General features: G+C 34.9%; 5 protein-coding genes, 3 long non-coding RNA genes and 1 pseudogene across 8 annotated transcripts; 4 read left to right on the forward strand and 5 right to left on the reverse strand.

The window, feature by feature from the left end:
* The first annotated feature begins 12,094 nt into the window (after positions 1-12,094).
* LOC146747236 (uncharacterized) lies at positions 12,095-13,954 on the forward strand. Its single transcript, XM_085498359.1, has 2 exons — positions 12,095-12,928; positions 13,628-13,954. The coding sequence occupies exons 1-2, from the start codon at positions 12,095-12,097 to the stop codon at positions 13,952-13,954; spliced, it is 1,161 nt and encodes a 386-aa protein (XP_085354485.1).
* A 3,547-nt stretch (positions 13,955-17,501) lies between these two features.
* On the reverse strand, positions 17,502-22,195 carry LOC146747237 (uncharacterized; annotated as a pseudogene).
* Positions 22,196-24,871: 2,676 nt separating this feature from the next.
* Positions 24,872-26,305, forward strand: LOC144355084 (uncharacterized). Its single transcript, XR_013421122.1, has 2 exons — positions 24,872-24,959; positions 26,135-26,305. It is a non-coding gene; the product is annotated as an uncharacterized LOC144355084 (long non-coding RNA).
* An 8,879-nt stretch (positions 26,306-35,184) lies between these two features.
* Positions 35,185-36,156, reverse strand: LOC146747238 (galactosylceramide sulfotransferase-like). The gene has a single exon (XM_085498360.1). It carries the CDS (start codon positions 36,154-36,156, stop codon positions 35,185-35,187), a length of 972 nt encoding a protein of 323 aa, XP_085354486.1.
* Positions 36,157-36,183: 27 nt separating this feature from the next.
* LOC144355087 (uncharacterized) lies at positions 36,184-36,855 on the reverse strand. The gene is made up of 2 exons (XR_014929192.1): positions 36,721-36,855; positions 36,184-36,268 (listed from the first exon to the last, which is right to left on the reverse strand). It is a non-coding gene; the product is annotated as an uncharacterized LOC144355087 (long non-coding RNA).
* A 2,663-nt stretch (positions 36,856-39,518) lies between these two features.
* Positions 39,519-41,372, forward strand: LOC144355089 (uncharacterized). Its single transcript, XR_013421127.1, has 2 exons — positions 39,519-39,599; positions 41,288-41,372. It is a non-coding gene; the product is annotated as an uncharacterized LOC144355089 (long non-coding RNA).
* A 15,025-nt stretch (positions 41,373-56,397) lies between these two features.
* Positions 56,398-58,086, reverse strand: LOC102809048 (galactosylceramide sulfotransferase-like). Its single transcript, XM_006818259.2, has 2 exons — positions 57,965-58,086; positions 56,398-57,460 (listed from the first exon to the last, which is right to left on the reverse strand). The coding sequence occupies exons 1-2, from the start codon at positions 58,084-58,086 to the stop codon at positions 56,398-56,400; spliced, it is 1,185 nt and encodes a 394-aa protein (XP_006818322.2).
* A 16,165-nt stretch (positions 58,087-74,251) lies between these two features.
* LOC100369133 (uncharacterized) lies at positions 74,252-102,215 on the reverse strand. Its single transcript, XM_085498032.1, has 18 exons — positions 102,031-102,215; positions 100,288-101,115; positions 99,703-99,835; positions 99,163-99,275; positions 97,639-97,843; positions 92,667-92,803; positions 90,248-90,419; positions 88,340-88,510; positions 87,832-87,960; positions 87,646-87,710; positions 87,308-87,501; positions 86,319-86,432; positions 85,575-85,748; positions 83,642-83,799; positions 79,238-79,390; positions 75,830-76,186; positions 75,508-75,593; positions 74,252-74,724 (listed from the first exon to the last, which is right to left on the reverse strand). Exons 2-18 carry the CDS (start codon positions 101,102-101,104, stop codon positions 74,489-74,491), a joined length of 3,414 nt encoding a protein of 1,137 aa, XP_085354158.1. The 5' UTR covers positions 101,105-101,115; positions 102,031-102,215; the 3' UTR covers positions 74,252-74,488.
* Positions 102,216-103,555: 1,340 nt separating this feature from the next.
* On the forward strand, positions 103,556-105,572 carry LOC102807182 (jmjC domain-containing protein E-like). The gene has a single exon (XM_006818249.3). It carries the CDS (start codon positions 103,570-103,572, stop codon positions 105,187-105,189), a length of 1,620 nt encoding a protein of 539 aa, XP_006818312.3. The 5' UTR covers positions 103,556-103,569; the 3' UTR covers positions 105,190-105,572.
* Positions 105,573-144,140: the final 38,568 nt, after the last annotated feature.

Raw genomic sequence — 144,140 nt, forward strand, 5'->3', positions numbered from 1 at the left:
TAATGTCGAAGCTGCTATATTACGGAAGCATACAAAGATGTGGAGATGTTCAAGACGCAAATTTTAACTTATTGTTTCTGGTAAATAGTTCGTGAGTGGATACGATGTCGAAAAGGCTAGGCTGATGTGTATTATTTTTTTTTCATTCTGTAATCACACATTCTCATAGCAAGAATATTTAGATAAACTTGCAAATAATAAAATACACATTACCTCTGTAGCGATAGATATCACGTAGCAAAGAGCAAAGCATATGAAAATACCAGTTCGTGAAATCATGATGTTCATGTGATGAGAAATTACAACATATGACTATTCCTTCAATGGAAACTAATACATATATACTTTGAATATGTGACAAGTAAAGTTGAATTCTGCCCGCATGAATATAGATGCGGAATTAAGGTTTAATCTTTCAGTGTTTAATGTGTACCCAATGCTGATACTGTAATCTGTACATTAAATTAAATAAAGCAAAGAACATTAATGTTGTAGGAATTGCTGTCTACCAGCTGCGAATATTACCTAATCTAATCTAATGTTAGATTTACAAACGATAATTTAACGTACATTTCATCTGTAAGCCAAGAACAAAACAGTACAAATTCATGAAGACAGGATGTATAAGTAGATGAATTTCATCACATTATATTGATTAGCATTCGCTGCAGCTGATAGAAATATTATTTATATACTAGTTAAGCATGTCTGAATACGGATATAGAACTAAAGATTAGTGTTTACTGCCTACCAGCTGCTGATAGGCACATATCAGCTAAACTACATATTCAATTTTGATTCAATTTTGATTCAATTTCAATTCTACATACAAAAATTACAACATGGAATATAGTGAACATCTTCCCACAACCATTTTTAAAGAGTAGAAATATATACAATTAAAAAAAAGATGCTTGTGTTTTTCGAGCAATATCTGGTTGCAACCTTCAGGCCTGTGTTGGCAATGGGTTTAGTCAGCACTAAATTTGTATAATTCGGGGTAAAAACAATACTCGTGCACCCACGGGCGATCATCATTCTTAAATAAATGTTATGCAGTTATCTGTACACTACACACGTGCACTATAAATCGGCGAGGGTACAATCACACTGAACCGCACGTAAAATTAGTTGCACGACTGTCACGTCAAACATGCGTGGTGTGATAAATACAATCCTACTTATTATAAACAAATATGACTAAAGTGTATATGACTAGTTACATGGTTTGTGCATCAAGCTCAGAAAATATTTGAAGATATCAGCTTAATATATAAGAGGGCTACACTTGTACATAGTTTTCTGCTTTCCAGGTCTAGTCTGTAACATATTACTGTTCTTGGTATCATTTAACAGACATTGAAAATTCTTAAATAAATAAATTTAGGCATAATTTATATTTGTTCATCAACAATTCTAACTTATATAGTACAATAACTGAAACGGCAGGTATAACTTTTCCAGTTTAACTTCAATGTTAAACGACTATGGTTGTACATGGATTTCAGAGTCACCCAAAGCATGGACCGTCTTCGTTGGGTAACATCCTGAGCAGCACTGGTGCGGAGACACACTGTACCGCCCTAAATACTGGATGTGACATTCAGATATTTGTCTTGTGTTAAATGTGCCTAACTCTAGGCTGTAACATGGGTTGTTATCAGTTTATACTATGAGGATAATAACTAAATACATCTGTTGCGTGCAATTGTAATTCGTTCCTTATAAAACAATCCAGATACCTCAACAGTCAGTGTTGTCGCGATTCAGGAAAACTGCAACACTTCATATCAAGGGGTACACAGAAATTCTGCAACTGTCAATTACTATATTATGCTATTTCTTTTATAACTATATTTTGTTAGCTGGGCTGTTTATATTTCCAAAACTAATACAATGCATAGCTTTTCAATTATCGCATAATATAACTCTACGTGGCTCATTTTTCAGTTAGCATATTCTACTGGAAACACATCGTCATGATATTATAACAAAACCGTCTAAGATAAGCTTCAGAGGCAACTGCTAAATCGGGAAATGCGCGCGTCAATTCGCTTTATATGGGCTTGCCAAGTCTTACTATAAATCAAGATCTCGTACACTGACCATCCCTCTTTTCTAAATCAATCAGAACTGTTCGCGTTGTGCAGTTAAACGTACTTGTACTATCTAAGTCGAAATGAGAGGTAACAATACAATATGTTTTTATAATAACATATCGTGTACACGAGAATGATTCATGGGTGTTCGAAGTGGTAATGAATTTATCCGATTTTTTATCATTTTTCTATTATTACCATTATAAATTTCGTGTTCAAGAACACCACTGTTAAAAATGGTGACTAATTATAACTTAATAGAGTGCATCAATAACATTTTTCAAATGGTTCATTTAACGTGTATAACCGAGAATGTTTTGACGTATATATCCAGGAACGTTTTTAACTTCTCTGAAAAACTGGAGACTATGTGCCGCTTTTTATCTCGTGAAAGCAATGAATGAAAAATTCAAAATATTTATACGCAACATACATCAGATCATTGGAATCCAGTTTGTAAACACATTCAACCTCATTGGCATCCGGTGAATATATTTATGTTGTCAAAGAATTCTGCTAGCATTTGACCCGTATGATTGTGACGAATTGGAGTTTTTCCACAATTACTATATCATTCGAGGATACTGACGGGATGCTGCTTCCAACTGCTTCATTGTAAAAACTATAAATATGTGTCTGCCGTAGGGAGTTCAGATTTTCCTCCGTTCGTATTTCAACAGTTTCCGTTAGTGGGAATCGTCATTAAAAACCCACAAACATTGATCATTAACATTAATACATTTGTTCATAAAATGTGTTGTCTTAAATTGATCATGTTGACTTACTACAAAGAAGTTAAAATATATAACTTCAGTGAATGGCTGATGGCTGTTTTTATTTTCTGCTGTATAATTTATTATTATTCTTAAATTTGTGATGCTGGATGATGACAAGTTTCTTGGCATATAGTTGCCATGTATATCACGTTTGACTGTTAAACAAGCATGTTGCCGCGCCTGTCACAATACTGAGAGCAATAATTTAGCCGATAACAACAATTGTTGAAAGCACTCGGACACTTAATTATTATCATACTGAAACAAGCTTTGGACAAATCAGAAGTTTACACATGGCAATATGAACAAGAAGCTATGATCATTGTTACATCAGTGTAAACATAAGCCTTTTATAGACTAGTACAAATATGTTTTTTTTTACTATGATCAGCCCATATGGTGATTACAGTATATAGTTGCCTTGTGAAATAGTACTGCACTTCGAAATCTATGAACGAAAGTAATGCGACTGCGTTTCTAAATAAATTTGAGGACTAGTGTATTTTGTCGACATACTCGAGCACAGCGTTCCGGGATGGCAATTGCGATGATTTCGAAATCTGCTTATCAAACATAAAAGCAATTGAAGCCAAATAAAATTGCCTGTGGTGCACACAAGCCCTAATATGTTGTCAATGTCGATGCTGCTATATTACAGAAGCATTGTTCCTCATTAAATGAAAGATAAGTCTTGACAGGCTAATGTTGACTACATGGACTACATTCAAGCAAACTGTGGTCACGGAACATAATCTGGGCAGTATGTGCAAGAGTAGACAATTTCAAAATTCTAACAATATATAATGCATTGTTATTTTCATTTTGCAACAGAATAATTAGTCGAGGTGCAGTGACGTGTACTTTTTCATAAAGTTTGTAATGCGCTAATCAGCAAAAAATACAAATTAACAACGTTGAATCTGCAGATACAAAAAAGTGTTTTAGTCAATAAAAAACATTTCAGTCTATGTCTCTTGTCAAATTTGAAAGTCCTAGGGATGTACATCATTCTGGAACATGTAATGCTAACAGCAGCACTTAATGACATTTAAATTAATATTGTAAGTAACACAAATATTGATGTGGGGGTATTAAACAGGGTATCGGTTTTGAGTAGAAAGTTGTGGAGATGTTCAAGGCGCAAATTTTAACTTATTGTTGATGGTAAATAGTTCAGCAACACTCAGGTTGGATTCGTGGATACGATGTCGAAAAGGCTAGGCAGATGTGTATTATTTTTTTGACTCCCATGTGCGAAGCACAAAATGGGAGTCTTTGCAGTTAGTGTGTCTGTATGTGTGTATGTGTGTGTGTATGTGTGTATGTGTGTATGTGTGTCCGACTGTTCCACTGCTATCTCAAGAACCATACATCGGTTTTTGATGAAACTTGGTGCATAGATGCTCTGGGCCAATGCGCAGATTTGATTAGGTTTTGGTAAAAATCCATGCTCGTTAATTACCTAATTTGCATGATAATTAGCTAATTTTTAGCTGTTCTATGACTGTTCCACTGATATCTAAAGAACCACTCATTGGATTTTGATGAAACTTAGTACATAGATGCTCTGAACATATGCGCAGATTTGATTAATTTTTGGTAAAAATCCGTGCATATTAATTACCTAATTTGCATGATAATTAGCTATTTTTAGTGGTTCCATGACTGTTCCACTGATATCTAAACAACCACTCATTGGATTTTGATGAAACTTGGTACATAGATGCTCTGAACTAATGCTAGGTTTTGATTAGTTTTTGGTAATAATCCGTGGATACTAATTACCTAATTTGCATAATGATTAGTCAATTTTCGGTTTTTCCACTGATATCTCAAGTACTAATCATCACATTTCAATGAAACTTGGTACATAGATGTCATACGACACTGCACAGACTTGATAGTTTTTATGGTAATATCAGTACATATTAATTACCTAATTTGCATAATTAATTAATTTTCAGCATTTGATATAAGTAGTTAGCATTACATTTCAATGAAACTTGGTACTTACATACTCAAGGACTATGCAGAGATTGATTGTTTTCGATAAATATTTGTGCATATTAATCACCTAATTTGCATAATTAGTTAATTTTCAGCTTTCCCACGGGTATCTCAAGTACTAATCATCGCATTTCAATGAAACTTGGTACATAGATCCTTTATGACTATGCAGAGACCTGATTAGTTTTAGGGTAAATAATTGTGCATATTAATTACCTAATTTGCATAATTAATTTTCAGCTTTTCTACTGATATCTAAAGTACTAGTCATCACATTTCAATGAATCTAGAATTATGCAGACCCAATTAGTTTCCGGTAAATATTTGTGCATATTAATCACCTAATTTGCATAATTAACCAACTTTCACACTGATATCTCAGGTACTATACATCACATATCAATGAATGTACATGGATGCTGTAGGACAATAGACAGACCTGAATAATTGTGGGTTACAATCTGTACATATCAATTACCTAATTTGCATAATTAACCAATTTTAAGCTTTCACACTGATATCTAAAGTACCGTAAAAACCGGTTTTAATGTGACGTGTTTTTAGAGTCAAAATTAAGGTGCATTTTCGGACGGTCGAATTTTTCAGAATAGAAATCAGCAAAAAAAAATGGGGATGATAGACAGTGTGCTTCATTAGTTTTTAAAAAATGCAATGTCGGTCAATTGACGTAAACTTCCTCATGTTTCACGGTAAAAGCAAAGGTCGTGGCCGAGTTGTAACTCAAAATCTAAACAAAGTCATCAATCAGTGAGTATTATGACAAGCAAAACAAAACATCAAGACGCGGAGAAGAGGTCAGCACAAAACTAATAGGTCAAAAGACAAAGCTGTCTCGTACTACCTAGGAAAACTTGCGAATGTTCGAAGTACAGGTACCCATTGGACAAAAGATACATGGAAGTTTAGCAAACGATCTCCCCGACCCAGTGCAATGTATCCGGTTAGAATCAAAGCTCACGTGTCCCTTATTTGAGGGACCAAATTCTGCCGTAAATTCGCCCTTGGATTAAAAAATAAAATGGGATTTAAGAAAATAAAATGGGACTTTTAAGGTGTATTTTGGCGTCATTTTTCGGACATTTCAATCAATCCAGCCGGCTAAAATAGAGTCTAAGTTTTACCGTAGTCATTGACGTCTGTCTATTCAAGAGTACACGTGTATGATTTTTATCGTGACTAGCGTGAGCGGGTAAGCTTCTTTTCGAGAATGAGCTGTTATCACTGTGAACAATGTTAAATTATTCTTCAGATGACCAGTTTATTTTTTAAAAACAACTAATTTTTTTATTTAAAAAAAAATCATGCCGTTTTCGCATCAAAATCCAAGCCAAAATATCGTACTACAACATCAATCTCTTCCGCATTGCGTTCAATAACATTAACATATTTAAATAAGCTATGGTAATTTGAACACGTTGGCATCATCCAGCTTTTTGATTGGTTAATTAGCGATTTAACCTATTTGACCTAAGAGAACATGGCGGATATCCTACAGCATCAAACGTTTATACGAGACCGGAATCATTCGCTTACGATGAAACTAAGTTGACTTTTATTTGTATTTCATAACCATTCAACAAATTTATTTTGTGTACATTATTATAATCACTACTGAGTACAGTAATAATCAACAATTCAGAAACGCAGCATGCCGAGATTTTTGTGTTCGTTTTTATTTGAAACTTCGTTTATTTAGAATATATTTTCGTTACCAATAAAATAAAAATCTCTCAGTCTATCAGAAACCCGGATTCATGCCTTTGAGGAAGGTACCGTTTGAACGCTCACATCGTTTTTTTTTTCGTTTGGGGGAAAACTAAAACTGGTCGCAATTTTCGAATAAGAATGAGTCGGCAATTTTTAGTGGAGTCGAAAATTTGGAGGTAAATAAAACACCGAAACCCGGCAAATAAATAGGTAGTCGAATTTTTAGAGGGGTCGAAATTTTGGAGTTTTCGCGGTGCTAATTATTCCATTTCAATGAAACTTAGTACAAAGATGCTCTAGGACAATGTACAAACCTAATTAGTTTGGGGTAAAAATCTGTTCATATTAATTCCCTAATAAGCATAATAATTCATAATTTTTTGGTTCTAATCACATTTCAATTAAACTTGGAGACATAGATTTTCTGTTACATTGCGCAGGCCTCATTAGTTTTACACTCAAATCTGGTCATATTAATTTTCTGATTTGCATAATTAGTTTTCAGCTAAGTAATTTCGAATTATATTTAATGTGTCTCCAATACTCTCAGCACATGGGAGTTCTTTCTAAGCTTTCTTTGATTTCATTCTGTAATCACACATTAGTAAATGCATCATTTAAAATTTTGAGTTTACTCGGCTCTGTTTGATATATATTATTGCAATCAAATCGTTATGGGAACACTGCCTAACTCGGTACCAGCACTTGCGCTTATAATTTACAGTAGAGGTGTATGACGATTGTTCTGTGAATAATAATAATAATAATAATAATAATAATAATAATAATAATAATAATAATAATAATAATAGAATTTCACATTCTTATAGCAAGAATACGCAGCTAGACTTACAAATAATAAAATACACATTACCTCTGTAGCGAGAGATATCACGTAGCAAAGAGCAAAGCATATGAAAATACCAGTTCGTGAAATCATGATGTTCATGTGATGAGAAATTACAACATATGACTATACCCAGAGTGGAAACTAATACTTATATACTTTTTATATGTGACAAATAAAGTGTAAATAATAAATAAAGTGCCTGCATGAATATAGATGTGAAATTAAGGTTTAATCTTCCAGGGTTTAATGTCTAGCCAATGCTGATAATATGATCTGTTTATTAAATTGAATAAGGCAAAGAAAATTAATTTTGTGGGAATTGCTGTACACCAGCTGCAAATATTACCTAATCTGAATATTATGCTAGATTTACAAACGATAATCTAACGTACATTTCATCTGTAAGCCAAGAACAAAACAGTACAAATTCATGAAGACAGCATGTATAAGTAGATGAATTTCATCACATTATATTGATTAGCATTCACTGCCGCTGATACAAATATTATTTATATGGCATGGATATACTAGTCAAGCATGTATGAATACGGATATAGAACTAAAGATTAGTGTTTACTGCCTACCAGCTGCTGATAGGAACATATCAGCTAAACTACATATTCAATTTTGATGAACAAACAAAAACGTAAATTCTACATACAAAAATTACAACATGGAATATAGTGAACATCTCCCCACAACCATTTTTAAAGAGTAGAAATATATACGATTTAAAAAAAGATGCGCTTGTGTTTTCGAGCAATATCTGGTTGCAACCTCCAGGCCTGTGTTGGCAATGGGTTTAGTCAGCACTAAATTTGTATAATTCGGGGTAAAAACAATACTCGTGCACCCACGGGCGATCATCGTTCTTAAATAAATGTTATGCAGTTATCTGTACACTACACACGTGCACTATAAATCGGCGAGGGTACAATCACGTTGAACCGCACGTAAAATTAGTTGCAGGACAGTTACTACAAACATGCGTGGTGTGACAAATACAATCTGACTCATTATAAACAAATATGACTAAAATGCATATGACGAGTTATATGATTTGTGCATCAAGCTCAGAAAGTATTTGAAGATATCAGCTTAATATATAAGAGGGCTACACTTGTACATAGTTTTCTGCTTTCCAGGTCTAGTCTGTAACATATTACTGTTCTTGGTATCATTTAACAGACATTAAAAAATCCTAGATAAATAAATTCAGGCATAATTTCTATTTGTTCATCAACAATTCTATAGATTAACATGTATAGTACAATGACTGAAACGGTAGGTATAACTTTTCCAGTTCAACTTCAATGTTAAATGACTATGGTTGTACATGGATTTCAGAGTCACCCAAAGCATGGACCGTCTTCGTTGGGTAACATCCTGAGCAGCACTGGTGCGGAGACACACTGTATCGCCCTAAATACTGGATGTGACATTCAGATATTTGTGCTGTGTTAAATGCGCCTAACTCTAGGCTGTGAAATGGGTTGTTATCAGTTTATACTATGATGATAATAATAATTAAATACATCTTTTGCGTACAATTGTAATTCGTTTCTTATATAACAACCCATATACCTCAATAATACAATCAGTGTTGTCACGGGTAAAAAAAAACGCAGCACTTCATATCAAATGGTACACAGACATTTCTTTTAAGACTATATTTTGTTAGCTGGATTTTTTTTATTCCCCAAACTAATACAATACATTCCTTTTGTCAGTTACCGCATAATATGACTATACGTTGCTCACGTTTCAGCTAGCATATTCTACTGGGAACACAACATCGTCATAACGTTATGACAAAACCGACAAGCTTCAGACGCAACTACGAAATCGTGAAATGCGCGCGTCGATTCGCTTCATATGGGCTTGCCAAGTCTTATTGTATATTAAGATCGCGTCCTTGAGTATTGAATGATGGTTGCGGAATGTCTTTGTACCCTTTGATATGAAGTGCTGCAGTTTTCCTGAGGGGATGGGCAACAACCACGAGGGTGCACTGCAACGCATTGCCGATTTGGAAAGCACAGTTGGTTGCCTGGAATCTCGACTGAATGAAGTTTGCGAGGAAAATCTACGCCTTCAGAGGTAAAAGGAGAGAAATATGAAGACTGCGTCCAAATAGTCGCAGATTTTCTGGAAAAGAAAATGGGTTTCAGCGACGCAGTAAACATGGTAGAAAACGCCCACCGCGTGCCCCCTCGATCAAACGCAGACAAGTTGGTCCACCAAGTCACATGATAGTGAAATTTATGAGACGACCAGAGAGATTGAGAATACTAAGGAAGGCGAAAAGGGCATTGGGAAAGTCCGAAGTATTCATCACTGAAGATTACTGTCCATCTGACTACAGAAAATTACATGGAGTGATGCAGGAGGCGTACGACAACGGGAAAAGACCAAGATTTACCAACGGAATACTATATATCGATGGCATCTTGTACAATGGATAAACAAAATATAGAACTTAGCCCGATGAACTGAACCGACGGACCGAGTACTAGTTGTAAACAAAATTTACGTTGTGACTTTTATTTAATAATCTCAGTAAAAAGTGCAGCTAAAAGGTAATCAATCAATTGTCTAAGTTGAAAACTGAAATATTTGATCACATCATGATCACTAATATTATAGCACTTGTTACATAGTATTGTTTGTCCTAGTAGATTATGACTGTGTTGAAACGGGTCAGAGCTGTTTTTCCCACCGACCGAGTATACGTTCGATACTTATGCGTGTGGGAGTTGGGACGGGTCTGTTGATGTATTGGGGAGAGTGTCTTGTTGTTCTTAGGTTGGGTGTGGTGGGAGTTTTGTTTTTTGGGCTCCCCTTGCGGGGCGTTCATGGTTGCTTTTTTTGTCCCGTCGTTGTTGAGATAGTTGTGTTTTTACTTATGTTGAAAAAAGGTGTTTACCAACATTTAATCTGGATGATAACAGAAATAAATAAACAGGTAAAATGTCAGAAATTAAAGTATTATCATTAAATGTAAGAGGCCTTGGTGGGTACAAAAAAAGAAAAAAATATATTTAAATGGATAAGTGAAACAAAAGCAAACATAATTATTCTACAGGAAACCCATAGCTCCAAAGATAAAATTAAGTACTGGTCTAATCAAATGAGAGGGAAAATGAGACAAATCTAAATGGGACAAATCTAAGTAAAGGAGTAGTCACACTATTTAGAAATGTTGAGGTAGGTATTTAAACAAGTGTTGCAGACCCACAAAGTAGATATCTTGTAATTGAAACATGTATTGGGGGAAATCATTCATATTTGTTAATAGATATGCACCAAATGATCACCTTTTATAAAAGAACGTACAACAGAAGCAGATTCTAACATAGTTTGGGGGGTCATAACGTGGCCTTAAATGCACAGATTGACAGAAAGGGGTAACCCAAATCCATGGAAATAGTCAGTTAAACTAATAAAAGAGATTATGAAATCATTTGAACTGATAGGTGTATGGAGGTTGCTAAACCCCGACAAAAAAGCATATACATGGAAACGGTTCCACCCAGAAATAATACAGATCGGAAATTACAGGGTCAACAATTGAACCATGTGTCTGCTCTGATCACTCTGTCGTGATATTAAAAATGAGCTGGTAAAATATTAAAAACGGGCCGTCATACTGGAAGTTTAACAACAGCCTACTAAGGGATCCAAAATATGTGAATCAGATGGAAGAAAAACGAATCCAATGGTTAGAAAACCCTGAAATTGAAGATGTCTGTATAGAATGGGATTGGGTCAAATACAAAATTAAAAAAATTACAATGGAATTTATTAAACAAAAGGCTAAACAAATGAGAGAGAAAATCACACAGCCAGAAAAAAGTTTATGAATTAGAAGAAAAACTGACTAACCAACCTGAAAAAGATATAGCGGATCAATGTCAAACTGCTAAGGATGATCTGGAAGCCGAGCTCAATGATATAACCAAGGGAAATATTGTAAGATCAAGGTGTAATTTACGGAAGCGTATTAGTGCCATACTCTTAACAAAATAATAAAAAAATCTCGTTATAACGAGTTTATTTTTCTCGTTATAACGAGTTTTTTCTCGTTATAACGAGTTCATTTCTCGTTATAATGAGATTTTTCTCGTTGTAACGAGTTTATTTTTCTCGTTATAACGAGTTTTTTCTCGTTATAATGAGATTTTTCTCGTTATATCGAGTTTATTTTTCTCGTTATAACGAGTTTATTTTTCTCGTTATAACGAGTTTTTTCTCGTTATAACGAGTTTATTTCTCGTTATAATGAGATTTTTCTCGTTATAACGAGTTTATTTTTCTCGTTATAACGAGAAAAAACTCGTTATAACGAGAAAAATAAACTCGTTATAACGAGAAAAATAAACTCGATATAACGAGAAAAATCTCATTATAACGAGAAAAAACCCGTTATAACGAGAAAAATAAACTCGTTACAACGAGAAAAATAAACTCGTTATAACGAGATTGTTTTATTATTTTGTTAAGAGTTTTTTTCGTTATAACGAGTTTATTTTTCTCGTTATAACGAGTTTATTTTTCTCGTTATAACGAGTTTATTTTTCTCGTTATAACGAGTTTATTTTATAGTTGTCCCAGCTGGTGTCATATGCTGTGCAATGGCGGATAGAGATGAACTCATTACATTTTACTTCCGCCTTGGTCTCAACTACAACGAAATATTGGTCAACCTAGCTCACAGGCACAATGTAATTTTAAGTATCCGGTCTCTCAAAAGATGGTTGCGGAAGCTAGGACTCTTCAGGAGAAAAAAATTCACCAATATCGACGACGTGGTCAGTTTTATTCAGAGACAAATTCAGGGATCTAATCAATTGCCAGGCTACCGATGGATACATTTAAAGTGTATACAAAGTGGACTTGTTGTGACCCAGGAAACAGTGAGACTCCTGCTGAAGTTGTTGGATCCTGTCGGTGTTCTTCTTAGAAGCCGTCGTAGGCTGCGACGAAGACGATATTATAGTAAAGGTCCGGATTTTTTGTGGCATCTAGATGGGTATGATAAACTCAAGCCATATGGAATATGTATCAGTGGGTGCATTGATGGATTTTCCAGATCAATCATATGGCTTGAAGCATATAAAACGAACAATGACCCTAAAGTCATTGCAAGCTACTATGTAGAAGCTGTAAAGGCTAGACAAGGGTGCCCACGAATAATACGCGCAGACAGGGGCACTGAAAATGGCTATATTGAACAAATGCAAATATTTCTGCGGAGAAACCACACTGATTCATTCGCTGGATCTAAAAGCTTCTTATATGGACGGAGTACTTCAAATCAAAGAATAGAGTGTTGGTGGAGTACGATGAGGAAGCAGAATTCCCAGTTTTGGATAAATCTGTTTGCAAATATTAGAGATGATGGTTTGTTTTCTGGAAGTTTTCTTGATGTAAATATCATCCAGTTCTGCTTTATGAATTTGATACAGGTAATGCTCATTGAAACGTTTCCCATGCACACTGTCGTATCGTCACCCATGTGGTCCTGATATGTATGTAATGTCTCGTGATTTATCACTACCATTGTTGTGTGAAATGGTATTTCATTGATTCTTTCGCAACGCTTCGTCTATCCCTGGCAGCTTTTCAGGTTTCGAGGATATGACATTTCAATCGTTCTGGAATTACTAAATCTTACAGATGTATTAGACTCGTTTGCACTAAATTGCATGACAAACCTATAGACACTGATTTGTAATTCAGGTATATTATCTATTACATTTAACGTAACCCGTATTGTATTTTAATCATGATCCATTCCGTAAAACTACACGAATTACCTCACCACAGAGCAATCCATTACTAATCCCACCTCGTCACATCTCGTTCTGATGGGTGTGTGAAATTTATACACTCCCTCAATCGCTAATAGGTATCCGCCTAGTTTAGATTCTAAATTAAATTTGGATGTGGACATTACATGCCATGAAGAAGTACTTATATGCGTTTATTTTCGTTTATTCAGTTATCACATAATAGTGTGTGGTACGTCTTTGTAAATTCCAGTCGCATCGAATCGTGACAAAATGTGCCGAAGTGGCCATTGCCTGTCGATCATTTATCTGACGTCCAATAAAATAAAATAGTTTTATACTTTCACATTGACACTTCTTTTCATTTCTTTTAAGGCGGAATTGGACGAAGTTGCCAGAATTTGGAACAGCCACAGGATTCGATCTTCTAGAAATCAAACAGCACCAAGCGGCCGCCCATTAATGATGTATTCAGTTCCAGAGTTGTATGAAACTAGTCATCAGATACGTGATGTCGATGTAGAGGAAATTTGCGTATGTGAAGGGGCATGCACTCCCAAATCGGAATATCCATGTGACGAGACTATATTTGAGCTTAGCTGCATAATTATGGAAGAAAACGGTTGGTTTAAACCCTCAGATCCGTTTGCCGCAGCACAACTTTACACATCGCTGAGAAGTGCATTCAATGCCGTTTTGTGAAACTTTGATACAGTAGCGCAGACTACTAAGATCATAGGCTCCTGTGTACGAAGTAAACATTGGGACCCTGAAATATATGCGACTGCTATGATTTGAATAAAATATGAATGGATGCTTTGAGGCTAATTATCATTTGGTGCAAAGGCAATGTGACCAGGGTTAATGATCTGAATCCTGTACCACAAAGTGGACTTCAGCACATATCTATGCTAATTAAAAATTTGCATACCAATTAGCAGTTTTCCAGAATGTGCTGTATCGACGAATATCTTTATTGTATTTTGATGAATTTCACATTTCTGTAACCTACAAACACTTTAACTGTATTACTTAACTACTTGTATGAACTCCTTTTGTCATCACAAAGCACATTTTAAGCACATTTCATATAGATGCATGTAATACCAAGATTGAAGATTTGAGCATCATTTTCAAAAATCTGTTTTTTTCCGCAAGATAAAGCTTTTGGCGTGTGTTTCTATATCAGGTTTCCTTGAGCACTGCAAAGTATTTCCTAATAGTTCCCCTACATATCGGAGCACTTCAATTTGTAAGCTTTATTTGCCTTTTTCTTTGTATCAAATACAATCAGACCAGAGACAAAGTTATTTGTGTCTTTACTGGCCAATATACATTTGTACTAGTGAAAACAGTGCAACCAGTTTTTTAAAATTCGTTTAAATGTATTTGAATGCATTTCAGTTCGTAGATATTAATACAATAAAGATAAAACCATACTTTAAGGACTGCCATGTAATTTCTGACCATTGGTGAATATGCTAGATAACGAAGTACTCAATTGAGATTCAATGTTGGATTTCTGTAGTGAAGGGATCATCATGGGCAATAAACAACTCTCAATTAACGTAGTGCCATTCACAAATATTACTTATTAATTCATGGTATAATCTTCAACAACACAAGTAATTATCTCACACTGACTTTTGCTTGCGTTATTCAGTGCACGAATCTATGTCGTTTTCATTCATTGGTTTCACTAAATATACATGACACGAACAGAGGTGAACTAAAAACAAGATTCCAAACTTTGATTTAATGATAACACTCATAATAACAACATGAACAGAAGAATGTTTATAAAACGTGATATAAAGATATATTTGTCTATACTACACAGGTATATAACTTACTTTGAAAAACCCTAACAATGGTATAATATAATATCAACAATGTCGAATAAGAAAGCGATCAGAAATCCACCGGCTTTTTTGTAGGGAGGATTGTTGCTATTAATATGTGCATAGACGTATATTAGCATACATTTTCTACGTCATCGCCATGGTAGTCACAATTACACCAAGCACAACAGGTTTCATCGGTGCATAAACCAGGAAGTTATATGATAAAAACTTGGTAAAGACGCTAATTATGGAATAATATATGCAAATATGCAAATAAGCACCAACAATATATGTTGTCGCCACCGCACCCATGATAGCACCAAGTGAAGATCGACAGAGAAATGAAAGATATGACTTAGTCAACAAGCATTAAAATATGAAAACATATGCAAATATGCAAAATATCACACACACTACATGCTGACAGCACTGGACCCATAAGTTCAATAACTACACTAAGTTTGAAGTCACAAATATTACTCTATATGGACTTGGATCCATAATATCCCCTGCAGCACCTACATGTTGTGGGATAATAATGTAACTAATTTTTTCCTTGAAAACACATGATAGTATAGTAGGTTGGCTAACTCGCTCTGAAGTTGAATCAAGGCTTGCTTTTATGCATAGCCAATTGCAGTTACACTACAACTGTATAGACCAAAACAATATACTGTCATCTATATCAATATATCATCAAAGAAAACTTTGAATGTGTAGTAGCAAAGTGGTCAAAGGTCACCTAATGTCAATTTGTGGAAAAAATGTTATGCCAAATAGTCCCCAATCCTCCAAACTCTTTACTATGCACGCAAATGTTGCAGATGCGTAGATATGTAAAAGGTCAAAAGTCATCAAATTACCATCACAACATTTTTGAGAAATGTTTTGCCAAATAGTTGTCCCCAAACCTGCAAGTAATTGTTTGAAGATTAGATTTGAAGATATGTAAAAACAGGTCAAAGGTCATCCAAGGTCACCCCAAATTTAGGAAAAAAACATCTGGTCCTACTATAGCCGCCCACCATGTAAACATAATGTTTGTTAGTGTTGTGGATGCCAAGATATATAAAAGTAGGCCAAATTGTGGAGGTTTCTTCAAAAGAGGCAGCCACAAAATTTACCCGAACAAGCCATACAGTTATAATAAATAACTTCAAAAAAATACCTAATTAGTACTGAATTGCACAAAACTTTTTTCAACTCTTTAAATGAATGTATAGCTTATTCAGGCTAAGTTGGTAAACATTGACCAAAGCATTTTAAAGATAGCATTAGACAAAGGCAAGTGTGACGCACAGATAGGGTAACTGCAAAACTCTCGTGTTTTGTGCTTCGCACACACATGAGCCAAATACCTACTAGTATACATTGATTATGTTCCTTAAAAGCGCATTATTTTGCTAAAATAACTCAGAACATTAGAAAATATGTTTTTTTTAAACATAACCAAATGTGGCAGACGTTACGCAAATTAAGCAGATGCACTTTTGATCTGAATTTGAGACAAAATAATTTGTTGACAAATTCAGATTCAATTCATGCCAACTGACATACACATAATCTATGTATTCTATCACTAGTATTATCTTACAATACTACATAAACACTGTCAACAGTACACATCCAATAATAAAAGAAAGGTAAATGTGGTTATTTACTAACTGCATGTAATAAATGATGAACTAAGGACACAAAGACTGTTTACAGATCTTTGATATCATTCCTGGTTCTCAAGATATCATATATTTAGTAGGCTTAATTTAGAGTATGCTATAAAGAGGTCGGACATCATCTCATATAATGCCAAAATTGAAATAAATGTTAATAACCATAGCTAATAATAAATCAAATTGATGGAAATTGTGTGTTGAGTAATAACTACAGTATTTCTGCCTATACAATTGTTGCAATGCCAACATTAATCACACAGAGACCCAATAAGCAACATTTTATTTCTGTGATTATGGTCATTATGACACATACTTTTTGGCATATAAATGATAAAGATAAAACAACTGACCTTTACATGTGAAAACCTACTTAACATAATGACCACTATTTTGACCCATAATTCTTAGTGTTGCCATGGCAACAATACTATAAGCAGAAATACATTTGGAATTGCTCATACGATATCACACATACAATTTCAGACAATTTCATATATTATTTCTTAAGATCGGAATGACGTCTTTAGGCATCACATATGTCAGGCCCCCTGTCTTAGAGAGTATTTCTCTTCGAACTAAAAATGGCCAATCACCATACTCTAAATTAAGACTACTAAAATACGCAATATCTTGAGAACCAAGGGCAAAGATCCATAAATGGTTTTAATTTCCGTATTTTATACTGTATTAATGCATCCTGAGAACACTATGTTATATAAGATGGACAACAATCTAAACAAAGTCCATCACCCAAACATTTGCATCCAACTGATTTAAATTCCGATCTGAACTGCAAAAAGTTGTCATATACTCTTGGTAGTTCAAGAACACATCCACACATGTGTCCAACTGGTCTGCGTGCAAGCCCTGTTAAACTAGTAAATTGCACAGATATTTCATCCTTAATTAGTAAATCTGCACCTGTACAAAATCGCAGGAACTTCTTCAGCATGGATTCATCAAGTCCACGTAGAAATCTTTGCAGATGGTTGGCAACTTCATTTTCTGTACAGGATAAGTTGTCTGGAAATTTCAAAATCTTCAAAACCTTTCGTGCTGTAGGTTTCACTTTACCATATATTTCTGACAACTCAGCATATGATAATGGCATACATTTGAACATTTGTTGCCATCAATCAATAACCTACATAGGTTCCTGTATCATTTCTTTGTGTGCTATCTCATCTACAATAGTAGCTATATTATGGCATGTAGGTAATGATTTGCACTGATGGCTATCAAGTATATCAGTCAATTCATCTTCATCTACACTGGTGAAATCATTAACCGCTTGCTGAATCACTTGGGCCTCTGACTCTGGTAAGAATAAAGCGTATGCTTCAGCTATGCTGCTATGAACACAACCATAAAAGCAATGCTCAAGAAATGGTGGAGCCAGATTAACTGGGAAATATCCCTATTGTTTCCATCCAAATTCTATTATTCTAGCAACTGACATCCACTGTTCCTTGCCATAGTCATTTCTAATGCATGGAACCTTATATGTAGAACCCATAGTGCATTGTTCGTAAAAAGAATCCCAGAATTCAGACAGACAGTCTCTTGTAACACCACCCGTGTCCTCGCCAGCTTCAGTAACACCATTTGGTAACACCATTTCAATAGTAATTATGTCAGTTCCAACTCGCAGTGAATCATCATTAAATGCATTTATCATTTCCTTCAAAACATTTCCACGGTGCACACGAATAGTTCTTATAGTTACTGCTGGGATAGTGGCATTATGGTCAGTGGTTGAAGGACTCAAATGGCCAAATTCAATTTCACTATCATCTTCATCAGGAATTCTATCATATACATGTAAATCTAATCCTGTTGCATTAATACCATCACTGGTTGACCGCTCTTGCTCATCATTCATCACATGACCACTGGTTGACGGGCCAAGATCACCGACAATCATATCACCACTGGGTGACGACACTGGATCACCTCTCACCACATCATCACCACTTGGTTGTACTGTATCTGCCATACCATTTACATCATCACTTACGAGTACACTGACATCATGCGAACAGCTATACTATTGGATTGCATACAAGAGATGCACTGCTTCACTTCAACTGCATTGACGTCATTTGAACCAAGAGATTCCCCAACGTTGCAAACTTGTGCTTTATTTTGTGTACGTGGTTTACGGGTACTGGCTAAATAAAAACGCAGTGAAGTCAGTTTTGTCTCAATGAACATCTGTCCTACAGTGATGTTCTCATCCACAATATTTTCCGTGAAACCACAGATGTCAAACACAAAATCACTTTCTGGTCCCTTCGTTGATTGTCCATGTGGGAAAAACAGACTTAGTCCTTCTTTGAGCAAGTCAGTTTTGTTGGCTTTTTTATGAACTTTTAGTTTCCTTGTACCACCACCCTGCTTGGTCCGTACATGCTTACTGTAGCTCACATCTTTCATAATCCAACCAATTTCAACTTGCCTGTAATTTTTCTTGGCATTTAGGTTGCCAACCAATTTACTAGCGGTTGTTTGACGGGTTGGACAAAATAAACTTTTGTTATCATCAGAAGAATCACTTTTTTCAGATGATGTAGCTGATTTCAGTTTCATTTTTTTTCTCAGCTTCTGAAAGAGAAGTTGTTTGCGTTTGGCTTCAGGAGCGCTTCGTCTGCAAAACTGGAATATAGCCAGTCTATCACCATACTGTTTAATATACATGGCTAGTTGTTCATCATCCATGAATCTGATAACACTACTATCAATCTGAAATAAAATAAATATGATACAAAAATCAAGTCAACTGAGCCATACAGAAAAACAAGTGATTCTCTCACTTGAATAATAATTATTTATTTAGTGCAATAAACAAATGAACAATCAAAGAAAGCTTAGAAAGAACTCTCATGTACTGAGAGTATTGGAGACAAGAGACAATGTAACAGACCATCTATGTACCAAGTTTCATTGAAATGTGATTAGAATAAAAAAATTATAAATTGTTATGCTAATTATGGAAATAGTAGATTTTAACCCCAAACTAATCAGGCTTGCACATTGACCTAGAGCATTTATGTACCAATTGAATAATTAGTACTGTGAAAGCTTAAAATTGATTTAATTATGCAAATTAGCTAATTTATATGCACAGATTTTCACCTAAAACTAATCAAGTCTGCGCATTAGTTCAGAGCATCTATGTACTAAGTTTCATTAAAATCCAACGACTGGTTCTTTAGATATCAGTGAAACAGTCATGAAACAGTTAAAAATTTGCTAATTATAATGCAAATTAGGTAATTAATATGCATAGATTATTACCAAAACCTAATCGAATCTGCGCATTGCAAAGACTCCTTTTTGTGCTTCGCACACGGGAGTCAAAAATATGATAAAACAAGTCTTACTAAATTACATAATCCCTATCCCTCTCATGACAATTTCTGTGCAATACCTACAACACAACCAGTATAGTACTTCTGTGCAATGTTTCAACTGAATCCACCAAAAAAATACTGGTAGCGAGGAATCAGCACGCACATGGAAAAATGTAAAATCTCAAAATGTAACATAATAAACATGATCATTATCCAATGTTTGAATCACCCAGTTCATCTTCGAGAAACAGTTCCGGACATGTTTAACCATAATAAATAAGCAAATTTGATGACTAAAACTTTGAGCAAATGACAACGAAAATCTTTCTGCATCTGTACATCATCATACACTATATTTAGGTAAAGTTTGAATGAGATCGGTCAAAGCATGTTCAAGAAATGGCTCCGAGTGCACAGACGAACACAAAGATGGAACTCGTCTATCCGAAATTCATTTCAATTGTGTAAGAAACTTTGTGTGTAACTTACTAATAACACTAAATCTCCCAGATTGTGCACCAATTTTGAGTGTAATTAGTGTATTAAAAACAGTGTCTGCTAGGGTACATTTTTTAGGACCATAGCATAATTTTGAAATTAATATCTGAAAACATGCTAATTATTACTGTTGCCCGAGAGGCAGTGCAAGTAGGGCATTCAGTGCCGTCTGTGTGTATCTATGTATGTGTGCATGTATGTATGGGTGTATGTACGTATGTGTGTTTGTTCACACCAAAAACAAGACCACCTATGGTGCTTACACTTGGCATGTACATTCACCCAGCCGAAAATAGAACGTGATATATTTTGGGGGTCAACAGGTCAAAGGTCAAGGTCACAAGAACCATTAAAAAAACCAGTTCGTGCTATAACATCTCAGCCTCAGGTGCTTAACTTGGCATGTACATTTACCCTGAAGGAAACGGGACATGTTATATTGGGAGGGGGGGGGGTAAAAGGTCAAAGTTCATGGTTATAAAGCCCCAAAATACAGTTTAGGCTATAATGCCACATGTCACAGGATAAAGAAAAACACAATATTTTGGGATGTTACTTTACAGCCACAAGGGCTACGGTGTTTATACAATTGCTTGTCAACCTGATGAAAACTGGTCGTGGCATAATATGGGGTTCAGGCTATATCGTCACAGAACCTAAACACAAAAGGTCAAGGTCAATCATATTTCTCTGAACTTGCAGTATTAAAGTCTGGTGGTCGTTACGCTGTGTCATGTTTGATATGGGTATCATAGCGACATATACAACACATGTAAAATATATTATTTGTTTACTCGAAATTGGATAACGCACGATAACCTCCGGCCTTTAAATCAGTTCATTCAGATGTGTATTCATCATATTTATACGTTCTGTAATGAAATATATATCTGTCCTCAATTATGTATATCCACCCTGAAATAAGCTAGACCTGACATGTAGGGGTCAACGGGTCAAAGTCATGTTGTTCAGTACAGATAGTTGGTAATAAATTTGCTTCTGTATAATTATTACACTCTATTGGGCATTCCTCTGTGTTGAATTTTTGGTGTTTAAGTTGCTTGATCATAAGTTGTAGTCACTATGTGTTTTTATTATAATATTATACATTATGCTGATCGTGAAAAATGATTATTTGATGGGAATATGTATTTGTAACTATCTGGCCATTTGAACATTGTCTAATGTCTGCTAATTTCCACTGTCTACTACTGTCTACTGGGAGTGTCTGCTAGCTTCAGCTCATCCACGACACAAGCTAAACACTGGTCCTACCATCTGGGTTAAAAGACCCTAACCCCGCGAATGACACGATTTCTCTCGTATTTCTCTCGTCTACTATTTAAGTTCCGTCTGATTCCCGCCAAGTGTCGCGTGCTGTCCGGCCCCCATACAGCAAAACTGCCTCGGGGTCAAATTTGCTTGCTAATTAACGGAGCATAAACATAACACACATCTGTTAAATATTCAATTCACTTTCCCCAGACTTACCTTTTCTCTGGCTAGCGCTGTTATTATTGTTTCATCTATTCCGCGTTCTCGTAAAAACTGGTTGAACTTATCATCATCTGCCATTGTAGACCAGAAAACTTACATAAAACATAAAAGCATGCCAATGAACCAGAAATACATTCATATTTAAAATAAACGCTGAGGGCGCAATAAACACGTTATAACGAGAAAAAAACTTGTTATAATGAGAAAAAACTCGTTATAACGAGAAAAATAAACTCGTTATAACGAGAAAAGACTCGTTATAACGAGAAATAAACTCGTTATAACGAGAAAAAACTCGTTATAACGAGAAAAATAAACTCGTTATAACGAGAAAAAACTCGTTATAACGAGAAAAAACTCGTTATAACGAGAAAAATAAACTCGTTATAACGAGATTTTTTTTATTATTTTGCTAAGAGTATGGCACTAATACGCTTCCGTAGTAATTGGTATAAGTACGGTGAGAAAAATAACAAATATTTCTTACAAGTAGAAAAGTTTAACCGAAAAAATCACAAATCAATCAACTAATATCAACAATAAATAATGTAATAATAAAAAAATAAAAATAAGAGTTTATCACAAGTAACATATCTTTTTAATAGAACTACTCTTTCAAATTATTCGTAAATTTGTGATGCTGGATGATGAAAAGTTTCTTGGCATATAGTTGTCATTCATATCACGTTTGACTGTTAAACAAGCATGTTGCCACGCCTGTCACAATACTGAGAGCAATAATTTAGTCGATAACAACAATTGTCGAAAGCAATCAGTTGGCAAAACAATATCAGATCCATACCGTGTATATCGACGTCCAATGAAAACAGCTTTGGACAAGTCAGAAGTTTACACATGGCAATATGCATAAGAAGCTATGGTCATTGTTACATCAGTTTATAGGTTAGTACAAACATGTTTTTTTTACAATGATCAGCCCATAGGGTGATTACAGTATATAGTTGTCTTGTGAAATAGTTCTGCACTTCGCAATTGAAGCCCGGAAGTGATGCGACTGCGTATCTCTAAATAAATTTGAGGACTAGTGTATTTTGTCGACATACTAGACATACATCAAGCTCAGAAAGTATTTGAAGATATCAGCTTAATATATGAGAGGGTTACACTTGTACCTAGTTTTCTGCTTTCCAGGTCTAGTCTGTAACATATTACTATTCTTGGTATCATTTAACAGACATTGAAAATTCCTAAATAAATCATTTCCACTTTTTTCAATTAAACAATTAATTAATTAATCAATTATGAATTATTATCATTAATTAATCAATTATGAACCAATATTAACTTTGAAAAAAATGTATCCTATTTGGTGTTTTCATGGCTGTTTAAATAAATGTTGTTGAACAGTTTGAATATTGTTCTCTGCTGGGAGTTAACTAAATAACTTCTGAAAATAAAATTTGTTCGACATACTTGTGTCACAGAGTCAACTCAAAACCCGAACCACCCCACAAACTTCACTAATTGTATCACCTCGTATGGGGTTCTTAACCAATTCAAAAATACACAATTCGTGCAGCACCAGAGATATGAACTCACACATGAACTACGTAAAACCACAGTTTATTAAGTACAACAATTTATGCTTGGTAGGATTCTCGTATCTGGCAGTATAACTTGCCTCTGCATTATTTCCATGGTAAACGCAGCCTTCACATTTCACTAACGCGGATACTGGTTAGTAAGAGGCACTACATATACCACATGAATGTCCGTAACGGTCGTGAGACAAGATGGGAAACCATTAAATATTCATATATATTTGTAAAGTATCATATAAATAAACTGGCCAGGAAAATGCTAATTTCTTTAGATTAACTAGCATAGTACAATAACTGAAACGGTTGGTTTAACTTCAATGTTAAATGACTATGGTTGTACATGAATTTCAGAGTCACCCAAAGCATCGACCATCTTCGTTGGGTAAAACCCTGAGCAGCACGGGTGCGAAAACACACTGTACTGCCTTAAATACTGGATGTGACATGTAGCACAGTCCACATTCAGATATTTGTGTTGTGTTAAATGCGCCTAACTCTAGGTTGTAACATGGGTTTATACTACACAGACATTCTGCAACCATCAATTACTATATTATAATTTTTTAGCTCGGTTGTTTTTATTCCCCAAACTAATACAATGCATTTCTTTTCAATTACTGCATAATATGACTCTGCGTGGCTCACTTTTCAGCTAGCATGTTCTACTAAGAACACAACAACATCATCATAATATTATAACAAAACCTTAAGAGGCAACTGTGAAATCGGGGAATGTGTGCGTTGATTCGCTTCATATGGGCTTGCCAAGTCTTACTGAACATCAAGATCTTCTCCACTGACCAACCTTCTTTTCAAAACCCATCAGAACTGTTCGCGTTGTGCAGTTAGACGTACTTGGACCATCTCAGTCCAAATGAGGATAACAATATTGGAAAAGTCCCAGAGTGGTAATGGTCACATGTATTTTCCAGAACCCTGTGAGGTCGAGTATAGTTACCATATTACACAACAGAACCGTAATCTCATCATACCACAACTTCTAGCTATTTTTTTGGATCTTGTTTCCCTGTACCAACAGCTAGTACACAAGTATGACATATACTGGTGAAGTTTCCAATCCTTTTGAATAGAAACATCGAAAAACGTCGTGTCAACACTTTCTGTTCCTTGATCAAGCCCTCAGCAATGGACATATCTAGTTCTGCCACCTTTTCCTACAAATTCCCATCAGGTTGAGACAGTGGATGTGTTTTATGGTAGTTGCGGGTGGTATGACAATGCACGATGATATGGAGCAGTCAGGGAATCAAATGAGGGAGGTAAGTCCGCCAACTTAATCCCGCTAGTGGCTGTTAATAATTGCATGAAAGTCGTTCTATTCATGCCCAACATGTGAACAACTGTGGCATCAAACTGAGAGGTACCCTTTGTCTGTTTTACTCATTACAGGCGGTATTTTGGATGTTTGGTTTGTGTTAACTTGTGCATATTTACCACTTGTATTCTCTTAACTTCACCAAAATGTATACACTTTGCTTACTCAAGTTAAGCGGCTTGTACAATCCCTTTTTTCTCACTTTATATTTTCTTGCTCAATTTGAACAGCTTGCTTGTTTTATTCCTTCTCTCACAGCTTTGGCCTTTCCTTGCTCAAATTTAATTGCTTGTGCGTCATTAAAATCTGATGTAGTGTACGGGCTTTAATTATTTTGGCTATAAACTCATTTTAATTTAATTTGTTTAATATATTTGTTATTAATGCCCTTTTATTTTATTATGTTACTTTGATTTTGATTTTGTGATTTTTTTTAATTCCGCCCTACCTACATCTGACCCGATGCCTATGTAACGAGATTTCAACGAGACCCACTATCGACGATTTTAGTCAACGAATCACAGACCTCCTTCTATAGCGCACATGATGACGTCACCCGGCAGAGTCAGGTACCAAACAGACTCAAATAAAATGGCGGATTATACCGACCGAGAATGACACGGCTTTTCGGCGAGTTTATCATTGTCAAATGCAACGAAAGTCACTATTATGTTAATATTGTGGCTCGAATGGTTCAACTTTAGATCGTTATTTTGCATAGCTTTCTGGGAGTGACGATTTTGTTTCCACCGGTTCGACCAAACACTTGTGTCTTAGTTGCCTGCCCTGGATACGGGTGATGTTTTGTTGAAGATCGGGCCAAAATCGTCCACGGTACTGAAGCCGTAGCTGTAAATATTCATCAAATTGTATCAACATTTTGTACATTATACAATAACTCTTTATTAAAGTAATTGAGCTGATTTGGACTGGAATAAAACATTTTTTTATTTGGAACACATTGCAATTGATCAGGAAATATTTTTTTGCTCCAATTGTCTGCGTTGATGCCGTGGGCCGGTGACCATTATACAATTTATAATCAGTTTGCATTGTTTTCTATAGCTGTTTACAGTGTTCTAATCATTACGATTTACTTATTTTTTGCTTCCATTCTAGATAATTATGATGTAAAATTGAAGCGATGACTGAATGAACGAACCTTGGCAGCGAAGATGTATCAGGAAGTGTACACATTTGTTGGAAGTGAAAAAAATATTCAATATAATGACAAAAATTGTAAAATGCTGTGGAATTTCTTTTGCAAATAAAAATATACTAGCAATTGTCTATTATTGGTTTATTCAAGTGGGCAAAATATAATGTACAGAAAGATTGCCCGTATACACTGAAAAGTAGGCAACCGACAGCCTGTATAAACAGGGGGCTAACATAGGCGTCGGATCAGGTAGGGCGGAATTTAAAAAAAAATCACAAAACCAAAATGAAAGTAAAATAATAAAAGGGCATTAATAGCAAAAGTAATAAAAAATAAAATAAAAATAAGTTTATAGCTAAAATAATTAAAGCCCGTACACTACATCAGATTTTAATCAGATTGGTGCGGCATATGTCCTCTAAATGGTAACTGCTTGTAAAATCCTTTCTTTTTTAAATTTTGCTGCCTTTCGGCCATTCCTTGTTCAATTTTAACAGTTTTTTTCTGTCTTTCCTCTTTCAGCTTTGGCATTTTCTTTCTCACTTGTAGAGTTTTGTTCATTTATTTCTTTTTAAAGTTCAGTTCTTTCCTATTCTCTTCTCGTTGCCAGTTCGGTTCTTATTCTAGTACTAACATGTATTGAAGCGCCACCCACCCACTCATCCAACTGTCATGTTTGCCAACCTGTATTTACTACAAGGATAATTATGACATGGGAAATCCGAACCCCACTACCTGATACTACATTATTGTGAGATACGTGCAAATGTATCCGTTTCAAAATGCATATAATTATATTTTTATCTAAAAATAGTTCACAATATAAAACGTACAATCTGTTCAATCATATCCTTTCCCACTTTCTGGGTCAGATAAAATTTCAACCAGAATACCCAATAATATTCAATGTTTGTATCACCTCGTGTGCGGAGTCTTAACCAATTTTAAATCGCACAGATCATGTAACACATGGATGGGGATTGCATGCATTGATCAAATGGTGTATTTTTCCCAAATTTAAATTGGCAATCCACAATCTGTATATGTTTAATAAATCGCTCCAATCTCCTAACGTGACTCTTTATTTTGAGGCAAACCTCAAGACATGAGGCTTTCTTCCAACATCTGAGCTTTGAAATTATCAGCGACACATATCACAGCAATATAAATGTTTAAATTCACCTGTCCACAGTAATAACTTGTCATTCACACCCAACTCTTTCACTCTTTTCGACTTTGCGTGTTTTATAGATACCAACGCGACGCACTGTAATATCATCATGACCATTGTTCAGAATCTAATATCTGATAGTTCTTGAAACCACCAGCTTTTGTGATACCTCTTCGTTGATGCTTGTTGGAACCCATAAGTGATAAAATAGTGCTTATTTTCAAATTACTAGATTGTGTGACTCAAATTGGAATCACGATGTTGTTATTGTGTGCAGTTTGCAGGAGTATTCATTGCTAGTATAGAAACATTGCATAGACTAAACTGTGTCATTATGCAAGCAAAAATGATAGAATCATATTATTGTAATATTTAAGCCCATCGATAAGTAACCCTGTAGAATATTTCAGACCATCCTAAATATATTAGTGATGAGTGTGTACTGTAAATGGCTTTACATAAAGTTTTTACATTAACCACAACATCAGGGCTTCGCGTTCAGTTTTCAGTATGAACTTTTTAAACAATTCATAATTATAATCATCTATATGATTTGAGATGAAATTATAAGCCATAAACCTGTGCATGGATTAAATATCCATGCACAAACAAGTACTTCCGAACCATTAACAGAATGTAACTATGATGAATTGATTTTTGCAGGAAGTGCAGTTGTTAAAGTATGCTTCAACCCGTTTCTATATAGCACAGCCCCAACGGTACTTCCTCCTGTTTTGTAAGGTTTATTAAATATAAAGTTAGCTTCCGGTTTGCAATTACAGTGTTGTTTTGCGTATTCCATCTTGAGATATTCCACCAGGGCCCTGTCTGTCTGTTTCTTTATTTCGCCTTTGCTTTTCTTTTCTGACGACGTGTGGCTACTATTACCAAGAGCAACTTGGTCCTTGTATATCAATCTAATTATAATTGGGAATATATTAAATAAAAAGAAGTGAGATGTGTAAAAGAGAATATAAAAAAAATTAAGTTTAAATCCACTTTTTGTAACATGTGTTTGTCTGTGAAAGATTAGCTATAAAATATCGTAGTTAAAAATTCACTTCTTTTTGGTAGCACAGTATCAACTAAGAAAGTGCTAAATTGGGAATCACGACAGCTTACAGTGGAGAAGCATGTTTATACTTTCGGATGTTTAGCTGTATATTGTGTATGTTGGTTAGGTAGATTCGACTATATTGTCTTGCATTCAACACTCACCTTTCGTGTTTATTATTGGATGACATCACCAATGACATTATCTTCAAGTTGATAAATATTCCTCTTTCCAAATACACATACATGTACAAAGCAAATATAATGCAAATAAAAGTCAAAATGCCTTCGCCATCACTGGATATACAAATAACAAAGAAATAAGATATGTTGATATTGTATAGTGTGAATTATTTCGTGAAATTATCTACTCAAAGCATAAAGACCTTGCAAGAATAACAATATACACGGGACAAAAGACATTTAGACAAAATACAGAAAATGTGTACAGTAGTATACATAATTAAAGTGCAATAAAATAGAAAATGATCAGTCTCGGAGCATTCACAACAATTAATCTGCAAACGAACGATATATGGTACTATGATACCATAACTTTAACACTTCAAATTGCATTTGTTGGTGAAATATGCCAGACACTTCATGAGTAAATATTTGTATATGGTAGAACATGAACAGAAACTTGTCTATAATTTGTGTTACCATTGTATATTCACACAAAGCTTGAACACAGTTTCATGACAAAGCATTTTCTATCGAGCAATTAAAAAACAAACATTGACATCGTGCTGAAATCATAAGGCATTTATAGTAATCCTGTCCGATTTGCCAGCTGTAATGGTTTATAAAGAAAACTACATATATGAAATTCCAAGCACACAAAAGTTGAACATAGAAGTAAAAAAAAAATAATTGTTTCAAATCACGAATGTCAAACGTACATGCGTTCTAATGCATGTAAAGTAAAAAAAAAAACTTTTTTAGTTCAGACTTGTATGCTTGACATTTTGACAACCCAGATTGTTATGCATGCACACTTTTGCGGTGTTTGTTTTCGCTCAATGCTTTGCACAAAGTAATGTGTTCAAAGGAGTACATCTGTAAAACAAATATCCACACACTTCTTCAGTAAATGTTTCTCCTAGCTTAGATAATGTAAATAATCTGCTCATATCTATCTGTGAATGATTTGCCCTATGGGGATGTCTATGGACGAATAATCGTGTCAAATGTATTAGTAGTCAGAATAAATCAATAATATTAATATCTGTCACCTTAATGCATTAAGTTACAACGTGCCTTAATTTTGCGTACGTGGTATTTTCATCGTACCATATTAGGAAATGCGAATCCAACCATGGAATGATTACGCGCGTTAGCGTCCTATAATAATAAAAACAAACATGGCTCGCAACCTGGGTTTGACCGGTCTCCACACAAAGAAGTTCGCTGATTCTGTTCTAAACATTTTGGATTTCGGCATTCCTATGATGTATCCTAGAAAGGAAAAGATGCCTAATAATAAGGTTACTACGAGGATACCTCAAATTATGAACTCAGACAGTACACTACGCGTCGGTCGGCACTGCTGTACTGTCTTCGTCATATTATCCATATCACACAATACACCCTGTTGAGACCTTGCATGACATATATGGTAATTGCAACTAGTGGATTTCGCAGGGGGAGGTACATTTTGTAATTGTTTTTTTTTCAGTTTAATGTTACATTTTTTGAATAAGAGAGCGATACATTGTACAAGTGGCTATGGTGTGACGTGGAAATCCGTGGTGACTGTTTTTTTCTCGAAGTAAACAATTGTTACTTTTTGAACCCGAGTTGGAATTTCAGATTTTGAAGAGACAACGCGTTCTTTAAATACTCTCACATTGAGAAAACAGACACAGCAAATAATAATACGCGGCAGTGAAACGAATGGTTGATATGAATCCGTGGGAAAATAAGAATGAATCTTTGTTAAAATGGTTGCAATGAAAAACAAAATAATACCTATACACGGATATTGGATATAAATCGTCAGGACATGTCCATTTCACTGTCCGAGTCACAATGAAAGATGTGTATCTAATGCTATTTACTTGTAAACAGAGAACCATTACAACTGTACATGTCATGGATGATGAAGTCATAATCGAAGCATGATCTCCTCAAACACGTGACAATTACATGTTTTACAGTGCACATTCAAAAAAGAGGGCAGCTGTATCTATCTAGCAGACTGTGTTGTCAAACCTGGTATTTAGTGCTTATTTTCTAGTCAACTTCAACTCGTTGACTAAAAAATTGTCTTAAATAATTAAAAGTCAAAATTAAATAGCTAACTTGCCGGTGCGTCTTGATCTTTATAGTGCTCCTAATTGAATTTGTCTGCTATACTGCCAAATGGCGACTAGTTTGCGTTGGCCAACAAATCCCTAGATTTGTACAAGCGGAAAATATCGGTATGCAAGATTATGCCCTGATGTGTTAAATTTACATAACACGAAACACATGATTCGAACTGATACACATGGCGTAGTGCCTCGCTACTAACAACTGAACATTACTAACTGATTACAAAAATGCACAACAATAGAAACAATATATTGTAGCGTAAAATGTCATATGTTGTGTAGAATACTATAAAAACATGACCCTACTGTGGTCAATTCCATATCACGTGCTTATTAGATAGATATACTGTGTCAGCATGTTTGGAGAACTACATATCCTTCCCCCTGTAGCATATTGATACACCCCAATTCAGCTCCATGGTGATATTTTAGAATGCCCTGGTCAGTGCTTTGTATACATGAAAATAGATATGACATCACTGCTCTCATGTAAAATTGAATGATTTATTTCACTACCAAAATTGGTATCCCAGATCCCAAACTATTTTGACTTGTGAGAGGGCTTCTCTACGGTCAGTCGGACATTATTGGTGATCATACTTGAAAATATAAAAACACACCAGAGGTTGCAATTGTGGATTGATGAACCGATTCTACGTTGATGAGGCTTTATTGCTCCTTCGAACCCCTAGAAACACACAAAAGAAGGGTTTTTTAAAATACATATCATTCATATTGAAACAAGAAAATATATTTTGCAACACGGCAGCCTGTACGTAATAATAGGACGATCATCAACAATTGTTATCAATCTCAAAAGGTGCAAAAATTACATGTTTACAAAGAGAAACCAATTATCAACTCATGCAAGTAGTTCAACAAGTAGGATGTAAAGGATTACTATTTTGGTAAAAAAGGATGACAGAAATCACTCACCTAAAAACACACAAAAGATAGCAGGTGGGGTTAAAGATCATTATAGAGGAACCCACATGTGCGCCATCACAGGTAATTTCGGTAAAACGTTTGTTTTTGTTAAGTACAATAATTTAAACTAGATAACAAGAGGTAAGAGAAACATTAAAATAATAAAACTAATGTGTTCCATGAACACTGGTCACAAAATAACCAATCATTTAGTTAGAAACCTCTTTTAATTCACATAACAATAATCCAGTTGTCATGTGTGTACATTTCGGCGAGGTCTAAGTCAGGAAATCAACCTGACTGAGCTGTTGCATTTATGCAGACCTGCAGTGTTCAAAAGACACTCTTTGGACTAACACTTATTTTTTACTTATAACTTAGAAGATATATATATATATATATATATATCGCATGTTAATAATAACAACTCCTTTTTTCTTAATCTCGTCTCTGAATTTGAAATAGATCCAAAAATCCTATGCTCATGACTTTGTACATTCCCGTTTACTTAAGTGATGCAGCACCAAGTATTTCTCAACCGCTGATTCATATTATTATCCTGACCAATTAAAAAATTGTCAAAGTGTCACCTATTTATTAAAAAAAAAGGTTCCCCCCATCAGCCAAGCAACTACCGATCTATTTCTGTTCTGCCTATCCTGAGTAATATGTTAGAAAAAAACAAACGTCTTATCATTTTCCTGATAAATTTAACAAATATATTCCCATATCCAAATTATATCACTATGGCGTTCGTGTTATTCCTTTGCATTGGTTTAAAAGCTATTTAGAGAATCGTAAACAGTACGTACATGCCTATAGTCGTAACTCGTCTACTCTTCCAGTCAGGTTTGGGGTACCACACAGATCTTTTCATTGAACCACTTCTCTTTCTTCTATACATCAATGATCTACCTTCCTCGTCACTCTTTTTTTGGCTTTAGACTATTTGAAGATGACAGCAATTTATTCCATTCGTTTTCTAATAATACTTACCTAATGAAACTAATCTAAATCGTGTAGTAAACTGGTGTACTGCAAATTAATTAACAATAAATAACGTATTGCGGAAGCAATAGGCTTTGTGTCTGGAACGCAAGCGATAGTGCGCCATCAACGGAGCTGATGTGCGTAATGTGATGTCACTTCTTGTTGCGCGAGGTGTGACGTCACTCCATCTTCAAGGCGTCACAACAGAAATGTAAGTGGTCTTTCTTAGTGTAAAACAAACTCTATGATCCCCTCTCTTCCCAAAAAAATTCCCCCTTCAAACAACAACCTGAATCTCAATAATAATGTGTTATCTAATGTTAATATAGCTACTTACATTGGATTGACTATAGATAAACACTACACTTGGAAACCTCACATAAAACATGTGTTAGCAAAAATAACACAACTGTAAGGCCTAATTTCAAAATTGCGCTACTTCTTTCCTAAGATCGTTCTCATTCTACTCCTTAAATCTTCCACATTTATCATATGGTTTAGAAGTCTGGTGTAGTACTTATCGCTCCTCCCTTGATCCAATATATAAACATGTTGTCAACTCACATAGTTAATTTTCTATTTACATACCTGTGGCGAAAAACAACTACCGTGTGAAACTTTATTGTCGAGCAATATAATATATCTATTAGTAATCTATCTATTATTTCTATGTATCAGTGTAATTATATTCATTAACAAAACGGGAGCAGACTAGACTAGCTTCGCCTAAGCTATTTCCTACTGCCCAACCATTACTGCTCATCTTATATAGTAATATACTTTAATTTTTATGTGGATTTCCTCATGATTTAATGTGAATTTCGTCTTGATTGTTATAAATTATTATTATTTAGTAGCAGAATAGCAGTGGGGTGCTGATACTCCCTGCATACAAGCACGAGGTTAATTCTATAGTGCAGTTATTTCAGCAGTGTAGCTACTTAGCTGCTCGATTATATTGATTACAATTACTTACTGTATATACCTAAATCCCATTTAATCTAACTTACTAGTGTGCATTTATTGAATAATATACATTTAACATATTGTGTTGTTTTGATTTTTTGCATTTATTACTAGATATATTTCCATCAACACACCAAGAATAAACTTTCACTAAACGATTCCCACCCCATGAGAACAGCATAGCTGATGACTTATAAGATAAGACGCTATTAGAGCTTTTGATTCGTTAAACCTGTACTGAGGATAAGCTCTCATCTCACAAATACGAATTATAACGACACAAGGCAGGTTTAGTATTTATGTCATATTATGGTGTTAGAACTATACCATGTGGTGAATAATTCTCTGAAATTTATAAATATAACATCCAGGATGATCGCTCCATGTTACCAATGCCTGTTTGCAATATACAAAATACCACTACACCAATAGTTTTTCATAGAGAGATAGAAAACTGCATTAAAAAATTGGCTGTTGTCACCAGTGTATGTGTTGTGCTGTGGCAACAATTGGAACAATATAGTTTACATCATTCTGTTACATTTGAAGGAGTCATAATATTACTACTAGTGCAGTTAAAACAGATAATATATAATAACACATTTCTCTAGGTATGTGTTTTCCCCCAGTTATCAGTAATCAACGATTGTTATTACGAAATATGGCATTTGTTTGATTTGGAAAAACAGAGTTGTTGTATGTTTTAGTGCATTGCCTATAGTAGCATAAATAAACGTTGTTGATTAAATATGTTTCAATATTTGCGTCACTACTTTTCATTAGACAAGCTGTTTCCTTCACTAATATAACAATTTATCGTTTTTCCAGTTGTACCGCGATAAACTAAGAATGAATGTAAAATTTCAAACTCACATTAACAAAAGCAAAGATTTTTTAAAACGTATGTATGAAATGTTTTATCATCAATTATAGTTATGTTTATCACGTTTTTATTCAGTGGCTTGTTGTATTTAAACAATTGTGTTACATGCAACATACTTAACATTCGATATATTTATAATATGTGCCCTACATGAGTTTCAACATTACTATATTTATTACTATACAATGGGGTGACAATGATATTAACAGTTATAATCACAACAATTCGAATAACAGTAAAACAATTACAATAGTAAAGTTTACAATAGTAAAGTTTGAAATACTAATAAAAGCATGTAATACTTAAACAGACAGCTAAACTCAGTGTCCTATTATGGAGCAGCTTGTGTGATAACCAAACGTTAATAATATTTTGATTTTTAAACACATTTTCGTTGTAGTTTCTCTAGTTCTAGATTGAAGCGGCATATTGCAATTCCAGCTTAGTGATCAAGGGCATATTATGTTGTATAAATTGAATTTCGACATTGCAGCACCATATTTTAAAAACAATATAGCAAAATTGTTTCGTTTCCAATTATTTGCTTTAAAAACAATTATAACAGTATTAACATCGAAATAATTACAACAGGTAAAAAAAATCTGTGATTTTAATAAATCCAGCTATAATTAAACAGAAGATTGACCTCTATTATGTCTCATGGATCAGCTTACATGCTCGTCAAGTTTCAATAACATATTATATTTAAAACTCAGTTGTCTTGTTTCCACAGAATGTATTGAATTGAACCTCGCGGATAAGTCGCCTATACATGGGAACATCCATTCTGAGAAGGTCACAGGTTTCATCATTATATTTTTTTACAGAACAACTGCCTGTGATCCGTGTTTGTTTAGAACGAAAAATCTTTAAATCATTTTTGAAATCGCCGTTGTAGTTGTGAATTTTATGCCAGAGTGTCTTATTAAAATATTCATAAAATCTAATATCATTACCCAATTTATTTATGAGTACTTCCTCCATTTTGCTGGTGATGTGCTGAGGTTTCCTTCCGGATAGCTTTTGTGAATAATATACAATATCATCGAATGTCCAGCACATCAACTGTTTCAAAAGAAGAAGAGACTCTTCCATGTATTCTGTAATCATGACTAAATCGTATTCTTTATCGTATGCCAACAACCTTTTTTCCAGATCCTTTATCTCATTATGTCCTAATTGATTCAGAAAAGATTTTACAAAACGATCAACATTTTTGCGATAATTTATGTTTGTCAGGAATGTCTCAAATGGATTGCTGAAATTCTGCAAACCGAGACTAATGTGAAGATACTTCCAATAAAACAATGACTCCATTTGGCGGAATGGTAATCGAGCCATAGTTATAAATTTTGCTTTTGGAATGAACTGTTTAAACAATGTATAGTTATAATCACGTATATGGTTTGATATGTAATTATAAACCGGAAACTTGTTTATGCACGGATATTTCAGTGTAAGTACTTCCGAGCCATTAATAGGTTGTATTACTGATGAGGTGGGTTCTGCAGGAAGTGCAGCTATTAAATTATGCTTCAACCCGTATCTATATAGTAAAGCTCCAACGGTACTTCCTCCTGTTTTGTAAGGTTTATTAAATATAAAGTTAGTTTCCGGTTTACAATTACGAGGTTGTTTTGCGTTTTGCGTTTTTAATTTACTCGTTCTTTCTTCCATCTTGAGATATTCCATCAGGGCACTGTCTTTCTGTTTCTTCGTGTTATCTTTCTTCTGTGAAGGTGTGTGGCAACTCTTATTACCAAGAGCAACTTGATCCGTGTTTCTCCATCTAATTATATAAAACAAAATAAATAAAAAAAGTGAGATGTGCAAAGGAGAATATGAAAAATGCAAAGATTAACGTTGTGTTAGTGGGTTTGAGTCTACTTTTTGTAGCATGTATTTGTCTGTTAATAATGAACTGTATAATATGGCGGTTAACAATTCACTTCTTTTTGGTAGCACAGTATCAACTAAGAAATTATACCATATGACCATGTTCCGTTCCAATTAAGTCACTGTGAATGCTTATTCACCACACCTGTTTAAGTCTAACTGTTGGAACAGTGCGCTGTAGATTATCAGGATCACGACAGCTTACAGTGGAGAAGCGCGTTTATACTTTCGTATGTTTAGCTGTATTTTCGACCCCGCGCCTCAAGTAATAATTGCTTCATTCATCAGCAATTGTGTATGATGGTTAGGTAGATTTAACTGTATTGTCCCACATGCGACACTCACCGTTCGTGTATATTATTGGATGACATCAGCAAGTTGATAAATATTCCTATTTCCAAATACACATACACGTACAAAGCAAATATAATGCAAATACATAAGACAAACCAAGATGTCTTCGCCATCACTGGTCATACAAATAACTACAAAGCAATAATACAATACAAATATATATGTTTAATGACCTTGATATTTAAGAGAGAAAATGATGATCAGTCTCGGAGCATTCATCTGAAAACGAAAGATATATGGTACTATATGGTATCATAACTTAAAACTGCATTTTTCATTTTTTTGGTGAAATATAGCAGAACTATTCTTGTGTAAACATTTGTTTAAACCTTCCATAAGCTTGGCATACATAACAGCAACAAGTGGATTTTGCAGGGGAGTTTTAATTTGGACTTGTATCAGTTTAATGTTACATTGTTTTGAAAAATGTAAACGAATAAAGTGGCAATATCGCACACGTGACTATGGCGGTTAGTTTGATAGGACGTGGAAATTAGTGACATTTTTTTCAAAGTAAACAATGGTTACATTGTAAACCCGCATTGGATTTCAGAATTTGATGAGACATCGTGATTCCTTAAATACCCCCACATTGAGAATACAGACACAGCAACAACAAAAAATACAGGCGATGTGCAATATGCATAGTATTCAATATGCGCCAGAATGGACACTGAGCACTCATTTGTACTCCTGCGCACAATACCATCTTTCAGATCATTACGAAAGTTTGTGTAGAGTTATAAATTGTGCAAAAATACACACAAAATAATTGTTTCTACATACATAAATAAAGAGACTTTTTATTATTTAATGCGAATTTATAGCTGTTAAATACGAGTACACTCAGATTGAAATCAGTAACTAGATGTTTATTTATTGGGAGCCATAACTGTATGTCCCATTGCATCATGGTTGATGTGACCAAAATTACATATATTAACAGTGCACATAATTCAGAAAACACAAAAATTCAAAACATTATACCTCTTCTATACTGGAAATTGACGATTAGTTTGCGTCGTGACCGACAAATCCCTAGATTAGTACAGTGTGTACCAGCAGATAATGTGGGTATTCGAAATTGTGAACCACAGAGAATTGTGTTATGAACATTCACATGGCGTCGTACCTCGCCGTTAACAACTGAACATTACTAACTGATCAAACAGACACACAAGCTCAATCACGGGCAATAGAAACAACATATTGAAGCATAAAATTGTATGTGATGTGTGAATGTTTATAAGAACAGGGCCCTGGTGTGTTGTGAAAATGCACACGTTCAATACTGTGGTCAAGTATATATCACGTGCTTATTAGATAGTAGCGTCCAGCCACTGTGGCTTCGTCAGCATGTATAGAGAACTACATATCCTTTCCCCTGTAGCATAATGGTATGCCCTAATTCAGCTGCATGGTGATATAAGTGAATGCTATGATCTGCGTTTTGTATACATGAAAATAGATATGACATCATTGACATGCTGCCTGTGTTAAATTGTTATAGTTTAGATAAAAAGTGATTTATTTCACTACCAACATTAGTATCCCAGATCCTAGATTTGTTTGCTATTTTGAATAACCAATCATTTAGTTAGAAACCTCATTTAAATCACATAGGCGAAGTCTAAGTCAGGAAATCAACCTGACCGAGCTGTTTCATGTATGCATACGTGATCGAAACACAACGTTGGACTGACACTTATTTATCTCTTATATATATTTTTAGTAGCAGAATAGCGGTGGAGTACTGATACTCCCTGCATACAAGTATCAAGTGAAATCTGTTGTGCAGTTGATTAAGCAGTGTAGGAGGAAGGTAGGACGCCGCCAATCTACGTAGCTGTTCCCCAGAGATTGTCTTCACCATTGATCAATTATTTGGAATACATTTATTTACTGTATATACCCAAATCCAAACTAATCTAATTTACTGTTTTGAATATCTAAAAGACAAAATAAAATAGCTAACTTGCCGGTGAGTCTTGACAAAGATAGTGCTTCTAATTCACTGGTCTTGTATACTGGGAAATGGCGACTAGTTTGTATCTGGACAAACAAATCTCTATATTGGTATAGTATGTACCAGCACAAAATTTGGGTATTCGAAATTGTGAAAATACCCGGATGTGTTACAAACAGTAACATGGTGTAGTGCCTCGCCACTAACAACTGAATATTAACAACTGAACATTACTAATAATTGATCATATAAACACACAAGCTTAATCAAGGACAATAGAAACAACATATTTTAGCATAAAATTGTATGTGTTGTGTTAATGCTTATAAAAACAGGGGCCCTTGTGTGTTGATGAAAATGCACACGTTCCATACTGTGGTCAATTCTATATCACGTGCTTATTAAATAGTAGCATCTAGGCACTGTGGCTGTGTCAGAATGTTTGGAGAACTACATATCCTTTCCCCTGTAACATAATGGTATGCCCCATTTCAGCTGCATGTTGATATATTGGAATGCTATGATCTGCGTTTTGTATACATGAAAATAGATTTGACATCATTGACCTGCTTCATCGTGTTAAATTGTTAATGTTTGGATAAAAAGTGCTTTATTTCACCACTAACATTGGTATCCCGGATCCAAGATTTGTTTGCTATTTTGAATAACCAGTCATTCAGTTAGAAACTTCATTTAATTGACATAGGCGAAGTCTAAGTCAGTAAATCAACTTGGCTGAGCTGTTTCATGTATGCATACGTGATCTAAAGACAAAGTTGGGCTGACACTTATTTATCTCTTATATTTCTTTTTGTATCAGAATAACGGTGGAGTGCTGATACTCCCTGCATGCAAGCACGAGGTGAAATCTGTTGTGCAGTTGATTAAGCAGTGTATGAGGAAGGTAGGACGCCGCCAATCTACGTAGCTGTTCCCCAGAGATTGTCTTCACCATTGATCAATTATTTGCGTGTTTACTATTCTGAGCTGCAGGCCCGGCTCGCCAAAAAGTGCATTGATGGTCGTCGCCCTCACAGGCGCTCAGGAGATTTCTGTGATACTGATACTCACTCAAAAAATAAACTTAGAACATATAGAATATTTAAAACAATTAGAAATTAGAAGCTATCTAACTGAACTCCAACATATTGAACTGACAAAATTCAGAATGGAAAAAACCATTGCCTCAAAATAGAAATAGGCAGACATACTCACACTGCAGTGGAATTTGTAATTTCTGTACCAATAACCAGATTGAAAATGAATATCATTTCATAATGACAGACACAAAGGAATAGCTTATTTGAAAGAGCAGAGAAAAAAGTGCCACACTTGAATTGAAAATGAAAACAAATTCATGATGTTATTAAACAACATCAAAATGTCTATCACTTTGGCACAATATATTAAATTATGTATGGAAAAAAGGCAGCAACACCTCCTCTAAATCTAATGTGAGAAATGTAACCTTTTTCATCTTTTCGGAAAGATGTTGTGTGTTCTCAATAAATAAATGAATAGTACAAATAAGAACGAAAATAAACTTACTTTCAGGACTGAATGTAGAAATGGGTCACCTTTCTACATTCAGTCCTAAGACAAATCGCTGAGTAAGATTAACATACCCACCATTCACACAATTTGAATTTTCAGTATAAACTTTTAAAACATGTTTTATAATCAACCTGTATTAATTGCATGTCCATTTTACTGGAAAGGATGCTGTACTCTTCAGAGGGTTTTAAAGTTTGCTAAAAATTATTCATATCGTATTTTTTTAAATGACATTATAAATCTGATTTTCATAAAAAAATCAATTGTTATGTAAATTAGAACAATTACAGTGAACAACAGTAATTTCAGCCTACTCGATCATATATAATAACCTGTAACAGCAGCTCAAAACTACAGAGCTGATAAACTGAATCAACCGTAGTGTATATATATATAAAAATATGTTCTGTATTTCAGTCTTAGACGATGTATATGCATGGTATGCAATCATTCCCACCTGGGTCGATCACAGTGGGAGAGAGCTGCTGCATGTTACAGAGAAATAGAATAAAGTTGAAATGTCATCATATGTGGCCACACTCTATTTCGCTAGGAGAGTTGAAACATTTCAGTAATGTACTCTTGGTGTATAAGATCAGTTTTTTTGGTGCAAGTCACCTTAAAAGAAATCTTTTTTTTTAGAAATCGGACATCAGACTGAGAATGTGCACACTGCACATTCTACAAACTTACACTCAGGACTGAATGTAGAAATGAGTCACCTTTCTACATTCAGTCCTGAGACAAATCGCTGAGTAAGATTAACATACCCACCATTCACACAATTTGAATTTTCAGTATAAACTTTTAAAACATGTTTTATAATCAACCTGTATTAATTGCATGTCTATTTTACTGGAAAGGATTGTGTACTCTTCAGAGGGTTTTAAAGTTTGCTAAAAATTATTTATATCGTATTTTTTAAATGATACACTCTATTTCGCTAGGAGAGTTGAGACATTTCAGTAATTTACTCTTGGTCTATAAGATCAGTTGTTTGTGATGCAACTCACCTTAAAAGAATTTTTTGTTTTTTAGAAATCGACATCAGACTGAAAATGTGCACGCTGCACATTCTACAATGATGGCAAGAGACAATCGTGTCTTGCGTGTGAAGTGCCAAGGTAACTAAATTTCATAGTACAAAATGCATGACTGTGTCACGAAATAATGTGTACTACAAAGGTTTTAATTAATAGCAGCTGTTGCCCAAATTATATGATCACTCTTCTGAAACTGCCTGGCTACTTTTATCAATCCTACGTACACAATGAAAACAATGGATGTTATACTGTAACAGTCTTCTCACCAGGGTGAGATATTTTTGAGACAATTGCTCATATATGTCATTAATTTAATGAGATCATCATGTCGTTTCACCACAAAAGTAAAATTATAACTACACGTATTCTGCAAGAAAGACTGAAAACTATTTGTACCAAAAACAAGATGGCGGACATAGTTGCTATGGTGAAGTGAGTTTGAAATGAAAAATCTTGTATGTAACTTAATCAACGTTTTGTCCCCCGAAACTAAACACCAAAGATTATTCAATTCTGTCTTCCTGAATATGCCAATTAAAATGTAGGCTAAACAAAAACAATTGTATGTTCACCCAATATGAGTTTTACTCTTAGTGAAAACCAATGATTAGTGGTTTTGTGGTCGATTTATATATAGTGGCATTAAACCATTATTGTGTTATCAAAATTCTTTTCAGAAATGAAAAAATATGACTGGGAATGCAAATTCTACAATGATAGTATGGGGCAGTCATTCTTGTGTGTGAAATGCCAAGGTAAGTGTTGCCATCTCTTGTGAATATGATGTTATTTCAAATCAAAGATAACCCAGACATTTCAGAATAACTATGACTTAGGATTATTTTTATTTCAACCCAGATCCTGGAGGGACATGGGTGTGTTAGTGTGTTTTGCCCCTATTTCTTGCGAGGGGAATTCATGGAATTTGTGTGACTTGTATGTATTAAAAAATAAATCTTCAAAAAGTGTGATGAAAACAACAAGGAAATGAGTAATTTTTTTCAAGTAGGGAATTAAGATTTTGTTCAATTTCAAAATTGACATTCTGTTGTGCAATCCCATGGTAAAAATGTCCCCCTTAATATTACTTCAAGACTTGCTACCAATTTTTGACAGTGTTGTATAAAATTTGGTTATTATATGTACCTCATTCTTTTTAGGATCAGTGCTGAGTACAAGCAGGTAAGAAATGTATGATTACTTCAAAAGTTTGTCTTGGTGTATCATTAAATAGCTTTACACTTGGTAAATTATGTGAAACCCTACTAAAAAATTAGATCCAATGTCTAGGTTAGTGACTGGGGTTAGCAACTACCCTTAACTATGTTGAGATGAATATATGCAAGTTCCACATGTGCTGCACTAACAATTGTTCAAACGAGGGTCACATCATTTTGTAAAAGTGTACTTCTACTTTTTATGACTATTATTATTAGTCCCGAAAACGGGGACTTACAATTTGACCTATGTGCGTCTGTGTGTGCGTCTGGACCTGTATTTCAGACATGCCTGGACCGATCTTGTTCAAACTTCATACACACATTTTACAACTTGGTCTACATATGCTTGTTAATTTGTTTTACAATCCGATTCCGACTGGTTGCCATTTTAGTGCTAAAAATGTGTCAAAATCCACTATTTTGGCAATTCCGGAACCGGTCTTGGTCGTGCATGTACAGATTTTGTTTAAACTTGGTACATACAATAACCAGAATGGAACCTTGGTGCACGTTGTATTTTTTTACAGATCGGATTCAAAATGGCCGCTGTTTTTTACTAATACTGTTACAGATCTATATATCTGGCATGATTTGCAATTGACTAATCCTGTTCGAACTTCATACACACATCATACAACTTGGGATACATATGCATTTATTTTATGATTGGATTCAAGATGACCAAATGTCGACTTTTTAATGCTAGGAATAAATCAAAATCCCATATTTTGGTACATAATCTGACATGGTATCTGCATATGAAAAAAAATGTGGCATGTTTCAATCTGCATAAAGATAAAGAGACAGGTGTGGGCTTACAGAAATCAGATTAGAGAGGATGAACAATCCGTCAGGTGACCAGGCATGGAATAAAACCTAATAACCCACAGGGACTATGTAATGCAGTTACTTGTTCTTGTATAAATCTGTTAGTGTGAATGACTAAAAAAATAACTTCCAGCAAAGTGGTCAGATTCAACAGTTGGTACGATGTTACAAAAGATAGTATGCATAAATGTATCGGCAATTTGTTGAACTAAAAATGCTTCAAGTATATTCTATTTATCAATATCACATGGTGATGCTATGATGTCATTTCTGGACTGTCATTCTGAACTCCCGGCCAGTCGGTTTTGACACGAAATCTTGTGCTGTTCATTTGTTCCATTGATCACTTTGGCAAGTTATTCATTGGTGTCTACAGATTTGCAAGTGAATAATAACCTGGATGCGAGACTCGTGTATAAGGGCCATTCACGTTACACATTCTTCCCCAAGTTCATAAAATAATACTATTTTTTGCATAATTCAAAATTTTCAGTCTCTTTACTCGGATGTTTTGCGGAAGAATCTGTAATCTACATGTAGATCACCTGTTTCTGCAAGTCCTTTAACTACTCCACCTTCTTCGCCTATCTGTGTTGCTTCAACATCCAAACAAGATATTGATAGACCATCTTTTCGAAGCACTCTGCCTATTCAGCACGCAACAGCTAAGACGTCATATCCAAGTACTCAAGTCATTCAGCATACATCAAAAATGTCATCCATTTTATCACACAAAAATATGTGTCTGTGAGTATATTTGTGTAATATATTAATAACCATATAGAATATTGTGCCGACAACATTTTGACTTTTTAGGTTCAATGTCAATGAAAATGACAGTATGGAGCTAATAGTTACGCATCAGTGTCCATCTGTATGTTTGTCTGTCAGTCTGTCAAATTTTCACATTATCTCCTCAACTCAGAATCCCTGAGCAGTTTTACTTCATATTTTTAGTCCCCGTTCGAACGAAGTCCGAAATCAGGGACTATTATTTTGGGTTTGTTTCGTCTGTCTGTGCGTTTGTTCGTTCTGAGCCATATCTCTGATATGCATTGACAGATTTTCTCGGAACTTTACACACAAACAACACGTAATGGTATAGTTATGCACGGTGGGTTTCTAAATGACCCGATTAAAAATGGCTGAATGACGCCCATTTTGGATGCAAACTTTGCTATTTTTTCGATGTCAAACATGTTCGGACCAGTTTCTCAAAAACTACTGAAGCAATTTTGATCACACTTGATATGGTGATCATACTTATTAGGTTACAGGTTTGCGTACATTATTTTCGAGATTTGAACAAATATGGCCGATTGGCGGCTATTTTGATTTTTAAGGTGTCCAAGCCAGTTTCACTGGAAAACATTGTGTTTATTCTTAGTACATATATAGTGCACCAACCTACATTTATTTGATGACCCGATTCAATATGGCCGCCAATCGGTCGATTTTTGTATGTAAAATTGTTTAATCATCATTTTTATGTGTCCGGACCTGCTTCTCGGAGACTACTGAAACATTTTCAATCAAACTTGATATGGTGATCATACTTATTGGATTACATTGGTGATTGATTCAATATGACGGTCAATCAATCGATTATGACATAAAATCATTAATTTCTAAACCTGTTAATAGTGATTAAACAAAAAATGCTTGACCCATAACAACAAATTACCAGCAAAGATTTATCCCTTTACTATCAATATAGAACTTGTTCACAGCTCGCCTAAACAATCAGAACGGGGACTGTGCATTCTCAATGCTTGTTGTGTTTTGTTGATGTTCTTTGAAATGCCAGATTTACATTTATTCACATTTCAGAGCTGTTTATCGTTGTGCCTATTTTTGATGAATGTTGGGGAGGGGGCTTATATGATAAAGAATGAAGTAAGAAACCTGTAAAATAATTTTGATATATTAGATAATTTATTGACCTGCCCGAGGATGAATTATTTTACAATATATTGCTTCTTCTCTGCCACTTGTTGTCTATGGGGGATGTAGTGGGAACGAGTATCGATACGTTTAACAATTTTCTAATTCTAGTTGATAGCTCCAAGAAATTCAACTAATACATCCTGAAGTGATTATCTTGGGGCAGTATGCCTCAACTTTATACAAGCGAATTTAGTGACTTATAGCATATATGCATATCAATTGCACTTAGTTCTTTAGACTGCTAATCTGGCCATTAGGGTGCGTTTACCAAAATGCTAGCGTGGCGCTAACGAAAAGTCAACAAACTTTTAACAAGTGACCTGCCTGCATAGAATGTGGTCATGCAACTCTGAAATCAAATGTGAGATTTATTGAAAGATCCTTGCAGTAGATACTGTAAACAGAGCTAAATGAACAAGGTACATATACATAGAAAGTATCAACTGTCAGAAACCTAGGGAGCATGCGGTGTCTGGCGTCCGTCTGTCCGGCGTCAGTGGACGACTTTTTCTCTAAAATTGCTGAACCGTTTGCCTTGATTTTTGGTGCGAAGGTGCATTAGGGGTAGGAAATGGGGATTTGTTCATGGGAATGTGGTTCGCCAATAATTCTGCAAATTGGGTCAAAAATGGTTACAAACATTCATTTTGACAGTTTCTATCATATTCACTATATAGTTACTTTATTTATTTATTTATTTGGTATTCAGACAGCACACCTGAGCAGCACCTTTGCTTATGAACTGTCCAATGAAGTTGACTAATGTTCTTTCTCACAATTCAACAATATTTACCCAGTACAGCATGTTTTATATGCCTTAATCCCAACTATTCCAGGCTAACTATTGACTTGAACATTTTCATCTGTGACAAAATGTAATTTTTCACAACTGTAGCTAATAACACTTTATATATCGTATACATTTTCAATTGGTTTTCATAATTCAGTAAAAATGCTATCGACAAATATCTACTATAGTCAAATGACCAATTTGCCGGTGAACGTCAGGCATTGACCTATTTTTGATTAAGTACTACTGAAACTCTACAGTCTGCTCATCATGTCAGCAGAATCCGTAAGCGCTGGTGTATAGTTCAGCATCCAATCCCATAAAACTTTATTTCTTCTATTATTGTAATAATACGAGCCTAATATGCAATTTAACATGTTTTATAGACAAACAAAGTAAACTTGTTAATTAGTATTTTGGCTTGCACCTCTGTCAGAGGTGTAGAAATTAATCTGTACTATTTAAATTATTGCTCAATGGGAATCTGAGGGGAAACTGAAAGATCAAAGCTTGAAAAGAAAGTAAGTTTGATTTATGCCAATGTAACTTGTAATGGTTTGTGTTCATATAATTGTATCACCTGCGTCATTATTTAACCTAATTATATTATTCATTACATATGCACATTTGTAATTGTGCCCAATTGGAAAATTGTTGCATTTACAAATAATATATCAAATTACAAATTATATGACAGATCTAAGAAGAAGAGCCAGAAGTCAAGTACTAGTATGTCAGCTCAAGTAACTAATGATGAGGTAGAATGAATGTCATATTTTTAGTTAGCTAAATTAAGGAAGAATGTTACCATTCAAAACCTAAACATGGGGTGATAAGTAAATGTCAATATTTTATTCCAAATTTTGTACAAAATTAATCAATATGCATCTACCCATAATTCATCAGGTATTGTGTGCTCAATATAATTACATATTTTGAATAAATATAATAACACGAAAATTAAAATTCTACCATAAACATCTTCAATACTATATATAATGTTGTCAGCCATGCAAAACATTGGATACAGAAATATATTTTTCTCCATAGACAAAATCAATGGACAATTTTTAGGACATATTTTGATACTGCTAAATTTGAATGGGAACAGTCAACTTTTATTTTATTTGACATAAATTGAAACATTATTTCTGAAAGTATTTTGTAAGTATGAGAAAAATACGAATGGTAGCACATTACCTGAAATAAGAGTTCAGTTAGGCAAAGTAAGAAGACTGACTAAATACTATGATAGTTTCCCAATGAATACACTGATATCAGTGACATATGTAAGATTTAGTTACATGTATTATTTAGTCTTTTGTGCAAGAGGTTCAGAGGATAATGCATTATCTTAACACATCCGCGACTGAGTATGCCGGTGAGATAACAAATTTCTCGGATGTCGATGAGTTAAAACAGCTTCAATTCATTTACAATAAAATGATTCATTGCAGATTGATAAACTCATATATGAGATATCAAGCCTTGAGAATACACCTCCAGTAAAATCCTGCTAAGAAAGTAATAGGGACTGCTGTAAAGAAAGAGATAATGTAAGTTAAAATTTGAAATGTATTTATATGTAAATATGCCCCCCTGCTTGACATTTTTTATTTTTGTATGGCGTCATAATAATCTATTTAGAAAACAACATTTTCTAGACTAAATGGGAGCTACATTGTAATATCTTTGTGATTTCCTGCCATCAGTGTAATATCTGGTATCATTGTAATATCTGGTATCATTGTAATATCTGAAACTACTGGACAAATTGAGCTGATACTTTGTACACAGGCACTACAAGAGCTGATTATTTTTTTAGTTGTTATTTGTTAGTTGTGTAAATTTATTAAAATTTAAAACAAACATATACATGTGGTAATGAACAAATCTACACCTCTAATAATTAATGTGAAATTCATACATATAAATATTCTCGTTCACAGATTTCCCAGAGACCAAGACCAGAAGTTGATAGTACCATAGATCTGACTTTAGACAGTGATGAGGAAAGGTGTGTGCAGCCATTGTATATTTACTCATTAGTCCAAAGTGAGTGAGTGTGTATGCATGTATGTATGTATCGGTTCGTCTGGGGGTCATATCTTGGAGATGGCTGGGCCAATTACCCTCAAACTTTGTGTATACCTAGGTAACGATGGAAGATATGTGAACCTGCTTTCGATTTGTGATTGGATCAAAGATGGTCGACGGTTTGTCATTCTGTTTCTCATTATCTGTTGCCTCGTCCTGGGTATGTAGGCCATTTTCGTCCCCGTTCAGGCGTAGCCTGAAAAGGGGACTTTATAATTCAGGTTTTGTCAAATGTTCATTTTCCATTATCTATATACCATTTTCCGACTCAGTCTCCAACATTTTCTCAGAAATTCTACAGCAGATATCAGTGAAACTTGGCAGCTTGATGAACAAGTCTCTGACGAGTATGCAGATTTGAAAATCCCAAGTGGGTCTTTTTCACGATTTTCATCAAAAATTACCTATCCTGGCAACATTGAAAGAACGTCTGCGCATGCTCAGAATAAATAAATTACTGTAAAATACTTTATTTTCACTTGCACATTTTTTTGCTATTTTTGCTGAAGAATGTTTCAGTTAAAATAAAATTCAGCGAATATACCCTTTTTCCTATATTTTACAGTCAACTTGTTAAAAATCAATGAAAATAAATTCAATACAAAACACCCAGAAAAAGTCTTTTCAGCGAATGATAATTCCAGGTGAAATAAAATATTTTACAGTAGATTAGATATGTGAGTAACGCTGCTGTTATTACAGCACGTGATTTCTCCATTGCCTGCAATTTATTATAATACATGTCTTCTGTTCGGCTCAGTGGTTTCATTCACTAGTTACTAGAAGAACTAGTCACCTTATTTGATTTCAGGAACTTCAAGAAGTCGGTATAAGAGACGTGTTTGCAAAGGTAAGTTCTCCAGTTTCAGTAAAATTGAATGTATATTGGGGTACGATTGGTGTACATTCCATAACTACGGAAGTGAATATTATGATGATTGCCAGCTTTATATTCTTATGAAAAGCCAATAAAGCAAACAATTGTATCCAATCTACGAACTAGTTTGTAAATTGTATACCCTGTCAAATTATTGTACACGAACGATTAATTCACAAGGACATAGTTTTCAAGTAAATCGTTTTCTGGTCTTGTCTTGCTTGTGTCGCGATTTCCGAAATATCCACAACTCAGGGGACAAGAATGTTCCTGTGTCGATCAATTTATCCATTATATAATAGCAGGTTGCCTATGATTATATTCGTATTTTTTATACTGTGAGCATTAAACTGTTAGTTGTAATGAAGATTTTGCCGATCTTGTGCGATTTAACATGGCGGATGTACAGTGACAACACGTGTATGGACCGTCGGTCGGGTACAGTCTGCAACGGACCATGAAATCGCCGGGCGTTTTTCAGCAGTTTTTTTTTTCAGTTTTTTTTTCAATATTTGTATATTTCATTCACTCCTGGCGCCTAAAAGAGTCTAATTTATATTTTACCGTAGTCATTGAGACATTGACACATATTCAAGAGTATGATGTTTATTGTGCATAGCGTGAATGGGTAAGCTTCGTTTCACAATGAGCTGTTATTTCTGTGAACAATGTTAAATTATTCTTTGAATGTTCAGTTTATTTTTTTGAAAACAAGAAATTTTTTGCTTTAAAAACAATCATGCCGTTTTCTCCGTCAAAATCAAAGCATAAAGATTTTGCTACAACATCGGTGAATCTCCACTATCGTGTTGCGTTATCCACGAGATTACTGAACCGTCATTAACATATTTAAATGAGCCACGTGTAATGAAAAAACATGGCGGATATCGTATCGTATCGAGCATTTACATTCGAAATCATTCGTTTACGATGAAACTAAGTTGAACATTACTTCCAATTCACAAAAATTCAATGAATTATTTTTTTGTGCGTTATTATAATCATTACTGAATAATAATCAACAATTGCAGTACTTCGAAAATACCGTGATCATTTGCTACCGGTACTAACCACTAAGCAATGTATTCGTGTTTTTATTTATTCGAAACTTCTTTCAGAAAATACTTTACTTTTCGTTATCAACAAAATTATATCAAAAAATAATGCATATTACATTATGTGATTTTTTGGGGGGATTCAATTCCAACATTTCGCGATGCCTATTTTAACCAAGGCCTTTCACACTTGAGTGTGACACCTAAACCAGAGGTTTTATGGTGTATTAACTGACACTAAATGAAAAGGCCGTTGAATCTTATTCAAATTTATAAGTACATGTTATTATGTATTTCATTATGAAAGCTGACTAAATTAAATGTGATCTTATTTGTAATTGAACAGAATTATGATTTATATCGGTAATGACGTTTTCATCCAATATTAATTGTGCAATTGTTAAAATGCCTACGTACACATTTATTGTTTTTGTTTCTGTTGCCTTGGAATAGACATTTGTAAAAACAATTAAAAAAATCATGCTTGATTAAAATTCAAAAAAAAAATGTTGCCATGTGCCCCTGTTATCTGTTTCCAACTTCTTCCAGATGTTGTTCTATGTACAATGGATACATTTTAAATAATAAACCTTACTGTGTTAATAACAAATTATATTTGACAACATGAGAATGATTCTGATGTCCAGCAGTGATGTTGAAACAAACCCAGGTCCTGGTAATATACTGAGACCTGATTAACAAAAAAGTCATGTACATCCAGGTTCCCTCAGATTTATTAATGCAGTTTCTTGAGCAAGTATACATGTATGTCAAATAGTTTTGTTGCACTTGTGTACTCTGGGTTTCTGAACATGGGTCAGTGGACGTTTTTAGTTGTCAGTACAAAACTGGATTATGGGAAATCACTTTATGATGAGTTGTACCCACAAAGAGTACATATTTATCACCTGTTTGCGGATGTTCTTTGTACTACTTTATAATCAGATAACGGGGACTGTGACATTTCATGTCTTGTCTTTTGAATTTTGCATATACCTTGGACATAAACATTCAAATCAAATGGGAACTGACGCTGGAAGTGTATTGATCTGTAATAGCTCAAACAACAACGGTTAATTCATGCCCTCCAAAAAATAAATATCATTGAGACAGAATTAAAAAAGGGGCTGTAGCACAAGAGAATGTGATCTTCAGTGATGTCTAAAATAGTTCAGACATATCTTGAATCAGATTAAGCATTGTAAGAATTGAATTTTAATGTAATTTAGTCTTTAAAGGAGTATGACAATGATTGTAACTGTGTGTTTTGTCTCCACCAGGGAAACGTATAATGGTCAGTCAATACTGATGTCAGGAAGAAGAAAAAAAGATACACACCAAAAAAAAGTTGCAGACATCCTTCTAACTCAAGCCATAGAGGAACCAAACATAATATGTGACAACACACCAACAAGGGTTGATAGAAATGCTAGTTTCGTTCTTAATTTAGCTGTAGTTGGAGAAGACATACTGGCTGATGACAATGGCAGTTACAGGTCAAGTGGAACTCGTCCTAGATATGTATATCTCAGAGACCATATTCCTGTCCATGAAACACTAACAATGCTATCCACTGTGAAGAAAGAAGATTATGATTTTCTGGACTGTAATATATTTGTTTTATTTACCCTAAGTTCCTTTTTAAAATCATCTTCAGATTTTCACAGGGTAGTTCATTGTTTCAAATCTTTCACCGGCCAGGGAGGGCTGTCCTCATACTATTATGAGTATTGCCACTTGCACTATTATTTTGACAAGAATGAACATGAGTTACCAGTTGCAGAATATGCAAAAACAATTTCAACCTTATAGAAAAACTGCGCCAAGTGTTCGTAGTCAGCTTAAAAAGAAGTGTGAGACAGAGACACCAAGAGAAGCGATGTCAACATTTTCTAATGAAAAGAGAGGTTTTCTTGCAGCAAAATCATCTGGAACATTGCCAAGGAATTATAAACAAGTGGATAATTTTAGGTACAGAAGTGAACAGGGTAGTGAACAAAAGAATGAGAAGGATATATTAGCAAATGTAATGGAAACTCGCAAACTCTTTATGAACAAACCGTACTAGAGGCTACATCAAGACCAATGTGTTTGTTTGGAAATGCAACATCATTTATTTATATGGAAAGGTTTGGTTGTGCTCCAAGACCAGACAATGCAGTTCTAACTATAGACCCAACTTTTAATCTTGGAACGTTTTATTTGATAGCGACATGTTATACAAACCCGGGTATCAGAACAAACACTCATCAATTTTTATTGGTCCACCTTTTATGCACTATTAGAAGGATTTCGCAGCATATCATTATTTAATATGTGGCATATTTTCGCAAAATAAAGACATGGCTGCCCTGACATATTTTGAAACGGATGATGAAGAGGCATTATCTAGTGCATTTAGTGCAGTATTTTCATATAGTGATCATCTCAGATGCTTTCTGCATAGTAGAAAAACATAGAAAGTAAACTGCTGAAGTTAAATATTCCTAGAAGGGAAAAATCTATAATTTTTTCAGATATATTTGGAGTTCAGACGGGAGAACATTACCAGGAAGGCTTAGTTTATGCCAAAGATGCAGATCAACTTCATGCTCTCACAGACAGTTTACAAGTGAAGTGGAATGAACTTGAGTCTCCGTATATGCAACATAGTGTGTTAGTATCACAATTTCATACATGGTTCGAAGGGAACATGATAAAAGATGTTAGGAATCGCAATGGTTGAAAGAAGTCCTTTACAACTAGCCAGTCAGAGAGTTTAAATGCCATGATCAAACGCAAGGTGAAGTATGAGGCTAATCAGGTACCAGAATTCATAACATTACTGCAATCCATTTATGATGAACAAGAAGAATTGGTGATAGCAGCATTTGTTGGTGAAGGAGACTTTAAATGTCTTGGATGTTTGTCAGAATTTACTGTTGGTGAACAATATTTTCAGTGGTCTCTTTATCATAAACAATGTCATGAGAACAAATCTATGGTCAAGCATGGGTCAGTGAGACTCTAGAAGATAGAGACTTGCCAAATAAAGATGAAGAGTATAATATGAGGTCTGAACTTAGTAGCCGAGAGCCATTGTCAAGTTTAGAAATAAATGGCATTAGTAAAGAGAAAGTTTCTTCCATGTTAGCAAAAGCTGAACGCCTGATTAAAAGTAACCGTGTGAAACCAGCATTTCAGGATGAAGATTTTTTCGTTGCTGACATTGGAAACGAAAGTAATCCCCATTCGGTACAAAGTAAAGATGTGGGAAAGTATACTTGTGATTCTGGAAATAAAGTGAACAAATGTCAAATCTCTCTCACATTCAATTTATTGAAGGCTTTACAGCCTGGGTCCATGAACCAGAGTTATTACACTTTTTCGAATGTGTTCCTACACAGTACTGTAATATATTTGCACTGCTGTACAAAAAAGACCGGCACGTTAATGGTTGCTTCTATGAGACACATTTGTATTGCTGTAATCACGTGACATTATTTCAGTACATGTTCGGAATTTCAGTCAATGGAACATTATCGAGTGTAAGAGGGTATACAAATATCGAATCCATCAGCAATGTTTTATTTTCTGTTTTTAAGCCACCATTTGTTAAGGCCAGTAAAATGCATCATGAGTTCATAGTTTAAGAAATCCTTAAGACTCTTATGTGTATCGCTTTCTTTTCGTTCTTATTTTTTTCTGTACAAAATAATGTAGGAAATCAAAGATAGCTTAGATAAATCCTCCCTTGTGCTTGAGGTACTGAAGGCATGAAGTACAAATACTGTATTTACTATATTAGAAGTACATCATAAGGTAAAATTGTATTTATTGCATGCAAAATCATTAAAGTATGTATTATTTTGACAACATACATGCCATGATTGTTGCAATCTTTATCTGCAACGATACTTACAACAATATTACAAGTATATATATATTATTTAATGAGGTTGCATGACTACATATAGCCATGTTGTATGTTTTGTCAAACGCACCCATATAATAGCACTAGTTGCACGTCCAGTGCTGGATATTATAAGTATGCATATTATTGAGGTCAAATAAAACCATTTACATAAGGTAGGTAAATAATACTAGTATACATAGAGTTCAAGCAAAAACAAATGAGGTTTGCAAATTATCCCACAGCATCTGAGTTTGTTGAACTTTGCATGAGAAGCAAGTGAAAATGCATTAAACTGGCTATATAATATGCACGGATTTCAACCCAAAATTAATCAGGTCTGTCAAAAAGTGGAACACAGTGAAAAGGTGAGCTAGTTTAACCTATGTAACAGTTTTCGTTAGTGAGAGTAATTTGACGAAATTGTCAGTGTCGTTTAGCACAAAATAATTTGCATTGAGAAGAGAAGATCAAAACATTAGTAGCTAAATCTTTGGTGACAATAAATAGCAATACACTGGATGTTTGTTGAAAACAATGTGTTGGCATATTACTCTAATGAGTTTAGACATGGTCTCTTCTGGCATTGATCTGAACTACTACAGCCTTGCACGACAACAGGGAGCTTGCTAAACATGTTCTATGCTCTGTTTCTGTTTGCTGTTGTCTAATTTTTGGAAGCTCCCCTTGGTTGATAAGCCCGATTAGTCGGGAAGGCAGCCTTAGGAATGTATGTAGCATAAGTCTGGCTTTTTAAAGTTACATTTAAATTTAAATCTGAGGGGGAACTTAATTATTTACTCATATTTTCTTTTTATATATAGGAATAAATGCTGCAAGATGGAAAGTCTGTTTTGTGGGATTGTGATGCAAATCATGTACATTTATATCATGTAATCCAGATGTCAAGCATCATTAACGAATTCCTCAAAATTGAGACTTACATGAGACCACCACCCACTCCCAAATTTCCTAAATTTTGTATGAACAAGACACAAACAAGTGCTCCTCGGCCGATCAATACGCATTATTGGAGGACATTACACACACTAAATGCCCTGTTTCCAAATCTGTCTCTTTTTCTCAAGTCTAATCTCTTTGTTCTCAAAAATTGTCATACGACCTAATACCTTAAATGTTCTAAAACTTTATTAGGGTCACATGCCATCAAAAATGAAACAGTGACCAGGTTCTAATCTGCTAAGAAGAAAACACAATGTTTTGGTTGGAACTAGATACGCTTGTTCATTGAAATATTTGCAAACCTGTTTGTTACCTTGTTCACTGATGTAACATGCTTCAACTGCTCTTCCTAGTATTTCCACTTAAGCTGTTACATTTAAAGGAGCCATAATAGTACTACTAGTGCAGTTAAAATAGAGTAAACATAATAACAAATTTCTCTATTTCTGTGTTTTTTTTCCAGTTATCAGAGATCACCGTGTTATGGCCAAAATATAGACTTATTCATTGTTATTCGTGTTTGTTATTGAGACTATGTTTAGTCGCCACAAAAATAGTTAGTGTACTTTATTATACAACATGTATATGCATGTAATTGTTAATTTAAGCAAATAGCGCCTCTAGTGGCAGGTTTGGGTAAGCGAAGGTCAGAGGTCTGTGACTCAAGAATGATGGCTGACAGAGAAAGTTGTGGGTAATGCTCTGTGAAAGTCGTCTGCTTTACTGCCATCGAGCACTCCTAATCCAAAAACGTGTGTATGAATTGTTTGGTCATCTATTATGGTTATGTTTATGACGTTTTATTCAGTGGCTTGTTGTATTTTATATTTGTGTTACATGCAACATACTTAACATTCGATATATTTATAATATGTGCCCTGCATGAGTTTCAACATTACTATATTTATTACTATACAATAGGGTGACAATGATATTAACAGTTATAATCACAATTATAAACAATTCGAATAGCAGTAAAACAATTACAATGGTAAAGTTTGAAATACTAATAAAAGCATGTAATACTTAAACAGACGGATAACCTCAGTGTCCTATTATGGAGCATCTTATGTTATAATCAAACTTCAATGACATTTTGATTTTTTAAACACCTTTTTGTGGTTACCCTATTTCCAGATTGAAACGACATATTACAATTCCAGCTTATTAATCAAGGTCATATTATATTGTATAAATTGAATTTCGACATTGAAGCATCATATTGTCCAAGCAATATAGCGAAATTGTTTCGCTTCCCGTTCTTTGATTTAAAAAATGATAACCGCATTAACAACGAAATATTTACAATAGGTAAAGTAAAATCTGCGATTTTAATAAAGCAACCTATGCATAAACAGTAGGGTGTCCTGTATTATGTTTCGTCAAGAATCAATATCAATCACATAATCAATTTTTTAAAATTCATTTGCATTGTTTCAACAGAATGTATTGAATTGAGCCTCGCGGATAAGTCGCCCATAATTGGTGACATCCATTCTGAGAAGGTCACATGGTTCATCATTATATTGTTTTACAGAACATCTGTCTGTGATCCGCATTTGTTTAGAACGAAAAATGTTTAAATCATTTTCGAAATTGCCGTTGTAGTTGTGAATTTTATGCCAGAGTGTCTTATTAAAATAATCATAAAATCTAATATCATTACTCAATTTATATGCGAGTACTTCCTCCATTTTGCTGGTGATGTGCTGAGGTTTCCTTCCGGATATCTTTTGTGAATAATATACAATATCATCGAATGTCCAGCACATCATCTGTTTCAAAAGAAGAAGAGACTCTTCCATGTATTCTGTAATCATGACTAAATCGTATTCTTTATCGTATGCCAACAACCTTTTTTCCAGATCTTTTATCTCATTATGTCCTAATTGATTCAGAAAAGATTTTACAAAACGATCAACATTTTTGCGATAATTTATGTTTGTCAAGAATGTCTCAAATGGATTGCTGAAATTCTGCAAACCGAGACTAATGTGAAGATACTTCCAATAAAACAATGACTCCATTTGGCGAAATGGTAATCGGGCCATAGTTATAAATTTTGCTTTTGGTATGAACTGTTTAAACAATGTATAGTTATAATCACGTATATGGTTTGATATGTAATTATAAACCGGAAACTTGTTTACGCACGGATATTTAAATACAAGTACTTCCGAGCCATTAATAGATTCTATCACTGATGAGGTGGGATCTGCAGGAAATGCAGCTATTAAATTATGCTTCAACCCGTATCTATATAGTATAGCTCCAACGGCACCTCCTCCTGTTTTGTAAGGTTTATTAAATATAAAGTTAGTTTCCGGTTTGCAATTACGAGGTTGTTTTGCGTTTTTCGTTTTTAATTTATTTGTTCTTTCTTCCATCTTGAGATATTCCATCAGGGCACTGTCTTTCTGTTTCTTCGTGTTATCTTTCTTTTGTGAAGGCGTGTGGCTACTCTTATTACCAAGAGCAACTTGGTCCGTGTTTCTCCATCTAATTATATAAAACAATATTAAATTAAAAAAAGTGAGATATGCAAAAGAAAATATGTAAAAATGAAAAGATTAACGTTGTGTTAGTGGGTTTGAATCCACTTTTTGTAACATGTGTTTGTCTGTAAATACTGAGCTGTATAATTTTGTGGTCAACAATTCACTTCTTTTTGGTAACACAGTATCAACTATGAAAGTGTTAAACTATACCCCTAGAATCATACCATATAATAATGTTGTGAAATGAGAGATATTAATTTAATCTAAATTAAGTCACTGTGAATGCTTATTTACCACTCACTGTTTTATTTTATCTTTTAGAACAGTGCGCTCTAGATTATCAGAACCACGACAGCTTACAGTGGCGAAGCATTTTAATACTTTCATGTGTTTAGCTTTCGTATAGTTTCGGCCCCGCACCTCGAGTAATAATTGCTTCATTCACCAGTAATTGTGTATGATGGTTAGGTAGATTTCACTATATTGTCCCACATTCGACACTAACCTTTCGTGTATATTACTGGATGACATCACCAAGTTGATAAACATTCCTCTTTTCAAATACACATACACGTACAATACAAATATAATGCAAATAAAAGGGACAAACCAAAATGCCTTCGCCATCACTGGACATACAACTAACAAAAGAATAAGACTTATATATGTAGAACGACGTTGATATGTGAGGGAGAAAATTATGAGTCTCGGAGCATTCACAACAATTATTCTGCAAACAAACGATATATGGTACTATGATATCATAACTTTAAAACTGCAATTCACATTTGTGTTGGTGAAATATGGCAGAACTATTCTTGTGTAAATATGTGTTTAAACCTTCCATAAGCATGACATTGGCAACAAGTGTATTTTACAGGGGAGATTTGTTTTGTAATTGTTTTTTTCAGTTTAATGTTACATTGTTTTGAAAAATGTAAACGATTAAGGTAGATATGGTACACGTGACCATGGCGGTTAGTTAGATAGGACGTGGAAATTAATGACTTTTTTCTCGAAGTAAAGAATAGTTACATTGTGAACCCGAATTGGAATTTCAGAGTTTGATGAGACAACTCTTTGATTACTCTAACATTGAGAAAACAGAAAAAGCAAAAAAAAATAATAATATGGGGCAGTGAAACAAATGGTTCATGTGATTCCGCGCGAAAATAAAAATCATTGTTAAAATAGTTGCAATGAAAAAAAATACTATGTATTCATGAGTATTGGATATACATAGTCAGGACACGTTCATTTGACTGCCCGAGTCACAAATGGTCAATATTTTTTTAAATTTTTAACTCAAATGGGTAAAAGCTGTGTTATTGGATGTGATTGATTATTTTCTATCCTTATGTGATAGCCAAGAATTGTAGTTCATTTATGTGTTTTACATTAAACACGTTACAGTGAGTAGTCAGTGGGGAAGCAGTTATTGTATGGGATGTACTTATGCAAGTGTTTCTGAATTGTTTCACTAGTCGAGTCGTAGCAAAAATATGGATTTTCTCCAAAAGATGGTCGTCGAAAAGTCTATGCATATTTTTTATGTATATTTATGTTTATCATAATCATTGAACTCAGTAACGTGACGTTTATTTATTTGATGACATTATAACTGCATGTCCCATTGTATCATAAGTGATGTGGTCAAAATCGATTAAGAAGCATACCATTTTTAAATTCAACATACACAAATTACATATATTAACAGTTCACGTGATTCAGAAAACACAAAAATTCTAAACATTAAAAATCTAGTATACTGGGAAAAATAGTTTGCGTCGTGACCAACGAAGCCCTAGATTGGTATAGTATGTACTAGCAGAAAATGTGGGTATTCGAAATTGTGAACCACAAAAAATACCCGGATGTGTTACGAACATTCACATGGCATAGTGCCTAGTTTTCATCTGTGTTCATTACAGCGAAGTCTAAGTCGGGAACTCAACCGAACTGAGCTGTTCCGTGTAAGCATACGTGATCAAAACACAACGTTGGGTTGACACTTATTTATCACTGATAAATTATTTAGTAGCAGAATAGTGGTGGAGTGCTGATACTCCCTGCATACAAGCACGAGGTCAAATCTGTAGCGCAGTTGATTAAGCAGTGTATGAGGAAGGTAGGACGCCGCCAATCTACGTAGCTGTTCCCCAGAGATTGTCTTCACCATTGATCAATTATTTTGAATACATTTATTTACTGTATATACCCAAATCCAAACTAATCTAACTTACTGTATAAACAAAAAATAGCTAATTACCGGTAAGTCTTCTAATTCACTGGCCTTGTATACTGGAAAATGGCGACTAGTTTGCATCTGTGCCAACAATTCCTAGATTAGTGTGTACCAGCAGCAAATGTGGGTACTCAAAATTGTGAACATCAGAAAATACCCGGATGTGTTACGAACATTAACATAGTGTAGAGCCTCGCCACTAACAACTGAACATTACTAACTGATATGTGGTCAATTATATATCACGTGCTTATTAGGTAGTAGAGTTTAACCATTGTACATATTCTACACATTCGTTCCCCTGTAGCATAATGGTATGCCACAATTCAGCTCCATGGTGATATTTTAGAATGCGTAGGTCAGCATTTTGTATAAATGAAAATAGATATGACATCACTGACCTGCTGCCTCATGTTAGATTGTCATAGTTTGGATAAAAAGTGATTTATTTCACTACTAACATTGGTATCCCAGATTTGTTTGCTATTTTGAATAACCAATCATTTAGTTAGAAGCCTCTTTTAATTCACATAGCAATAATCCAGTTGTCATATGTGTTTATTACGGCGAAGTCTAAATCAGGAACTCAACCTGACTGAGCTGTTTCATGTATGCATACGTGATCGAAATACAACATTGGACTGACACATATTTATCACTGATATATTTTTTATTAGCAGAATAGCGGTGGAGTGCTGATACTCCCTGCATACAAGCACAATGTTAAATCTGTAGTGCAGTTTTGTAAGCAGTGTAGCAGAAAGGTAGAAAGCTAAATCCAGACTAATCTAACGCACTAGCGACCTTTGGGGTTCAATTATCAAATAATAGAAATATTACATATTGTGGTGAATTATTGAATTTATTACTAAGTACATTCAATTCAACACAACATAAGTAAACTTTCACTAATGGATCCCCACTGCGTGACAGCATTGCTGAAGACGTATAAGATAAGAGGCTATCATAGAAGTTGATTTGTTAGACCTGTACTGCAGATAAGCTCGACAACACAAGGCACGTCCCGTATATATGTCATATTATGGTGTGTGAACTATATTATGAAATGAATAATTCTCTGAAATTTATGAATATAACATCCAGTATAATCACTTCATGTTGTCAATGCGTGTTTCCGTTGTAGGTTTAATAACGTCTCACCGATAGTTCCACACTGAGTTCACCTTCCCACGGAGAAAAACAATACTTCTGCATTAGAAATTGGCTACTGTCATTCTATATGGCTGAAATGACCACGACACAGATATTAGCATTGCGACGTATAAATATTGATAACTCTCATCCTAGTGATACACCTCGTGACTGCTTGTCTACTTCATTTAACTATGTCCCCATTGGGTGATCGCAATAATGTGCCACACATTGGCCTTGTGAAATCAGTTGACGGTATAATTTTAAAATCATCATGGACTCAAAGGGCTAATGGGAGTTGGTTGAACTGTAACACTTTTAGAATGAACCAAAGCCGTTTGAGGTGTCATATGCTGCCGTATCAGAAAACATCGATCGTGCTTCCAAAGCAGACCCAAATTTGTATTCAGTTATCTGGAAACACGCAAGTGTTTTGCTTCTCTCCTTGACAGATATGTTTCGATCCTTGTTGAAGCTGCCAATAATATTGTTGGTGGAAGATATTATTATGAATGTTTAATCAAAGAATGTATAGTAATTCAATCAAGAACGTTACAACATCTGAACTTTTGTTTTTGTAATCATCAAACATGTATCTAAAAGCCTCTGGTGTTATATTTCTTGGAGTATTAATCAAATATGAAATAAACATACAATCCCCCGCACACACAATAATCAAACTCACGACCCAGCACCTTACCTCTTTATGTAGACGCGCACACCAGAACGTCACATTCACGTATCAAAACAAGAGTCGGCTACAAACATCTTTATGAACGCGCCCTCACAGCTACTAAATGAACACTCATGAGCAGAATCGGTTACGTCATTGACAACGACATACATCAAAGAAACAACATAATCAGGTTTTATATGTGACTCATAGCCTGTATCTGGATGTCGTCTTTTATTTCAACTAGACTGTATGACAAAAGAGGGGACTTTGAGTTTACCATTATCAATCTCTCCTATTCTTGTAGTAATATTTCTGTTTCTCTCTTATATGGTGTATAAGTTTCCTAGCTTGCTCGATATGCTAGACCTTGCACAAGATATAATTTAAAAATTCATAGACTTCGTTCGAAGCTGCTAAATCAAGATTTTTTAGGAGAACGTCTTATATCAAAATACAAGTTCTATTGCAGATATCATGAACTGGCGACAAAGTGTGAATAGAGATGTTTAAAACACGAACTATGATTTTTTTATTGAGTTGCCTTATTTGTTAGTACAGTTATTGCTGAAATCATAAAAAATATATTTAGAAAACTGTTTGACATGAGTTTAAGGAGATACCCTTCCCATAATTATGACATAAATGACTACATGACTACACATCATACCATATTTGGAAATTGTAGTTTGTCAATATTACATTACATAACATCATTTTCTATATTATTATAAGTTGTTAGTTAATTGGATAGTTACTAGAAAAGAAATATATAATAAAACAAGAAAACATGGTATTTGAAACATTCATTGACAACTAAAGACAATCGACAAAATATTTGTCCACTGATCTTTCTTTTTTAATTTTTTATACTTTACCAAATGATTTCTATGCCATAATTGTCATTAATAATACGCACATACATCTAGTATTTCAACGTTATTTTGTGATCACATTCATCCTAAATGGAGGTATATGAACAAATGTCAAATCGTTTTCACATTCAATTCATAGAAGGCTTATCAGCGTAGGTCCGTGGACCAGAGTTATTACACTTTTTCGAATGTGTTCCTGCTCACTACTGTAATATATTTGCACTGCTGTACAAATATGACCGGCAAGGTAATAGTTGCTTCTGTGTGACACATTTTTATTGCTGCAATCACGTGACATTATTTTGATACATGTTATTCTGAATGTCCGTCAATGGGACAGTATCGAATGTAAGAGGGGATACAAATATCGAATCCATCAGCAATGTTTAATTTTCTGTGTTTAGGCCACCATTTGTTAAGGCCAGTAAAATGCGTCATGAGTTCATAGTTTATGAAATCCTTCAAATTCTTATGTTTTCCAGCATTATGCATTTTGACAAGTCTCTATGGAATACTACTACGTGGATCGCTTTGTTGTTGTCTTTTACTTCTTTCTGTACAAAATAATATAGAAAATCAAAGATAGCTTAGATAAATCATTAAAGTATGTATTATTTTGACCAGATACATGCCATGCTTGTTGCATTCTTTATCTGCAACAATACTTACAACAATATTACAATTATGTATATTATTTAATGAGGTTGCATGACTATATATGGCCATGTGGTATGTTTTGTCAAATGCGCCCATTTAATAGCACTAGTTGCACTCCAGTGCTGGATATTATAAGTATGCATATTAATGAGGTCAAATAAATCCATTTACATAAGATAGGTAAATAATATATGGTAGTAGTACATGGTAGTATACATGGATTTCAACCAAAAAATAATGAGGTTTGCACACTATTCCATAGCACCTAATCCGTTGAACGGTACATGAGAATGAAGTGAAAATGCATTGGCAATTGGCTATTTAATAGACACAAATTTCAAACCAAAATTAATTAATTAGTTTGACGAAATTGTCAGTGTCGATTAGCACAAAATAATTTGCATTGAGAGAAGATCAAAACATTAGTCGCTAAATCTTTGGTGACAATAAATAGCAATACACTGGATGTTTGTTGGAGACAATGTGTTGGCATATTACTCTAATGAGTGTGTACTGAAAGTGTTTAGACATGGTCTCTTCTGACATTGATCTGAACTACTAAAACAGCGAGCTTGCCAGATGGAACAGGTTCTATGCTCTGGTTCGTTTTGTTGTTATCTAATTTTGGGAAGCTCCCCTTGGTTGATAAGCCCGATTAGGAATGTATGTAGCATAAGTCTGGTTTTTTAAAGCAGTCTTGAATTGTCATTCAATTTTACGGCCACCACAAATTCATCTACACTTATTAATAGTGTTACAGTTTCACATTTTTAAAATACCAACATTTCAAACTACTATTCAATTTAAAATATTTATGTATGATTTGAGTTCTAAAATATAAATCGGTACATTTAAATTTAAATCTGAAGAGAAACCTAATTATTTATTTATATTTTCTTTTTATTAATAGAAAAAATGCTGCAAGATGGAAAGTCTGTTTTGTGGAATTGTGTACATTTATTATTTGTAAATTGTGTACATTTATATCATGTAATCCAGATGTCAAGCATCATTAACAAATTCCCAAAATTGAGACTTACATGAGACCACCACCCACCCTCAAATGTCCTAGATTTTGTATGATGAACATGACACAAACAAGACACCATGTGCTCCTCGGCCGATCATTACTCATTATTGGGGGACTGTATACACACTAAATGCCCTGTTTCGAAATCTGACTCTTTTTCTCAAGTCTAATCTCTGTTCTCAAAAATTGTCATACGACCTATTACCTTAGATGTTCTAAAACTTTATTAGGGTCACATACCATCAAAGACGAAACAGTGACTAGGTTCTAATCTGCTAAGAAGAAAATGCAATGGCTTGGTTGGAACTAGATACGCTGCTCATTGAGCTATTTGCAAATCCTTTTGTTGTCTTTGTAGCAATGTACCCAGAATTTTCCACAATGCATACTTACCTTGTTTACTGATGTAACATGCTTCAACCGCTCTTCCTGGTATTTCCACTTAAAGGGTAGTCGTCGCGCTGCGCATGTGCGAAATTTGTGTCGATAAACATTGATTTTCCCACAATCCAATGCGCTCTTCTAATTGAAATCACAAGTATGAAATTTGACCCGGGCGCGACTTGCACGAATCACCGCCGGTGACTCCTTTGATACCTTCCAATCACCTGAAAATACCTAATTAAAACTTGGTAACGTCCCAGTTTGTACTCAGTCAAAGTCGCCATGCATGCGTGGCTCGACGACTACCGCCCTTTAAGCTGTAACATTTAAAGGAGCCATAATAGTACTACTAGTGCAGTTAAAATAATAGAATATACATAATAACAAATTTCCCTATGTCTGTGTTTTTTTCCCAGTTATCAGTGATCACTGTGTTGTGGCCAAAATATAGATGTATTCATTGTTATTTATGTTTGTTATTGAGACATGTTTAGTCCCTACTAAATTTAGTTATCATACAACATGCATATGTATGTAATTGTTAGTTTAAGTAAACAGCTCATCTAGCGGCAGGTTTGGATAAGCCAAGGTCAGTGACTCAAGAATGATGGCTGGCAGAGAAAGTTGTGTGCAATGTTTTGTGAAAGTCGTCTGCTTTACTGCCATCGAGCACTCCTAATCCTGACTGATTGATAGCCTCAGAATTGTGTTGGTTGCTGGGACAATATATAAATACGGTGAGAATACTATTTCTTGCAATTTGCTGTGTTTTCTATGTGCTGAAACTTTCCATGCTGTTCGATGCAAGTGCCTATAGATTATCTCGCAATAACTTGTGCAGTGAACATTACATCATATAATTGTTTATGATCGATTAAACTATCGGCTATTTACAGCACATTTATTGATTCTCGTTGATGTTGTACTTGAATGCTATATTAATTCAGTGTTTTCTGTGTTTATGTCAGATTTGCTCTGCATGAATATTTACTGTAAGAATTTAGTGAATGTGAATTTACCCGCTTGAGGGCGCTGTTTCCTAAGTCATGTAGTTTATTGTATGCTGTATTTTACTGTATGAATTGTTATGTACAGCAATTTGCTTATTGACTGTTTTTGTTTGTTTGCAGTCAATCGTTACTTGTCATGCGATCTCGGGACTGGAATAAATTTGTTGAAAATCACATTTCTGTAAATTAGTTTCATCCATTGATAGGGAACGCATTGGCGAGACACTCAGCTGACCTTCTAGTAGCAGTGAACATTTTCACGGTCACAGTACACATATTAGACGCCGGTAATCTTGGAGTTTGTTCAAAATTGCTACACACCGATGGTATTTCTTTGATTTGGAGAAACAGAAAGGGATTGTAGGTTTTAGTGCATTACCTACAGTAGCATTAATGGATGTGGAGTTGTTGATTAAATACTTTTCACTATTTTTAATATAATATATTTGTCATTAGCCAAGCTGTTTCCTTCACTAATATAAAAATTTATCATTTTATACCGGGATAAACTAAGTACTCACTTTAGCAAAAGCAAACATTTTTGAAAACGTGTGTATGAAATGTTTGATCATCTATTATCGCGCTTTTATTCAGTGGCTTTAAAATTTGTGTTACATGGAGCTTACTTAACATTCGATATATTTATAATACATGAGTTTCAACATGACTATATTTATTACTATACGATATGATGACAATGACATTGACAATTATAATGACAACAATTCAAACAGTGAAACAATTACAATAGTAAAGTTTGAAATACTAATAAAAGCATGTAATACTTAAACAGACGGCTAAACTCAGTGTCCTATTATGGAGCAGCCTATGTGATAATCAAACGTCAATAACATTTTAATTTTTTAAACAAATTTTTGTGGTTTCTTTATTGCCAGATTGAAACTGTTATTGCAATTCCGGCTTAGTAATCAAGGTTGTAGCAGATCATATGTTGTATCAATTGAATTTCGACATTGAAGCATCATACTTTCCAATCAATATAGCAAAATTGTTTCGTTTCACTTTCTTTGATTTACAAAAATGATAACAGCATAAACAACGAAATATTAACAATGGGTAAAGTAAAATCTGTGATTTTATTAAAGCAAGCTATACTTAAACTGAACCTGTATTATAGACCTGTATTATGTTTCGTCAAGATTCAATATTAAACATATCTCAAAATTCATTAGTCCTGTTTCAACAGAATGTATTAAATTGAACAATTATAATAACAACAATTCGAATAACTGTGAAACCGTTGCAATAGTAACGTTTGAAATACTAATAAAAACATGTAATACTTAAACAGACAGATAAACTCAGTGTCCCATTGTGGAGCAGCTTATGTGATAATCAAACGTCAATAATATTTTAATTTTTTAAACAAAGTTTTATGATTTCTCTATTTCCAGATTGAAACTGGTTATTGCAATTCCGGCTTAGTGATCAAGGTCATAATATTGTTGTATCAATTGAATTTCGACATTGAACATCATATTTTCCAAGCAATATAGCAAAATTGTTTCGTTTCCCGTTCGTTGATTTAAAAAAATTATAAAGTACAGTAAAATCTGTGATTCAAGATTCAATGTTAATCATATTATCTTTAAAATTCATTTGCATGGTTTTAACAGAATGTATTGAGTTGAGCCTCGCGGATAAGTCGCCCATAACTGGCATTCTGAGAAGGTCACATATTTCATCATTATATTTTTTTACAGAACATCTGCTTGTGATCCACGTTTGTGTATAACGAAAAATGTTTGAATCATTTCCGAAATTGCCGTTGTAGTTGTAAATTTTATGCCAGAGTGTCTTATTAAAATATTCATAAAATCTAATATCATTACCCAATTTATATGCGAGTACTTCCTCCATGTTGCTGGTGATGTGCTGAGGTTTCCTTCCGTATACCTTTTATGAATAATATACAATATCATCGAACGTCCAGCACATCATCTGTTTCAAAAGCAGAAGAGACTCTTCCATGTATTCCGTAATCATGACTAAATTGTACTCTTCGTCATATGCCAACAACCTTTTTTCCAGATCCTTTATCTCATTATGTCCTAATTGATTCAGAAAAGATTTTACAAAACGATCAACATTTTTGCGATAATTTATGTTTGTCAGGAATTTTTAATTTATTCGTTCTTTCCTCCATCTTGAGATATTCCATCAGGGCACTGTCTTTCTGTTTCCTTCGTGTTGTCTTTGCGTTTCTTCTGTGAAGGTGTGTGGCTACTCTTATTACAAAGAACAACTTGGTCCGTGTTTCTCCATCTGATTATATAAGACAATATTAAATAAAAAAGTGGGATGTCTGTAAATACTGAGGTGTATAATATTGTGGTCAACAATTCACTTCTTTTTGGTAGCACAGTATCAACTAAGAAAGTGTTAAACTAAAACCCTGGAAATATACAATATAATCATGTTCTTAAATGAGAGATTCTAATTGTCACTATGAATGCTTATTCAACACACCTGTTTTATTCGAACTTTTGGAACAGTGCGCTGTAGATTATCAGGATCACGACAGCTTACAGCGGTGAAGCATGTTTATACTTTCGTAGGTTTAGCTGTATTTTCGACCCCGCGCCTCAAGTAATAATTGCTTCATTCACCAGTAATTGTGTATAATGGTTAGGTAGATTTCACTATATTGTCCCACATGCGACACTCACCTTTCGTGTATATTATCACCAAGTTGATAAATATTCCTTTTTTTTAATACACATACACGTACAAAGCAAATATAATGCAAATAATTAGGACAAACCTAGATGCCTTCGCCATCACTGGACATACAAATAACAAAGGAATAAGACTTTATCAACTATTATAAATTGTATTATTGATATATCATCATATATGCAGAAAATTAACTAGTATAGTCAATGCGTTAGCTCATAATAAACTATAGAAAATATATATGTCGAACGACGTTGATATGTACGAGAGAAAATGATGATCAGTCTCGGAGCATTCACAACAATTAATCAGTAAACAAACGATATATGGTACTATGATATCATAACTTTAAAACTGCAATTTATATTTTTGTTGGTGAAATATGGCAGAACTATTCTTGCGTAAATATGTGATTAAATCTTCCATAAGCATGACAAAGGTAATAGCAACAAGTGGATTTTGCTGGGGAATTTCATTTTGTAATGTTTTTTTCAGTTAAATTTTTGTGAAAAATGTAAACAAATAAAGTGGCGATTTGGTACACGTGACTATAATGGCGGTTAGTTTGATAGGACGTGGAAATTAGTGACATTTTACTCGAAGTAAACAATGGTTACATTGTGAACCTGAATTGGAATTTCAGAATTTAATAAAACAAGGTGATTCCTTCAATATCCCAACATTGAGAAAACAAACACAGCATAACAAATAATACGGGAAGTGAAACGAATGGTTCGGCAGAAAAAAAGAATCATTGTTAAAATAGTTGCAATGAATATTGCATATAAATAGTCAGGACACGTCCATTTGACTGTTCGAGTCGCAATGAAATATGTGTATCTGATACTATTTATTTGTAAATAGAGGGTGCCTAATATGTTGTTGAAATGCAAGGTATTAACAAATGGGCCTTTTTTTAATTTTTAATAAAGCTCAGTACACTCAACTCACAGGGGTAAAAACTGTGTTATTGGACGTGTATAGTGAATATTCTCGACCCTTTATATGTAATAGCCACAAATTGTAATTTATTCATTTACGTTATACAGTACGTAGTCAGTGGGGGAGCAGTTATTGCATGGGGTGTACTCATGCAAATGTTTGCTGAATTGTTTCACGAGTTGAGTCGTTACCAAAAATATATAGTTTCTCGAAAAAAAAGATTGTCGAACAGTCTATGCATATCTTTATGTATATTATGTTTATTATACATAAAGAATGTCTCAATAGAATGACATTTCATTTAGTGTGTGGACTAGAAGTTGAACTTTCAGAGTGACGCTTTTTTGTCGACAGGTGATGTGCAATATGGATGCCAGAAAGGACACTGGACACATATTTGTACTCATATGCGCATAGTACCCTCTTTCAGAACATTACGGATGTTTGTGTGCAAAAAGACACACAAAATAATTATTTCTACATACATACGCGAAAAAACCTATAGCTATTAAATAGATTACACTCAGATTGAAATCAGTAATTAGATGTTTATTTATTGGAGGCCATTATAACTGCATGTCCCATTGCATCATGGGTGATGTGGTCAAAATCGAAGAAGCATACAATCTTTAAAATCAACTACTATTACATATATTAGCATGATTCAGAAAACACAGAAATTCTAAACATTATAATTCTTGTATACTGGGAAATGGAGACTAGTTTGCGTCGTGACCAACGAATCTCTAGATTGGTATAGTATGTACTAGCAGAAAATGTGGGTATTCGAAATTGTGAACTACAGAAAATACCCGGATGTGTTATGAACATGGTGTAGAGCCACGCTACTAACAACGGAACATTACTAACTAATAAAACAAAGACACAAGCTCAATCAAGGGCAATAGAAACAACATATTTTAACATAAAATAATATGTGTTGTGTGAATGCTTGTAAAAACAGGGGCCTTGGTGTGTTGTGAAAATGCACATGTTCAATACTGTGGTCAATTCCATATCCCGTGCTTATTAGATAGTGGCGTCCAGCCAATGTGGCTGCGTCAGCACGTTTGGAGAACTACATATCCTTTCTCCTGTAGCACAATGGTATGCCCCAATTCAGCTCCGTGTTGATATTTTAGAATGCTTTGGTCAGCATTTTGCATAAATGAAAATAGATATGACATCACTGACCTGCTGCCCCATGTTAAATTGTCATAGTTTAGATAAAAAGTGATTTATTTCACTACCAACATTGGTATCCCAGATCTCAGATTTGTTTGCTATTTTGAATAACCAATCATTTAATAGTTGGAAACCTTATTTAATTCACATAGGCGAAGTCTAAGTCAGGAAATCAACCTGACTCAGCTGTTTCATTTATGCATACGTGATCGAAACACAACGTTGGACTGACACTTATTTATCTCTTATATATATTGTTAGTAGCAGAATAACGATGGAGTGCTGATACTCCCCTCGTGTTAGATTGTCATAGTTTGTATAAAAAGTGATTTATTTTACTACCAAAATTGGTATCCCAGATCTTAGATTTGTTTGCTATTTTGAATAACCAATCATTTTTTAATTCACATAACAATAATCCAGCTGTCATATGTGGTTGTTACGGCGAAGTCTAACTCAGGAACTCAACCTGACTGAGTTGTTTCATATATGCATACGTGATCAAAACACGACGTTGGACTGACACTTATTGGTCACTTATATCTTATTTAATAGCAGAATAGCGGTGGAGTGCTATTACTCTCTGCATACAAGCACGACGTTAAATATGTAGTGCAGTTGTTTAAAAAATCCAAGTAGCTGTTTACCAAAGATTTTCTCCACCATTGATCGATTATTTTGAATATTTATTTACTGTATATACCGGTAGCCAAATCCAAACAAATCTAACTCACTAGCGGCCCCTAGTGTTAATTTATCGAATAATAGCAATTTTACATATTGTGGTGAATTATTGAATGTATTACTAGGTACATTCTCTTCAACACAACATAAGTAAACTTTCACCAAACGAACCACATCCCGTGACAACATCATTGCTGAAGACTTGTAAGATAAAAGGCTATCAGAGAAGTTTATTTGTTGGACCTGTATTGCAGATAAGCTAAGATAAGTATAACAACACAAGGCACGTCCCGTATCTATGTTATAATGTGTTTAAACTATGAAGTGAATAATTATCTGAACTTTATAAATATAACATCCAGGATAATCACTCCATGTTGTCAATGGGTGTTTGCATTGTAAAAAAATATCATCTCACCGATAGTTCCACACTTCATCTTTCCATAGAGAAAGAGAAAACTGCATTAGAAATTGGTTATTGTCATTCTATATGGCTGGAATGACAACGTCGCAGATATTAGCAACTTCGGGTTCGGGATGTAGTGAGGTCAATGTCATGGCCCATTCCATTTCATTTCACCAAAATATTCAACTATAAAAAGGCATTGCGACGTATAAATACTGATAACTCTTATTATAGTGATACACCTTGTGACTGCTTCTCTACTTCATTTAACTATGTCCCCATTGGGTGTTCTGAATAATGTGCCACACATTGGCCTCGTGAAATCAGTTGACGGTATAATTATAAAATCATCATGGACTAAAAGGGCTAATTGGAGTAGTTTGAACTGATACACTTTTAGAATGAACCAAAGCTGTTAGAGGTGCCATATCTTGCCGTATCAGAAATTATCAATCGTACTTACAAGACAGACACCAAATTTGTTTTCAGTTATCTGGAAACACGCGAGTGTTTTGCTTCTCTCCTTGACAAATAAGTTTCTGCCCTTACTGATAAAGCTGCCAATAATATTGTTTATAGAAGATATTATTATGAATGTTTAATCAAGGTATTTGTAGTAATTCAATCAAGAAAGTTACAAGATCTAGGCCTTTTTCACCATCACACATGTAACTAAAATACTCCGGTGTTATATTTCTAGAAGTATTAATCAAATGTGAAATAGACATATAATCCCACACACACAAGATTCAGTCGCGACCCAGCACCTTACTACTTTTTGTAGACGCGCACACCAGAACGTCACATTCACGTATCGAAACAAAAAATCCCACTGAATAACATCTTTATAACGCGCCCTCACAGCAAATAAATAAACACTCATAAGCAGAATCGGTTACGTCATAGAGAACGATCATACATTGAGATCAAATAAACCACATAATCGGATTTTATATCTGCCTCATAGCCTGTATATGGATGTCCTCTTTAATTTGAATCTTAGGCCAACCTTTCTACTAGACGGTACGACAAAAGAGGGGACTTTGATTCATCAATTCCTCCTTTTCTTGTAGTAATATTTCTGTTTCTCTCGTATATGGTATATACATTTCCTAGCATGTTCGATATGCTAGACCTTGCACAAAATATAATTTAAAATTCATAGACTGCCTTCAAAGCTTCTAAATCAAGATTTTTTAGGAGAACGTCTTATATCAAAATTCAAGTTCTATGGCAGATATCATGAACTGGCGACAAAATGCGAATGGAGATTTAAAAAAAAAAACTATGATCTATTTTCCATTCAGTTGCCTTATTTGTTGTTGATTTTGACCACAGACATGCCATGCTTTTGTTGCATTCTTTATCTACAACAATACTTACAACAATATTACAAGTATGTATATTATTTAATGAAGTTGCATGACCAAATATGGCCATGTGGTATGTTTTGTCAAATGCGTCCATATAATAGCACTAGTTGCATGTCCAGTGCTTGATTATACAATTATGCATATTAATGAGGTCAATTACATAAGGTAGGTAAATAATACTAGTAAACATGGATTTCAACCAAAAACTAATGAGGTTTGTACATTATCCCAGAGCATCCTGGTCTGTTGAACGGTGCATGAGAAGCAAGTGGAAATGCATGAAATTGGCTAATTAATATGCACGGATTTCAACCCAAAATTCGCACACAGAAGTCACAAAATGTAACACAGTGAAAAGGTGTGCTAGTTTAACCTATGTAACAGTTTTCGTTAGTGAGAGTAGTTTGACAAAATTGTCAGTGTTGTTTAGCAAAAAAATAATTCGCATTCAGGAGGGAAGATCGAAACATTAGTCGCTAAATCTTTGGTGACAATAAATTGCAATACACTGGATGTTTGTTGGAAACAATGTGTTGGCATATTACTCTAATGAGTGTGTACTGAAGTGTTTAGACATGGTCTCTTCTGACATTGATCTGAACTACTACAACCTTGCACAACAATAGAGAGCTTGCCAGATGAAACAGGTTCTATGCTCTGGTTCATTTTGCAGACGTCTAATGTTGGGAAGCTGCCTTGGTTGATAAGCCTTATTAGTCGGGGCAGGCGGCCTTAGCATAGGTCTGATTTCTTCTAGCAGTCTTGTAGAAGCAGAGACACTTGTGATCACATTAGTCAACTTATTAAAAACTGTTTCATGAGCGAAAATATATGTGTCCAACACACTTGTGAAACAAAGAACAGAGGATGAAAATCTCTCATGATGACTAGCTAGTAGAAATTTAGACTTCTCTGCAACAGAAATGTAGCTTGTTATCTGCATTGGTTGTCAACCCAAGAAATAGGGGCACACTCACAGCCCCAGAAATTTCACCCTTCAATGAGATCCCCCTTTTAGGAAGCGTGTGTGGTGGCGTACTGCTTAGGTAATTTGGTCACAGATACAGGGGTAACAGCCATCTCAGATTTGTGATTATTTTCCAAAAACAAGTTACTACACAAGATGCAAATACTTTTAGTTTGGTAGTTCACACTATGTGTCGATGAATAGAATGCAGAACTGGAGACGTTGCTACAGCAAATGGAACCACTTAGCTTTGAAGTGAACTACTGAAAGAATACTCCTGAGTTGACTGTATCTTTGTATTGCAGGAAATATCAAAGGAACATAATGAACGACATTGATAAATTCAGTCAAGGAGAGTCAACTTCGAATGAAACACATTGCAGGACTTTGTATTCACTAAATCTTTTTCAGACTCTAATCTTTTGTTCTCAAATATTTTCCTTGTTTTAGACCGCAAATTTCCAAGGACTTTGATATTCCATTATAAGTTTAAAGATATAGCACTGAACACGTTTTACGGCTTATTATATTTAATATAGAAGCTACATATCTATTACATTATACAATAATGTATAAAAACGTAAAAATATGACTGGCAACACAGCCATATAATGATAAATGTACTAGCATTTCTAACTGGGGATTTAAATATTTAATTGTGAGTAAAGCATATTTCCGACATATCAATTAGACAAATAGATGATACAAAAATAAGTAATTCAATGACAAAGATATCTATATCACTATTCTCAAAATAGTTTACAACAGCATAATCCTCCGTGTCCATCAGTGAAATAGAGATACCACCCCTCTGCATTATCTTCATTTTGTTTTCCTGGTAGATACACGCTGTACAAATGATGTGGTCCATTACCAAGGAATGGTAAAACACCACATAACTCTCCACTGGTACTGTACCAGATCAAATGGTCTTGGTGTAAATTATCACTGTTGTCATTCAATGTTACAGCCACCACAAATCCAGCTGCAATTAATAATAGTGTTACATTTTAAGAAAAATGATGCAATAGGGGAAAATACATGCAAATAATTAGGTTCACAATTCTTTATTTCCTCTTTCACAGAGTTAAAATACCAAAATTTCATACAAAACTACAATTTCAATGTAACATATTAATGTATGATAAGGGTTCTGAAATATAATTATGTATATTTCAATCTGAAGGGGAACTTAATTAATTATTTACTCATATTTTCTTATTATAAATAGGAAAAAAATTGCTGCAAGATGGAAAGTCTGTTTTTTTGGACACAAACTTTATCATGTGATTGTGATGCAAATTATATACATTTATGTCATGTACTCCATGATAAAATTAAGATAGGCAATAATGTCAAGCATCATTTGCGAATTACCCCAAAATAATACTTACATGACACCACCACCCCATCCCCAAATTTTGTATGAAAATTACACAAAAAACACACCAAGTACTCCTCGGTCAATCAATATGCATTATTTCGGGACTTTATACACACTAAATGCCATGTTTCTAAATCTGACTCTTTTTCTCAAGTCTAATTAATCTCTTTGTTTTCATAGATTGTCATAGGATTAATACCTTAAATGTTCTAAGACTATATTATGGTCGCATGACATCAAAGATGAAACAGTTACCAAGTTTTACTAGGCGTGGTTGGAACTAGATACGCTGCTCATTGAGCTATTTGCAAACCCCTGTGTTGTCTTTTTAGCAATGTACTCTAAATTTGTCTCATATCATAATTTCCCACAATGCACACTTACCTTGTTCACTGATGTAACATGCTTCAACTGCTCTTCCTGGTATTTCAACTTCAGCTGTTACATTTAAAGGAGCTGGATTATCACCACTAGTGCAAATAAATAGAAAATATTAACAAAAGAATCCATTAAATGATACATCAATTTGTTAATTAGGTGACATGCTGACCACTCATGCAATCAATTGATAGTTAATTATTTTTTTACACTGAATTGAAAAATACCTCTGATATAGTAATTATAAAGATTGTATCTATACATGTATATAGTTGACTGGGCCTCACGTTACCACAAAACTGAATCATTACATGAAATGTACACACACCTGTTAATGCATGGTCTGTCTAGAAGAAACACCTGGTCATCAGCTGCAAATATAAGTCTATAGAACTCCACATCATCCCCAGTAGGACCGGATCTAGTAATTATTCTAGATGCTAGTACATCAATGTGATAAAGTTCTTTATCTAACCACACACTTGTAGACTGGGATGAGTTGTCAACATTTATTTTGTTAAAAGTAACTTCCAATGGTAAAAGCGTGTCTGCATCCAGAACAACTAATGATGTTTTGGTTCTTATAAAAAACGTGTTGTGGCCAGCAACAAATTGCTTGGGTTGAAACAAAGTAACGGGTTTCCAGTCTTTGCTGCATTCAGCTGATTCACTTTTTATGACAAACCTGCATGTAGAAATAGATACATGTAAGTTTGAATAGATAAGAAATAGATAAGTTTGCAAGATCTCACATGTTTCAGCCAATGAGCGTGCCACAGGTCATATTTCCATTTCATAGTTGGTACATGATTCACACAGCGGTCATCTATTTATTAACAATAATAATGAGTTTGAATGTTAGGAAACACCTGAGAAGTTAGATTGTCAACAAGTCATTGTCAATGGCATAGTCCAAGTTTATAGATGTTTATATTTATACATGACCTAATGTACAATGCATGTGTAAAGTTTGAACATAATTGGTCCAGGCATGTATGAGATATATCTCCACTGAAGTACATTCGTTCAAACAAGATGAACGCCAGTCAGCCATTTTGGATTAGATGGTGACAAAAATGCATGTGCATTTGTCCAATATCTGAAGTATGTGTGAGGAACTTTATTAGTCAAGGCATATATGTTGAATATACGGATCAGGAACTGCATTCCTAGAAACAAATGGCCACCAGTTGGCCATTTTGAACCCATCAAAAAATATAATGATATACATCAAGATCTCAATATCTGTCCATATGTGAATGTGTGAAGGTATTCGAGGCATCAATTACAACTAAGGAATACTGTATTTACTATATTAGATGCACAACTCTATTACACATAAAAAGCATTGTATTTATTGAATGCAAAATCATTGAACTATGTCTTATTTTGACCATATACTATTTATGTCCTTTATTTTTTTACAGTAAGCTTCAAATAGAGCAAATGATTTGGGTGGTTCCAAGTAGCTATGGTTTAATGATTATAAATATTTAATGAAATAATGACCATAAATGATGACTTACAATTGTGGTCATATATATCTTGTCAGACAATTAAAGCACTGGTTACATGTCCCTATTTGCAACAGCACTTAGTACATTACAGTTATGCATAGTAACACACATGAAATTAATATGCATGGATTCAACCCCGAAGTAATCAGAAATGTTGTTTATCTAAATACACCTATGTACTTAGTCTCATTAATATTTATGGAACACCTATAAATTGGTTTCTTTATGCAAATTATATTATTAGTAAGCACAAAATTAAACCTAAACTGAGCATGTATATGGCCCATACCTTAGCAGCTACAAGTGTGTTCATTGAATCTGATGAGTGGTTGAGATATTGGTGGAAAAGGTACATATTGGTTAAATTAAAAGCAAATTAGGTCATTAATATACACAGATTTCAACCAAAAACTAAACCAGATTGTGTTTTATACAAGAACAGTTATGTATCCTGCTTCATTCAAATCTGTTGAACGGTACTTAATTAATATGCAAGGAATTTCAATTAAAGATAATCATTACTTCGTATTATCCCAGAACTCTACATACCAAGTTTTATTGAAATATGTTTAATGGTACATGAGAAACAAATGAAAATGCTTAAATTTGGTAATTAATATGCACGAAATTTCAGCCAAAAAACAATCAGGTTTGAGCATTATCCTAGAGTACCTACCAAGTTTCATTGAAATCTGTTTAATAGTACATGAGAAACAAATGAAACAAATTAAAATCGGTAAATTAATATGCAAATTATGCAAATTAAAACAGCTCCTTTCTTGAATCAGATCATCAAACAAATGCATGTGAAATGTACTGTCAGTCTGATATACCAGATGTATTTGTGAATATTAAACTTGATCGAGCCAAGCACATGAAACAAATTAAAATCAGGTAATTAATATGCAAATTATGCATTAAAATAGCTCCTTTCTTGAATCAGATCATCAAACAAATGCATGTGAAATGTATTGTCAGTCTGATATACCAGATGTATCTGTGAATATTAAGCTTGATCGAGCCAAGCACATGAGGGATTTTGGCTAGATGCATCCAAACAGGACTAAAAATAATTCTTTGTTTTTTTAATATTTTTGAGCTATGTAAAGAAAATATCTCCAAATCTGATGTTATTGTTATTTGTTTAACATATAATTTACTGTATTGTTATTCAAAAAGATTGTTGATTTTTAACAGAATTCAGGATATTTTTTCTAGCTACAAATTTATTGCAATGTTTCTCATGTCGAAATCAAGAAAAATATACAAAGTAATGACGGTAATAAAACCTCACTATGCAAATCTTTATATGCACTCCGGAATCCAGATGGAATGGATGAATTGTAATCCAATAGTTCAGATTATACACATGGTTCATCTCAATGTTTAAAATTTTTGTATATCCACTCAATGTTAAAATGGTCAAAACCCATGCTTGTATAAGATTGATTAGTTGAGGATATTTTACATTTGTGTATTTGTGTATTCATGAATAAATCCTTGTATTTAATCCCTCATAAGCAAAAATAAATTCGTGCAATAAGTATTTCACATTAGTATAAAGAGAAGTACTTTGCAGCTGTGGTAGTTTCTGCTCTTAGTGATCCAAATGACAAAACATATCATATGCAATTAGTGGAACTAGTATTTTCTAATATATTGTTATATTAAATATTAAAGGGTATTGTATTTCCAAGAAGCTACTCGAATTTGAATGTTTCAAAATAAGACATTTTATTCGTTATCAGACCATAAACAACTCCCGAATGTAAAACTAATTATGAATTGAAGTATCCAAATTATGAAACTTCATTTCTCATAACCATATTATAAGGTTATTACGAGAATACCTCAAAGTATGCATGAAGACAGTACAGGTGGGGTATTGACCGATGCGCAGCAGAGGTCAATACGTGGTGTACTGTCTGAGTTCATACATTGAGGTATTCACGTAATTACCTTATTATTATACATCTTTTCCTTTCAAGGATACATCATTGGAATGCCGAAACAGAATCAGCGAACTTCTTTGTGTGGAGTCCGGTCAAACCCTGGTGGCAGCCATGTTTGTTTTATTATTAGAGAACGCCTACATGGAATTCGCATTTCCTTATATGGTAGGATGAAAATACCCTGTAAATTATCACAAAATTACGGCACACTGTAACTTATGGCGTTACGGTGACAGATGTATAATAATAGGTTTAAGTGATACTTACTCAATCAGACTGTCTGGATCACTTTCATTACCATTACTATTCAGTGTATAAAATTTTGACCTGAAGCCATGAATAAAATCCATGGTAGTTGGTACTTTCAAACCAATGTTCTTAATGTTCCTCCCTCTCTCATCAAATACTGCCATATCTGGACTGAAAAACAGAGTACAGTAAAACTATCAGCCAGACACGAACACAGCTAACTAGTAACAAATATACACGTTTTGAATGGCTGCATATTCTTGATATTTTGCTGGGAGGGAGGTGCCACCGAATAAATGACCAAAAGCTAATAAAATTGAGGGGACAAGTACATGTTTGCATGGAAATAATTACTGTACGAATTAAGATTGAAAATTAGGAAAAATGCATATAATTGACGTTCATGGTTCAAAAACATGAGTGGAGTTTTTTGTTTAATTTAAATAATCACAAAGAATTTTCTGTCCCAAATTTGGTTAGTCATGAGCACCATTAAACTGTATGTCCCAAGTATGGAATAACAATGCATGGATGGAGATTAACAAGTGAGAATCTATGTGCATTCATTTGCACATGTCAGTGAGTTATGACTCATTATATATGTACATAAATAATGCATTCAAAATGGCAGTAATTAACAAGTGAGAATCTATGTGCATTCATTTGCACATGTCAGTGAGTTATGACTCATTAGATATGTACATAAATAATGCATTCAAAATGGCAGCAATTAACAAGTGAGAATCTATGTGCATTCATTTGCACATGTCAGTGAGTTATGACTCATTAGATATGTACATAAATAATGCATTCAAAATGGCAGCAATTAACAAGTGAACATCTGTGCTATCCTTTGCATATATCAGTGAGTTATGACTCATTATATATGTACATAAATAATGCATTCAAAATGGCAGCAATTAACAAGTGAGCATCTATGTGCTTTCCTTTGCATATATCAGTAAGTTATGACTCATTAGATATGTACATAAATAATGTATTCAAAATGGCAGCAGTGAACATCTGTGCTTTCCTTTGCATATATCAGTAAGTTATGACTCATTAGATATGTACATAAATAATGTATTCAAAATGGTAGCAATTAACATGTGAGCATTTGTGTGCATTCCTTTGCATATATCGGTGAGTTATGACTCAATAGTTTTGTACATAAATAATGTATTCAAAATGGCAGCAATTAACAAGTGAACATCTGTGCTATCCTTTGCATATATCAGTGAGTTATGACTCATTAGATATGTTTGTAAATAATGTATTCAAAATGGCAGCAATTAACATGTGAGCATCTATGTGCATCCCTTTGCATATATCAGTGAGTTATGACTCATTAGATATGTACATAAATAATGTATTCAAAATGGCAGCAATTAACAAGTGAGCATCTATGTGCATTCATTTGCACATGTCAGTGAGTTATGACTCATTAGATATGTACATAAATGATGTATTCAAAATGGTAGCACTTAACATGTGAGCATCTATGTGCTTCCCTTTGCATATATCAGTGAGTTATGGCTCATTAGTTGTGTACATAAATAATGTATTCAAAATGGCAGCAATTAACATGTGCGCATCTGTGTGCTATCCTTTGCATATATCAGTGAGTTATGACTCATTAGATATGTACATAAATAATGTATTCATAATGGTAGCAATTAACATGTGAGCATCTGTGCTATCCTTTGCATATATCAGTGAGTTATGACTCATTAGATATGTTTGTAAATAATGTATTCAAAATGGCAGCAATTAACATGTGAGCATCTATGTGCATCCCTTTGCATATATCAGTGAGTTATGACTCATTAGATATGTACATGAATAATGTATTCAAAATGGTAGCACTTAACAAGTGAGCATCTATGTGCTTTCCTTTGCATATATCAGTAAGTTATGACTCATTAGATATGTACATAAATAATGTATTCAAAATGGCAGCAGTGAACATCTGTGCTTTCCTTTGCATATATCAGTAAGTTATGACTCATTAGATATGTACATAAATAATGTATTCAAAATGGTAGCAATTAACATGTGAGCATTTGTGTGCATTCCTTTGCATATATCGGTGAGTTATGACTCAATAGTTTTGTACATAAATAATGTATTCAAAATGGCAGCAATTAACAAGTGAACATCTGTGCTATCCTTTGCATATATCAGTGAGTTATGACTCATTAGATATGTTTGTAAATAATGTATTCAAAATGGCAGCAATTAACATGTGAGCATCTATGTGCATCCCTTTGCATATATCAGTGAGTTATGACTCATTAGATATGTACATAAATAATGTATTCAAAATGGCAGCAATTAACAAGTGAGCATCTATGTGCATTCATTTGCACATGTCAGTGAGTTATGACTCATTAGATATGTACATAAATGATGTATTCAAAATGGTAGCACTTAACATGTGAGCATCTATGTGCTTCCTTTTGCATATATCAGTGAGTTATGGCTCATTAGTTGTGTACATAAATAATGTATTCAAAATGGCAGCAATTAACATGTGCGCATCTGTGTGCTATCCTTTGCATATATCAGTGAGTTATGACTCATTAGATATGTACATAAATAATGTATTCATAATGGTAGCAATTAACATGTGAGCATCTGTGTGCATCCCTTTGCATATATCAGTGAGTTATGACTCATTAGATATGTACATAAATAATGTATTCAAAATGGCAGCCATTAACAAGTGAGCATCTGTGGGCATTCCTTTTGCATATATCAGTGAGTTATGACCATTAGATATGTACATAAATAATGTATTCAAAATGGCAGCAGTTAACAAGTGAGCATCTGTGTGCATTCCTTTGCATATATCAGTGAGTTATGACTCATTAGATATGTACATAAATAATGTATTCAAAATGGCAGCAGTTAACAAGTGAGCATCTGTGTGCATTCCTTTGCATATATCAGTGAGTTATGACTCATTAGATATGTACATAAATAATATATTCAAAATGATACCAATTAACATGTGAGCATCTATGTGCATTTATTTGCATATATCAGTGACTTATGACTCATTAGATATGTACATGAATAATGTATTCAAAATGGTAGCACTTAACAAGTGAACATCTGTGCATTCCTTTGCATATATCAGTGAGTCATGACTCATTAGATATGTACATAAATAATGTATTCAAAATGATACCAATTAACATGTGAGCATTTATGTGCTTTCCTTTGCATATATCAGTAAGTTATGACTCATTAGATATGTACATAAATAATGTATTCAAAATGGCAGCAGTTAACAAGTGAACATCTGTGCATTCCTTTGCATATATCAGTGAGTTATGACTCATTAGATATGTACATAAATAATGTATTCAAAATGATACCAATTAACATGTGAGCATATATGTGCTATCCTTTGCATATATCAGTGAGTTATGACTCATTAGATATGTACGTAAATAATTTATTCAAAATGGCAGCAATAAACAAATGAGCATCTATGCGCATTCATTTGCATATATCAGTGAGTTATGACTCATTAGTTATGTACATAAATAATATATTCAAAATGGTAGCAATTAACATGTGAGCATATATGTGCTTTCCTTTGCATATATCACTGAGTTATGACTCATTAATTATGTACATAAATAATGTATTCAAAATGGCAGCAATAAACAAGTGAGCATCTATGTGCATTCATTTGCATATATCAGTAAGTTATGACTCATTAGATATGTACATAAATAATGTATTCAAAATGGCACCAATTAACATGTGAGCATCTATGTGCATTTATTTGCATATATCAGTGACTTATGACTCATTAGATATGTACATGAATAATGTATTCAAAATGGTAGCACTTAACAAGTGAACATCTGTGTGCATTCCTTTGCATATATCAGTGAGTTATGACTCATTAGATATGTACATAAATAATATATTCAAAATGATACCAATTAACATGTGAGCATCTATGTGCATTTATTTGCATATATCAGTGACTTATGACTCATTAGATATGTACATGAATAATGTATTCAAAATGGTAGCACTTAACAAGTGAACATCTGTGCATTCCTTTGCATATATCAGTGAGTTATGACTCATTAGATATGTACATAAATAATGTATTCAAAATGATACCAATTAACATGTGAGCATATATGTGCTTTCCTTTGCATATATCAGTGAGTTATGACTCATTAGATATGTACATAAATATTGACTTCAAAATGGCAGCAATTAACATGTGCACATCTATGTGCATTCATTTGCATATATCAGTGACTTATGACTCATTAGATATGTACATAAATATTGACTTCAAAATGGCAGTAATTAACAAGTGAACATCTATATCAGGGGAGTCATGACTCATTAGATATGTAAATGACTAAGTGTCAAGAAAACCTCTACCTGTTGTCCTGCACTATAGCAATAAGTTTTGTCTCATGATGTCTCGGTTGGCTGCAATTACTAATGGGTACAGTTGAATTTTTAAAATGATAATTCTTATCATGACCATAGTGAATAACTGGATTCAAGAAAGTGTCAAAGCTGGAACAATCTATAAACTGAAAGTTGAAAACAAAGAAATATTACATCACTTTTGATAGCATTATTGGGTGCAAGCAGGAACTTTGATAGATCTTTTGAGAAAAAAAGTAATTTTGAGCTAAGCTATAAATTCTACCAAATATAAAGAAATAAAACCATTTGTAAATTAATCTTATAATATAACACTGACTGGAGGCATACAGTCATATATAAACTGTGCACATATTTGTTTGTTTTGACTTGCATTAGCCCCTTCCCCCAACAAAAAGCAAACAGGCAAACTGAATTTTAAGGTTTAAAAACAATACATTACTAATATTATGTAACAATTGTATGTAACAACTATGTTTGAAAAACAAAAAATCACAAGAAATGTTTGATCAATATTTTTGGTGGCCATCAATACAGTGAAAGAGATTACATATAGCCATGCATATAAAAGTAATGCATAAGTTACATTTTTCCAACTTGGTTGTGGTAATGGTGAAGTGCAGTGGGTCAAACAATTATGTGATATGCAGATTGATTGACCGTTAGAGGGCAGTATATTAAAAGGTAAATTCCCTATCAGATATTGCCACTAGAGGGAAGATTATTGGAAGATAAATTCCCTATCAGATATTGCCACTAGTGGGCACTATATTTAAAGGTAAATTCTGTATCAGATATTGCCACTAGAGGGCACTATATTGAAAGGTAATTTCCCTATCAGATATTGCCACTAGAGGGCACTATATTGAAAGGTAAATTCAGTATCAGATATTGCCACTAGAGGGCACTATATTGAAAGGTAAATTCCCTATCAGATATTGCCACTAGTGGGCACTATATTTAAAGGTAAATTCTGTATCAGATATTGCCACTAGAGGGCACTATATTGGAAGATAAATTCCCTATCAGATATTGCCACTAGAGGGCACTATATTGAAAGGTAAATTCAGTATCAGATATTGCCGCTAAAGGGCAGTATACTGAATGAAGGTTACAATGTCACTAAAGGGTTATCACGGTTCTCCAGTATAGTGGGAAATGTTTATCATCACTTGATGTTAGCCGCCAATCACAGACTTGTTGTTTGGGGCTGTTCAAGTTATTGCAGAGCACAATTAATGTGGTAGACAGCAGAACTACCAACTCTTAAAAGTTAGTTGGTGGAACAACTTGCCAGTACTGTTAAAAACATTAAAAGTAAAGTGTATGTATTTGCTGAATTGTTTGAGTTACGGACATCGAGTTACGAAAAAATCAAATTACAGAAATGACCACGCCCACTTTTGTGAAACCACGCCCAAATTGTAACTCGATGTTCAATTAACAGTTACCAGAATTTTGAGTTATGGACAACAAACATTACATTTTTTTGTTAAACGTCCATATTCAGTAACTCGAACTTTAAATAACAGTTAACCAAATTTCCAGTTATGGGCAACATACATTTTTCTGTTTTGTTTAACTTTCAAATTTTGTAACTCAAACTTTAATTAACAGTTATTCAAACTTCGAGTTAGTAACTCGAAATTTAATTAACTGTTAACCCAAGTTCTAGTTACGGCAACGTAGATTTTTGTTATTGTTCAAACATCCACATACCATCGTTCATTTTTGACCGCGCAATAAGATATCTCGTTTCAACTTTTGGGCTTATACATCTGTACATCTTCACAACTTCTTGTTGACTGGAGCTTGGAAACCACCACAGGCCGCATACAGAGGCCGGGGTCATGATACATTAGAGTTACAAAATTTGAAAGGTATTGCCACTAGAGCGCAATATAATGAAAGATACACTTACCACCAAGGTATCACATTTGTCAGGAGATGGTAAATATGTCTGAATCAGTAAAAGTATGGTCGCTTTACCAAATCTAATTATATTTTTAACTCTTGCATTGTACAAATCAACTGGACTTCTTCTACCTTTCAATTTCTTCTCACCACACTTACACAGACCTATTGTAAAATTGTGCTGAAATGAAACAATGAGCAGTACATTCATTTCAATAACAAGCGACATAACTCCACTATCCTTCTAGAATATTGTGGTAGCCAGGTCGAGCAATGCACACCAATAAAACAACTATAAGTAGTTTGGCCTTGGCTGTTGAGAACATGTCAACTTAACCTCATCAACAAATTGTTCACAAAAATAATGTACACCTCAAATATCAAAGCAATCAGGCAGGTAGTTCGCAAGAAGTCACCATTCTTTAACCAAAAATATTCGCCAAAGATAGAGAATAGATGTTATCATCACAAATTGAACAAATCAGACAGAAGTTGACCAAAGTGTACATACCAAGTTTTCAAGAATAAGTTGAAAATATATTTTTTTAACTAAAATAGAAAATAGAAGTGAGGTCCACCCAAGTTACATATACATACCAAATATGTAGTCAAAAATGCAATTCTACTGTTTAATAAATAAACCTGATACCTATACATGTATGTACGTAAGTTAATCAAAAGACAATGACGATTTGACGAACTTTCACAGTGAGTTGAGAGTCAAGTAAAAAATTGAGTTTTATCTACTCACATAGTAGCTAAACTGCCAGCCTCTTTCATAGTGCTCTTCAAGTTTCTTTGTTTTCATTTCATAGTCTTTGATCTCTTTAATCTGGTGTTGTTTCTTAGCTTCTTCTAGAATTATCTACCATTGGAAAGTAACATTCATTTGTTTATGATTCACTTGTTTCAAACATACCAGTCCAAGTTATATTTAATTTGATCAATATTTCATAACTCATCTACATATTAAAGTTAAAATTATATTTTCAATAATATGCAGAACTGCCTCCCACTGATTATTGTGATCACCATAATAAATGATAAAATCTGTTGCCATGGCTACAAATCATATTGGGATATTGAAGCTAGTCGGCAGTGAGAGTTGTGGTGTTTAATCACCTAAACAAACATTTTTCATCGCTGTAATCACTCTTGGCCACTTTTAGATTCTGTTGAATAAACTGCACAAAATCCCAAAACATTGTGATGCTGACAAGGATAAGTGAGAGGTTTTTTTGCAGGATGTAAAACTGGAATAGAAGTTTAAAATGTATTTAGAAACAAGGATTTATAAGATAGGGATGGTCTGATATAAAGAATCAATTTCAAGTTAACAATAACATTGCTTATTTCCGTTTTCTGACAATCAACTTCCCAGCATGCATTGCACTATGTGATGTCACTCATCTGAAATAAGTTTTAATTAATGACTGCATGGAACTTTTGCTGAATAGGATCACATATCACCATACATAAATATTTAAGTTACATAGCCTTGTCTTATAAATACTAGGAAATAATTTTCCAAAATATTCAGATTATTATAGGTAGTAGTTTATGCATATAGTTGAATTATCAAGATTTTTCGATGGTCAAAATAGGTAGTATTTCAAAGATTTAGAAAAAAATAAATGCAATTTTTGGTTTATATGCGCATTTATTGGAGGTGTACTCCAATAGAGTAAATAAAATATTCATAACTTTCTAGAAAAAGGAACAATTTGTATATACTATTACCTTTTTTGCTGTCTTACGAATGGCACTCCCTAAGTTGAGTTGGTAGAATTTCCCGGGGCTTCGCCATTGCAAGATTCGTACCTGGCTTGTGCCATGACTTTGTTCACATCGGTTCACCTGAATGAGATCAACCACAATTTTCTGTGTTGGATCTGAATAAATCTGTTGAGGTACTGGAAGCAGAAACTTCTGCACTATGTAATAAACAGAGAATAAATGGATTATAGACTTGTAAATAAATACGAGTGACATCATGGGATAGCATTATCCACAAATTGAGATTTTCTTAAAATTGGCTACCAGTAAATTCAAACACACTATCAACTGTAAAAACTTACTTGTTGATTCTACTAATGAGAACCATGACTCACTTACACTGGGTGTATGTGGAATACAAACAGACCTAGGAATGAAAAATAAAAAATAAGAAAATAGTCAGTGGAATGGTTTCCATAGTGACAAAACACCACAATGACAGTAGTTTAACCTATCTACATATGCTCATTCCTGGGCCCAATACTCACCCATCATATGGATCCAAAAGCAGAGCTCTCATTGGTGGAAGATTCATACTCATGTCACCAGTTATATATCCATCATCCGTGATACGCAGGTTAAGATGTGTGCCAACATTGTCAGCGACAGGTGGGACACTGAAACCAACAATAAAATCAAATAAAGCTTAGAAAGAACTCCTGAATGCTGAGAGTATTGGAGACGTTTAAATTAATTCAAAATTTAAGATTTGCTTTAAAAATGCATCCGCTATTTAGTACCCCTACCTCCTTCAGCTCCCACTTTTATTGGTTCTCATACCTTCTTACATTTTGCATACACGCACATGTGCAGTGAATGGTTGGGAAGAATCAGTCATTCGCACCAAAATTTGTTAAAGTAACACAATTGTTCGCTGTCGTTGTTCTCGGTAATAATGTGAGGTAGTGCTAATCAGCAAACAACATTCGCAGACATTCACATGCTGGTTAGTAAAAATGCCATCACAGTGCAACGACTTAAAGATCACATACTTACTTGTCTGTTGTCAGCATTGGATGAATGTATTGTCTTCTCCACAGCATGGACAATACAGGTACTGGTTTATTGGTTTGCCTTGCCACTTCTATCAATGGGTTTAGAGGACTCTTCCTAGTTGAGTGACGGATTTGACGAGCTGGAAATCCATTGGTGTGATCAAAGGTTCCACTGCAACATATAAATTGATGAAGTTGTTACATTCTGGTCAACAGAAGACTATAGTAGAGGTTAAATTAAGGGGGCAGGTAGCAAATGCCTGAATTGGGTTTTCAGTTTCAGGGAACAGGTATGCCTGAATTGGGTTTCAGTTTCTGGGAACAGGTATGCCTGAATTGGGTTTTGGTTGCAGGGAATAGGTATGCCTGAATTGGGTTTCAGTTTCAGGAAACAGGTATGCCTGAATTGGGTTTCAGTTTCTGGGAACATGTATGCCTGAATTGGGTTTTGGTTGCAGGGAATAGGTATGCCTGAATTGGGTTTCAGTTTCAGGAAACAGGTATGCCTGAATTGGGTTTCAGTTTCAGGGAACAGGTATGCCTGAATTGGGTTTTGGTTTTAAGGAACAGGTATGCCTGAATTGGGTTTCAGTTTCAGGAAACAGGTATGCCTGAATTGGGTTTCAGTTTCAGGGAACAGTTATGCCTGAATTGGGTTTCAGTTTCAGGGAACAGAAATGCCGGAATTGGGTTTCAGTTTCAGGAAACAGGTATGCCTGAATTGGATTTCAGTTGCAGGGAACAAGTATGCCTGAATTGGGTTTTGGTTTCAGGGAACAGTTATGCCTGAATTGGGTTTCAGTTTCAGGGAACAAGTATGCCTGAATTGGGTTTCAGTTTCAGGGAACAGGAATGCCGGAATTGGCTTTCAGTTTCAGGAAACAGGTATGCCTGAATTGGGTTTCAGTTTCATGGAACAGGTATGCCTGAATTGGGTTTTGGTTTCAGGGAACAGGTATGCCTGAATTGGGTTTTGGTTTCAAGGAACAGGTATGTCTGATTTGGGTTTTGGTTTCAGGGAACAGGTATGCCTGAATTGGGTTTTGGTTTCAGGGAACAGGTCTGCCTGAATTGGGTTTTGGGTTTTGGTTTCAGGGAACGGTATGCCTGAATTGGGCTATTATCTTTACACAGTAATGTATTATATGGTTTTCTATAACACACATAATGTTATTTTCCTGGCATGAAATGGCCACTGCAGCAGGTATTTTGTTGATTAACGTGAATAAGGTACCAATGAAAACTCAAATTAAACTATTGTGGTAGATTTTTGTTGTTCATCTATCATTGATATAAATTTTGGGTCATTTGATCCAGTATTTCATTAGCTTTTTTGGAGAAGTTTTTTTTTTACTGCTCACCAACAGGAGGTACACATGTAAACACAGAGCGATACATTTTTTACTGCATTTTTCACTGATTTAGTGGAAAGTTAACATTATTGTTATGAAATTACATATATTTGCATAAATTCCAACTTTTAGGCAGTGACCAGACACCGTTTTTATGATTGTAGAATGAGGAAGCATATACAGCATAGGGAGTGGTGAGGCTTAGTACAAAACCCTAGTTAAAGAGTTTTGATTACATTATTGGTCTAGTTGCAGAAATTTTGAGTTTAGATTGCCTGATCTCAAACATGTGAGTCAGGAGTTTGAGGTCACAATAAAGTTTGGAAGGTTTCAGACTTAAAATAAGACATCTATGGGTTTTAATAATGGTGTTTGATGAAAATTGCATCATAGATCTGGAATGACAAGTCTTATGTGTTGCAATTGTTGACACAAAGTAATTTGTGAATATTACGGCTGAAGAACTGCAGCATTTAGATTGTGATTAGATGCGTTTTTGAATGAATTATTATGTTTTTAAGAATAAATTATTTATTTCTTAAACTGAAAAAACTTACTAATATGTATAGTTTCTAAGGGCTTGCAGAGATTCACCTTCCCTGCCAAGCATTGCCAGTACAAAGGCATGATGTACTGCAAGCTTAGAATGTATTTTCACCATATCATTGATTTTCTTTTCAGCTTCTTCCAACCATGCCTGTGTTTCTTCATCTTTCGACAAGAAGGGACCTGTAGAAAAAAAAATAACAACATAACAGCACAGCAGAAATTATATTTTGCTAATTAGTATGTTTATCATATTCTCAGGACAAACATCCGGGCATTTTTGCTGCCTGGCAACCATCACGGTGAAAACAAAGGCAGAAAACTTTCAGTAAACAGTACTTTGGGATGGTTGTTGAGACTCCCCTGAACAGTGTAACAAGATTAGCCCTACGTGTGTAACATATATAAATTTGGTTGCTCAGGATTAATTCAAAGTCGAGTTTGTGCTGTTTTCTCGACTTTAGCTGTTTTCACTGACTCTTCTACCTGCGTTCCACAGCAGCTCGCGCAGAGCCCATAGAAATATACATGGTACAGTGGTACACATCTTAGCAACATAGACGTAGTTCCGCCCGAGGATACCTTGTATTCCCAGGCCTCATAACGCTATGGGAAGTGCGCCCTCACATCAGGGCAATAATTCCCTGTATCACCACTGGCCAGCATGGCCGGCTTTCATCATACAAAACAAAATAGGTCATTCTAAATTACGTTGTGTGTAATGCTTGATATTTGAGGATTTTTTTTGCACAAAAATAGCCACCATTTGACCACTTTGAAAAGGATCGTCAAACCAATATATCCGTATATCTATGAAATGATGTATAATGAATATTAAAAATTTGAACATAATCTGTCAAAACAAGTCAGACATATGGGTCTGGAAACCCATTCATTAAAACAAAATCTGATCTGAAAAATAAAATGACGTGCATCAGGAACCCATAATGTCTAATGTATGTACCAAGTTTGAACGAAATCCATCCATAAATGCCAGAAATGCTTGACATTTGATGATTTTTTAGCACAAAAATTGACCACCATTCGGCCATTTTGAATAGGATCGTGAAACCAATATATCTGTATATCTATGGCATGATCTATAATGAATATTTAAAAATTGAACATAATCAGTCAAAGCAAGTCAGAATTATGCCACTAGAACCACATTCATTAAAACAAAATTGGCGCCAGTCGGCCATTTTGAATCTTATCCGGAAAAAAATAAATATTTGCATCAAGGTCCCATAATGTCTAATGTATATATCAAGTTTGAACAAAATCCATTTGTAAACAGTCGAGAAATGTTTGATTTTTATGATTTTTTAGCACAAAAATGGCCGCCATTCGGCCATCTTGAATCAGATCGTAAAACAAAATAATGTGCATCAAGGTCCTATAATGTCCAACATATATACATGTACAAGGTTTGAACAAAATCTGTCTGTAAACAGCCGGGAAATGCTTGGTTTTGATGATTTTTTAGCACTAAAATGGTCACCATTCATTCGGCCATTTTTAATAAGATAGTCAAACCATTATATCTGTATATCTATGACATAATCTATAATGAATATTTAAAATTTGAACATAATCAATCAAAGCAAGTCAGAGATATGGCACTATAACCACATTCATTAAAACAAAATGGCCGCCAGACAGCCATTTTGAATCTGATCTGAAAAATAAAATGACGTGCATCAGGAACCCATAATGTCTAATGTATGTACCAATTTTGAACGAAATCCATCCATAAATGCTTGATATTTGATGATTTTTTTAGCACAAAAATGACCACTATTCGGCCATTTTGAATAGGATCGTCAAACCAATATATTTATATATCTATGACATGATCTATAATGAATATTTAAAATTTGAACATAATCAGTCAAAGCAATTTAGAGATATGGCACTAGAACCTCATTCATTAAAACAAAATGGCCGCCAGTCGGCTATTTTGAATCTTATCTGTAAACAGCCGAAATATGCTTGATTTTGATGATTTTTAGCACAAAAATGGCCGCCATTCGGCCATCTTGAATCAGATCGTGAAACAAATTGACGTACATATGTATAATATCATGTATGATGTATGTGTGAAGTTTCATTGTGATTGGTCCAGGCATTTCTAAGATACAGGTCCGGACGCACGGACGGACACACAGAAGTCAAAACATAAGTCCCCGTTTTCGGACTGCTTCCGAACAGGGACTAATGAACGTTTTGGGTATACATGTATATCCAACAATATCAAATAAATTCAAACTATCACACAACAATTCTAAGATCCCAACTTAAATGTAGAAACAAACAGACAACAAATATTCGCCAATGGCATATTCCCTTTGTTTTTGACAATATACATTAGAATTAACACCTACGTGTAAGTGCCTGCACAGTCCCTGTATAAAGTAATTACACTAATACCTGTACTGTGTCCTGCATGGAAACAAAGAAACGCTTCAACTGCAGCTTGTACAACTCTATATGGACAGTCTTTTTGTGATGACAATGCAGCATTCCAGGCATCACACGAATTCACAGCTGCACTTTTATTCAGTAAACTAAAACAGACAAAAAATTAAATGTATTTGTTATATTGTATACTTTATATTAGAGCATTGTATCCATTATGCTACAAAATTCAACCTTCTACCCACTAAATTCTGCATTTGCCCTTCTGCGTACATGTATGTAAGGACTGAAATAAACTCAAATTTCCATGTATTAGAGAATTAACAACAATGTAATTTTTTTACTAATCTGAATCTTTTTTTATTCCAAAACGCATAATTGAAAATATAATTACAGTACCCCACCCAGAAGTCTTCCAGACTCCAAATGGTCCAGCCCTTAACAAATAATACCGGTAGTTTGTTTTATTTTTTATTCACTGATAGCTATACCCTTACCAAAATTCATTAGACAAAATGTATACTTTTTGTGTGCAAAAAGTATACAAATTCTGAATAAATTTGTACATTTTATGTATAATTTTTGTATACAAGAAGTACCCTATATTTGGAACAGATTTGTATACAACAAGACATGACATGTCATGTCATAGCCCCCGCTCAGAAAAAAAATTAAAAACTTATATTGAACTTAGTTTGTGTCAGAGTGAATTAATTCATTATGAGCTGTATTAAAATTCTGTTATTAAATGTTCAGAATTGATGTGTTACAATTTTAGGGGGTGGGGTAAAAATATATTCATTTGGCTTTTCTGAGACAATTTATAACTTGTTAAACATATAATGCGATGTGCACTTGTAAACAATTATTACCTGTCCCTGTACCAACTTTGAACAAAACTGGATGACACATCTGAGAAAAAGCTGTTAACAGCTAGAAAAAGCTTGTTTTTTTTAGATTTTTGAGGGAAAAAATGGCCAAGTCGTAAAACTTTATCCAATCAAACAGGTCATGAATGACAATCCTTGGTGTACATTACCTGTGTCAACAACTTTACTTCCCATGTACTTCATGTACAGATCTACATGTAGTTTGTGGCCCTGAATTAGTTTCAATATCTCTAAATAAGGACAAGAGTACTTCTCATATGACAATGATACAAATAAAGTGCAAGAATCCAGAAAAACATTATCAAGTTTTTATTATCATACATTAATATTAACAAATCGTGTGAAATTGAACTTTTATGTACAGAGAAACACATATTTATGCTTTGGTTGACAGCACTTCTCAAAAAAAAAAAAAAGACGACCTGCAAAACTTTATACAATTGTCAGACATGCAGCAAATAGTATGCTTTTGTAATATATGCAGTTTCAGTGGCTTTGCTTTCTGAGAAAAAAATTCTGGCTCTGCACCTGAAAAAAACAAAAAAATATTTAGTCAAAAGTAAGCAGAGGTTGTAGCATATATGCTCCCATTAGCTGTTAAATTTAATTAAAAAAGATATTTGTGTACTGTCTTTTCAGTACGAAAACATATTACTTAATATATTTATACCAGCCAGAAAGAAATTGCAAGTTTTCACTGAGCAATTAGGAATATACATGGACAACAATTGATGCATGTGTAGCAATATACTGTTTGAAAGGCTGCAAGATGTAATGAAGTAGCAAACCAATCACTACTCGAGTCTGACTGGCTGGGAAACTGCACAATACATACAAAAATGTATGCAGATGATATATGAGCAGCTCCACCAAATATAAAAATATTCTTTCCATAGTTATGACTCTAATGTGATCGTATAAGTTTATTGTGATTCTATATGTGTTTGTAATATTATTTAGCTTTATTTAGCATTCTGTTTAGTTGATTAACTTTACTGTATCTTAATGTAGTTTATTTTATTTTTATACGACCATAGAACAACTCACTGTAGTTTGTTTTAATGTTGAATAAAAATTAAATCAGTCACTGTATAGTGGTGACGTATTGCGCGAAATTGTTGCAAGGACAATACTTTTCTCGATTTGCGTGTCGTCGTGCGTCGATAAAAAATGCATGGAATGGTCAGCAGTATCGATCAAGTTCGTCTAGTGTGACATTCGTGGCTGGCGACAAGATGCCGTATAATCATTTAAATAGACGTCACGGAGGAGTGAAAGGCCATAATTTGGTGCTACAATAGACGTCATGAAATGTTGGAAAATTACAGTCAATCAAAAAAACTGTTCACATGACAACAAAAAATATTCACTATATTTATTATACATTATTTTTTTGTTGGTAGCAAATGATCACGGTACGGTAGCTTACTTGTTTTCGAAGTGTTGTAATTGTTGATTAGTACTCAGTAGTGATTATATTAACGTACAAAAAATAAATTCGTTGAATTGTTATGAAATGCAAGTAAAATTCAACTTAGTTTTATCGTAAGCAAATGTTTTCGGTTACATGTTAACGCTCGATGAGACAATATCCGCCATGTTATCCATGCCCACGACGCGTGTTTATTGACCAGATAGGTCAAGTCGCTAATCAACCAATCAAAATGCTGGATGGTGCCCATGTGCTCAAATTACCATAAAGCATTTAAATATGACAGTTCAGCGATCTCATGGTGAAAGCAACACGAAAGACCAGATTTACCGATGTTTTAGTGCGATCTTTTGGCTTCGTTTCTCATGGGGAAAAAGGCATGATTTTTTTAATCGGATTTAGAAAAATAAATAAACGTACCGTCCCAAATAAAAATGTGCCGGGTGGAATTTTTCTGTGGAAAAAATAAACGTACCGGTACATTTATATTGGGACATTTAGCGTTGTGGGCAAGCTCTCCTGAGTAGCGACATATTTTTGACATATTTTTAACTTCGCCTATTGCGTGATCAGTGGATTACGTAAATAAACCAACACTTTCAATGAGTACATGCCGACCCAACTAAACTTGTTTATGGCTGTTTATGAACAGCGAGGACGCATCTCATAGAACAATAGCTGTGGAAATCATAAACAAATGTAAATGTTGCGGAAATCAAGCATGGCGATAATGATTTTGAGCGAGGCAGAGTCTGGCAAGCATCTCAGAGCAGCATTGCGCCGACACCACCACGACGTTTGAATCCCGGTGAGAGCACTGCAAACCTCTTAAGTCACGAGGTAAACTTTCAATTTACACAATACATAATCAGTTCCTACAACCATAATAAAAAGGCAGTTTTTCTGGCGAAACTCTCGACAGGTTAGCAATAGTTTCTCACGATCACCAAACCCGAGACACAAACGATAATACAAAGTGTATAAATACCATAACAAGCACAGTTTCTTACCTTTGAAATTGACGAGACACAATTTTGTCCATAGAAGCGTTGCGCAAATAAAGATACTAGTACAATTCCGGGATACAATATCCTCACAAAATTGACTGATTTCCACCGAGACGAGAACTGCGTAAGCGTCATCAAAACTCGGATTAAACTCGGGTAATTTCGGGAAAAGTCGGATTTTGAAGGAAAAATTTTAAAAATCAAGGAAAAACACAGTGAAACTTTGAAGAATCGAAAAAATAACTTGATGTACACCATAGCACCATCAATTTCTGTCTCTGTACCAACTCTGAACTGAATTGGATCACACATGTGTGAGAAAAAGCTGGTAACATGAAAATGTGCACACACATTGCACAGACACGGCCCAAATTAATATCCCCCGCCCGGATCGCAGATCCGGCGGGGGCTAAAAAGTATGCAAATACTATGCAAATAGTGTACAAAAAATGTACTTTAGAAGTATCCCTTATTTGGAACACTTTTGTATACAAAAATTGTACAAAGCTCAATTCATAAATAGGGCATTTATTTAACAAAATGAAATTCAACTTCATTGTGTGTTTCATTTGCGCAAGTGTATGGTTATATTTTATAACAGCATGTATTTGTATTTACCCATACTTACATTTAGAATTCAATTTATCAATTGTTTATGCTTACCTGACTGACTATATAGTACATTCATTTACAACCTATGTTGTATCTGTTTGACATTTATGTCAGCCAAGGATGAACAACAAACTGATTGTGGTGAGAGTAATACTGATTTATTTCATTGTGTTTTCCTCAACTGAAAATGCCAAAACTAGATATATAATGGAAAATTAAATTTTAATTTAATTAAATTGATCAAAAAAAACTTCATAAAAATTGGCAGTAAGTCATGTTAGGATCCAAAAACAGGATTAGGCAAACTCTAAACAACTCTTGTGGGAAATGTGTTATACACTCTTCTTATAGTGACTGAATTCTTTCAGTAAACTGTAGTAAAAATATAATATTACTGATATCCAAAAATAAAGTTTAGGATTCCTGTAATTAATCTATTAAAAATGTTTTTATACTCTCTTATGAATTTAATTGAATATTAAATTCCATATTTGTGTACAGTTTATGTATACATATATTGTATTATTGGGCGAAGTTGAGTTTATTCAGATTCTAAGTCCAATTTTTTTACATTCTATGTATACATAAATAATACTAATATTTGTCAAGATGCCAAGTCAATAATTTGTACAATTAATGTATACATAAATTATACTTCATTCTGACATGATTCTAACGTAAATTTTTTTTGGTTACTCTTTATTTCTTAGTCATAATATTGTACATTTTATGTATATGTAAATTATACAATATTTAGTCATTGAATCCTATGCAAAAAGTCTGTACATTTCTAGTATACAACAAATATACATTAATGAATTTGTATAAAGTGTGTATACAAATAATGTACTGCTGTTTTCTTGTATGTATGAATTTTGTATACAAATAATGTATACTTTTTGTACAGAATATGTATACAATTAATATACTATTGGGGCGGACAATTTGGTAAGGGTATGCACTAATTTAAATATTAAAACATAGTGAGCAATAAAATGTATCAATTCTTTCACAAACAAGTGAATTTAAATTAAATGACATACCCTTGACTCCATGCAAAGGCACTCAGTATTAAAGACTGCATAAACTGAGCATTCTGTGAATGTAGAGTCAGATTGCTACCAACATCAGCAGCTTCCCTGTAACACCTGCCTGCAGCAAATGCATCTCCAAACATTACATACACCAAACCACAATCATTTAGAAATATAGCCTTCTGTAGACACTGAGAGACTTCAGGCTCTTTTGCTGTTAAGATGACATTGCAATATTTATAAATAGTTAAACTGTGATGCCATCGCTGAATGGCTCCAGGGCTGAATGACAATTTTGATTTCAAATACACTGGTAAAAGGAGTATGATGAGGGGTTTGTATGCATTGGCTTGTTCCATTCAAAAACACTGAACGTGGTCAAATTTTGTTACCCCAATTTGGCTTTGAAAGTTGTTTTTTATTTACTGATTTGTAGAAATATGAAATTTAGTTTTCATATTTTCTTGTCAGTTTCAAGATGGCTACACCATATCAGAAATATTAGTAATTTAGCCGCATTTATTTTATTATCTTGTGTTTGTCAGCTGAATATGTGTTACAGAGATTTGCTTCACAAATTGTCACTGTGAAAAATTATGAATATGATGAAGAAATTACGAAGTGAAAGATTTATATTAAAACCTGTCTAAACTGAACACAAATATATTCTCTAATTTACAGAGGTGTGCAGTTTTATACAGGTCTTATAGTGAAACATATCCAGGTCCAAATAATCTTACATGCATGTTTGTAAATGCCAGGAGTTTAAACTGTGACATATTATTACATTTTTCAACACCTAATTTATAGTTACTAAGCATCAGAAGTTGCTGTTACTGGGACATCGCAAAAAGCTAAAATTCTACATGATAGCTATGACATTGATTGGAGGGACACGATTGGCGTCAGAGGTAGTGAGGTTCTATTAGCTGTAAATAGTACCGTACTCTGTACTCATGAAACTGATCTGGAAAGTGTTGATAGGTATCATACTGAAAATAATGTGAAATACTGCCTTCTCAAACAAATTGCTGACATTGTCTGTTATAGACTCCCCTATGACAATAGTGCACAATATATCAATAATCTCAACTATTCTTGATTTAGTATTGTCAAACTTTCCTAATCTCCACTTGAAGTGTTTGACAATATCATTGATTCTGACCATGATATAGTTAAATTCCACCTTGACATGAATTAAAATTTGCGAAAACTTAACAAATCCAGATATGTAATTTCAAAAAAGCCAACTTTGCAGGTTCAAAACAAGCCTTGTTAAAAATGGACATTAGCAAACTTCATTGGGCTGAAATGATGTAGATGAAATGTAGATAGTACTCTAGAAGTTTGGATGGACTTGATAAAACAAACAAATATAAATTCCCTTCCCTAGGTTGATGGCAAAGTGCTACATTTGTCAAGTAAGAAAGAATACATGAGAAAAAAGGCCAAAAAAGCAACTTCAGTAAAGGACTGGGCAAAATACAGAAAACATGCAATCAGTGAGATCATCCAATTTTCTATGAACATTACCTGTAGTGACCTTGGCTTCAAATAGTGCTTTGGCAGCTTGTGGAATCTGTCCTCTTGCCCACCATACATAACATAATGCCACATCAAAAAGTTTATCAATCAACGCAGGGTATCTAAAGAACAATGGAAACAATACACAACATAATGCCACATAAATGGTTTGTTTGTTGATTTTATGAAAATATTTTGTAAAGATGTGATCCAAGATATTTAAATTTGGGGAGTCGTAGCTTGCGCATGAGTCAGATAGCCATAGTGTGTCATTGTTTACAAACAAGTGCCTACACATGAACCATTGTGTTTTTAGTTTGCGTTGTTATCATTGCTTCGGACTCAATTTCCGCACGAGCACAGGTGACGACCCTCTCATTTTAAATATATACAAAACAAATATCCAAGATTGCTTTCACCACAGCACATGCAATCAAACTAGATCAGCGACTTTGCAAGACAAAATTGTGAAGACAACTTTGAAGTCAACCATTATTATCTATTTACTGTCTCTTATAACCAATAAAAACTAAAGATCGATTGACTTACCTGGCTTTCAACGCCAGCTTCACCTTGTCAACTGAGTACTGTATACAGGCATCCTCATCAAGTACTTCATCTTTACTGGTATGTCTATACTTGAATGAACTTGGTAGCATTATATCCACAGTGTGCGCCAAGGCTATAACAGTATAGACAATACATGTATGTTACATTTTGGCCACAGTATATGTGTGTATTTATATACTTCCATGAGCATTTTAACTGGATACATTTATTTACAAGGTATTGTAACACATCAAGCAATTATTCCAAATTTATCACAGTTCTATGCATAAACACCAACGCCTACTGTTTACTGCAAGAGTGTTCGTCTCAAAAACAATTTACATTTAGCTAAGGTTTAAATAGTTATGATCTACAATAATACATGGTTATGTCCAATTTAAAGTTGCCATTATTTTTGAAATGGCAAAATTCCAGACCTGTTTAAATGATCAAGCCTTGAATACAATGTCAGCTTTGCTAATGTTATTTTATTCAAAATGAATTCAAATCTTGAATCTATAGGGCCGAATCCACCGTTATTGTCCTTGCATTTTAGATAATCCGTGAACGAAAAGTAAAAATTACCTGCAATCACCTGTCCGATTGTACACAAGGGATGCCGACTATGTATGGTTCTTATCATGTAAGATTTACATGCAAGATTCGGAAGAATGTCACGGAGGGCCGCTTCATCAGAATTACTTCCAGCTTCAAAGATACTTCTTCCATCCATTACTGAGTCACCATTAACAAAAGTTTCACTTCGAGCCAGTTCTCTGTGAAGCCATTTCAACTGACAAGAATGTAAAGTCTGTCGGCATTTTAGAATGACCTTCTGCTGATGTAAAACCGGAATTTGTTGATTTTTTTCTTTCCTGCAAGTTTTTAAACAAATCTCCATCAGTGTTGGCACATCACGTACAGGGTTGAGATCTTCAACAATAACAACATCTGTGGACTCATCATCCATAAATGGGGAAAAAAAATCCAATTCTGTCTGTCGGTAAATTTTTTTTCGCCGCCTTTTCTGTTTTTTGCTTCGACCTGCCTTACGCTCCTGCTTTGGTAGTTCAACGGCAGCACCTTGCAGACTTAGTTTGTCAAGGCTCAAAGCTTCATCATCAGAACTGCTGCAAATGTCTTCCTCTGCAGTAAAGTAATCATCAGAACTGAAGCATCCATCTACATAATCATCATCATCATGCTCAATTTTCATGTCATCATCTTCCTTCTCATTTTCACAAAACTCCTTTTTCTGTTTTCTGCCACTTTTTCTTCTCCTACGCTTTGGTTCCACGGGTTTCGAAAACTCCCATGATACCATGCGAGCAAATGAACGCTTCCCAATCGGTGATGCTAACTTCAGTAAATCCTCATCTTCATCAGCTTTATTTGTTGCCATGATAACAAATTCTGAAATAAAAATGAAATAACAAAACAATTGGCTAACAAGAACGAGGTCAGCATTGTTCTAATTCAACTTGTCATTTTCTAAAAACGTCTAGTTAGCATTTTTAGATACTTTAAAGCATATAACATAGTGTAACTATTACAACCTTGTCCATTGAGGATCTAGATTAAATATAAAATGGTTACAATCTGAAGTAATCATAATTACATAAACAATTAATTAATATATTTGTTACTCAATTAATAATACTACATGTCCTGTATTGACCTCAATGTCCCTTATGAAATACTATAACATGAATTATAGAAAAGTTCCCAATTAATAGTGCAGTAATTCATATAAGCAAAATAAAATACTTTTTTTTTACTCATTTATACTCATACTGAAAACAACATATCAGTTTACTACACTTGGATAGCATACTACTAACATCTGGTTCTCAGTACAAGCAGTATAAATGTCTTCATTCTGTCTACATCTAAACAAATGTTTAATTTCAGCCATATTTGACTTCATATGTTGAAAATTGCAGTTGCTAGTTCAAGTTAAACCAGAATTGAACATGTTTGACATTTCATAGCGATTGATAAGATTCCTAAATTTGAAAAAAATTGTTTAAGTTATTGTAATCGCAAGAAGACAATTATATATGATATTTAATCAATATTTAAAAAAATATTTATGGCAGCACTGTCACTGGGTGATGCTGGGAGTAGCTGTGGTTTCGTTTCGTTTTGGGTCCGGGTAGGACTTGGGCTTCGTCAGTATGGAGGGTGGCCTAGTACACCGACGGTGCGTGTGGACGAAGCTAAGGTCCAATCTAGTCCCAAGAACACGACGCGCGAAACCATGGCTACGGTGGGAGTGGCGGCATATTAAACGCATAATAAAGTAAACTTGGATGAAAAGTAACTTACATGTCTGAAAACAACTGCAAACGATGAGAATGTACTTTCAGAACCACTTATGGTGTTTCGATAAGATACTGCCAGGTTGTACAATCACAACTCCAATATATTACACAAGATTTCCGTCTTGTTGTGAAAGCCCGCTACTAACGCGGGCATTTCCGCTTCCGCTGGCTCGGTTTCTGTGAACAGCGCCCCCTGAGCCTGATACTGTCAAAATTGAGTAATCAAGAAACCATTATCTGGTCGAAAAATATACCACTTAAATGTTAGTGTCTGACCTAGAGTTATCACCTCGGGTTTTTAGTAGGCTGATACAATAAGCGAACATTTTTTTGAAAAAATATCAATTAGATTACTCCAACATTCTTATATTCCCCGGGCCACTCGACTAAAAATCAGGCACGCAACCTGAAAAAAACGTTATCTTGTTCAAAAAATTAATTGCATCACACGTTCACTTGGCCATTGTTTTAGGGAATAATTTAAAAAAAAGAACAATATTTATCATATTAACTGTTTCTTTCTTGTTCGTGTATAAGGTCGTTGCAAGTCGAAAATTATGATTCACGTAGCATTGCAAGACACCAGATTAAGTTTGTTCTCAGGCAACAAATAAATAGTTGTCTGAGGTTTGTTTTATAATACATGACAGGCATGGTAATCCCGTGATCGCTATAAAAATACCCTCAGTTTGAATATGGGAAAGCATGCGACTTCATTCATTGTTATTGTCCATGATATACTATGGTGTTTATAGTCGGATAAATTACTTTTTCTGTACAATGGCGAAAATTTTGAAGGGTGCTCATAGTCAGCAGACGTTTATCATATTCGAACAACTACGATAATCAATATCACCTCATAAAACTGATTCAAAGGTATGAAATATCCAATTCGGTGATTTCGTTTATCCATAATAATAATAAAAATAATGATAATAATTTCATTTATTACACCATAATGAAAGTTAACAAATCATTTTAGACTGTTATGTAATACATTTTGAAAAACCAGTAACAAAAATAGAATACAAATTAAATTATGAAAGGCCATTGGGTGGAAAGATCGCACGGATTGGGTAATATGATTGACTTTCGCCAACGCCCACTTTAAAGATCGAGCGCACTTCAATATGGCGATTAAATATAGACAATATTGTACTATACTGTCTATGCTGAAACGCATTTAAAAAATGACAATTACCGAATTTTAAAAGGTGCACATTATAAAGAAAATCTATGAGACGTGGACCAGAGATGAATCTAGTGAGCAATAAGAATAAACGTCAATGTGGGTAAATCGTGAAGTCCTAGATCTCACTGGAACCATCGTCCGAATCGCACGTTCCCGTGTCTTCGGCCTTGGCCAAATAACTTAGACCTTGGCTAGCGAAGATGACAGGAACTTGCCCATAAATGACTGAAATGAGAACAGGTAGAGCTATGCACTCTGCTTGAACCACATATTATTTTGACCAAATATTGAGGGCGCACTGTATAACACGTGGATTTAAAAAAAATGGCGACCTCCATGTGTACAAACAATATGTGCTCGTATATTATGATTTTATTCCTTCTGCTCTTACAGTGTCGATGTGATTGTCTGAACAGACTATCGGCATCAATGATATTCGATCAGGTTCAATATAGCTGTATTTTAGCTGTTTTCCCACCTGCGGAGCCAAGACTCGTTAGCGTCTTCGAACAGCTGTCAGAGGTGTACTTCCAAGAAGATTTGGTAATCGTGGGTGAGTTTATCGACGACCTTGACATGTTCTCCTGGAAACAAGACAGAAACGAAATCTTGAAATGGTCGACGGCTTCATCGTGTGATAAAACCATTGCGTTCTTCCCGAGAGAGATAGTTGACAGAACCTGTCTGATTTCTGCGCCGCGTTTTTACCCGAAAGCGGAATGTTACGATGGACCGCAAACAGTACATGCGTTGTTGTCCTTTTTAAATACAAAATGTGGAGCGTATAGAAATCTGAAAGGCGACCTCAGTGTTGCAGGATTACACAGGGATTACATATTACGTAATATATTCCACGTATCTGACGTAACAAGCTGTACCTCATGGGATGTATTTGGTGATGGAGAGTTATGTAAACATAAAGCTGAAGACGTTTGCATAGACTGTAAAGATGACGAAGAGCACGATGATGTTGCTAGGGATACCGCATCTTTGTATACAAGAAATGTAGTGACGATGCCAGTGTGTGATAAAATCTCTATGCCGAGTAAAGAGATTTTTTTTAACAATTACTTAAAACGTTCCAAGCCCGTTATTATCACCGGTGCCATGGACGACTGGGACGCAATAACAAAATGGAGTAATGAGTTTTTGCGCGAAAAATACGGAAAGAAGGAAATTCATATCAAACTTGCACCAAATGGAGAATTTGAAGGTTGTGAACCAGCAGAAGTTTGGGAGAGTTATCAAACATTTTCTGTCCCAGAAATAGTAAAATCCCAACTACCGTTTCCGGACTTGGTTGTTGTGCGACCAGCGACAATGAATATAAACTTTTCAGAATTCATGGATATGATAGACAATGAGAGACTCAAAGAAAATAATATCTCAGCTTATTTAGAGTATTCTTCTATTCCACAGTATATGCCGGAATTGGAAAAAGACATCAAGGAATTGCCATTTGTAAAAGACAGGTTAATCCGTAAACATTTGAATATCTGGATCAGTGATGGAAACACCTTGGGAAAACTTCATTTTGATCCATTTGATAACTTTCTGTGTATGATCAGTGGGAAAAAGGAACTAATACTATTCGAACCATTCAACAATACTCAACTTTATGAAGCCCATATTCCAGAAGCAATTCTAGATTATGATCCTTCCCATGGAAAATTTCACAAACGAAGGTTACTGGATAGTACGTCGATGGTGATGTCACCAGTGGATATTTTAAAACCCGAATTTCAGAGATTTCCAGAGTTTGGTAAAACCTTTCCTCTCAATTGTACAATTGATGAAGGTGATATATTATTTATGCCTTCCTTTTGGTGGCATGAAGTACAGTCATATCCTAGTAGTACTACACACAGAAATGTAGCTATAAATTTTTGGTACGAACCATTCTTCACAAAGGAGTTTCCATGCCCAACCTGCCCTCTGGATGTCAATCCAATTTATGCTCATTTGTTGTGACAGCCAGCTGTTCCAATAAATGGACCTCCTCCCTTGTTGTTAAATATTTTGTATTCAGGATCAGGTTTGGATTTCATCTCACTGCCACACTGTAGCACAAAATTAGCTCCTATTTAAAATGAAGCAGGTAATAAATGTTCCTAAATCAAATGAAAGTCTGTGAGGCAGTAATTACTAGACACATACATCCCATGTACACCAAGCGCTTGGTGTAGGTTCATGTTTCTCAATTAGTGTGTATATTTTTACAAACTAAGGCAAATTTACTTGTTGATTGCAAGTATGTTATTTTTTGAGACATCTACTGTTTTTAACTGGTCATCAGTAAATATTGCTACAAAATGATGAATAAATAGTACAGCATAACCTTGTTATAACAAAAATTTGGGAATGTACAGTTTCCAATCAGTGTGTTTAGTGAAGTGTTCACTATAATGAAGCACATAATACATTGGGTTTGTTATAGTGAAGTGTTCACTATAATGAAGCACATAATACATTGGGTTTGTTATAGTGAAGTGTTCACTATAATGAAGCACATGATACATTGGGTTTGTTATAGTGAAGTGTTCACTATAATGAAGCACATAATACATTGGGTTTGTTATAGTGAAATGTTCACTATAATGAATCACATAATACATTGGGTTTGTTATAGTGAAGTGTTCACTATAATGAATCACATAATACATTGGGTTTGTTATAGTGAAGTGTTCACTATAATGAAGCACATAATACATTGGGTTTGTTATAGTGAAGTGTTCACTATAATGAAGCACATAATACATTGGGTTTGTTATAGTGAAATGTTCACTATAATGAATCACATAATACATTGGGTTTGTTATAGTGAAGTGTTCACTATAATGAATCACATAATACATTGGGTTTGTTATAGTGAAGTGTTCACTATAATGAAGCACATAATACATTGGGTTTGTTATAGTGAAGTGTTCACTATAATGAAGCACATAGTACATTGGGTTTGTTATAGTGAAGTGTTCACTATAATGAAGCACATAATACATTGGGTTTGTTATAGTGAAATGTTCACTATAATGAATCACATAATACATTGGGTTTGTTATAGTGAAGTGTTCACTATAATGAATCACATAATACATTGGGTTTGTTATAGTGAAGTGTTCACTATAATGAAGCACATAATACATTGGGTTTGTTATAGTGAAGTGTTCATATAATGAAGCATATAGTACATTGGGTTATAGTGAAATGTTCACTATAATGAAGCACATAATACATTGGGTTTGTTATAGTGAAGTGTTCACTATAATGAAGCACATAATACATTGGGTTTGTTATAGTGAAGTGTTCACTATAATGAAACACATAATACATTTGGTTTGTTATAGTGAAGTGTTCACTATAATGAAGCACATAAAACATTGGGTTTGTTATAGTGAAGTGTTCACTATAATGAAGCACAAAATACATCGGGTTTGTTATAGTGAAATGTTCTCTATAATGAAGCACATAATACATCGGGTTTGTTATAGTGAAGTGTTCACTATAATGAAGCACATAATACATTGGGTTTGTTATAGTGAAGTGTTCACTATAATGAAGCACATAATACATTGGGTTTGTTATAGTGAAGTGTTCACTATAATGAAGCACATAATACATTGGGTTTGTTATAGTGAAGTGTTCACTATAATGAAGCACAAAATACATCGGGTTTGTTATAGTGAAATGTTCTCTATAATGAAGCACATAATACATCGGGTTTGTTATAGTGAAGTGTTCACTATAATGAAGCACATAATACATTGGGTTTGTTATAGTGAAGTGTTCACTATAATGAAGCACATAATACATTGGGTTTGTTATAGTGAAGTGTTCACTATAATGAAGCACATAAAACATTGGGTTTGTTATAGTGAAGTGTTCACTATAATGAAGCACAAAATACATCGGGTTTGTTATAGTGAAATGTTCTCTATAATGAAGCACATAATACATCGGGTTTGTTATAGTGAAGTGTTCACTATAATGAAGCACATAATACATTGGGTTTGTTATAGTGAAGTGTTCACTATAATGAAGCACATAATACATTGGGTTTGTTATAGTGAAGTGTTCACTATAATGAAGCACATAATACATTGGGTTTGTTATAGTGAAGTGTTCACTATAATGAAGCACATAATACATTGGGTTTGTTATAGTGAAGTGTTCACTATAATGAAGCACATAATACATTGGGTTTGTTATAGTGAAGTGTTCACTATAATGAAGCACATAATACATTGGGTTTGTTATAGTGAAGTGTTCACTATAATGAAACACATAATACATTGGGTTTGTTATAGTGTAGTGTTCACTATAATGAAGCACATAATACATTGGGTTTGTTATAGTGTAGTGTTCACTATAATGAAGCTCATAATACATTGGGTTTGTTATAGTGAAGTGTTCACTGTGCCAAGTGTATTTGCTGGGTCATTAATGTTCTGATTAAATGGAGCAACTATTTCTATTCAAAAACTATTCTGTTTTTAATTCTTCTTCTTTTTTATTGATCTGCAATGTTCATTTTCTTCAATTATTTTAATTTATAAGTTAAATAAGATATGGAAACTCATTGTGCAATCAACCAAATTTGTAATTTTGTAAATACATTGTACTTTATTTTCACTTTGAATTCATTCTTTATTTTGCTATGAATTAGTGAAAATCAAATCCAGGGAAAAAACATTTTTTCCTATATTTTACATTCAACTTAGCAAATATCAGCAAAAATAAACTTCATACAAAACAGTCTTTTCAGCAAAAGATAATTCCAGCTAAGTATTTTACAATATACCAGTTAAATAAAAACACTGTAAAATGCACATTTCTGAGTAAATAAATTATCATTGAAATGTAGTACCCTCAACTCTTCATATGGTATTGTTTAGCAGGGGTTTACTTGTTTCTCTACTCATTTAAATTTTATATTGATAAAACCAAGTAGCTAGAGTAGGTCACATTTCAAGTTTTCCTGTTTACTGATGTATACAGTTAAGTAATTCAAATTTTTCATGTTTGGTTTAGGTGATCAATTAAAGTAGGTTAGGGTTCAAGTTTTTTCAAGTGCCCTGAAATAATTAATATCCGTTAAAGATAGCAGAAAGTATTACATGTGTAACGCAGTTTAATCATGAATACAAGTTGAAACACACTTTAACCTGTTGCTTGAAGTACTTTAAGTTGTTGCCCTATATAATCGCCATGGTGGATAATTACTGGTGATTTTGCATTGAAGTGTTGTGCATTCAAATTTAATACGATGTTAACAACATACATCAACTAAATAATCGCCATGGTGGATAATTACTGGTGATTATGCATTGAAGCGCTGTGCATTCAAATTTAATATGATGTTAACAACATACATCAACTAAATAATCGCCATGGTGGATAATTACTGGTGATTATGCATTGAAGCGCTGTGCATTCAAATTTAATACGATGTTAACAACATACATCAACTAAATAATCGCCATGGTGGATAATTACTGGTGATTATGCATTGAAGCGCTGTGCATTCAAATTTAATACGATGGTAACAACATACATCAACTAAATAATCGCCATGGTGGATAATTACTGGTGATTATGCATTGAAGCGCTGTGCATTCAAATTTAATATGATGTTAACAACATACATCAACTAAATAATCGCCATGGTGGATAATTACTGGTGATTATGCATTGAAGCGCTGTGCATTCAAATTTAATACGATGTTAACAACATACATCAACTAAATAATCGCCATGGTGGATAATTACTGGTGATTATGCATTGAAGCGCTGTGCATTCAAATTTAATACGATGGTAACAACATACATCAACTAAATAATCGCCGTGGTGGATAATTACTGGTGATTTTGCATTGAAGCGCTGTGCATTCAAATTTAATACAACGTTAACAACATACATCAACTAAATAATCGCCATGGTGGATAATTACTGGTGATTATGCATTGAAGCGCTGTGCATTCAAATTTAATACGATGTTAACAACATACATCAACTAAATAATCGTCATGGTGGATAATTACTGGTGATTATGCATTGAAGCGCTGTGCATTCAAATTTAATACGATGTTAACAACATACATCAACTAAATAATCGCCATGGTGGATAATTACTGGTGATTATGCATTGAAGCGCTGTGCATTCAAATTTAATACGATGTTAACAACATACATCAACTAAATAATCGGCATGGTGGATAATTACTGGTGATTATGCATTGAAGCGTTGTGCATTCAAATTTAATACGATGTTAACAACATACATCAACTAAATAATCGCCATGGTGGATAATTACTGGTGATTATGCATTGAAGCGCTGTGCATTCAAATTTAATACGATGTTAACAACATATATCAACTAAATAATCGCCATGGTGGATAATTACTGGTGATTATGCATTGAAGCGCTGTGCATTCAAATTTAATATGATGTTAACAACATACATCAACTAAATAATCGCCATGGTGGATAATTACTGGTGATTTTGCATTGAAGCGCTGTGCATTCAAATTTAATACGATGTTAACAACATATATCAACTAAATAATCGCCATGGTGGATAATTACTGGTGATTATGCATTGAAGCGCTGTGCATTCAAATTTAATATGATGTTAACAACATACATCAACTAAATAATCGCCATGGTGGATAATTACTGGTGATTATGCATTGAAGCGCTGTGCATTCAAATTTAATACGATGGTAACAACATACATCAACTAAATAATCGCCATGGTGGATAATTACTGGTGATTATGCATTGAAGCGCTGTGCATTCAAATTTAATATGATGTTAACAACATACATCAACTAAATAATCGCCATGGTGGATAATTACTGGTGATTATGCATTGAAGCGCTGTGCATTCAAATTTAATATGATGTTAACAACATACATCAACTAAATAATCGCCATGGTGGATAATTACTGGTGATTATGCATTGAAGCGCTGTGCATTCAAATTTAATACGATGTTAACAACATACATCAACTAAATAATCGCCATGGTGGATAATTACTGGTGATTATGCATTGAAGCGTTGTGCATTCAAATTTAATATGATGTTAACAACATACATCAACTAAATAATCGCCATGGTGGATAATTACTGGTGATTATGCATTGAAGCGCTGTGCATTCAAATTTAATACGATGTTAACAACATATATCAACTAAATAATCGCCATGGTGGATAATTACTGGTGATTATGCATTGAAGCGCTGTGCATTCAAATTTAATACGATGTTAACAACATACATCAACTAAATAATCGTCATGGTGGATAATTACTGGTGATTATGCATTGAAGCGCTGTGCATTCAAATTTAATACGATGTTAACAACATAAATCAACTAAATAATCGCCATGGTGGATAATTACTGGTGATTATGCATTGAAGCGCTGTGCATTCAAATTTAATACGATGTTAACAACATACATCAACTAAATAATCGCCATGGTGGATAATTACTGGTGATTATGCATTGAAGCGCTGTGCATTCAAATTTAATACGATGTTAACAACATACATCAACTAAATAATCGCCATGGTGGATAATTACTGGTGATTTTGCATTGAAGCGCTGTGCATTCAAATTTAATACGATGTTAACAACATACATCAACTAAATAATCGCCATGGTGGATAATTACTGGTGATTATGCATTGAAGCGCTGTGCATTCAAATTTAATACGATGTTAACAACATATATCAACTAAATAATCGCTATGGTGGATAATTACTGGTGATTGTGCATTGAAGCGCTGTGCATTCAAATTTAATACGATGTTAACAACATACATCAACTAAATAATCGCCATGGTGGATAATTACTGGTGATTATGCATTGAAGCGCTGTGCATTCAAATTTAATACGATGTTAACAACATATATCAACTAAATAATCGCCATGGTGGATAATTACTGGTGATTATGCATTGAAGCGCTGTGCATTCAAATTTAATACGATGTTAACAACATACATCAACTAAATAATCGCCATGGTGGATAATTACTGGTGATTATGCATTGAAGCGCTGTGCATTCAAATTTAATACGATGGTAACAACATACATCAACTAAATAATCGCCATGGTGGATAATTACTGGTAATTATGCATTGAAGCGCTGTGCATTCAAATTTAATACGATGTTAACAACATACATCAACTAAATAATCGCCATGGTGGATAATTACTGGTGATTATGCATTGAAGCACTGTGCATTCAAATTTAATATGATGTTAACAACATACATCAACTAAATAATCGCCATGGTGGATAATTACTGGTGATTATGCATTGAAGCGCTGTGCATTCAAATTTAATACAAGGTTAACAACATACATCAACTAAATAATCGCCATGGTGGATAATTACTGGTGATTATGCATTGAAGCGCTGTGCATTCAAATTTAATACAATGTTAACAACATACATCAACTAAATAATCGCCATGGTGGATAATTACTGGTGATTATGCATTGAAGCGCTGTGCATTCAAATTTAATACAATGTTAACAACATACATCAACTAAATAATCGCCATGGTGGATAATTACTGGTGATTATGCATTGAAGCGCTGTGCATTCAAATTTAATATGATGTTAACAACATACATCAACTAAATAATCGCCATGGTGGATAATTACTGGTGATTATGCATTGAAGCGCTGTGCATTCAAATTTAATACGATGGTAACAACATACATCAACTAAATAATCGCCATGGTGGATAATTACTGGTAATTATGCATTGAAGCGCTGTGCATTCAAATTTAATACGATGTTAACAACATACATCAACTAAATAATCACCATGGTGGATAATTACTGGTGATTATGCATTGAAGCGCTGTGCATTCAAATTTAATACGAGGTTAACAACATACATCAACTAAATAATCGCCATGGTGGATAATTACTGGTGATTATGCATTGAAGCGCTGTGCATTCAAATTTAATACGATGGTAACAACATACATCAACTAAATAATCGCCATGGTGGATAATTACTGGTAATTATGCATTGAAGCGCTGTGCATTCAAATTTAATACGATGTTAACAACATACATCAACTAAATAATCACCATGGTGGATAATTACTGGTGATTATGCATTGAAGCGCTGTGCATTCAAATTTAATACGAGGTTAACAACATACATCAACTAAATAATCGCCATGGTGGATAATTACTGGTGATTATGCATTGAAGCGATGTGCATTCAAATTTAATACGATGTTAACAACATATATCAACTAAATAATCGCCATGGTGGATAATTACTGGTGATTTTGCATTGAAGCGCTGTGCATTCAAATTTAATACGATGTTAACAACATATATCAACTAAATAATCGCCATGGTGGATAATTACTGGTGATTATGCATTGAAGCGATGTGCATTCAAATTTAATACGATGTTAACAACATATATCAACTAAATAATCGCCATGGTGGATAATTACTGGTGATTATGCATTGAAGCGCTGTGCATTCAAATTTAATACAACGTTAACAACATATATCAACTAAATAATCGTCATGGTGGATAATTACTGGTGATTATGCATTGAAGCGCTGTGCATTCAAATTTAATACGATGTTAACAACATACATCAACTGAATAATTGCATACAACATACAGCGTTTGCTTTGCACGAACCATACACCACAAGGCCAAGGTGTTTTCAGTTGATTCGCAATGAATATCCTCAGATTAATTTGCCAGTGCGCCCTCACTATTAGGTTTCAACGGAAATGGTTTCTTTGACGTTGAGGGCGTTGTTTAGTACATGATTTTTTGGGGGGAAACCGTGAATAGTCAGGATCATAAACGAAGTTTTGATTGTTGTATCTTTCTTTCGTTTTTCGATTCAATAGTTTTTGAAAGAAACATGATTTCTTTCCTAATCTACTTATTTCAATTTATTTAGCACAAAGGGCCCTCCGCGAAAATATAATCTAGCAAATAATTAAACATGTCTTAGTATTAATGAATAGTACAAAACCTGTAGAATAAGCTTGCCCGGTGGAGAGATTTATTCGGCGATTTAGTTGATAAACACGATATGGCAGAGTAATGACCCGCATGACATAGATGATATTGTTCATTGCTGATATGTGTTACCACGACCTATCCGAAAGCAAATACTGTGGAATACTTTATTTTCGCCGGAATTAATTTTCGTTGAAAAGGCTTTTTGGGCGTTTTGTATGGAATTTATTTTCACTGATTTTTGATGAGTTTAATGTGAAATATAGGAAAAAAAGTATATTCGCTGGATTTTATTTTCACGGAATCATCCCTTCAGCGAAAATAGCGAAAATAAATTCCAAGCGAAAATAAAGTATTCTACAGTACGCCGTAAATGTTGTGTGTATTTAGGATACCCGTAAAAGCTATAGTTAATTCCCTCTCAACCAGTATATACACGATTCACTTCTTTTAATTTCATTGTCCAGGCAGAAATGTTATTTGAATCACGTGGTTAGTATTTATTACAGGATATTGGAAACCGTAGAGAGGATGTAAAACAGCGTTTATTCATGGAATCAGGGAGACATGTCCCAACACGTCACGTGACTCGGGAAACGTGTGACACAGTTGGACAAACAAGTATACGAATGAAATTATTCTAGAACCCCACAATCATTCAGTACCTTAGTATGTACAGATTGTGTCCACACCGAAACTGTCTGCTCTAAAGGAATTAGATTAGAATTTATGTTTAAAATGAAAACTCGGCCTACTAAAAAATGTCAACACTTCCCACGTTTTTCTCATGGATGTCTTTGTCCTAGTTGCACATAATGTAACTCAGGCTAAATATCCGAAACAACGAATTACGTTAGTATGTGTTTTTGTTTTTGTTTTTGTGTCCGTCCGTCCGACATCATTTCTCAGTCGGACATGCCTGGCCCGACTTGGTGCAAACTTGGCACAAATGCCTTCGACCTAAATGCCTTCGATTCTAAAAAAATCACCAAAAACTTTCATTTCAATATGTCACCAAACTTTTTCAATGCATGTTTGTGCGTCAATTAGTTTCGCGATCAGATTAAAAAAGACCGACTAGCGGCCATTTTTAACAAGGGGTGTGTACGAAAATTTAAGTACGCTTTACAGATTTTGTTTAAATTTGGCACAAAAGCAAGAAATAATGGGTTGCATGTTTGCTTCACGGTTATTTTTGAATTTCGGCCAAATTTAATAACTAAAGCCGGGTGAGTTCCATCAAAAACCCGCGAAAATCTTGAACATGTCATTAACTTTTGGCATTCACATGATCCGTTTGAATTGAAACAAAGTGGTTGGCTGGCATGTTGGCTTTATTTTCACGTGTCCTTAACCATTTCTCTGTTTTTCTGATTTTGTTAAATGTAGATACAAAGACACATTGGTATACATTAACATGTCGATTTGATGTTTTTAATAAATTTGATCAACTGGTGGCCATTTTTGTTGCCCTTCCCACAAATGTGATTTGATTCAAAATGACTAACTGTACTCAGATACATCATAATCATTGTTCATAATTTGCATACTAGTAGTCATTAATAGCTGGACGGGGAATATGTCATTGGCAATAGCTAATTTTATTCAAGTTGTCCATGAGGCAATTTTCGACGGCCATTTTTTTTTTTCGATAATGTGCTCAAACCTGGACAACAAATGAGAATTGGTAAAACATGATACTACTGTCAGCAAGTACAGTTTTTTTTTCTTTTGAATACTGGTATGTCCAGGTGAGTGTGATATCTGTATCCGGTGTAGTCAAGAATTCACGCAGAATCGACCATACAATATGAATAACGAAGGAGAATATCTGGGACACAGACTTATGTTTCCATCTCCCACGTGATACACGTCACGAGAAACTTGTATGTTCTCGCGTTGATGTACTATTCCTCATGTTCCGTAATGAATGAATGAATGAATGAATGAGTGAGTGAACAAATTGCTATTCTACACTATATGCATCAATCGACATCGGCAGTTGCTATAACGAGAAGGCGACATTTTTTTCAATATACCACAAATACATGTTTCAGATTTGAATTGTATATTGCACAGAGCACAGGGAAACAACCACATTAACGGGTACACACAGGAAACAAGTTAATTTGGTTAATGGGCTGGGCAATGTCAATACGCATTATTCTTGTGCATAACTGTCCTCAATGGGGAAAACCAAAATGTCAAAGGAGGTGCTCCGAGGACGGGGCAATAATTTACACTCATAATTATATAATTGGCACTGGCATTCCAATAACGACAATATGTGATTTTGTGAATACTGCATTTATTATTGGCAGCCGTATTTTTTGGTGATGGGACTGCCTGCATGGTACAAATTTGATTAAATGGATTGAAGATTATTAGCCGATGTGGCATCGGAGGCCATTATCCTAATGACTGTGCCACGGGGTCACATAGCGGTCGTGATGAGCTGTCAACTTTTAATGGACGTTCTAAACACCCTTTAACTTGCTTGTCATGTGACTAATAGAATGCTTGTGGCTATTTTCTCAATTACATGCAACTTTGAATGCTCGACCAATATACTGTGTTGTTACTTACTGTGTGATACGGTCTTCGCACGTACCAGGCACGTGTTCAGGTTACTATAAATCGACCCACTACACTACACTACACTACACTACACTACTACACTACACTACACTACACTACACTACACAGGCCGAAGAGGATTACACTCGCTTTACTTTGAGCGTCCGTTTTGCGTCTAAGTATGTTTAGATAAATATTGCGCGATTATTATCAATTTCGAAAAATCGTAGTCAAACCTTTAGACATTTTTCATAGTCGGTACCGGAGAACTTCTTGTCTCAAATATGCCTATATCATATATTCATCGTTTGTTTACTAAGTTTACTAGCAAACATTCATAAAAATTGCCTCAGTTTTCAGGCAAACTTGCATGAAGTTGTCACCCCCTGATTCTCGACTTAGTAGCATGGCGCAGACTAAGTATGCGCGTAAAATCATGTGTGGGTAGTACTGTCTATTTCGGCAACACCAAGTCTACGGGTTAGACTACGAAGTTTCAAAACTGATAACAATCACGCCAATGTTTATTTAAACATACTTCAGTGCAAAACGGATGCTCACAGTAAAAACCAGTGCAACACTATATAAAAGCGATATACTAGTAGATTAAAGCGGGGAGTCGTCACCTGCGCATGCGTCAGTTGTCCATAGCGTGTAATTGTTTACAAACAAGCGTCTACCCATGCGCCTTTGCGTTTATAGCGTGTGTTGTTATCATCGCTTGTTACTCAATTCTCGCGCGTGCGCAGGTGACGACCCTCCCGCTTTAATCTCAGTGTGAAACTACATGAAATATGCGACATTGCAGCATTTATTTGTGCACGTGCAACACATAACAACACGTACTATGCCTTTCGTCTGTTTTATCGCCGTCATTAACAATTGCTTTTTATTTACTTTTTAATTTTATCGCCATGACAATATTCAATTTTAAAAATGTGATGGCTACATATGACAATGTAATTGCAGCCTCTCAATATGGACGTGTATACGCATGTGTTATTTCTATTAATTAACCGAACATACCATGTCTATCGTTACGTGGTGTCCTCGTTGCGTGCGAGATATGTTTCCATGGGAACGAAAAAACACTGTATTTTATCGTGAACGTGATTAACAAAATACTCCGCTTTAAACCAAATAACGTCAAGTACTCCTATACCTTATCATACATACGAATAGGAAATACTCTACTGTGGTGCATACTTGATATCGACACTACTACCGATTATTGGACAAGTGGGGTGTGTTTGTCCCCGCCACGATTCACTCGTTGCTCAGAGCAGTTGCCAGGTAACCAACGTATGCCAAACTGATGAAGTGGAGGTGAGTGTAAGTAGTGGATATTGCGTTATTTACTGATTAAGTCCTATAAAAGGCACTCTATGTATTTAATACTCAGGAAATTAATGGCTCGGTATTGTTGTGTGGTATATCATCAATTCCACATAATCACGTCCCCATGGCAACCACGAAATATTTGTTTCCGCCGTAAATAGACATCACCGCAGTATAACGCGCATATACGTGCGTCAGCGGTCGTCTGTATTGATACGATGCTAGAAGTCGAGGCCGAGAATTTAAAATAAGGCTTCTTAATATGTGTAGTCAGGGTCGCGCGACACCTATAATGTGCTAATGTTCACTTCACATGTAAATATGCTTAATAATACTTTACTGTTATTTATCGCATTTATTCGTATGTTTCTTGTAATCTGTGCGTCTTACTGGATTGTGCTGGATCTCTCAATAAGCTTGTAAGTGTAAGCACAGCAAGAAGTCTCACGAAGCAGTCCAATTACCCAGCAGCTTTGACTCAATAACATGGACAGTATTTAGGAGTCTTTTTTTTCTCGATGAATTGTATCTTCCAGTAACGGTACTATGCTAATAACATGAATAAAACATATTTTAGCGTGTAGTGGATTGTGAATTCATTGCATTACTGTGCGAAAAAATGTAGCCAATGATTAAAAGTCATTCCCAGTAGTATCTGCTGCATTGAAAGTACCGATAATTTGACTTTATCTGAATTATACATTACGTCCACACTGTGTACGTTGTTACCGTGTAAGTATGAGATTCTATTCGTCACTTTGCCGAACACAGTCGGTTCAATCAATGAATATTACAAAATGCCGACGGGGTGTTGGTATTGGACGCAAGTCATCTAGTTCTCAATGTCAAACTATTGCAGCAACAACTACAATCAATCATACTAAAATAAATTACATGATCGCATATGTGTCATCCATCGAATATACGTGACCTGGTAAAAAACAACGAACGGGAGTCTTAAAGCGGGAGGGTCGTCACCTGCGCACGCACGGGAATTGAGTCCCAAGCGACGATAACAACACACGCTAAAAACGCAAAGGCTCATGGGTAGATGCTTGTTTATGCGCAGGTGACGACTTCCCCGCTTTAACTATAAACACATAAACACAAAAACCCTTTGACGTCAGCACGCTGGCGCCCTGAGCCTGAAAACGAACACTACACATTGGGATGTTGAGTCACAGCCATAGCAATCAATCGGCAATACACAGATGAATTCGCATAATAAATAAGTGTCCTTCGTTTCTGATGGGCAACGTAACAAGGGAACCAGGAACACACAACAACAGAAAGGATTTTTTTGTGTATGTGTGTTATCTTGCCACAAGTTGAATACAATGAGTTTTAAAATAGTGTCATATGTGACGGAACAGCTGGATATATCTCGGATTTGAAAACAGAGTTATGTATATTTTACAAATCAGCCTCTGCCAATGTTGAGCTACCGCCAGATCAATCGAATTATTTCTATTCATTGCATGCATCATACCTTTAGCCAAAATGCTGTTAAACAAAATATTTTCACAGGAATTAATTATATAAAACAGGAAAAATAGGTTACCGGGATGGGGTATACTTGGGTTATCGTGGACGAATGTCGAGTTTTATACGAATTGTGTACTGAAAATGTCATTATTGTAGACAATGTTGTCGCAAAATATTCGTATAACATGATCCCCGTCTTCTTTTATTTATGTATACCGATCAAATAACACCCCGCCTTGGTATTCACGCAGGATCCCCATATATTATACATGCAGATGGTAACACAATAAATGTGACGCTTGGAAAGTAAAATCAAGCAGTAAACAGAGTTATGAGTGAATAGTAATCAAACTGTATTTGTAATTATCACGAAATGGACACTGGCACGCATTCAGCAGCATAGCAACAAGATAACTTGAATCTCGTCTCTAACGAATTCGAAGTGAATGTTTCAGGTTATGTTATGTTCTTTGATTTATCGTGGGGAGTTAACTGTGCGTAGAACATTTAGTTTTTATGGTTCAAAAACACAATTTAAATGTTATGTTATGTTGTGTTGTTGAAAGCCCGAGTTTTATTTGAAATATCTCCAAATTATTCGCTATATGTAAAATTGGTATTCATAGTAGCGTTGCTTGATTTTCGGATTTACAACTGAATCCAGGCGACATCTCGTTCGCATCACAACTAAATCACGCGATATTACCTACAAATACACGGAATATTTCATTGATTTAACATTCGAAACACGCAATGTTTTAATTTCTCTGGCTTCATATACGAACGCGCGACAGTTCGTTGGCCTAAACACATCAGTATACAAGCGAAGTGACAGCAAAAAACAAATATCAAACTCTATGTTATTGCACGTATCAACCTTCAAGTTGAAAGTACATCGCCCCAGGTGAGACAATCAATCACAAATAATTTCCGTGTACATCCAAGAATAGAGTGTGTTTATCAGTGACTTCAACAATCAATGCTTTCAGTAAACAGTGTGTTTACTCACTGGGTTCACCATTCCATGTTCACAGTGAACAGTGTGTTTATCAGTGACTTCAACAATCAATGCTTTCAGTAAACAGTGTGTTTACTCACTGGGTTCTCCATTCCATGTTCACAGTGTGTTTATCAGTGATTTCAACAATCAATGCTTTCAGTGAATAATGTGTTTACTCACTGGGTTCACCATTCCATGTTCACAGTGAACAGTGTGTTTATCAGTGACTTCGACAATCAATGCTTTCAGTAAACAGTGGGTTTACTCACTGGGTTCACCATTCCATGTTCACAGTGAACAGTGTGTTTATCAGTGACTTCAGCAATCAATGCTTTTAGTAAACAGTGTGTTTACTCACTGGAGTCACCATTCGATGTTCACAGTGAACAGTGTGTTTATCAGTGACTTCAACAATCAATGCTTTCAGTAGAGAGTGTTTACTCACTGGGTTCACCATTCGATGTTCACAGTGAACAGTGTGTTTATCAGTGACTTCAACAATCAATGCTTTCAGTAAACAGTGTGTTTTATCACTGGGTTCACCATTCTATGTTCACAGTGAACAGTGTGTTTATCAGTGACTTCAACAATCGATGCTTTCAGAAAACAGTGTGTTTATTCACTGGGTTCACCATTCTATGTTCACAGTGAACAGTGTGTTGATCAGGGACTTCAATAATCGATGCTTTCAGTGAATAATGTGTTTACTCGCTGGGTTCACCATTCCATGTTCACAGTGAACAGTGTGTTTATCAGTGACTTCAACAATCAATGCTTTCAGTAAACAGTGTGTTTACTCACTGGGTTCTCCATTCCATGTTCACAGTGTGTTTATCAGTGATTTCAACAATCAATGCTTTCAGTGAATAATGTGTTTACTCGCTGGGTTCACCATTCCATGTTCACAGAGAACAATGTGTTTATCAGTGACTTCAACAATCAATGCTTTCAGTAAACAGTGTGTTTACTCACTGGGTTCACCATTCTATGTTCACAGTGAACAATGTGTTTATCAGTGACTACAGCAATGGATGCTTTCAGTAAACAGTGTGTTTACTCACTGGGTTCACCATTCTATGTTCACAGTGAACAGTGTGTTTATCAGTGACTTCAACAATCGATGCTTTCAGTAAACAGTGTGTTTACTCACTGGGTTCACCATTCCATGTTCACAGTGAACAGTGTGTTTATCAGTGACTTCAACAATCAATGCTTTCAGTAAACAGTGTGTTTACTCACTGGGTTCACCATTCCATGTTCACAGTGAACAATGTGTTTATCAGTGACTTTAACAATCAATGCTTTCAGTAAATAGTGTATTTACTCACTGGGTTCACCATTCCATGTTCACAGTGAACAATGTGTTTATCAGTGACTTCAACAATCAATGCTTTCAGTAGACAGTGTGTTTACTCACTGGGTTCTCCATTCCATGTTTACAGTCTGTTTATCAGTGACTTCAACAATCAATGCTTTCTGTAAACCGTGTGTTTACTCACTGGGTTCTCAATTCCATGTTCACAGTGTGTTTATCAGTGACTTCGACAATCAATGCTTTCAGTAAACAGTGTGTTTACTCACTGGGTTCACCATTCCATGTTCACAGTGAACAGTGTGTTTATCAGTGACTTCAGCAATCAATGCTTTTAGTAAACAGTGTGTTTACTCACTGGAGTCACCATTCGATGTTCACAGTGAACAGTGTGTTTATCAGTGACTTCAACAATCAATGATTTCAGTAGACAGTGTGTTTACTCACTGGCTTCACCATTCGATGTTCACAGTGAACAGTGTGTTTATCAGTGACTTCAACAATCAATGCTTTCAGTAAACAGTGTGTTTTATCACTGGGTTCACCATTTTATGTTCACAGTGAACAGTGTGTTTATCAGTGACTTCAACAATCGATGCTTTCAGAAAACAGTGTGTTTACTCACTGGGTTCACCATTCTATGTTCACAGTGAACAGTGTGTTGATCAGGGACTTCAACAATCGATGCTTTCAGTGAATAATGTGTTTACTCGCTGGGTTCACCATTCCATGTTCACAGTGAACAGTGTGTTTATCAGTGACTTCAACAATCAATGCTTTCAGTAAACAGTGTGTTTACTAACTGGGTTCTCCATTCCATGTTCACTGTGTGTTTATCAGTGATTTCAACAATCAATGCTTTCAGTGAATAATGTGTTTACTCGCTGGGTTCACCATTCCATGTTCACAGTGAACAGTGTGTTTATCAGTGACTTCAACAATCAATGCTTTCAGTAAACAGTTTGTTTACTCACTGGGTTCACCATTCCATGTTCACAGTGAACAGTGTGTTTATCAGTGACTTCAGCAATCAATGCTTTTAGTAAACAGTGTGTTTACTCACTGGGTTCACCATTCGATGTTCACAGTGAACAGTGTGTTTATCAGTGACTTCAACAATCAATGCTTTCAGTAAACAGTGTGTTTTTTCACAGGGTTCACCATTTTATGTTCACAGTGAACAGTGTGTTTATCAGTGACTTCAACAATCGATGCTTTCAGAAAACAGTGTGTTTACTCACTGGGTTCACCATTCTATGTTCACAGTGAACAGTGTGTTGATCAGGGCCTTCAACAATCGATGCTTTCAGTGAATAATGTGTTTACTCGCTGGGTTCACCATTCTATGTTCACAGTGAACAGTGTGTTTATCAGTGACTTCAACAATCAATGCTTTTAGTAAACAGTGTGTTTACTCACTGGGTTCTCCATTCCATGTTCACAGTGTGTTTATCAGTGATTTCAACAATTAATGCTTTCAGTGAATAATGTGTTTACTCGCTGGGTTCACCATTCCATGTTCACAGTGAACAGTGTGTTTATCAGTGACTTCAACAATCAATGCTTTCAGTAAACAGTGTGTTTACTCACTGGGTTCACCATTCTATGTTCACAGTGAACAGTGTGTTTATCAGTGACTACAGCAATGGATGCTTTCAGTAAACAGTTTGTTTACTCACTGGGTTAACCATTCTATGTTCACAGTGAACAGTGTGTTTATCAGTGACTTCAACAATCGATGCTTTTAGTAAACAGTGTGTTTACTCACTGGGTTCACCATTCCATGTTCACAGTGAACAGTGTGTTTATCAGTGACTTCAACAATCAATGCTTTCAGTAAACATTGTGTTTACTCACTGGGTTCATCCATTCCATGTTCACAGTGAACAATGTGTTTATCAGTGACTTCAACAATCAATGCTTTCAGTAAACAGTGTATTTACTCACTGGGTTCACCATTCCATGTTCACAGTGAACAATGTGTTTATCAGTGACTTCAAAAATCAATGCTTTCAGTAGACAGTGTGTTTACTCACTGGGTTCTCCATTCCATGTTTACAGTCTGTTTATCAGTGACTTCAACAATCAATGCTTTCTGTAAACCGTGTGTTTACTCACTGGGTTCTCAATTCCATGTTCACAGTGTGTTTATCAGTGACTTCGACAATCAATGCTTTCAGTAAACAGTGTGTTTACTCACTGGGTTCACCATTCCATGTTCACAGTGAACAGTGTGTTTATCAGTGACTTCAGCAATCAATGCTTTTAGTAAACAGTGTGTTTACTCACTGGAGTCATCATTCGATGTTCACAGTGAACAGTGTGTTTATCAGTGACTTCAACAATCAATGCTTTCAGTAGACAGTGTGTTTACTCACTGGGTTCACCATTCCATGTTCACAGTGAACAGTGTGTTTATCAGTGACTTCAACAATCAATACTTTCAGTAAACAGTGTGTTTACTCACTGGGTTCACCATTCTATGTCCACAGTGAACAGTGTGTTTATCAGTGACTTCAACAATCAATGCTTTCAGTAAACAGTGTGTTTACTCACTGGGTTCTCCATTCTATGTTCACAGTGAACAGTGTGTTTATCAGTGACTTCAACAATCAATGCTTTCAGTAAACAGTATATTTACTCTCTGGGTTCACTATTCGATGTTCACAGTGAACAGTGTGTTTATCAGTGACTTCAACAATCAATGCTTTCAGTAGACAGTGCGTTTACTCACTGGGTTCACCATTCGATGTTCACAGTGAACAGTGTGTTTATCAGTGACTTCAACAATCAATGCTTTCAGTAAACAGTGTGTTTACTCACTGGGTTTACCATTCGATGTTCACAGTGAACAGTGTGTTTATCAGTGACTTCAACAATCAATGCTTTCAGTAGACAGTGTGTTTACTCACTGGGTTCACCATTCGATGTTCACAGTGTGTTTATCAGTGACTTCAACAATCAATGCTTTCAGTAAACAGTGTGTTTACTCACTGGGTTCACCATTCCATGTTCACAGTGTGTTTATCAGTGACTTCGACAATCAATGCTTTCAGTAAACAGTGTGTTTACTCACTGGGTTCACCATTCCATGTTCACAGTGAACAGTGTGTTTATCAGTGACTTCAGCAATCAATGCTTTTAGTACACAGTGTGTTTTTTTTCTCACTGGAGTCATCATTCGATGTTCACAGTGAACAGTGTGTTTATCAGTGACTTCAACAATCAATGCTTTCAGTAGACAGTGTGTTTACTCACTGGGTTCACCATTCCATGTTCACAGTGAACAGTGTGTTTATCAGTGACTTCAACAATCAATACTTTCAGTAAACAGTGTGTTTACTCACTGGGTTCACCATTCTATGTCCACAGTGAACAGTGTGTTTATCAGTGACTTCAACAATCAATGCTTTCAGTAAACAGTGTGTTTACTCACTGGGTTCTCCATTCTATGTTCACAGTGAACAGTGTGTTTATCAGTGACTTCAACAATCAATGCTTTCAGTAAACAGTATATTTACTCTCTGGGTTCACTATTCGATGTTCACAGTGAACAGTGTGTTTATCAGTGACTTCAACAATCAATGCTTTCAGTAGACAGTGCGTTTACTCACTGGGTTCACCATTCGATGTTCACAGTGAACAGTGTGTTTATCAGTGACTTCAACAATCAATGCTTTCAGTAAACAGTGTGTTTACTCACTGGGTTTACCATTCGATGTTCACAGTGAACAGTGTGTTTATCAGTGACTTCAACAATCAATGCTTTCAGTAGACAGTGTGTTTACTCACTGGGTTCACCATTCGATGTTCACAGTGTGTTTATCAGTGACTTCAACAATCAATGCTTTCAGTAAACAGTGTGTTTACTCACTGGGTTCACCATTCCATGTTCACAGTGAACAGTGTGTTTATCAGTGACTTCAGCAATCAATGCTTTTAGTAAACAGTGTGTTTACTCACTGGAGTCACCATTCGATGTTCACAGTGAACAGTGTGTTTATCAGTGACTTCAACAATCAATGCTTTCAGTAGACAGTGTGTTTACTCACTGGGTTCACCATTCGATGTTCACAGTGAACAGTGTGTTTATCAGTGACTTCAACAATCAATGCTTTCAGTAAACAGTGTGTTTTATCACTGAGTTCACCATTCTATGTTCACAGTGAACAGTGTGTTTATCAGTGACTTTAACAATCGATGCTTTCAGAAAACAGTGTGTTTACTCACTGGGTTCACCATTCTCTGTTCACAGTGAACAGTGTGTTGATCAGGGACTTCAACAATCGATGCTTTCAGTGAATAATGTGTTTATTCGCTGGGTTCACCATTCCATGTTCACAGTGAACAGTGTGTTTATCAGTGACTTCAACAATCAATGCTTTCAGTAGACAGTGTGTTTACTCACTGGGTTCTCCATTCCATGTTCACAGTGTGTTTATCAGTGACTTCAACAATCAATGCTTTCTGTAAACCGTATGTTTACTCACTGGGTTCTCCATTCCATGTTCACAGTGTGTTTATCAGTGACTTCGACAATCAATGCTTTCAGTAAACAGTTTGTTTACTCACTGGGTTCACCATTCCATGTTCACAGTGAATAGTGTGTTTATCAGTGACTTCAGCAATCAATGCTTTTAGTAAACAGTGTGTTTACTCACTGGAGTCATCATTCGATGTTCACAGTGAACAGTGTGTTTATCAGTGACTTCAACAATCAATGCTTTCAGTAGACAGTGTGTTTACTCACTGGGTTCACCATTCCATGTTCACAGTGAACAGTGTGTTTATTAGTGACTTCAACAATCAATGCTTTCAGTAAACAGTGTGTTTACTCACGGAGTACTCCATTCCATGTTCACAGTGTGTTTATCAGTGACTTCAACAATCAATGCTTTCAGTAAACAGTGTGTTTACTCACTTGGTTCTCCATTCCATGATCACACTGTCTTTATCAGTGACATCAACAATCAATGCGTTCAGTAAACAGTGTGTTCACTCACTAGGTTCCCCATTCCATGTTCACAGTGTGTTTATCAGTTACTTCAACAATCAATGCTTTCAGTAGACAGTGTGTTTACTCACTTGGTTCTCCATTCCATGTTCACAGTGTGTTTATCAGTGACTTCAACAATCAATGCTTTCAGTAAACAGTGTGTTTACTTACTGGGTTCTCCATTCCATGTTCACAGTGAACAGTGTATTTATCAGTGACTTCAACAATCGATGCTTTCAGTAGATAGTGTGTTTACCCACTGGGTTCTCCATTCCATGTTCACAGTGAACTGTGTGTTTATCAGTGACTTCAACAATCGATGTTTTCAGTAGACAGTGTGTTTACTCAATGGTTCTCCATTCCATGATCACAGTGTGTTTATCAGTGACTTCAACAATCAATGCTTTCAGTAGACAGTGTGTTTACTCACTGGCTTCTCCATTCCATGTTCACAGTGTGTTTATCAGTGACTTCAACAATCAATGCTTTCAGTAAACAGTGTGTTTACTCACTGGGTTCTCCATTCTATTTCACAGTGTGTTTATCAGTGACTGCAACAATCAATGCTTTCAGTAGACAGTGTGTTTACTCACTGGGTTCTCCGTTCCATGTTCACAGTGTGTTTATCAGTGACTTCAACAATCAATGCTTTCAGTAAACAGTGTGTTTACTCACTGGGTTCTCCGTTCCATTTTAACAGTGTGTTTATCAGTGACTTCAACAATCAATGCTTTCAGTAAACAGTGTGTTTACTCACTGGGTTCTCCATTCCATGTTCACAGTGTGTTTATCAGTGACTTCAACAATCGATGCTTTCAGTAAACAGTGTGTTTACTCATTGGGTTCTCCATTCCATGTTCACAGTGTGTTTATCAGTGACTTCAACAATCGATGCTTTCAGTAAACAGTGTGTTTACTCACTGGGTTCACCATTCCATGTTCACAGTGAACAGTGTGTTTATCAGTGACTTCAACAATCAATGCTTTCAGTAAACAGTGTGTTTACTCACTGGGTTCTCCATTCCATGTTCACAGTGTGTTTATCAGTGACTTCAACAATCAATGCTTTCAGTAAACAGTGTGTTTACTCATTGGGTTCTCCATTCCATGTTCACAGTGTGTTTATCAGTGACTTCAACAATCAATGCTTTCAGTAAACAGTGTGTTTACTCACTTGGTTCTCTATTCCATGTTCACAGTGTTTTTATCAGTGACTTCAACAATCAATGCTTTCAGTAAACAGTATGTTTACTCACTGGGTTCTCCAATCCATGTTCACAGTGTGTTTATCAGTGACTTCAACAATCAATGCTTTCAGTAAACAGTGTGTTTACTCACTGGGTTCACCATTCCATGTTCACAGTGAACAGTGTGTGTATCAGTGACTTCAACAATCGATGCTTTCAGTAAACAGTGTGTTTACTCACTGGGTTCACCATTCTATGTTCACAGTGAACAGTGTGTTTATCAGTGACTTCAACAATCGATGCTTTCAGTAAACAGTGTGTTTACTCACTTGGTTCTCCATTCCATGTTCACAGTGTGTTTATCAGTGACTTTAACAATCGATGCTTTCAGTAAACAGTGTGTTTATTCACTGGGTTCTCCATTCCATGTTCACAGTGTGTTTATCAGTGACTTCAACAATCAATGCTTTCAGTAAACAGTGTGTTTACTCACTGGGTTCACCATTCCATGTTCACAGTGAACAGTGTGTGTATCAGTGACTTCAACAATATGTTACATACGAATTACTAAATACGTGTACTTAGAAATCATATCATATCATATTACATCATATTACGTATGCCATATCAATAATATTTGAAATTTCATGCCATATAAATGATGTTATTCCGTTATGTTTTAGCCTAGGGAAAAGAGGGGGAAACAGCACAACTTCAGTCGACATCCATTTCTGGATGCCAAGAAGCATGTCACCTTTTAGTGTGGGTTGTGAGCTCTAGTCAGATGATGGGTGGTGTGGGTGTAGTTTCATCATAGGATTATACGAGTGAGCGGTCGAGTTTTGAACTCGGGGAAATATTGTAACTCGCCTGGCTGTAGTTTGATTTTCTTGTGTCGTCGACGCTGTTAGACCGTACACTAGTATATGTCACATAGAATGATGAACAATAATGATATGTATGAACCATACAAATATTGACTGGAATTACAGTCACGATTGTAAAATACTTAGTTGGGATGCGGAATCCGCGGAGAGCTTGGTAATGACGCGATGTACTCGAGGATAAGGCAGAAGTGTACATTCGTTGACCTCTTTGTTCGTTGAGAGTCGTACCAGTGAGTAGCACGCGTGTTGACTTGTCGTCGTAGTTCGCCCTGTGATCCGTCGTCGTAGTTCGCTCTCCGTCATTCCAAGTTCAAGTATAAATCTGTCGAGATTGAGTGCTGTGTGTTGTACATCATTAACCCTACCATTCTTATTATAGCTGTACATTGGCTATACTATCAGCTGTTTTTAATTAAAGCGCGGCAGTCGTCGTGCCCCGTCCTGTTCGATATGGGACTCATAGCGACGTATACAACGCATGTAAAATACATTGTTTATTTACATGAAATTCGAACACGCGCTGCGCGACGACCACCGCGCTTTAAAATTGCTTGATGAGTACAAAACATTTTAAATAAAAATTACAATGTTTGGGTAATATAAGTTAATAAATAAAGGACAGCTGGTGTTGTACATGAAAATTAAATCATATTTAGCGAAATTAGCTTTTGATGTCTAAATGCAGGCACATGTGTGACGTCATTGCGTTGTGTCGCCAATACCTCCCTATGTGTGCTGTGTGGTTGATAGTATAATTGTTTCGTTGCATCCCCCATCCTGATATGCTTAACGCCGTAGTTGGTAGAAGCAATTACTTCAATAATTGTATAATTGTGGTACGTTGGTTCGCCCTGGTTGTATTACTTTGAAACCATCTTGCTGTTATCAAATACGAGAGCTATAATTATACCAGTAAAATGATATCAACCTCCAATTATTATTACATCATGTTATACAAGACTCACAACTTTGTTCTGTATTGGTGAAAGATTATAAAATATTATTTGCAAAATCATTGGGTAGGCCAATACCTAAATATATTCGTTGAGAACATATATCATTTGCTGTAGTTCAGACAATACTATGAGGTTATTACGAGGATACTGCAAAGTATGCACGAAGACAGTTAGGCGAAAGTATCGACCGACACACATACTTTGCAGTATCCTCGTAATAACCTTATTATTATACATCTTTTCCTCCCAGGAATTCTTCATTGGAATGCCGAAATCCAAAACGTTTAGAATATATTTATCGAAATTCTTTGTGTGGGGCCCGGTCAAACCCTTGGGGCAGTCATGTTTGTTTTTTATTATTAGAGGACGCTTACGCGCGTAACCGTTACCTATTTGGAATTCGCGTTTCTTAATATGATAGGATGAAAACACCCAGTGCAATACTGCAAAATTACGGCACGCTGTGACTTATGACGTTACGTTGACAGATGCATGAAACTATGATATATCACTCATGACTGAATAAAGTAGGAAAATAACAAAAAAGTTTCCATGGCGTATCCTATGTTTGTTTGTGAAATAAGAATAATTTGGCACTGATTCACATAATAAAAACACCATTTCTTCAAATTTATCTTGGTGAGGTGACCTTGTTCAGTAACTCATTTAATTGAGCTCCATGGAAACGTTTCTGGAATAGGTTATGCATATGAATAGCTCACGTTCTCAGAGTAAATGATTGCTCAGCTCAAAATAACCGCAGATAAATTGATAGTAGTGCAAAATATATAAAAAACGTAATTGATAGGAAAATAGTTTTTATCCCATTCTCACCATATATTTTGTAGTTTAGAAATTGTACCTACGTAGAATGGAATATTTTAGTTTTACCACATAGCGTTATGCTGAACGACAGCCATTCTGTGAGTATTTACAAAAAACACATCTCGCTTGGGAAATCAAACATATGTGAAGTAGAATCATGATCAAATGTTAATATTTTGTTTTCACAATTTCTGCTCTATTTTCACAGCCACGTGTTAAATACTCGTCCTACTTTGCGCATGAGGTAAACATATATGATGTTTTTCAACATAACCTATATTCCATGCTCTGTGATGCAAAACATTTAATTACGTTGATGTTTGAAATAAACAAAGACATTCATATCCGGGGTTTCGCATTTATAGTATTACACCATGCTTCCATAGATTGATTAAGTTAAGTCACGTGCATTTGGTAGTTGTTTACGAATCTGCAAAATACTACATCAGTGTAATAGCTTTGTTCATTATAAATGCGACCTTGTGAGTTGGCAATTGATCAAAATGTCATTATGTACCTCTTTTAAAATCAATCTTGAATCACGTCTGATGGAATCATGGGTAGAGTAGTAGAATGACAAGGTGAATTAGTTTATTCTGTTTAGCGTCGATAAAGTCAACATATACAAATAGTCAAAATCGGGCTACTACTTTCCAGAGATACGATTCACGGCGCTAGATCAAACCACCAATACGGCTGTTGCGTAGCAATAGGTGTATATATGTTGCGCCCAAACACACGAACACACATTGCACACCGGGAAGTGGCGCCAATCGTACAGAACTGAACAGTAATATGTTCATACAAAATCTGACGGAGATATATCACGACGTTGTAATGGATACGATGCATTAAATAAGACTCGGGAGTTTGCTCCTTTCGAGTCTAGCGTTTTAAATTGAGAATTATTGCAATAACTGAGATTTTCTGATTTAACATAAATGGAACAATTCCCTAAATTAGTTGGCACATAAACCCTGCGATATATTCCAATAACATCCGGGCAATAAGATGGTTATCCTCTGCAATAGGAGATGGATTCAACATCACGTGACCATATCACGTGTTCTTACTGTGACGACCTACGTTCAATACTCAGAGTGACTTGGAAGACCAATGCAGACGGTATTTTTTGCGCGGGAAACATGTGGAACGGTTGATATGACGGCGAGATATTCGATAAAGACGCGCACATTCTCGATACCTACAACTAAATCACAGGGAATCGAATAGGACAATGAAAGCTATGCGAACGGACGTCGGTGATATATTCCTCCGTTCCCTGTTATTCAACAATAACAGCAGCGCCACTACGGACGTGGAGTTCCCAACAAACAGTGGCGTAGAGTGTTCCTATGCCCAAGATACGCAGGCGAGTGCGGCAACACGGACGTGCCTGTTTTCAATTATGCTATTATTCTCAATGACAGCAATTATGGGCAATTTGACCGTCATTATAGTGGTGGCTGCTACAACTAAACTTCACACCATAGCTTCAATTTTTCTGTTGAATTTGTCGTTCAGTGATTTGTTGATCGGGCTGGTGATCATGCCGTTTGTCGCAGATAACGTCTTGAACGCCGGGTTCGCACACGAACAGGTAAGCACGAAACAACCCGCCATCTATGTTTGAATGTTACGTTTTGTGTATATTTACTAGACTATCTATTTTTTATATTGTGTCAGAGAACGGAAAATACACGTTGAATGGACCATGACTTAACGTGGTCATTTTTGCATTGTACATGTATATGCTAATTTCGAACCGACGATTATTTGTTGCTTGTTCCCTGGCCCGGGGACTTGTTTTACACCTCAGAATTGTCTGAGTTTACACTGAGCCAAACTTCACGATTTACATAAACCCGAATGCACAGCGACACTAAGCAATAGCCACTCGCTCTATAATTGAGCTACTGTAGGCGAATACCCGTGTATACGAAAAGCTCTGAGTGTGGTTTTCATAATCGTGTGTCATCTCATAATATTTTTGAAATGGTTTCAAATTCGCAAATAATTGCGATATTCAACTAATTCAAATTGAAAATATTCTGTTTTATTCCACTGTTGGTTTTGCGCTTGGCCAATGAACAGAAAGCTCGGAAAATAGACTGAATCACACTCATGGTGACTGGAGTATTTTGAGCCTTCGAATCCCGGTACTACTTGTGACAACGATAACATTTCAAGTAGAAAGTCATAGCATGTTGTACTTTTAGGGCAACGTATGTTCCGTTCACACGTATGATAGGAAAGTTGTAATATCTTGATAGATTTTTAACAACAAACAAAGAGGCGCAGTGTGCGTGCGAGAAACTCGATAATGTTTTATATTGGAATATGATTAAGCATACCTATTAAATTGAATTCTTGTGATTTACATCGGGACGTAAAAAGACAAATCGTGGCCAGCATGTAGCCTGTTTGTGATCTATGCATTTACCCAATGTCTGACTGTTTCTATCTATTCAAACCACGGAAGCGTTTTAGAATGCTTCCTGTCTATTCGAACATGGCGTCATTGCATAGTTGGTTCTCCAATCCGCAGACCGTTACTGCTCTATCGCCGTGTAATTGCGTTGTTTTATCGCGGTTATTCACGCCATTTCCATGTAACTACACTACTCAGTATGTCCCCTGGGAGTCTGTATTGTTCCATAACGAGCAAAAAACAGTCTGTCTGCGTTCGTATGCCACTGTATATATAGCGTTTCCTAACAGATTTCCCCTCTAAATGACACTAATTAAGCAGGCGCGCGTGAAATGCCCCGCGGCATTAATGCCATGAAAGAAAACCTCGTCCTTTCGATACTGCCATTCAGAACATCATACAAAGCAAATGGACTGAAAGTATTTCTGTGGCGTCCTCATCGACCGACCGAAAAATACGAAATATCGGGTCGCGGTTGTGTTTTTTTTTGTTTTTTTGTTTTTTTTTAATGGGCCCAAATATTGAAAACTAACCATTTGAAGCAGTAAAAAAGTGTTTCCTCTAAAATTTTACGATCCTGGACCGTTGTTTGATCCCCAGGATCCCCGGGGGATCATGAGTGGCGACTTTGAACCTCGGGTTGATCTGTATTTTTCTGGCATGTTCCGAATACTATGAAGTCTGAAGAGCAAACACGTCTTTTGCATTTCAGGCCATTTCTTGACATTTGCTATTCGACGGATAGTTGGTGCACAAGAAAAATATCGCCGCACCAAGTATTTTCTCAATTGAATAAAAAAAATATTTTGAATCAAAAACAATACGTTTTGTTGTAGTAAATATAATTTTTAATACATGATGAAATGCAACAAAATTTATTGAATTCACAAAACGTGACATTTTATATTAAAACTCTCATCCGCTTATATCGCAAACAAAACGACGGCTTTTGCACGTTTCTTTAGCGCTGTCAGTATTCTCGCTTCCGGGTTTGTCATCGTGTGTACGTACATGTGTACAGCGAACACGTTTGCTGTGTGCATGACAGCAAAAGCTGGATCAACTATTATATTTTAAATTAAGTTAAAAAAAACCGACCCAATCTTTCGATTTTCTGATTTGAGGGCAACATAAGTTTTTTTTTTGCCTAACTACTGATCTGTATGATTCAATGCTCATCTAGACCCCCCGAAACGCTATTTCTTGCATTTTTAGGGGCAAATTTTGCAGACACAAAGGGTTTCAGCTTGATTTTGGAGGGGTGACCAGGGGGCGACCGTTCCCTATGCTCTCCTGTGCCGCCGCCACTGACACTGGAGATTACCAACAACATAGCTAGCGGCCTCAATACTCAGTAAATTTACCGACAAATGATCAGCATGTTTTACGGAATAAAGAGCGCTTTCTTAGAGCAAATTAACTACAAAATTGTTTAAATTAAACCACACTCATTAATGGCAAACGTGTAGGAACATTTCATTTTGTTTAATAACACTGAGTATAACATAATTCAACACTCTTGAATAAAAGTGCAAATATCCATAATGACCATCCCGTGATTTTCTACAAAGTAGCGATCACATACCTGTGCAATTAATATTAGTTGACCACGGGTAAAATAAAACTGGGTCAACAAATAACCCACGTGTCAAAATATATCGCATGGTGTGTTTCGAATACGACAGAATATACTGCCTCTAAACCAATAATGCACACAGTACACATACTGATGATCCTATGACATAATGCTTACTTGCAGAGTCGTTCGCACGATATATACATATTTGGAGGACTATTTTATATAGCGCGACTAGCTATGAAAGTAAATGTCACAAAATGGTGGACTTGATGTTGTACTCAGACAAAATATAATACAACACTAAAATGGTCTAGTGTTATTAAGATCACATTTTTGTCGAATTTGTAAAACACATTTCCAAAAAAATAGTTACATTATGTTGTAACATTGTGCCGCTCAATAATAGCTTGGGTTGTTTGGGTGAACACTGACGTAATTCCCTTATGCATGTTATTTAGTCGGAATAATATGAAGAGTTTCATTTCATTTTTTTTATTAACTCGATATCGTGGACAAGTGAATTATATTTCGTCAATGAGCTACATAATAGACACACCTGTGAATTATAACTTAATGAGTTCACATATTTGTATTATAGTTGTATTATAGTTTGTATCGACAACTGATTAAGTGTTCTTGAGTTAATAGTAGATCGATAGGTGTGTATTCGCTCAATTCCCAACGTGAAATCTTACGCATTCAGATCAAATCGTGATTTTTGACAGCTTTCTGGTTCGACGGAGTTGGGGGTATGATTCATGGAGATGACGAACAACACTGGTGTATCGAGTAAGCTCATCAAGTCACGTGATGGCAACTTTACAAAAATACAAATAATATCATGCTTCCCGCAAACACAAGTGACTCATTTACTTTCTCATTATCATGAAGCATTGTGGGCAACTCAGGCACATCGAAAAGACATATCGGAGCTATTTTGGTGGAAGAACTCTAAACTGCGTTAACATATTACATACACCACCCACTTAATAAGATAGTTATTAACTGTCCAACGTACATGTTAGTTGTCTATATATTCACTGACAACTTTCACTGGCAACTTTCACACAGAACATCAATTGGATGGGATACAACCGTGAATGGCTTGAATGTGTTCGGGTACAACCCACCGTAAAACGAATTATTGTAACTTTTAATATACAATGACATTGATTTGATAAGTGCGTTATAATTTAATTTAACTTATAATTTTTTAAGCCGCACCGGAACCTGTTTTAGTTTGATCAATTTAATTTTCTGTAGAATACGGTAGACGGTTAATATCACGAGTAACCATGGCGTTTCATTGCAACACTATACAAACTTCTTGTACATGCTAAAAAGTCGCTGGCGAAGCTATTCTCAAATATAGTTGTTATGCTTTTCAGAATAGGCTTGTGACTTACCTCTACAATGCAAGTCACGCTTTGTTCAATAAAACTATCATGTTTCTCAAGAAAATGAATCTTAGTCAACCTAAATAAAACGGAATACTAATGTTGGTATTGCGGTCAACATACTAGTATGCGTGAAAAAAAGTGTGATGATTATTTATTAATGATGTACTATTATTGGAATCGTATGTGCGTGGGAATTACTGTAGGCGTTCAAGCGTCTTTTCTTGATCTTTTATATCACCAGGGATTATCCACGATCAGGATACATACCCCGGGGAACTTGTGTTTCAGGTCAATATATAATAAAAATATTCTGTGAAACTCAATGGTGATAAGTGTATATTGACATTCAAAAGATTCCAGACATGTATTTTGAGTCTGGTGAATAGTGCTCCAGTCTTCCAGCAACGAAGCGCTTTCTGTCGTACACATCGTTCACATTATTTTGATATGTAGCCGTCCGCTGGCGATTTTTTTTTTTGAGAGACGCAACGAACAGTTGAAATACCTTTGAATCGCAAGCCATTGTCATCCAGTCAGTGGCAAATGCACGATTCTAAAACGGAACCAAGCTAGAAAATTTATTGTAATTCACTGTCGTGCGTTTTGTGGAATATTAATGGTTTAAAGGGCCGTGGTCGTCTCGCCACGCATGCGCAAGTTATGGGTCTGATATGAACAAATTAAAGATGGCGACTTTGACTGTTTTAGTTAGGTAACTAAACCAAGTTTAGTTAGGTTTGACCAAGTTTAGTTAGGTAACTCCTTTGGTTATTGTATGGTATCAAATGGAGTCACCAGTGGTAATTAGTGTATGTCGCGACTAGGTTACAACTTGCACTCGTGATTTATATTAGGAGTACATTGGACTGTAACAGTAGGGAAATCAATGCTTATCAAAACAAATGTCGCACATGCGCGGCGGGGCGATCACCTCTCTTTAAAATCCGGGCAAACAAATGTTTTTAGTTAAAAGATCTCCATTAATGCAGGAGAGTGCAAGTTTCAGTTTTTATATCAGTTTTGTTTCTAAAGATATTCAAATTTCCATCACTATTATGTCGTCCACCTTTTTGATTCAAATCCCTTGCTTGGCAGTCTAGATCACGGTTCCAGGATCGTCGACGTTGGTAGACATTAAAACGCCACACATTCATATACGATGGTAAATACGTTAATAAATAGTAGAAAATATAGTTAGTCAATGCTTGAACTGGTTTGGAAGCGAGAACATATGGGATCTGGCAGAAACACGAATTATTCGGGGATAAGACAGGATGTGACTCGGAGTATCCGATGACGTAGTTGTAGGGAGCTGTATCTGTTATGTCCGTCCGTCACTTGCCACTTTCCGTCACATAGGTGAAGGCGTTTAGGAACAATTAATTTAATTACTGTGTAGAAGTCATATATATGGCCTAAGCAGATGGACCACAATCATCTACATCTGACAATGATGATGTTGCAAGAGAGCGAACCAAACTGATATGAGAAATCTTCCGTTTCAAATAAAACAATATATAATAACTAATATCAACCTTCTAATATAAATGAAATGACCTCGTTTTAGATACATAAATATATAATCATCATACATGTCCATGCCCATCCTCCTAACATACATTTGAGTCGGTGGCTTATTGTATTTGAATAAATATTATTATTATTATTATTATACATCTGTCACCGTAGCGCCATAAGTTACAGCGTGCCATAATTTTGCGGTATTTTACGGGGTATTTTCATACTACCATATTAGGAAATGCGAATTCCAAATATGGAATGATTACGCGCGTTAGCGTCCTCAAATAATAAAAACAAACATGGCCACCAGAGTTTGACCTGACTCCACACAAAGAAGTTCGCTGATTCCCATGGCGTATCATTGGAAGCTTATTACGAGAATACATCACAGTACACACTCAGACGGTACGTCGCGCATCGACCTCCGCTGCGCGTCGGTAGATACTTCAGCTGTACAGTATTATTACTATTGCATCATTTTGTATTCTGCTATGCTGATTATAAAAGTGAATTTCGAACTGCAATGAGACAAAAAGCCAATGTGGATAATCATGAGCATGTCTAAATATGCTATGTTTGCTGCTATAACATTGAAATGTGCGCTGTGTATTTATTAAATGTGTACATTAAATGGATAGGTGTATACGCAAATTAAAACAGATCGTATTGAACTTCCCGAACAAATGATTTGTTTCAAAATCCACTTTCGTCAGGCAATTCATCTTTTGTTATAATAAATTAGTTACAAGCATTCACCACAAAACATGTAAGCTGAAAGAAATATTCTAGCCAGCTCCCACTAGAATATTCAGGAAATGTACTTATGAAGTGAGTTTATTTTACCCATTAGCGACATCAAGAATCGCATTGCATAGTATTAAGAGTCATTGATAATAATTCTGTTCTCTGACCGTGTTGGCAAATATACATTACATTTAGGTTAATGGGAATTCTAGACATAAGCTACATGGCCTTTCTGCAAGACCATACCATCATATATTTAATAGCTATATTTGTATAGCTTGATTTCGGAAAAATAGACGAGATACAAGCTGGATTTAGATAGGGATACTCATACTAAGTAATTTGGGAAATGTGTAGGAAGGGCAGGAAGGGTATGATGTTAATTGCGATTGATTTGTAAATATTTCTCTTTCCTTAAACGTTGTCTATACGGAAAATGGCACAACGAAGCGTAGAGCATAGATTTTAAATTTCTTGTGACGTAGAAATACATTTTATTTATCTTTAAAATGTTGAATCATAAGCTAATGTTAATACGTTTTTGCTGCTAGACCATTCAAGTTTATTTTGTGGTGCAAATGAGACGATGATCACATTCTATTATTTTGTACTTTTGTTCATTCATCTGAGAACACAATAAACTTTTGTCAACTTTTAGTCACTTTGTGCTATATATTAAAAGTATATTTATTTCGTCGAAGGCGCAATATGATATAAACAAAAAGTGTTGCACAGGAACACTTTAATCTAACATACCCAGTAATTGTCATGCATCAACATGAGCAAAAAACAATATTGAGTTATCATTCCTGTATAATATTACCATTGCCAGCATTATTTAATAATGATAAGAAATCTCATTTTGCTTTTGATATTGACAATCGTGAAATAAGTTTACCCTAATACAGTATGAAAGTGTCACACGCAACGTAATATTACCGTAATTGGTATAGTACAGGTGTGATGGTTCAAATACCAAAATGGCAACAGTAACAGAAAGACTTCCCTGGCGGCGATGATAAAATACGAACACGGAGCCAACAGATGAGGTTTCAACTGGTACTGGTATTATTATACTCTGCAAACATCAAGTACAATAACGCGGTAAAAATCCACTACTCCAATGACTAGATACTTAAACTCCAATACAATTCAACGAGATCTCCGATCTGAACTCAGTGCTGAACAACTCCCCCACTGTCTATTAATAGACCATTACATCAGCATACATAATGAGTCTGGAACTTACTACAAATTTCTAGAATAGTCCATTACCTTCTATTGCCTCCTACAGTGTTCTATTACCTATTCAACCAGTTTCTAAAAAAAATCTAGAATATTCCATCCAGACACAGTACGGTTCTAGAACATTCTCAGTGACACGGAAGTGGTAAATAAGTCGTATGCGACAGAAAGCAGACTGACGTTTTTTAAACGAACGAGGGCAAAATATGTTGATAACAATTACAAACAATGAGGTCAAGTTAAATGAATTATAACTGTCAGTATCACATGCAGTCTGGTGGCTACGGAAATAAAGACTATACTTAAATAAGGTGTCCAATCACCAAAATACAGTATCAACTTTAATTATATTCCAATATTCAGTATCCACCTATCAAACATGACACGTGGCATAAATTTGCAGAGGTCTTTTTTAATGTTTGAAGCATCCGACTCGTTATTTGACGGCAAAGGTTGAAAAACACACAAAACGCACCTACAATAGACCGTATTTTAAATTGTATTATTATTGTTATTATTATTATTAATATTATTATTATTATTATTATTATTATTATTATTATTATTATTATTATTATTATTATTATTATTATTATTATTATTATTATTATTATTATTATTATTATTATTATTATATGAGGAATGCATGAACAATGCCTGTATCGTCCAATGTATGTATAAGTATATGTACATAGTTCTAATATATAATTTCAGATTATTAACCCGATTGTAGATTGGCTAGTCCATTAGCTTGTAACTGGAACATTGCCTGCCGCCAAGTAATAATCGGACTAAAATGTAATTTGCTAAAGACTGGTCATGTATTTTGGATAAATATTAAATCTTTTTATCTGAGCCTTAGCCGCAGGGTAGCCATTGCGCGGCGCCAAGGTGACCAAGTCTTCTGGTAAACTCAACTGAATATAGTATTACATTGTAATCATTTTCATTACATGTGTACATACCATACTTTGATAAACAGTTTTGCATAGTTTGTATCCAGGCTTTAGCATGGAACGAAACCCATTAGTGAAACGAACGACATTCATTAATGTAATTGTTACGTGACAGATAGGACGCGCGGGCACAGCCTTCTAGTAAAGCGATAATAGAATCGAACAAACATAGTATATTGTAAGTACACTGCCTTGGGCCTATACAACAAAGGAATGAAGAAAACACACATTGTTGTCATTCTAGTACAATGGTAGATGGATCGTCATGTAATAACAAACCTGATTGACATTATGACACTAACAGCAACTTTCGTTTTTTAAAAAGCGTCTACGGTGTATTTTGTACAACGACATACTATCACATTCCAGGCATTTGTGTGAAATAAGAAATGATGATTTCAGTAGTTCGTGAGATCATATTCGTCGTTTTGATAGATATTTTATGTATTTTTAGATTATAAAATGATCCATACTTATTCGATTCTTGCTAGAATTTACCTTCTGTCATAATCCTGCCAATATTTGGTTGATATTTTCATCGTATATCTATATGGCATTTCACACATTTCAACATTACTTTAGAACGAAGCATGGAGTGGACGTTGTAATTGTGTTAATCAACAACACACAAGCGTGGAAGATAAATTTATTAGTTATTGTTTTCTGAAATGTATTTGTTTTTTCATTTACCTATTGAATCTTTTTATAGGGGTAACCTAGTAACTCTCAACCTGGAGGTCTATCTCTAACGTGCCCTTAAAGAGTACAAACGAATAATTTGTAAAATAAAATAACATTAATCATATTTAACAAGACAGCTTACACTGTGACAAGAAATGCAAGAAGCACTCTTAATAAGCCTTGAGTTGGGCTCAACTACCAAATAATCTACTCGCTCGAATTCGCGACTCGATACTGCCCAGTCTTTAGCACTGGCACCCACAAGACACTAACTCTACTATATTATCTGTTAAAACGTACTTGAAGTCCTTAGCATATAAAATAATATAGGCCATAAATTGGAATCAGTAGTTTGCGAGTTACGTGGGTCGGAACCTTACTGAGGTATTTTTGTTGTTGTTGGAATACTAGTACTTAAAATCTGGACACGCAATGATGTTTCAGATCCAGCTTTGAAACATACTCAACACAACAAACATAGAAAATTAGAAATGTCATATGTCCTACATTCGCCTGGACTTAAGGTATCCCACAACCCACAAGTGGGTGTTCATCAAACCCTCGACTTGCTTCTTATCGAATTGTGATGCATTAAGTAGGCAACATGAGTTTTGCCAACAATTCAATTTGATTTTGTTGACTCCCCGAGTTGTTGAAAACTCGATCGTCATAAATATTCGGCTGTTTGCTAACAATTGTTGATAACGAATAACGTAAGCTGTTATATTTAGTATAAAGCACATATTACTTTATACCTCTAAAGATACAAATGGAACTTATGGTAGATTCTGGGTATTTGACCTTGTTACTTTCTGATAAGAACAAATCACCTATATATCGTGACATTTATAAACCAATACATACTTTTTCGTAAGAAATTCTTGTTTAAGTTATCATTCATTCTCGCTATAATTGCCCACTTTTGCCATTTTCTGGGTGACAATCCGTCACGTTTTCATGAAATAACAGTCATTGTAGATTATATTTATAATGTATGATCAAAATAATCGTGTATTTTACACATACAACGAACAAACGAAGATAAAAACGGTCAGTCCAGCAAAAAAAAACAAAAAAAAACAAAAACAGAAATTGTCTTAACTCAATATCCTGAGCAGACATTAATACGAAAAATGTACACGTATTCTCCTATATCCCAGCTTTCTGAAAACATACATATTGTCATAGTTACATACTAAGTAACTGACGGAGAACGCCCTAATCGCAATTACACTATTTCTCGTTTTCCACTTTCGCTACCTTTAATAATAATGGGGTTTCCACGTAAGGTTGTTGTCCACAATTACCCCCAAGGTCTGTTGCGCAATATTTCCAATCTAACTATTATTATTTAGTTAAAACTCTTTTGTTGCGTAGTGACAAGCATAGTTCTTATAGAAAATATCTAAGTTAGTATTTATTCTATTTACCACGCTCGGAGGTACGTACAGCAGTAGTGGGCGCTTGTCTCTTAATTTTTGATCCACTTGGTCCAATTATAAAAGTATGGAATGTCACTTAGATTTTTCGACATAGTGCTAACGTGTCACGTGGATTTCTATTGATATGCACTTAAGTATAGTTCGACGACGCTCGTAGCAATTGTGTTTAAAGAGTTGTATGTCAAAAGAAGCCAATACCGTATTAAGTGGATTTGCTATAAAAGTTAATACAATAAATTAGTTCGGTATTTATAGTTTGGTTTGCCCCGACAATGTATATGATTTGTGTTTGGTGTACTCTTGAATTCTGTATTCACAGTGAATGTGTTTTATTAACAACTGTGACTCACGTTAAATTGAATTGACAGCTGAGTCTATATGGAATATTATGTCCATACATATTTGGTAGGTTGATAAACCTCTATAAAAGAACAATTATTCAAAGTTGTTTGCTTTGTCATGTTACTGTTATAATTACAGTTAGGCCTAACGTTAAGAGCAACATATTTGGGAATAACATGGCAAGACTGTAAAACCAGGTTCATTAAATTTAAATTATTGATGTCACTAGAATCCATATGATCGTAAGTTGATTACCTCCCGATCATGGCATATTATCACGGGACTATCTTTAAAATGGTCACACAAGGTTGTATTAACCTGCTGTCCTGAGGATATTAATTATTCAAAATGGTGTAAATACAAACGTAACATACTTATTGGATTTTGGGAAACCTGGTTCCGATATGCATGTGTTCGAGTTACTATTGAAATATAATTCATGTGCTTGTAAGTTTGCTTGTGGTGCGATTGCAATTTATGTGTCATGAAATCCTGTTCGAAGGTAATATGTGTGTGATGATAGTTGATAGTTGAAAGTGTCACCAAGAAAATAGGAATAAAACCTCAACGTTTTTAATTATACTTTTATTTTAAGGTATATTGAAACAATAGTTTAGTTATTACTGGGTTCAGATTATTTCAGTAGAAACAATATTAACGTGACTGGATTGAATTCCGTAACTATATGTCATATGCTTGATAAATTGGTGGATATTCTCAATCATTTACAATAGTTGAGTTTCGATTACCAACAGGTATTTCTCCGTCACAAATATCGCGCTCAATAGACCTTAGACGAAACTTGCCGCCGCCGAGATCTTGCTGAGAATCAGAGAGCCATGAGGCGTGCTTTGTTGACCTCCAATCAGTATGGAGAGCCTCATCATCACTAGTATTTTTCTGTTTTAGAGATCTTTTTAGAGACGTGTCATACAGTGCAGTGTAGTACATGTAAACAAATGGATATTATAATGTGAGGTGCATCTGTCGGCGGCATGCAAAGAATACTCATTTCTATTTGGAGATCTCATATTTGGTCATAGTGAAGGTACCCTGCTTTTATATTAGCTGCGTATGCTCGTGATATTATTATTTGATATCTTCAAATGTAAAATTGATTTTGGAGTTATGAAAAATGTTTATACACTTAAGACAGCAGTTGTCAGGGATCATAATTAAAAAAACTCCAACGAACATCACTATATCACCGACAAATATTAAATATTGAGATGATCTCTTTTGCAAATTTTACCCTGTATTGTACATTATTTTTCTCATAAATTCTTGTATCACTTAAACTATAAAAATCAATCTGTTTTTATTGTCAGTCATCCACCTTAGCATAGTCAATATAAGAAAATTCCAATGTTGGCATAACAATTCGGCTCGAATTATCACTATGAGGAGAAATTTGGTTCCATTTCATTGGCTTTTTCATTCCCCAATGAATACACTTTAAAATTTACCTCATACAATGCGCTTCGTGGTATTGCTTCGACATTCCTGATCTTTTCCACCTATATAATCAACAGTACTCACAATCGCAGTTACTGTTGCTAAGTTAAATCAATCGACACATCCTATGGAATTCGTGCTTTTGTGAATGCTGCTCAAAATGAAATGAACTGAACTGCAACTTGAGAATAAGCAATTTGATTCGGTAACTACATTCTAGTCAATTTAAAAAGTAGTCACAGATTTGTGAGATTAGTTTTAGAATGTAGTAAAGTGCAGCTGAAGAGTTGTATTTTTTGCTTTACACTTAGTTTCCTTTTTAATAGTTATGTGGTTATTTTACTGTCGCCGTTAATAAAATCCATCATTCCTCATTTATATGGCGTAGTTACATTGTGTTTGGATATAAAATCAAACGCTGTTTTGCAGAAAAAAATAACGTGTAGATTAATTTAGTGCGCAGCCATATTAAGTTTTCATTTTCTCAACAAAACTTCTGCTTATTGAGTTTATTGTGTGAGACAGTATTAGCTAAA

The sequence above is a fragment of the Saccoglossus kowalevskii genome, chromosome 4, assembly GCF_978046115.1.
Source record: "Saccoglossus kowalevskii chromosome 4, keSacKowa6.1, whole genome shotgun sequence".
Taxonomy (NCBI): Eukaryota; Metazoa; Hemichordata; class Enteropneusta; family Harrimaniidae; genus Saccoglossus; species Saccoglossus kowalevskii.

Excerpts from the sequence above, each read along its gene's own strand:
- LOC146747238 (XM_085498360.1), bottom strand. The coding sequence starts at position 36,156 with ATGGAAGAAAGAACGAGTAAATTAAAAACGCAAAACGCAAAACAACCT.
- LOC102807182 (XM_006818249.3), top strand. The coding sequence starts at position 103,570 with ATGTGCTCGTATATTATGATTTTATTCCTTCTGCTCTTACAGTGTCGA.
- LOC102809048 (XM_006818259.2), bottom strand. The coding sequence starts at position 58,086 with ATGGCGAAGGCATTTTGGTTTGTCCCTTTTATTTGCATTATATTTGTA. Across the intron at positions 57,461-57,964 it reads TCCAGTAATATACACGAAAG|ATGGAGAAACACGGACCAAG; the intron begins GTTAGTGTCGAA and ends TTATATAATTAG.
- LOC146747236 (XM_085498359.1), top strand. The coding sequence starts at position 12,095 with ATGGCGGATAGAGATGAACTCATTACATTTTACTTCCGCCTTGGTCTC. Across the intron at positions 12,929-13,627 it reads GCTTTATGAATTTGATACAG|GCGGAATTGGACGAAGTTGC; the intron begins GTAATGCTCATT and ends ATTTCTTTTAAG.
- LOC100369133 (XM_085498032.1), bottom strand. The coding sequence starts at position 101,104 with ATGGCAACAAATAAAGCTGATGAAGATGAGGATTTACTGAAGTTAGCA. Across the intron at positions 88,511-90,247 it reads CTTAGAAACTATACATATTA|TGGAACCTTTGATCACACCA; the intron begins GTAAGTTTTTTC and ends TATATGTTGCAG. Across the intron at positions 76,187-79,237 it reads GATCCAGACAGTCTGATTGA|GTTTGTCATAAAAAGTGAAT; the intron begins GTAAGTATCACT and ends TTCTACATGCAG.